At 34.3% G+C, this 103,315-nt stretch overlaps 3 protein-coding genes, 1 non-coding gene and 3 pseudogenes across 6 annotated transcripts; 4 read left to right on the top strand and 3 right to left on the bottom strand.

Annotated features, from left to right (window-relative positions):
• Positions 1-25,908: 25,908 nt before the first annotated feature.
• Positions 25,909-47,316, top strand: LOC120126526 (annotated as a pseudogene).
• A 253-nt stretch (positions 47,317-47,569) lies between these two features.
• Positions 47,570-49,352, top strand: LOC120126525 (cytochrome P450 CYP82D47-like). Its single transcript, XM_039144680.1, has 2 exons — positions 47,570-48,520; positions 48,599-49,352. The coding sequence occupies exons 1-2, from the start codon at positions 47,585-47,587 to the stop codon at positions 49,217-49,219; spliced, it is 1,557 nt and encodes a 518-aa protein (XP_039000611.1). The 5' UTR covers positions 47,570-47,584; the 3' UTR covers positions 49,220-49,352.
• Positions 49,353-50,782: 1,430 nt separating this feature from the next.
• LOC120126452 lies at positions 50,783-53,055 on the bottom strand (annotated as a pseudogene).
• A 16,936-nt stretch (positions 53,056-69,991) lies between these two features.
• TRNAV-AAC lies at positions 69,992-70,065 on the bottom strand. Its single transcript has one exon. It is a non-coding gene; the product is annotated as a tRNA-Val (tRNA).
• Positions 70,066-76,559: 6,494 nt separating this feature from the next.
• LOC120126362 (lysophospholipid acyltransferase LPEAT1-like) lies at positions 76,560-79,784 on the top strand. Of its 2 annotated transcripts, XM_039144576.1 has the most exons (9): positions 76,560-77,262; positions 77,427-77,540; positions 77,672-77,709; positions 78,093-78,157; positions 78,240-78,308; positions 78,486-78,619; positions 78,874-79,014; positions 79,306-79,369; positions 79,668-79,784. In XM_039144576.1, the coding sequence occupies exons 1-9, from the start codon at positions 76,789-76,791 to the stop codon at positions 79,679-79,681; spliced, it is 1,113 nt and encodes a 370-aa protein (XP_039000507.1). In that variant the 5' UTR covers positions 76,560-76,788; the 3' UTR covers positions 79,682-79,784. The 2 variants fall into 2 exon arrangements, with proteins under 2 accessions (XP_039000507.1, XP_039000506.1); XM_039144575.1 differs by lacking the exon at positions 79,668-79,784 and having other exon boundaries at positions 79,306-79,458.
• Positions 79,785-80,259: 475 nt separating this feature from the next.
• LOC120126426 (deSI-like protein At4g17486) lies at positions 80,260-83,108 on the bottom strand. 2 transcript variants are annotated; one of them, XM_039144631.1, is made up of 5 exons: positions 82,826-83,108; positions 81,681-81,828; positions 81,334-81,586; positions 80,820-81,107; positions 80,260-80,708 (listed from the first exon to the last, which is right to left on the bottom strand). In XM_039144631.1, the coding sequence occupies exons 3-5, from the start codon at positions 81,539-81,541 to the stop codon at positions 80,503-80,505; spliced, it is 702 nt and encodes a 233-aa protein (XP_039000562.1). In that variant the 5' UTR covers positions 81,542-81,586; positions 81,681-81,828; positions 82,826-83,108; the 3' UTR covers positions 80,260-80,502. The 2 variants fall into 2 exon arrangements, with proteins under 2 accessions (XP_039000562.1, XP_039000561.1); XM_039144630.1 differs by lacking the exon at positions 81,681-81,828.
• A 10,761-nt stretch (positions 83,109-93,869) lies between these two features.
• Positions 93,870-99,160, top strand: LOC120126454 (annotated as a pseudogene).
• The last annotated feature ends 4,155 nt before the right edge of the window (positions 99,161-103,315 follow it).

A 103,315-nucleotide genomic window follows, 5' to 3' on the forward strand; every position in this document is an offset into this window, starting at 1 on the left:
AATATTGTCAAATTATTCCAGAGAGAAGTGTTGTTGAGTTAATCGATTGACGGAATCGGCCAAGAGGGGGTGAATTGGCAATTAAAATTTTTGTGGAAGCTTTTGCAGAAAATTGAAAGTAATTGCACATCGATTTAGAGTGGTTCGACTTTCTCAACCAAAGTCTACGTCCACTACCTTAGCTATCCACACTAAGGATTTTCCAACAAATTCACTAATTTGTTCTTTCTTTTGAGGCCAAAGAGATAACCTTACAACTCCCTTAAGAATATACCCCAATTCTTGAGAACACTCTTTCTCAAAGAGAAGATTACAAATTTGCAAACTTACAAGGAAATCCTCACAAGGTAGATTGTTTGCACAATTCTAGAACAAAGAAAAGAACACTCAAGAATGAATACAATTGAGTACAAGTAGTGTTCTTGAAAGCAAAATGAATATTGAATGAAAAATAGGCTTGAAATGCTCAAACTTGAGGTTTGATGCTTTCTCTTTGATTCTCTCTTGATTCTAGTTACTTGTTGTTTCTTGTTATTGATTAATGGCTTCTAAGCTTGTTTAAATACACCTTCAAATGATTCTGAACGTTGGGGATGATTAGTGGAGTCAATAGAGCCGTTTAAGTGTGAAAACAATTAATGAAAGTGGATGGGAGCGTTAGTGCATCGATGCATACCCTAGGTACATCGGTGCATCAGTGTAAAATTCAAATATTTTGACCGTTGGACTCTCAGTGCATACCGATGCATAAAATGCATTCGATGTTTGGAAAAAGCCTGAGTGCATCGATGCATGGTCTTGTGCATCGATGCATCAAATGCACTTAGTGCATCGATGCATGGTATGTGCATCGATGCATAGAATGCATTCGATGTTCAAGAAATTAATTGATGCATCGATGCATGGATTGGTGCATCGGTGCATGCCTTTGAAAAATTGATTTTAGGCTTGATTTTGGATCAAAATACTTTGTGAAAATTTGTTTAAAAATAGTTTAAGTATAAAACAAAAATTTACACATTTAGTAAGGTTTAAAATTGATCTTGAAAGACTTGGAGTAATAATTTGATATTCGATTAATTGAATCGAATATACTTAGAAAATCATTTGTAAAATCTTAAAATTCATTTAAACTTAATTTGTTATATCGAAACATCAAAATGTTTTTAACAATCTCCCCCTTTTTGATATAACAAAACATTTGTGTTATTTTAAGATTTTCTAAAAATTGAAATTAATTTTGAAAAATTACTCCCCCTTACTATAACACTTCTCCTCTTTAAAAACATTTCAACACTTAACATTTTTCTCCCCCTTTTTGTTAAATCAAAAAGACTCAAAAATCAATTTAAACAAGGTTTTGAAAAAAAACATGGCCATTAAATACGGAAATAAGATTAAGCTGCTAAGATCACAATCAAGAGAAACGTTAGCCATTAGTTTCATAATCAATATTCATAATAAAATGTGAGATGGCACAATTGGTCATATATTTCTAATGATGCAAAAATGAAATTAATAATCATTAAGCTAAAAAAGAAAATTCAAGCAAACCAAATATATATATATATATATATATATATATTAAGTTCATAATCCAATCATCTAAACAAATTCAAGCATCTAACAATCCAAAACAAACAATCCAGAAACATCAAAAACAATCCAAGTTTGAAATAACAAAGAAAACATAGAGAAAAAGGTCTAATCCATCGGAGGGTCGGGAGGAGGAGGATAATGAGCTCGAACTTCAAGAGTGAGCGCGTCCATACATTCATGCATCTCCCGCTGAAACTCAGTAATCTGAGACTCCATGGAAGCAAACCTCAGATCAAACGACTCTAAGAAAGATCGAAAATATGTTGGCATTTGATCTTCTTGCCGTGCTGGTTCCGGAGCAGGCTCATCGTCTGGTACGTGATCGTCGATATCTTGCATAAGGTGTTGAAACTCAGGATCATCGTCAGCAGTCGGTGCTGGAGGAGGAGGAGGAGCACGAGAAGAGCTAGGAGCAGTTTGTGAGGAACTAGCTCCCAGAGTTTGCTTACCGGGTCGATAGACCCAAAGACCGCTTTCCTCGTCTTGTTTCCAATTCGCTTTCTTCAAGGATGTAAGATTGATTTGATTTTGGAGAGGGATAGGATTGTCGAGAGAGACGTCTATACCAAGTTTGATAAAGAGGTTACTAAGAAGACATCCATAAATCAATGTTTCAACATGTTTTGAAGGAACAATGTTTATGATGTCCACTAGTTGACTGAATATAATGTGGGCCAGATTTATTTTGATCTTATTTTTAATACAATACATCTACCATAAATCCCTAGCACGAAGTGTGGAGTACCTACCTCCGGATGGTCTAAACCACCAAGAGATCATCAGATGGAGAAAACGATCGTGATGAGATCGTAGAGTACTAACACTAGAATTTGGAACATAGGGATATTCCACATTTTCACTCTCATTATATATATCCCACTATCATCTAACCCAAATCGGAAAGCTATAGTCTCGGGGTCAATATTAATATATTGGCCTAAAAGATAGGATCTAATGGCTATAGTTCCACATTGAGTTTCGTTTTGAATACACACCGCATTGGAATAGAAAATGCGGACTAATTGTTGGTAGATGATAGGTTTGAGCTGAAACATTTTATCAAACTTCCAAGTTTCAAGAATCGGAAGGTATTCAAAGTCAATATCTATCATAGCTTGAAGAGAAGGAATACGCTCTTCACGGATTCTATAAGATTGGAAAGAATTTATGTACCTAGAGTACAACTCGTCTCTACGATGCTCAGGCATGTTAAAACAAGATCCTAATAAGCTATTAGGAGGTGGAGGAACGAGATTAGAAGGTTGGTTTGAACGAGAACGACTTGATGAAGTCCTACGGCGTTTGGGATTAGACATGGTTAAGGAAACGGAATAATGAATGTAACCTACAATTTGAAACACATGTATGCAAAAATAATCAATCCTAAAACTCAATTGAGTCCTCAATATCTCAAGGATCTCTAAACCGAATCCTAATGGGCAATGTTTTGAAAACTATTTGAAAATAATTTTTGAAAAATCATAATATGTATAGTTTTCATGAAAATAACACAATTAAATCAAAAACATCAAATTTAAAAAATTAAATTCAGATTTTCGATTTTTTTCCGAAAATTCAAACCTTCTTTGATATTTTGTGAGTTTTTGATGAAATTAGTTATAAAATCTAGTTTCTAATCATCAAACAATCAATGCCCGATATAATGTTCATCCTATAACTAATTAAAACTAGTCATAAGATAAAAAATCAATAAAATAGAGGTTTTTGAAATATTACCTTGAAAATTTCAGATTTGATGAGAATGAGATGTTGTTTTGCACGATTTGATGATTAAAGCAGGATTAGGAGTTGAAGAGCTCAAAGATTTCGACAAAAATTTTGTTGATTTTGAGCAAGTGGAGATTGAGAGAGAGAGGGAAGAATGGCGCAAGGGAGAGTTTTGAAGGGTTTTTGAGAGAATAAAGAAAATCAGGGTTTTATCCAAAAACCCGACGGATGCATCGATGCATGGCCTTGTGCATCGATGCACATTCAAGGCATGCATCGATGCATCAAAATGATGAATCGATGCACATTCAAAGGGATGCATCGATGCACTGTTATGTGTATCGATGCATGAAGCACAAAAATGTTAAAAATCCATTTTAAACATTCAAAATACTAAATTAATTAGCTCTAGTGGTATTGGCAACTCATATTTTGAAAGTTAATCATGTTCAATCAATAAAATTAATCTTTAAACAAAATTTGAATATAAAATTAATTTTCATCAAGCAACATAAACTCCCCCTAACTAATAGCAATGAATGCAATAAAAAATTACCATTATAAGCATTTTTCATTTATTCTTAAAAGTGCTAAACTATTTTAAACACTAAGTGAAGATGGGTCAGTTAAACCTAATTCTCTCCTAAGTGTCCAAAATCTTTCATTGTCTAAAGGTTTTGTAAATATATCTGCTAATTGGTGCAAAGTATCAACAAATTCTAGAACTACATCTTCCTTAGCGACATGGTCTCTAATGAAGTGATGTCTAATTTCAATATGCTTAGTTCTAGAGTGTTGGATGGGATTTTTAGTGAGAAAAATAGCACTAGTATTGTCACACTTGATAGGAATGGTACCTACTTCAATTCCATAATCAAAAAGTTGTTGTTTCATCCATAAAACTTGTGCACAACAACTACCGGTTGAAATGTATTCCGCTTCAGTGGTAGATAATGCAATACAATTTTGTTTCTTTGAAAACCAAGAAATCAACATATTTCCAAGGAATTGGCAAGTATCGAAGGTGCTTTTCCTATCTAATTTGCATCCTCCATAATCTGCATCAGAAAAGGCATGCAAGCTAAAGCTAGAGTCTCTAGGATACCAAAGTCCTAAACTAGAAGTGTCCTTAAGGTATCTAAAGATCCTCTTAACAGCTAGCAAATGTGATTCCTTAGGGCATGATTGAAATCTAGCATATAAGCAAACACTAAACATAATGTCCGGTCTACTTGCAGTTAGATAAAGCAAATAACCAATCATTGACCTATACAATTTAACATCCATACATTTACCTCCTTCATCTAAGTCAAGCTTTGTTGATGAGCTCATTGGAGTGTCATAAGGTTTCCCATTTTCCAGCCCAAACTTCTTGAGCATATCTTTGACGTACTTAGCTTGATTGATGAAGATGCCATATTTTCTTTGCTTGATTTGGAGTCCCAAGAAAAATGAGAGCTCCCCCATCATGCTCATCTCGAATTCACTTTGCATTAGCTTAGAAAATTCTTGGCAAAGAACGTCATTAGTAGAACCAAATATTATATCATCAACATAAATTTGAACTACTAATAAATCTTTACCTTTATGCTTTAAAAACAATGTAGTGTCAACCTTCCATTTTGAAAAACCTTTTTCAATTAAAAAATTTGACAATCTTTCATACCAAGCTCTAGGAGCTTGTTTTAAACCATAAAGAGCTTTTGTCAATTTAAGGACATGATCCGAAAATTTTAAATCTTCAAAACCAGGAGGTAGTTCCATATACATTTCTTCCTTTATAAAACCATTTAAAAATGCACTTTTAACATCCATTTGATATAATTTAAATTCATGAAAACATGCAAATTCTAATAACATTCTAATTGCTTCCATCCTAGCTACAGGAGCGTATGTTTCATCATAGTCTATGCTCTCTTCTTGAGTATACCCTTGAGCAACAAGTCTAGCCTTGTTTCTCACTATATTACCACTTTCATCAAGCTTATTTCTAAATATACATCTAGTACCTACAGTAGATTTATTACTAGGCCTTTCAACTAATGTCCATACTTTACTCCTCTTAAATTGATTTAACTCTTCTTGCATAGCCATAATCTAATGTTCATCTTTTAATGTTTCTTTAATATTCTTAGGCTATATGCATGAGATAAATGCCACATAATTACAAATATTTCTAAGAGAGGATCGAGTTGTTACCCCTTTTGATAGATCACCTATAATCTCACCATCTTTGACATAGTTGTACTCTATTGGATAAAATACTTCCCTTTCTTCAATGGTTGGATTCTCGAGAGGATCATGAGTTTCCTCATCTTTCGTTTCTTCCTTTGATGATGGTTCTCCAACGTCATGTCTAACGTCATTTGTATTTATAATGCCTACATCATCATTTACACAAGAATCCTTCCTCGGAAGGAGATTATCATCGAAAACAACATGTATAGACTCTTCTACAAATAAAGTTCTTTTATTAAATACTCGATAAGCTTTAGAATTTAAGGAATAACCCAGAAATATTCCTTTATCACTTTTAACATCAAATTTGCCAAGATGTCTTTACCGTTGTCTAAAACAAAACACTTACATCCAAAAGGATGAAAATAGCTAATGTTAGGCTTTTATTTTTGAAAAGTTCATATGGAGTTTTCTTTAAAATATGCCTAATCATTACTCGATTTATAACATAATAAGCGGTATTTGTGGCTTCCGCCCAAAAATATTTTGGCAAATTGTTTTCACAAAGCATGGTTCTAGCCATTTCTTCTAAAGTTCGATTTTTCCTCTCAACAACTCTATTTTGTTGAGGGATTCTAGGTGCTGAAAAATTATGGCTAATACCATTAGAATTAAAAAAATCAGTAAATCCAAGATTTTCAAATTCAGTTCCATGATCACTCCTAACACTAGTTATAGAATAACCTTTTTCGTTTTGGATTACTTTTGAAAACGTGATGAATTTTTCTAATGCTTCATCTTTAGTACTTAAGAATAGAACCCAAGTATATCTAGAATAGTCATCTACCAAGATAAATGCATATTGTTTTCCACCCAAGCTAGTAGTTCTAGATGGCCCAAAAAGATCTATATGGATCAATTGTAATGCTCTACTAGTTGATACATCATTAATGGATTTAAAAGAAACTCGCTTTTGTTTTCCTTTAACACAAGCATCACAAATTTTATCATTATCAAATTTTAGTTTAGGCAACCCTCGAACTAAATCACCTTGAATTAGTCGTTGCAAAACATTCATACTAGCATGTCCTAGTCTCCTATGCCATAACCAACTATCATGCTCATCCTTAGCAACTAGGCATAAATTAGTCATTTATATGGAGTCTAAATGCACCATGTAAATGTTTGCTATTCTATGACCAACAAGCATAATCCGATTAGATGCAATGTCAATAACTTTACAACCATTAGTTTCAAACATGACATTGAATCCCTTATCACATAATTGACTAATACTCAAGAGATTATGCTTTAATCCATTCACATATAAAACATTCTTAATTTGTATGGAAGAGGTATTACCTATTGTACCTATACCTTCGATGTGAACTTTTGAATCATCACCAAAAGTCACATCTCCTCCATTTTTGGCGTTAAGCTCTATGAACCGGCTTTTGTCCCCGGTCATGTGTCTTGAGCATCCACTATTAAGGTACCATGAGTTTGAATTTGTTTCCCGTGCCTTGTAGCAATGCTCCTTTTCCTACAAACATAGATTAATTTCTAATTTTTGGTACCCAAATTCTTTTGGGTCCATATTCATTAGTCTCCAAAATCCTAGTCCCCTTAGGTATCCATTTGTGTAGGATATCTTTATCTTTAGTATTAATGAGTTCTTTAGGAACCCACATACTTCTAACGATTTTTTCATTTGAGGTTCTTCGGGGATCTCTATGATTGTAGTTTTTAAAACTTTTTCTAACAAAGTTGGATTTTGAATTTTCTCCATTTTCAAAACGTTTTGTTCCAACTTTATCAAAAGAAGCTTTAAGATCATCAATTTTCTTTTGATGATCATCATTGACCTTTGAAAGTAAATTTTGCAAATCCGAATTTTTCTTTTCAAACTCTTCTAGTTTGATTTGCAAATCTTTGATTTTACTTTCAAGATCGTTGTTAGTTTTGGATATGAGTTTATTTTCATTTTTCAATTTTGAAATATCATTTTTATATTTTAAAAACAATTTCTCATAATCCGAAGCCAACCCATTATATTCCTCTAATAGCTTATCATAAGATAAATCATCAAAATCAGATGAGTTAGAGGTTACCTTAGAATCTTCCCCTAATGCCATCAAGCACAAGTTTGCTACTTCTTGTTCCTCTTCATCGGAACCTTCTTCATCGCTCCATGTAGCCACATGAGCCTTGTGTTTATTCTTTGATTGACCCTTTTTCTTCAATTGTGGGCAATCATATTTGACATGCCCCGACTTTTTGCATTCATAGCAAATGATTGGGTCCTTCTCTTTTGGTTCATTTTTGAGGCCTTCATTTCGTTTGAATTTTCTTCCTCGGTAAGGTCTCATCTTTTTTCTGAAGAGAAAAATAACCTCAGTGACCAAAAATCCCATATAATATACGATTTTAACCAACTTTTTCCGGATTTGCCAAAATGACCAATAAAAATCGCAATGCGATCGCTAATTCGCAACGCGATCTCCATTATCGCAAATTCGCATTGCATTTCGCGTTGCGATAGTTGGAAATCGCGTTGCGATGGTATACAGTGTCGTTGCGATTTTCCCAATTCGCAATGTGAATAAGTAAATCGCAACGCGAATTGGGAAAATCGCAATGCGATACTGACTATCGCAATGCGATACTTACTATCGCAATGCGATAATACAAAATCGCAACGAGATACTGACTTTCGCAACGCGATTCTAACTTTCGCAACGCGATTTACATAGCGCCATTCGTATTAACGCGTATTTTTTTTCAAATTCCAAACACGAATTTTTTCTTAATAAATCGGAAACTGAACCGTCCACAGTAATCGCAACTCATAACCTCAAACCCAAAATCACAACACTCAGTCCCATCTCCATCTCTCACTCTCTACGACGAAATCCGTCCCCATCTCCGAAGATTTCCGTCCCCATCGCCGGCGAAATCCCTCACAACCATTCACAGTAAAAAACCCTCACAATCATTCAGAAACGGAAAATCAACCTCCGAGGGTTAGTTTTTTTTATTTTTATTTTGAAATTTTTGCATTATTTTAGGTTTTTCATATTGAGATTGATGATAAGTTTACTGGTAATTTCAATAATAGATTAACCATTTCACTTAGATTTCTTATTAATTCATTCGATTGCTGCCAATACTGCTAAACTGTTTAGCCTGTGAAGTTAGTATTTGTCTTTGTTTGTCTTTTGGTTGAAGTAATGCAGAAGAAGAATAGTTTCGAGAATGAAAATCGCAACACGGAAATAACTATCGCAACGCGAAATAAAAAACGCAACGCGAAACAAAAATCGCATTGCGATTTTCATTTCGCGTTGCGATTTTCATTTCGCGTTGCGATTTTTATTTCGTGGTTGCGATTTTCATTTCGTGTTGCGATTGTCTGGTCGCGATAGTCATTTCGCGTTGCGATTCTCTCGTTGCGATAGTCATTTCCGCGTTGCGATTCTCATTATCTCGTTGCGATTTTCATTTCAACCAAAAGACAAAAACAGTGTTGCAAATTTTAGTTTCAAGAATAAACTACTATTTATGTTTATTGTTTTGTTTTTGGTATATCTTGACAGTGTAATTTTTGGTATATCTAACTTGGTATGTTTATTGTTTTTTTGTAGAAATTTTTTTCGGCTTCATTGACATTAAGGAATAAAGTTAGCCTAGCCACTACAATTGCTTCGAAGCTTTCACCTGCACAAAGAAAATTGTTTGAAGAAACCTGCTTCGGGCCATGGCTGAGAGTACAACATCCGGGTGGAGATGCTAGTTTGACCCATTTGTGGCTTCAGACCATGACTAGCGATCTACCCGACAGTATACAACGTGGTGAGGAAGAGATATGGTTTCATTTTCCACCGGCGTATACTTGTTTTGGGCGGAAGGAGTTCTGTTTAATCACTGGTCTACGATTCGGACACGATGATGTAGGCCGGTACACTCGTCATATCACCCGCCCATCATGGTTATCCAGGGTTTTTCCTGATGAGTCAATAGAGAAGCCGAACTCACACCTCGACGGCATGAAGAAATTGTTTAATAAGAAAGATGGTTTTACTCGGATGAATGACGTCGATGTTGTCCGAGTATGCCTTCTACTACTTTTGTATGCCGGCTTTTTAGGCAGAGAGGCCAGACAACCTATTCCTCAGGAGCTAATATTATTGGTAGAGGACCTAAATGCATGGAATCTGTTTCCGTGGGGTTCGTATATATGGAAAGCTATCTGGACTAAGTTATCGTCTGCCTTTGATGACCGCAAAAGTTTACGGGGCGATGGGTCGAAATACACTTTGTCAGGCTTTGTTTGGGCCTTTAAGGTAAGAATTTCTATATAATGTTTTCAAAATTATAATTAATTATTTAACAATTACTAATGTTTGTTATTATATTGTTTGTAGATATGGATATTCGAGGCCTTTCCCGCCATGAAGACATATGCAATAAAAACTTCAAATGATATTCCCAGGGCTATTTCCTGGAAGAGGAAACGTCTGTTGGATTGGGAAGACTTAATACCATATGCGACAATAAATAATGTAAGTTAACACAAATACTATCATATATAAACAAGTTATTAATAGTAGACGTTTAACTTTGTTTGAGTTTTTATATTTTTAGGAGGCCAACATTCCATTAATGAGACTGACACCCACGGAGGCTGAGCTTGCCACTGATTGGTGGCAAGCTAGTCAGCGTTTTCTTGATGGCACGAATGATGAGAAGCCTCCACTTCCTCCACTTCGAGAGCCATCACCTCACCCAGAGCCATCACCTGATCGACCCGACTATACACCTCTACAACGAGAGCCATCACCTATCCCGTCACATCATCGAGCCTCTTCTCCACCATCACCTCATGATAGGCGACCGACAAAGATGCCACGACTTCTATCTCCCTATTCTCCACCTCCACGGGATGAGTCAAGGGAGATACGTGATGAGGTCAATGCCTTGCGTGAGGAGATCGGTACTCTACTTGATAACGATGGTGCATGGCGTGTGGAGGTGTCTACTTTACGTGGTGAGGTTGCCGCTCTACGTGAGATGGTAGTATCATTGCAGAATGAGGTTCATACTCTACGCAACGAGGTAAGTTTAAGATTTTCCATATTTAACTTGATGATAAATTTACTCGTAATTTCACTTAAATTAACCATTTCACTTAGATTGCTTAGTAAATTTATTCGGTTGCTGCCAAAACTGCTAAACTTTTTACTTTAACACTGTGAAGTTAGTATTTGTCTTTGTTTTGTCTTTTGGTTGAAAGTTTGAAATATATTTATCTTTGTTTTCACTGTTTTAATATCATGTCTGTTTATTTACTGATATTTGTATTTAATTATTTAGCGGACCGATAAGGTGGATGCTTTACGTCGGGTTTTTCTTGCACGACAGAGTTCACGCATCAGACGGCGTGCACGTGCTATTAAGTCTCCGTATACCCCAATAGTACGAAGACACCGTAAGAAGAAGCCCGACTCGCCTGTCATCCCTCAAGAGTCCACTCCTATCGTTGAAGAGGCCCCTATCATTCCTCGAGAGTCCCCTCCCACCGTTCAAGAGGCCACTGTCATCGTTGAAGAGGTCCCTCCCACCATTCAAGAGCCCGATTCACATGGCGTCATATGTAGGATTCTTGAGAAACCCTCTGACGTGCCGGACATGATGGATTCAAGTTGGCTCTCGTATGAGTTACCGGCCAGTACCATACCGGTATCTGAAGAGGAGAGGAAACAACTACCGGACACAATTCTGGATAACACCCTTTGGGCTAAGACCGCAGTTGATTTTTATCTACATGAGCGAAGCCAGGGGTGTTTCACTGACATATGCAAGCTCAATGATGATATCTATTTGTTGCTTGATCGGTCTTGGTGGGGCGTATTATTAGGGGTCGAAGACAATGGCTATTTCGATGGAGGGGTAAGTCTTATATTTTTCTTATATTTTCATTTGATTATTTTTTTGTAAATTTATGTAAGTTACTAATATATGTCTTTTTTTTGTAAAACAGCATATCGATGCGTGGGTGTCCTATCTTCTAATAATTAGGAAACTTAAGGAAAATAAAAGAAATACACGATATACAATTATGCCGACGTCTTTTAACGCCGTTCACTTGAAGAATCAACGAGATGAATCATTTGCGTTGGGCAATGGACAAGATAAACTTTATCCTGCATGGTGAGAGGTCGATAAGGTTAGTGTTTATTTTAGATTGAGTTTAAAGGTATTTAAGTGCGCAAATGAATGAATTATTACTTATGATTGCAGGTGTTTATCCCTGTTTTGGAACGTAACCATTGGCTTCTCGTCGAGCTTCAGATCCCATCCCTTAAGGCAATAGTATATGACAGCATGATAAATTACATATCATTGGCTGATTTAAGAGATATTATTAAGGGATGGAGCTCTTATTTGGCAAAATTCTTGGATGCGATAAATTATTGGACTCGTTCTGGAAACAAGAAGCCAAAGAAGCTCAATATTACAGTTAGCAGAGACGAGACCGCACCACAATAAACGAAAGGACCCAGAGGGGATTGTGGTCCTCTCGTATGCTTGGCGTTGGACCGTTTGATCACAGGAAGTATAAAGTATCTACCTCCCACCGATATAGATAGAGCTGCAGTAGGCTTGTGGTTTTGACATTATATGGCTAGATCGATATATACGAGACGCTGCCTACCTGCATCCGCGTTATAAAAATGTCCATAAACAATTGGTATGTTTATAGGCTTGTGGTTTGAAAATGTTTGGTTAAGTACCTAGAATTCAATAATTTGCTGTTTGTAGGTTTTAGATGTGTAGAAAGTGTTGTTTGAGCAAATGTTTGGTTTATGCAGGTTAATCTCAGAAGTGAGCTGCGTGAAAATGATGTATGGCTGGAAAAGTTGATTCAATAGTAGAAATGTTATTTTCTCTAATAATTATTGCTTATTTTTTTATTGTTTAATTGATTTGTAAAAGGTGATTTGTAAAAGTTGATTTGTTTAATTGATGTTAACATAATTCTTATTTGTGCTTGTTTAATTGATTGAAATGTAATGGTTGATTTTGTTGATTTCAATCTGCATTATGTTGAAGGCAAAAAGTACTATCGCAATGTGAAATGAAAATCGCAACGAGAGAATCGCAACGCGAAAATGAAAATCGCAACGCGAAATTAAATTCGCGTTGCGATTTTCATTTCGCATTGCGATTCCCTCGTTGCGATTTTCATTTCGCATTGCAAAATTAGCGTTGCGATTTTCATTTCGCATTGCGATTCTCTCGTTGCGATTTTCATTTCGCATTGCGATAGTAATTTCCGCGTTGCGATAGACATTAAGATGATTGCCTATTAAGTGATAACAACTGAACAGATCATAGCAATTTTCAAACTCAAGTTACTAATACATGCCTAACTGAAAATGTTAAAAGTTCACACATAAAATCTACATAATACAACGTTTGCATTTAAAAATCACCTAAGTTAACAGTCCCAAAAGGTGAAGCCAGTTGTGATTGGGATTTAAAGATGATTGCGATTTTGATTGCCTTTTTCTTGACACCATATGAGCTTTGGATTTTGATGATGATCCATATTTTGGTAGAGGAAAAGATGATTGTGATGGCACTGGTGATCCACATGTCAACCTTGTATGACCACTTTCTTGCACCGACTACATGTCGATCTCTTCTTCTCTTCACCCTTAGACGGTATACGATCGTGAATTTTTGGTCGGCCAGGTAGCCTTCTGTCCATGGCTGGTGGCAAAACTGTTTGTAAGTCATCTGGTATGTCCCACTCAGAAGGATGTGAAATAGGGTAGACAATCTCGGCATAAGTCTGTCGATATACTTCTGTAGTGTAGCAATCCATAGCGTATGTGCTTGAATCATCTTGGTTTAGATGAAGAGTAACTTTTATAACATGGCCACACGGATAACCAGATGTTTGCCATTTCATACAACTACACGTCCTTGCATTTAGATCGACAAGCCCATTTAAGTTATTATCCAGTACTTCAAACAAAGTGTTTGAACATGGTTCAACTCTCCATGACGTTGACTTCACAACACGTTTCGTTATCTTTTTTTCAGTCCATGGTGTAACACGATGTTCCAATGTTCCTGTAAATTTAAATAAATAATACTTAGTAAAATATGATAAGTTACGAATTCAAAGAAATAATACCTGCATGGTTTCTTTTCTTGTAGTACCACTGTTGAATAGAGGCTCGAAAAAACTCCATTAACATAGTAATGGGTAATTTCCGGGAATGACGACTTAGAGCGTTAATTGATTCTGCACTATTAGACGTCATGAAACCATATCTTGCTCCAAGTTGATGTACTCTTGACCATCTTTCAAACCCGACATCTTCTAGTGTTTGAGCACAATGAGGCAAAACACGTCTTAAACAGTTTATATGCTTATTGAAATCCACTTCCAGATAAGCCTTTACAGCCTTCCAGTATGTCCATTTGTGCTTTTTTATACCAGCAGGCCTTGATTTTAGATTTCTATACAAATGAACACCACAAAGTCCATGAAAAGCATCTGGGAAACACCTTCTAACAGCGTTGTCAATTGAGTTTGCCCTATCAGATATGATTGTCAGATTGCTAATAGGACCTATGCAATCCCTAAGATGCCCCATAAACCATGTCCATGAATCAGAGGTTTCAGATTTGCCAACCCCGTAAGCTATTGGCAATATCCCATTGTTAGCATCCATGGCTACTGCTAATAAGTTTACTCCAAGGTATCGACCTTTCAAATGTGCTCCGTCAACTATAATAACTGGGCGTATGCAAGTAATAAATGAACGAATCTACAAAAATAATATACACAAGAAATATAATCATTTAAATGTGAAATGCATGTAACTAACAGAAATGAGTCAACAGAATTATATTGATTTACTAACCGCATCACCAATGGCGATAAACAGCAACTCAAAGCGTCCATCTCTATCTGTTTTGATATGAGTTACCGACCCAGGATTTTTTCAGCTTTAAATTGTGACAATAAGCCGACAGTTGGGCAAACGATGCTTCTGGCGACCCCCTCAACAATTCCAAGGCATAACATTTGGCTCTCCAAGCTTGAGAATATGATATACTAATCTTGAACCGAGCATTCATGTCAGTCATAATTTCATGTCCCCGATATACCCTGCCCATTCAAAACATTAATTCAGCCAAAAACCACCCAACACCTTTTTGTTTGCCTGTCTATGGTGAGGAAAAACTTGGGTTCTTGAACATGTATGTTTATCAATAAAAGTCCTAACTTGAAACATTGCGCAATCTTTTATCCTCTTTGCAATCATACGCCACGTACAGTTTTTGTCAATCGTACACCTTGTTTCGAAACGATCTTTGGTTGATTTGTTAACTTTTAGTTGATAGCCATCTTCCACACATTTCGTATACAAAGCTATCTTCAAGTCTTCCTTTGTATCAAAACAATCATCTTTCTTGATACGAATAACTTTTGTGTAACAATCAACTGCTTTCTTTGCCAACTCTTCTTCCGGTAGCTGAAGTAATTCTGGCATATTCCAGTTATACTCCCGTGGTATTTTCTTTTCTTCGGGGACTTTTTCTTCTTCTTTTTCTTCTTCAGGATTATATGAATTACAGAATGGATGTTCAACATGTTCATTCACAGTCGTAACTTCCTCCTCATTATCATCAACAACATCTTCCTCGGCAACGGGTGTTTCATCATCAAAATTCGGGTATTGACCAATATCAAAATCATTACACGCAGGGTCTGTTTCTTCTTCTGAAACATCATCAAAATCCGTGTATTGACCAATATCAAAGTCCGGGTATTGACCAAGATCAAATTTCGAATACTGACTAGTACTCACAATTTTTTCTCTTGGCTCATCATCGTCTAATTGGTCAATACGAAAACCAGAATTTGGTGCTGAAAGTTGATTTGGATTTGGATTAGAGAAAGGCTGTGGGTTTTGAGACCCACTTAGTTGATTACTACCCGCTACTGACCCAACAATACTACTTCTAGGTTCAACAACATACAATGTAACATCATCACTTGAAACATTAATGTAAGCAATGAATCGTTCAACATCTTCATTGTCGGTTAACAAATAAACTTTACCATTTCTCTGATAAGATAGCCTAAATCCACTTAGGGGCTCTAAATTTAAATTCTTTGAAACACGTAACATTAGGGTTTCATAAGTTAACTTCTTTAATGACAGTTTTAGTTGAAGATTCATGGGTAAAGGCTATTGTAAACACCCATGAACATTCTCCCATGACCCTCCAAAACACAAATCTATCCAAACATGATCAACATTAGATGATTTCATGGTTGTAACTAAACAAACGAGATGCGAAACTAAGACCTGTTGCCGGATGGGGAAGGATGTCGTTTGATAGAGGAACGGATGTCGCCGGAGAGAGTGATAGATGGAGATGGAATGGTTGTGATTTAGGGATTTAGGTATGATTGGTTGCTGCGTGCGTATATACACAAAAAATTTGGCTTGCAAAACTAAAACCTGTTGTGAACTTTGAAAACTCGCATTGCGATCTGTATTATCTCGTTGCGAAAGTCAGAATCGCGTTGCGAAAGGCAATCATTTGACCATCGCAATGCGAAATGCAAATCGCAAACGATAGAATCGCAATGCGAAATGAAAAGGCAACGAGGATAACATGCTAACTTTAACAATTATTGATTCTAGGTACTTAACCAAACATTTTCAAACCAAAAGGAGTATATGTTAACAAAACTTGCATTATGTGTATTTTATGTGTGCACTTTTAACATTTTCAGTTAGGCATGTATTAGTAACTTGAGTTTGAACATTGCTATGATCTCAGTTGTTATCACTTATTAGACATTCATTTGACTATCGCAACGTGAAAATAGCTATCGCAACGTGAAAATGGCTATCGCAACGCAAAAATGGCTATCGCAACGCGAAAATCGCAATGCGAAAATCGCAATGCGAAATGAAAATCGCATTGCGATTTCTCGTTGCGATTTTCATTCGCATTGCGATTTTCATTTCGCATTGCGATTTCTCGTTGCGATAGCCATTTCGCGTTGCGATAGTCTGTTTTGCCTTCAACATAAAGCAGATTGAAAATCAACAAATCACTATTACATTTCAACATAAATATGTACACACAATTAAATAAATCAACATTTAAAATCATCTTTTACAAATCAATTAAACAATCAAAAAATAATAATAATTCTTATTTCTTCATCAATTATTGAATGAAACCATAACTTTGTGACCCCGTACATCCATTTCACACAGCTCACTTAAGGATTAACCTACAGAAACAAATTTGCTCAAACAAGACTTCCTACACATCTAAAACCTACAAACAACAAATTATTGAATTCTAGGTACTTACCAATTTTCAAACCAAAAGAATTATATGTTAACAAAACTTGCATTTGACTACCAATTAACAATGAACACTTTCATAACGATGCAGGTAGGCAGCGTCTCGAATATATTGCTCTAGCTATATAATGTCGAACCACAAGCCTACTGCAGCTCTATCTCTATCGGTGGGAGGTAAAAACTCTGTGCTCCGTCGTCAAACGCGCCAAGCAAATGCATACGAGAGGACCACAATCCCCTGGCTCCCGGCGACTGCTGTGGCGCGGTCTGTCTCTGACAACTGTGACATTGAACTTCTTGGCTTCTTGTGTCCAGAATGACTCCAATACTTAATCCCATCCAGAATTTAGCCAAATGAGAGCTCCATCCCTTGAAAATATCTCTCAATCAAACAGTGATATGTAATTGATCTGTCATACACTATTATCTTCAGGGATGGGAGCTGAAGTTGGACGAGAAGCCAGTGACGACGTTCCAAACAGGGATAAACATCTGCGATCATAAGTAATAATTCATTTATTTGCGCACTATTTATGAACACCTTTAAAATATTTAAAAATAAAAACTAACCTTATCGACCTCCCACCATGCAGGATAAAGTTTAGCTTGTCCATTGCCCAACAAAAATGATTCATCTCGTTGATTCTTCAAGTGAACTGCGTGAAAGCCGTCGGCATTATTGTATATAGCGAATTTTTTTTTTTTCCTAAGCTTCCTTATATTAGTAGACATGACACCCACGCATCGATATGTTGTTTTACAAAAAATATATATTAGTGAATTACATTAATTTTTAAAAAATTAATCAAAATCATATAAGACAAATATAAGACTTACCTCCCCATCCAAATAGCCACTGTCTTCAACCCCTAATAGCACACCCCACCAAGACCGATCAAGCAACAAAAACATTTCATCGTTGAGTTTGCTGATGTCAGTGTAACACCCTTGGCTCCGCTCATGTAGATAAAATCAACTGCAGTCTTAGCCCAAAGGTATTATCCACAATTGTTTCCGGTAGTTATCTCCTCTCCACTTCAGATACCAGAAGGGTACTAGCCGGTAACTCATACGAGAGCCAACTCTCATCCATCATGTCCGGAACCGGTGGGGTTTCTCAATACTTCGATATATTACCCATGTGAATCGGGCTCTGGAATGGTGGGAGGGACCTCTTCAACGATGACAGTGGCCTCTTGAACGGTGGGGGGGAATCTTGAGGGAGAATAGGGGCCTCTTGAACGATTAGAGGGGACTCTTGAGGGATGACCGGTGAGTCGGGCTTCTTCTTGCGGAGTCTTCGCACCATTGGGGTGAACGGAGACGTAATAGCACGTCCACGCCGTCTGATGCGTGAACTCCGTCGTGCAAGGAAAACCCGACGTAAAGCATCCACCTTATCGGGCCGCTAAAAAAATTAAAAACATAAATCATAATAAACAGGCATGATATTAAACAAATACAATATGTTTCAAACTAGCATTGTATTCACCCAAGTCATTATTCTATCATAGTTCACAAAATGCTCAGATAACATTCCAGAAGTAAGCAGTTATATAAACATTTAAAAGGACAACATATAAACATTCCAGAAGAAATAGTTTACTTTCGCAACACGAAACTTAAAATCGCAACGCAAAATGACTATCGCAATGCGGAAATGGCTATCGCAATGCGAAATGAAATCGCAACGACAAATCGCAACGCGAAATGAAATCGCAACGACAAATCGCAACGCGAAAACAAAACGCATTGCGATTTTCATTTCGCGTTGCGATTTTGTCGTTGCGATTTCATTTCGCATTGCGATTTTGTTGCGATTTTCATTTCGCATTGCGATAGCCATTTCCGCGTTGCGATAGTCATTTTCGTGTTGCGAAAGTAAACTATTCTTCTTCTGCAAATTGAAACTTGAATGGATTGTATTACTTCAACCAAAAGACAAAAAAAACCAAAACAAATACTAACAAAAACAGTTTGCAGTATTGGCAGCAACCGAATGAATTACGAGTATGAAAAATCTTAAACTTACCTCGTTGCGTAGAGTATGAACCTCATTCTGCAACGATGCTACCATCTCACGTAGAGCTTCTACCTCACCGCGTAATGTAGACACCTCAACACGCCATGCACCATCGTCTTTGCGTAAAGTACCGACCTCCTCACGCAAGGCATTGACCTCATCACGTAACTCCCCTAACTCATCCGTTGAGGTGGAGGTGGAGAACAGGGAGATAAACGTCGTGGCATCTTTGCCGTCGCCTATCTTGCGGTGATGGTGGAGAAGAGGCTCGATGATGTGACCGAATAGGTGATGGCTGTCGTTGTGGAGGTGTATAGCCGGGTCGATCAGATGATGGCTCTGGGTGAGGTGATAGCTCTGGGCGAGGTTATGGCTCCCGAAGTGGAGGCTGCTCATCAACCGTTCCATAAAAAAAACGCTTACTAGCTTGCCACCAATCAGTGGCAAGCTCAGCTTCCGTGGGTGTCAGCCTCTATAGAGGAGTGTTGGCCTCCTAACAATATAAAAGCTCAAACAAAGTTAAACGTGTACTAGTAATAACTTGTTTATAAACATATGGTAGTATTTATGTTAACTTACATTATTTATTATCGTATACCGTAGTAAATCTTCTCATTGCAAGGTTCGTTTCCTCTTCCAGGAAATAGCCCTGGGAATATTATTTGAAGTTTTTATTGCATATGTCTTCATGGCGGGAAAGGCCTCAAATATCCAAATCTACAAACATAATACAAACATTAGTAATTGTTAAATAATTACTTTAATTTTGGAAACATTATATAAAAATTCTTACCTTAAAGGCCCAAATAAAGCCTGTCAAAGTGTATTTGGAACCATCGCCATGCAAACTTTTTCGATCATACAAGGCAGACGATAACTTATTCCATGTAACTTTCCATAAATACGAGCCCCACAGAAACAGGTTCCACGCATTTAGGTCTTCTACCAATTTGATTAGATCATTTGGAATAGGTTGTCTGGCCTCTCTGCCTAAAAAGCCGGCATGCAAAAGAATTAGAAGGCATACTCGGACAACGTCGACGTCATCCATCCGAGTAAAACCATCTTTCTTATTCAATAATATCGTCAGGTCTTCCACGTAGATTCGGCCTCTCCAGCTCAGGAAAAACCCGGGATAACCATGATGAGCGGGTAATGTGTCTAGTGTACTGACCTACATCATCGTGTCCGAAGCGTAGATCGGTGATTAAGCAAAACTCCTCCCGCCCAAAACACGTATACGCCGGTAGAAAATCAAACCATATCTCTTCATCACGACGTTGTATGTATCTGGTAGATCCCTAGTCATGGTTTGAAGAATAGGTGTGTCAACATCGCATCTCCACCGGGATGTTGTACTTTCAGCCATGGCCCGAAGCAAGTACCTCAAAAAATTTCTTTGTGCAGGTGAAAGCTTCGACGCAATTGTTTGGCCAGGCTGACTTTATTTAAGGTTAATTGAGCCGAATAAAAGTTCTACAAAACAAAAAATACTAAGTTAGATATCCAAAACTACACTGTGAAGATATACCAAAAAAAACATAAACATAAAGAGTAGTAGTTTATTCTTCAAACTTAAATTTGCAACACTGTGAATTTCTTATTTGTCTTTTTTTTTTGGTTGAAGTAATGCAATTCATTCAAGTTTCATTTGCAGAAGAAGAATAGTTTCTGAAATGAAAATCGCAACACGAAAATGACTATCGCAACGAGAGAATCGCAACGCGAAACTAAATCGCGTTGCGATTTCATTTCGCGTTGCGATTCTCGGTTGATTTAATAGCAATCTAAGTGAAATGGTTAATCTATTGAAATTACCAGTAAACTTATCATCAATTTCAATATGAAAAACCTAATAATAATGCAAAAATTTCAAAAAGAAAATAATTAAAAAACTAACCCTCGTTGGTTGATTTGGTTGATTTTCCATTTCTGATTGTGAGGGTGGCTCTGAGATGGAGATAGACGGATTTTGCCGGAGATGGGGACGGATTTCTTCGGAGATGGGTGAGAGAGTGAGAGATGGAGATGGGACTGAGTTGTGATTTTAGGTTTTAGGTTATGAGTTGCGAATACGGGATATACTGTGGACGGTTCAGTGTTCCAATATATTAATATTCGTGTTTGGAATTTAAAAATAAAATACTTGGCCAGGATACTAATGGCGCTTTGAAAATCGCATTGCGATTATGTATTATCGCGTTGCGAAAGTCAGAATCGCGTTGCGAAATTCAGTATCGCGTTGCGAAAGTAAGTATCTCGTTGCGATTTTGTATTATCGCATTGCGATAGTCAGTATCGCATTGCGATTTTCCCAATTCGCGTTGCGATTTACTTATTCGCATTGCGAATTTCCCAATTCACGTTGCGATTTACTTATTCGCATTGCGAATTGGGAAAATCGCAACGACACTAGACGCAACGCGATTTTCAACTATCGCATTGCGAAAATGCAACGCGAATTTGCGATAATGGAGATCGCGTTGCGAATTAGCGATCGCATTGCGATTTTGTTCGTCATTTTGGCAAATCCGGAAAAAGTTGGTTAAAATCGTATATTATATGGGATTTTTGGTCACTGAGGTTATTTTCTCTTTTCTGAACCGTTTGGCAAACAATGCCATCTCCTCGTCATCATCATCTTCATCCGAATCACTCTCATCTTTTGTGGATTTGAGAGCAACTCCAATGTTTTTCTTCTTCTCCTTCTCCTTTGGTGCATCTTCAATCTTATCGAGGTACACCTCATCTTCAAGCATCATTTTATGAGTGAGGAGGGAACCGATTAGCTCTTCAAGAGTTAAGGATTTTAGATTTTTAGCCTCGATGATTGACGTCTTCTTGGATTGCCATGATTTTGGAAGTGAGTAAACTAACTTCCTCAGAAGCTTCTCGTTTGGAATGATCTCTCCATATGATTTGAGACCAATAACAATCGTTGAGAATTTATCCGTCATAGCTTTGATATCTTCATTTGGGTTCACCCTGAAATTTTCATAGCTATGTGTTAGAAGACTAATTTTATATTCTTTTACCTCGTCGGTGCCTTCATGAGTGACTTATAGTTTATCCCATATTTCTTTGGCGGTTGTACAAGATGAAACTCTTCCATATTCATCTGGTCTAAGAGCAAAATGATATGATGGCTTTGGAGTTGAGCTGGAACATTTTCGTCTCTCCTTCGCTCCACAATCTTGGATGAGTGAGAGGCTTGATATATCCGTCTTCTACAACATTCCATGCTCCCATGTCACTTGCTTGAATGAAATACATCATCATATTCTTCCAATAGGCATAGTTAGCTCCATTGAAGAAATGAGGCTTGTTGACGGGCATTGAATCGAGACCGGAGTCGGCGTTTGAAGTGGAGGCCATTGATGACTTGATTATCGATGTAACTCTTCCCGAATCAACTCAAGAGGCGATTAAACCTTCAAATGAGTGAGGCTCTGATACCAATTATTGAGTTAATCGATTGACGGAATCGGCCAAGAGGGGGTGAATTGGAAATTAAAATTTTTGTGGAAGCTTTTGCAGAAAATTGAAAGTAATTGCACAGCGATTTAGAGTGGTTCGACTTTCTTAACCAAATTCTACGTCCACTACCTTAGCTATCCACACTAAGGATTTTCCAAAAAATTCACTAATTTGTTCTTTCTTTTGAGGCCAAAGAGATAACCTTACAACTCCCTCAAGAATATACCCCAATTCTTGATAACACTCTTTCTCAAAGAGAAGATTACAAATTCGCAAACTTACAAGGAAATCTCACAAGGTAGATTGTTTGCACAATTCTAGAACAAATAAAAGAATACTCAATAATGAATACAATTGAGTACAAGTAGTGTTCTTGAAATCAAAATGAATATTGAATGAAAAATAGGCTTGAAATGCTCAAACTTAAGGTTTGATGCTTTCTCTTTGATTCTCTCTTGATTCTAGTTGCTTGTTGTTTCTTGTTATTGATCAATGGCTTCTAAGCTTGTTTAAATACACCTTCAAATGATTCTGAACGTTGGAGATGATTAGTGGATTCAATAAAGCCATTTAAGTGTGAAAACAATTAATGAAAGTGGATGGGAGCGTCAGTGCATCGATGCATACCCTAGGTGCATAGGTGCATCAGTGTAAAATTCAAATATTTTGACCGTTGGACTCTCAGTGCATCGGTTTAGTGCACCGATGCATAAAATGCATTCGATGTTTGGAAAAAGCCTAAGTGCATCGATGCATAGTCTTGTGCATCGATTCATCAAATGCATTTAGTACATCGGTGCATGGTATGTGCATCGATGCATAAAATGCATTCGATGTTCAAGAAATAAATTGATGCATCGATGCATGGATTGGTGCATCGGTGCATGCCTTTGAAAAATTGATTTTAGGCTTGATTTTGGATCAAAATACTTTGTGAAAATTTGTTTAAAATAGTTTAAGTTAAAACACAATTTACATTTAGTAAGGTTTAAAATTGATCTTAAAAGACTTTGAGTAATAATTTGATATTCGATTAATTGAATCGAATATACTTAGAAAATCATTTGTAAAATCTTAAAATTCATTTAAACTTAATTTGTTATATCGAAACATCAAAATGTTTTCAACAAGTGTTATAAAAAATTCTTGTGCATGTTGCTTCTAATTCTATCGTCGATTTCATCAACTCGCATTTGACTTGCAAGAGTTTTCATGAAGCTACATATCAGAATTACATTTTTCAGAACTTTTCAATGAAAAATTTCGACGTCGTGCGTGGAATCAAGCCGAGAATACATTTCACAAAAGATGCATTGTTGCTAATAATCATGAAGCTTTATATAGAGAAGGCATGTTTAATTATTTTAGTGGAAGAAATTCAAAGTTCAGACTATATTGTTTGAAACAAGCAGCAAATAAAGGTAATATCAACGTCATATATGCCTATGGCCTTATTCTAATTTGTTCTGGGGGCGAATTAAGGGATGAAGGACTTCGAAACGTAAGAGCTCTCGATCTCGCAAAAATAAATTTAGAAGTTAATCTTTCAGAGATGAATCCATTTTTATGGTTAATGAAGGCTCATCGTCACAACATTGCCTTACCAAAACAAATCGAAGCCTGCAACTGTTCAACCAATAGTTTGTGTAATTCATACCACCAACTTTGGCAAATAAACTATAACAATCTATGTACTTGTTATGCTTATTGTTTTTGGAACCATGAAGCAATTTTGTTTTGTAACATTTTACATAGAGATTATGTTTATAATTAGTTTCATCTATTTATAACAATCTAGTTTTTATGTTATTTTATTAAATATTATGTAATAAAAATGTTATGTTCAAATATTATATAACATAGAGGTTATGTTATTTTATTAAATATTATGAAATAAAAATAAAATGATTAAATTTAATTCAAAAAGGAATACATACCTCGTGTATTGAAAAACGCGAGGTATGTTGAATACCACTCGTGATAAATTTCTCGAGACGTTTCAATATATCAGGGACCTTACGTTCTGCGTAGCGTGAGTTCATTAATACCAATATTAAATTGTGTTCTGTGAAAAATGTGTCCACGTTGGACGTACCTCGCGTCCTGTCCAAAGCGAGGCCTTTTCATGTGTTTCGTAGGACGTGAATTAATTCTACGTGTGTAGTTTGAGGATATTTTTCTAATAAATTTGGCATGGGAATACTTCTCCAAAAAAATGATTTTAGGAGTTTTTTTATATAATAACGCCCAAAAATGAAGATGTTAAATATCTAAAATATTTGTATACATTAAGGCATCTAACGCCATTTCAATTTTCACTTAAATTTCTATGATGAAAAATAAAAAATATAAATATTTAAAAAATCACATTATTTTAAAATGTTTTTCATTGTTAAAGTTTTGAAATCTTTCATTTTTAAAAATTTTAAAACATTTAAAAATCTCAATATATTTTAGAATTTTAGATTATTTTCAAAAATATTTTATATTGATATGTATTTTTATATTCTTTTAAAATTTTATAATTTTAATTATTCTTTTATCGTGTGGTACAATAAAAAAATGTTATGTGATTTTTTTTATATAACGATATCCAATATATTAATCGACTAATCTGTATGGGTAGCGCAGAGGCAAGAACAACCCTCCCAATCCAATTTACTCCATGTGCAATCGCTAGAATTCAAACTCTTGACCTTGCTTAAGGAATCTAGTATCTTATCCCACTAGATCAACTAGTTGTCGATATAATTTTTAGTGTTGTGATATCATAATAATGGATAAAGAATGAATGGAACGAGAATAATAATGATAAAAGAACATCGGGTAAAAGAATACATAAAAATTAATTTAGATAATTAAACTTGAACAATGTTATAGCAATTTTTAATAATAAAATTAAGGTTTAATTGTAAAATAAATGTTAAATTATATATTTTTATTTTATTTTTTAAATTTGATTAAAATATATGTCTAATATTTTATTTTATAATTATTTTAATGTGTTACACCCTTTAACAAGATACTATATCAAGATACTATATCAATTTATAATTTAAAAATATTTTTTATTTAAATGATTTTAATTTTTTATTTTTGTCAAATTTTAAATCTAATCATAATTGTACGTAGAGGAGAAGGGAATAAGAGATTAGGGGAGTTAAGAAGAATGCTCTTAGTAGGTTTGGAATTCACTGGTCTAGTGGGATGAGACACTAGATCCCTAAAATAAGATCAAAAGTTTGAATCCTCGCTATTGCGAATAGAGTAAACTGGGTTGGGAGAGTTGTCATTGCCTCTACTATATTCGATATAGATTAGTCGATTAATAGATTATATTCGAGTGATTATAAAAAATATTACATTTATAAATGATTTTTAAATTGTATATGTAGGTAGATTCGCCATCATTTTCAGCCTTAACTGTATTTTTTTTTCTATATTTAGCTTCCATTACTGAATCCTTCCTTAAAGATTTATCGAAACAGAACCTCACCTATGAGATGGATATTTTTCATTCACTTTCATCAACTTCAACCATTTTCGCTTCAATAATCTTTCTTTCCTCGTTTATATGGATATTCAAGAACACTTCGAAGGTGTTGAAGAGAAAGGGGGAAGCACCAGAAGCTGGAAATTCATGGCCTGTAATCGGCCATCTCCACCTCCTAAGAGGACCCAAATCAGCCCACATAATCCTCAGCGAAATGGCTGATAAACACGGGCCAATCTTCACCATCAAGATGGGTGTTCACAGAGCTTTGATTGTCAGCGACCATGAAACTGCCAAAGAGTGCTTAACCATCAACGACAAAGCCTTTGCCTGTCGTCCTTCCACGCTTGCCATGAAGCTCTTGAGTTACAACCACGCCATGTTTGGGTTCGCCCCATACGGAAATGAATGGCGTCAACTGCGCAAAATCTCCACTATTGAGCTCCTCTCCAACTACCGCCTCGAACGACTCAGACATGTCCGAGAATCCGAGATCAAAACCTCGCTGAAAGAGTTATATCAGCTATGGGACGAGAAGAAAGATGGAGCCGACAACGTTTTAGTGGATATGAAGAAATGGTTTGAGAATACAACTCTTAACGTGATTCTGAGGATGATAGTAGGGCAACGGATTCCGATTTCGGGAAATGATGCAGAGAGTGAGACATGAAGAAAGCGTTGCAGGAGTTCTTGAACTGAGTGGGAAATTGGGATATCAGATGCGCTGCCATATTTAGATGGTTGGATATCGGGGGAGACGAGAGGCTGATCATGAAAGTAAGAAAAGAACTAGACCAAGTAGCCAGGGATGGTTACAAGATCACAAGCGAAAGAGATCATCAACTCTTACATCCAACGAAGATTTCATGGATGTTATGCTTTCAATGGGCATTGAGACTGAGAAACATGATGCCGATACCATCAACAAAGCCACCTGCCTGGTTCGTATATTAATTATAGTTGCAAGAATTTTGAAACATTTTCAACTATTTCTGACATGGATTTCGTTAATATCGCAGGGTCTGACCTTAGCAGCTTCAGATACAACAATGGTGGCACTGACATGGGCTATGTCTTTACTACTCAACACAAGGATGAACTGAGGAAGTTACGGGAAGAGTTAGACATTCATGTCGGAAAGACAGACTGGTCCAAGAATCGACATTAAGAGTTGGTCTATCTTAAAGCAATCATAAAAGAAACACTGCGTTTATATCCCGCCGGACCACTTGGGGTGCCCCATGAATCCATGGAAGACTGCACGGTTAGTGGCTACCACATTCCCGCAGGAACCCGATTGTTCATCAATATTTCTAAAATTCATCGCGACCCACGAGTGTGGTCAGATCCTTGTGAATTTCGGCCCCAAAGGTTCCTATCAACCCACAAAGATTTGATTTTAGAGGCCAGAACTTCGAGCTGATTCCATTCGGGAGTGGTCGGAGAATGTGCCCCGGAGTTCGTTTGCGGTTCAAGTATTGGAATTCGTACTGGCTAGTGTGGTGCAAGGATTCGAGCTGAAGACGCCATTGGACGAAGCAGTTGATATGAGTGAAAGCCTTGGAATGACGAACTTGAAAGCCACTCCCCTTCAACTTCTCATAACTCCACGCCTTCCTTCTCCTTGCTATTAGCCTTTTCAAGCCGCCCTTCTAAAAATTTATAAGTGCGACATATTTAGATTTCTTTATATATTTCTTATTAAAAATCCATTCTCGGAAAGTTGAGTTCGTCTCTCCGACTTCATTAACAGGCCATAAAAGGAAGGAAGAAAGGCATCAACGATAATATGGTCCTGAAAAGAATCATCAACCACTTTGTACTGGCTGGCCACTGATGAATAAAGTCCAAATATGTTGAAATGGGGCTGAAATTGTCTATTACAGCTCTTACTTTAAATAGAACCATAAAAACAAGATTATGTTTATGTGGACACACATGCTCTTCCTTTACATGGAAGGGAGAAGATCTCTAATGGTTTCCATTAAAGAATTTGTGAGCGAAAACAAGACATAATAAGATCAATTTAAACCAAACACATATATCAGAGATAAGATTCAATGTGGTTTGTTCTTACCTATTTTCATGGATTAGAATAACATAATCATGGCAAAACGTCTTAAAAAGAGAGACAAATCCTCTTTTAAAGTGATGTTTCACCCAAAATTTGTCAATTTAATAAAATTAAAATAACAAAGTCGGTCTACTTACTAGAGAAAACAGAACCCAGGTTTATTACATGTGGAGAAAAGTTAATAGCCTATAACGCTTATACCATGAAAAAATAATAAGATTTGTTAGTAAAAATGAAAAAAATATATAAATTCAAGCTTTAATTTAATTAGTGATCTCTTAAATAAAAACAAACTCTGTTTAATATTTATTTAAAGATAAATTTTAATCATTGATATTAAATACTCAATCTCTAATATTTTTAATACTTAAACCCCAAATCTTAAAAATTAACAATAATTCTAATGGGGTTTTTGGAAGACTTCAAACATCTTTTTTTTAGATTCTTTTCTCTATATTCTCTTTATTTTGAAAAGAGATGTTCTCTGTTCCCTTTATTTGAATTTTATAATATTTTATTATTTTTAATATATATATTTAAAAATTTATAATATTAAATACTTTTAAGTATTTTTCATTTTTTATATTTAATATTTTATAATTTTTTAAAATTCTAAATACTTTTAAAGTATTTTTAACTTTTTAAAGGTTTTTCATTTATTTTATTTTTTTTATAATTTTTAGTTTAAAAAAACTACATTTCCCTATTTAAAAAAACAATTTAATCATCAACTTTTTCAGAATTTCAATTACGTCCCTTTATTATATTGTCATTTATATGTAGACTGTTATGTCACTGGTACAAATTATCTCATCAATTACGCGCCTTCAGTGGTGTGTTTTACAATGTGGATCAGATATATAACAGTGTTTTACTGCAGATATATTATGGCCATCGCTATTCCACATGTTCAAGACTTCGTTCGAAGTCCGGATTCTATCATTCTTTACTGATTAGTGGTAAGTGTTCTGCTTTTGTGCTTTCCAGTATCTATTCTCATAGATATGCACAGGGTTCATTTTGATCAAGAGCTGAGGTTGCAGTGCTGTTCTAGCTTCTGCTTGGTTGCACGCATGTTAATTTGTTTAATACTTAAGGGGGATGATAGTTGTATTAAAGTTTGTTTCCTTTGGTTGGGTCTTCAGGAGTTGTTCTTGGTTGGGGTGTTTTCGGTCTTGGTGTTATAGGATATATGTTGTTTGATATTATCCACCTCAAGATGCACTCTTTTTCCTCTATATAGATTTAGAGAAATTTTTTAAAGAGGTTTGTGAGGTGGAGTATTTTGTGATCAAATAATACAAAGTAACCTTCTTTAAAAAAAAAAAACATATGTGGTACTTCATTCTCTTATCTCATTTTAATCTATTTTATCCACCCATTTTTTAATATATTTTCTCTTAAATTGTATTTTATTCTAATATATAATTTGACACTTCAACTCGGCCTCAAGATTTATTATGATATTTAAATTTAGTTTTTTTTATTTAAATTAGCATCTTAAATTGACGTATTAGTTCAAAATAAATATTTATAAAATTTTCATCAGGTTGAATCAATAAATTAAGTTCACATATTAATTTACTCAAAAAGATAAGTCAATTGTCTAATTGGACTAAAAAAGTATGTATAAAATTAAATCTTAAATTAAGTTTAACTATTAAATTGGACCAAATTTACATCCATAGTACAAACACTTCAACTTCCCAACTTTCCTCAAACTGATTTAAATTTGTTATCTTAAATTAATATTTTAATTCTAAAATAAATCTTAAATGAATACTTTATATCAATAAAATATTATAATAATCAATTAAATTATAATACATGACACAACTATTCATCATTGAATTCAAGCATTTCATTATTTTAAAAAAACAATCCTTTCAATATAATAAGGCTGATTGAAGATACAACTACATGAATTGACTAGATATTTGTGGGATTAATGTATGTTGTTGCGAGGGATACTAAAAGTTTTGTCGTGTTGAAACTTTTCTCCGTCTTTTTAGCACCACAAGCTTTTAACTCTGCCTTCTTAGGACCACAAGCTTTTAACTCTGCCTTCTTAGGACCACAAGCTTTTAACTCTGCCTTCTTAGAACCACAAGCTTTTAACTCTGCCTTCTTAGGACCACAAGCTTTTAACTCTGCCTTCTTAGGACCACAAGCTTTTAACTCTGCCTTCTTAGGACCACAAGCTTTACGGTGGTTTTTAGAGTTTACAATAAAAAAATTATAAAATTTATAATGATTTTAGCTACAACCGAATATGTGATAAAAAATAATGTTAATATATATAACCTAAAAAGTTATATTTTTAATGAGATTTTTATTTACAACTTATTTATGTCATTTTCAACCTTATATTAATAAGATATATTTTATACTCTTCACAAAAATCTTACCCAATTAAAGGTTCGCACAAGAAGTCAACGTCCTTGATATAAGATAAGATGTTAAGACAAATATCAACAAAAAAAAAGACGTTATTATATATAACCCCCAAGTATTCTTTTGGAGAAGTATCACCACACTAGATTTGTTAGAAAAATACCCTAAACTGTACACATAGGACTAATTCACGTCTAAGCAGCGAGAGGAAAGGCCTCACTTTGTACATGTCGTGAGGTACGTCCAACGTGGAAACATTTTTCAGAGAATGTAATTTAATATTAGTATTAATGACCTCACGTTGTGTAGAACGCGAGGTTCACGAGATATTGAAATGTCCCGAGAAATTTATCGCATGTGATATTTAACATACCTCGTGTTTTCCAATACGCGAGGTATTTAGTTTTTCAGCCCAAATCACAAGTGCTTATAGGCATGTTCGAGTATTTAATCTCAAATTTTTCGTAATTTATAAGATTAGAGATATATTATTTAAATTTATCTTTAAGTTGAAGTCAATATCAAGACATACGAGATATTGTAAGCGAGTTAAAAATCGCGTAAAAATGGTTCCAAAGCTTGTTTTGTGCATGAAGAAAATGCTAAAATGGTATGACATACATATTCGAGGGGTTTTTTTGGGTAGTTAATTTGAAAAATCTCGTAATTTATAAGATTATAGGCGTAGTATTGTAACTTATATTTCAATTAAGAGTAATATCGACACGCACGAGACATTAAAATCGGATAAAAATCACGTTCAAAATGATTTCAAAGCTTGGTTTTTTACATGAAGAATATGCTAACATGGCTTGATAGGCATGTTCGAGGCAGGGTAAAAATCATATTGTTGAATGATAACTTAAACAAATTAATAATTAAAACTTAATTAATAATTTAAACAAATTTAGCCATTATATTCGATTCGATTATACAATTGAAACATAAAAATGTATTCGTTTAAAACAAACTAATCGATATGAGGGCATGATCGATTAAGACATTTGTTCTTGGAGTGTCCGAGATTCCTACAAATATTGCATAGCTTTGGATGTCCGATTCTTTCTCAATGTTCGACCAAATACTCATCATAGTAAATCCTCATTGAACGTGAACGACCTTTTTTTGGCATTGTAGTGTAAAATATGGTAGTATTATAGACTCGTCATCAACTTCATCTAGATCCCTTTCGTTTCCAAAAGAACGAGACTCGTACTGATACACATTGAATAATGTTTCAGGTAAGTATATGGGATTAACAAATTGCATGTAGTCAATCCGTACATAAGAACAATTAGCAATGGCGTGTAAACACGGGTATTTGAATGTTTGGAATACTCCGCAATCGCATGTTCTATCACGTAGATTAACAACTTATGCATTGTGTTTGATGCCTTCAAATGGCCTTGAATAATCTGAAACACGAAATTTATATTGTTTGCGTGAGACACATTTCGCATTCATCACGTTTTACTGTTGTAGAAAGGTTTTCAATTTTTTTGGAGGTATAGGTAGATTCTGTGGCCACATGCAATCCAGTCAACTGCTTGCCTTCCCAATGTTACAAATAGGTTGCAAACTGATAATATGTAGCTTTGACAACGGAAATGATAGGCAAATGTAGCACTCCCTTCAGTAATGAATTGATCGCCTCAACCAAGTTCGTTGTCATGTAACCATATCGTCTATCCCCATTAAATGATATAAGTCATTTCTCCCTCGGTATTTTAGCAAGGTAGTTATAGCCTTCTTGATTCTTATGTCTCAATTTTTGATACAACTCATCAACCTCACATACGTAATGTTTGTGGCCTGTCCATTAAAATAAAACATTTAATTATAAATAATAAATGAAAAGATATCTAAATCCTAAAAAAGTAAAAGACATGCTCATTCAAAACACCATTAAGTGTTCATCTTTGTTCTTAAACTTTTTCAAATAATTTGCAGTAGTATGGCATAAACAATGTCAGTGATAAATATGTGGAGCTTGCCAAAATGGTCCCATACGCTCGATTGTGTATCTGATCGATGTGCCTCTGTCAGAAATAAGACATCACTCCAGAACGCTCACGCAAAACTTGTGATAGATATGGGGAGGTTACCAAGACGGTCTCATACGCTCACGTAAATTGATTTTATGGGGGTTTTTCAAAATAATAATATGATTATTTTATGAATAAAGGTCTCGTGTTTTGCAAGTAACGAGGTCAATTATGTCACGTTAGATTTTATTTGAGTCAAATTTAACGTATCTCACATACTGTATAACGTGAGTTACTATATGAAACATTGGATATTATTCATTTTAAAGCGTTGTGCCTTTTCAACAAACCTTGCATATTGGGAAACATGAGTTCCATCGATTCCCCTCTTCGAGAATGATGCAAGGATTGTTATAAATAAGGGCCCATTTTGGAAGGTTTCTTAAACCTATTTCAAACCAAAATGGTAAAGAAAATATATTTTAACATTGTCAAATTATTCGAGATAGAAGTGTTATAAAAAATTATTGTACATGTTGCTTTTAATTCTATCGTCGATTTCATCAACAAGCGGTTAATTTTCAAGAGTTTTCATGAAACTACGGATTAGAATTACATTTTTCAGAACTTTTTAATGAAAAATTTTGGCGTCGTGCGTGGAATCAAGCCGAGAAGATGTTTCACAAAAGATGCCTTACTGTTAATAATCATGAAGCTTTATATAGAGAATGCATGTTTAATTATTTTAGTGGAAGAAATTCAGAGTTCAAACTACATTGTTTGAAACTAGCAGCAAATAAAGGTAATATCAACGTCATATATGTATATGGCCTTATTCTAATTTGTTTTGGGGGGCGAATTAAGGGATGAAGGGCTTCGAATCGTAAGAGCTCTCGATCTCGCAAAATAAATTTAGAAGTTAATCGTCCGGAGATGAATCTGTTTTTATGGTTAATTACGACGCTTCATCACAACATTGCCTTCCCAAAACAAATCGAAGCCTGCAATTATCCTATCAAATGTTCGTGTAATTCATACGCCAACTTTGGCAAATAAACAAATAATGAAGTTTTTAAATAAATATTTTATAAAATTTAATTGTTTAAAATATTTAAAATAATCATGGTCAAAGTTTAAAACTTTACTTTTTGAAAGTCAATAATGGAAATGCAAGCCTGATTACTGAGTAATGTTATATTGTACATGATCCGTGCTTTGGTGTAATTGTTTGTTTTTTGTTTGGGATCTTCTTCGGAGGGTAACGTCCCCATCTTGTTTCCTGATTTTTTTTTCTATTTGAGTTCTTTTTCGAATGATAACGTCTCCATCCTGATTTCTGTCTTCTGTTGGGGTTTCTCTTTGGAGGGTAGCGTCCACATCCTATTTTTTAGTCGGATTCCCTTACAAAAGGTAACATACGCATCCTGTTAGTCCGAAACGAAAAGTAAGGTTATGAACATCTATTGTGATATTTTGATGCTAAAATATCTGGATTTTATTATTGAACAATTATTATGCTATTTAGTGCATCGTGCTTGAATTATTTTTGTTCTAATATTATTATTTGATTGCACTTAGAGGACACAATGAGTTTTATAGCTCACTCTGTTTTTGTCTTTCATTTTTAGGTTATCTAAACGTAGGATTGATTTGGTTGTTGGAAGTGTAGTCTCAAATTTTATATTATATGAGCTTAAATATTTATTTTCAACCTCTTTTAACTGTTATATTCGTTTATTTCTAATATTATATTTCGTAAATGTTTTAAAAAATGATTTATTACATAATTTTTGTTCGTAGGCCATTTAAGGGATTATAAATTTTGTCCACATAAATTAAGATTCTTTTTCCTAAAAAAATCAAGGCGGCTAAATTAAAATCTTTTATGTTGATATCGACTAGTATCAAATAGGAAATATGAATTTAATTTCATGATTTAATTTTATAACTAAGTATTTTTTTATCTAATTTGACATTCGAATTTAACATCAAGATTCTATTTGATATTTAATTTTTTTAGTCCAATTAAGCATCTGATTTGTCTTTTTAGATATACTGATATCTAAACTTAATTTCTTGATTAAAAATTATAAAATTCTATTTAAGTCAATATATTAAACAAAAATATTAATTTGAATAAAAAAATTAAATTCAAATGTTAAAATGAACGATAAAACCAAATTTAAATATCAAATTATATATTTACCATATAAAATAAAACAAAATTTAAGGAAAAATATATTTAAAATTTGGGTGGCTAAAATCGATTCAAATGATATACGGCTGAATGAAGTCCACACTCAACATAACGATGCAATATATATATCACTCAATTAAAATATAATTATAAATAAATCATTAGCTATTAAATATTAGACGAGAATAATTACTTAGTGATTTTCTCGATATATCACATTATATTTCCTGATTAGACACTGTTAAGACTATATTTTCTGATCTAACACCCTTTTCAGAAAGACACAGTTCCTACAACGCGCTTTACACTAATTTGCTATCACGTGGGGTAAAGCGCGCCCCCTGAAGAGCGCCTTATACTGACATGATATACACATGTGCACAGGGGGTATAGCGCGGTGCAGGGGCCGCACCTTACCCCATAATCTGCCACGCGCCAGTAAGGCACGCCCCCTGCGACGCGCCTTGGGTATAATTACCCACCTACCCCGACGTTTCACCCCCCATCCCTCCCTATAAATACTCTCATCCTCAATCACTTTCATCACACCAAATTCTCTCAACTTCTCTCAAATACTCTTATAATCTCTGTCTAAGGTATATTTTATTATATTTTTAATATTTTGTATTTAATTTATTTAAGTATTTAATTTTTTAATATTTTATTTAATTAATTTTTTGCAGAAATAAAATGGAAGACGGTCTACTTCGCTTGGATAGAAATCATATATCTCGACACTTTGCTGATACGGTAACATTTTAACGTTTTAATTTAATTTAAATTATTAGTAATTATTTGTTGATTTATTTAATGCATGATTATTAGATTAAGAATTAATTTTTGTAATTATTTAATTTTAGGAGAAAATTCGTGTATTAGATCCATTCATTAGGAATCTTAAGTTAGTGATACCTAGCAGTGTCTTGCCGTATTTAGTAGAGGATGGATTCGGTTACATAGGTAGATATCAGGGTCACTGTAAGATAGAACCAGACCTTATTTCTGCCTTAGTAGAGCGGTGGAGGCCGAAGACCCACACATTCCATCTTTCGTGCGGAGAGTGCACGATTACACTTGAGGATGTTGCTATGCACCTGGGGCTTTCGGTGGATGGAGATATGATATCGGGGATCACGCAGGGTTCCTGGACTGCTTTGTGTCAGGATAATCTAGGACGTGTCCAGGAAAGTTTTAACGGTGGTCGGATACCTTTAAATTGGTTAGATGCCAATTTTCGGGAGTTGAGCGAGGACGTGTCAGATGATGAAGTTAAAATGTATGCACGGGCATGTATACTACAGCTGATAGGAGGGTTGTTGATGTCGGACAAATCGCGCAACCAAGTTCACTGTATATGGTTGCGACATCTTGTCGACTTTCGTCTGGCCGGATCACTCAGTTGGGGCTCGGCAGTTTTGGCTTTTTTGTACAGGGAGATGTGTCGAGCCACTGACTACAGACGTAATGCTATCAGCGGATGTCTCCTCCTACTGCAATCTTGAGCATGGTATCGATTGCCCTTTTTATGTCCCCTTGTGAAGAATCCATTCGTATTTCCCGCTACTCTTGAGGTAATTATAAAACTGATTGCGTATATTAATCATTTTATATAACGTATAATAAAAAAATCTTGAATAGGTGGTCGACTGATAGGAAAAATCATCAGGAGCTACCTGATGATTCAGAAAAAATTAGGGTGTTCATCGATCAGAAGGCTGTCACAAATGTATGAATTTTAATGTTTAACATCGATTTTAGATTATAGTTATATAATTATATTATTATTTTGATAAAAATTATATATATTTGTTTTAGTTTGAATGGGTGTCATATTATAATGATGATGTGAGGACGGTGATCCCACTTGAGTTGAGGGGCCCATTAGATGTTTTGATGGTGATGGTCCCTTTCATCTGTTATACGACCGTCGAGTGGCACTCTACTGATCGCGTGCTCCAATAATTTGGTTGTTTTCAACCAATTCTGGAAGCACCTCGCAATATGGATGAGTTACATAGTACAGATAGTCACGGCAAGACCGATACAGATTGGCTGGTGAGGCATCATGAGTGGGTCATGTTGTGGGAGGATCGACATCGGTGTATTCCCCGTAGAGAGCCCATTTTTTATCATCTTTTGATGGTTAGTGACGGTTATTATGACTGGTTCAATAGAAACGGGAAACCGTTTCTGCTTCCCGATGATGCATGAGGGTGGACCTTTCCACGACGTAGACAGATACGTTCACCGACACAACACCATTATCCCCCGACTCATGGACGGAGAGCAGGTGCTTCCGGTTCATTCTCAGCTGTACCAGCAGGACCTTCAGAGCAGCCACTGTTTGCAGCGACTTACATACTGCAACCATATGTTATGCCGCCACCGCCATTCCCTTACCTGATGTCGCCGTCGCCACCATCACCTGGTTTTATGACCCCGTCGCCGCCACCTTCATAGAGTTATATGACCCCTCCTGGAGGTTATTATGGGTCTATGTTTGCAGATCCAACTTGGGGTTCATATATTGGATATTTGGTGGGTTCAGCCTCATCACTCATGGCCGCAGTACAGACACCTCCTGTACAGTTTTCACACTCAACGATGTCTGGGTTTTATGAGTTTTCCCAGTTTTCGCAGGCCGGAGGGATAATCAGTCATACACCTCCAGGGTCCTTATTCTATGGAGGTGCTTCATCGTCATCAGCTCCTCATCAGCAAAATTTAGCTGCTCAGGATGACGACGACGATGATGATGGCGATGATGATGACAGTGAGGAGTCACAACCAGTGATACGAAGAAATCCTCCTCGAGACCGACAGTCACCGCCCTACGGTACACATTCGCGTCGCATGCATCGATAGATTTTGTTTTTTTAATATATTTTGTATTTAGTACTTTTTATTGTAGTTGTTTATTGGACTTTTTTATTGTAATTTTTTTATTATTTATCATTTAATGCTTACTTTAATTCTTTAATATGGTTGGATTTATTTTAATTTATTTTGATAAATTTGTTGGACTTTTTGTTAATTTATTTTGCTTAATTTTGTTTATTACCATTTAATATTAGTTATTGTAATTTGGTTATCATTTACCATTTAATACTTATTGTATCGTTAATATCAATTATTTATTAATATAACGCCAACATCCAATCTCGTATAATTATATCATTTTTTTAATCTTCATCAGCGGTTATCGAATAACATTAACTTGAATTAAATGCAAATTAAAGTACAATAATTATTAATTGATAAACAACTACATCATTTCCTCATCAATTGTTACTTGATGACAACAGAAGTGGACATGTTTTTCTAGTGTGTCCTGAGTTTCTACAATGTCCACATCTTCTATCTTGTCTAGATCTTTCTCGAATATCCATATCGCAATGAATTCGATTGGATTTTGGATGACCACACTCCCTCAATAAACTCGGATTTGGTACAATCGGAAGCCAATCTTGAACCTCGTCAGGGTCTTTGTCATTAACTATGGGGGGAACTCAAATTCGTATACCTTAAAAACTTCAGATAGTAGGTATACGTGATCTGAAATGATACAAATTTTTTCCCTCGTGATAACATGTGCACGTAAATTTCGGAGGAAAAAAGCCCAATAATCTATATATTCTCATTCGATAAGAGCAAAAGCAACTAGAAGAATGTTGTGATTGTCATCTTGGACAACTTCCAATAATAAAACTTGCTTGTATTTTCCATACAAGAAAGTCTCGTCGATCTGGACCACATGCTTGCAGTATTTGACAGCATTAATGCATTGTGGGTAAGTCCAAAAAACCCGGTAGAATTGGCATCGATCGCGGAGAACTTGATCATTATGGTATGCATAGGAGGTTTCGAAGTCCATAATTGTCCCAGGATTCAACCTCGGCACCAGCCTAAACCATCCTGGAAGTTCATTGTAAGATGCATCTCATTCACCATGAAGTTTGATAATGACATTTTGTTTTGCCAACCAAGCTTTTTTATAGGAGACAGTGTACCCATACTACGATTGTATAGCTGAAATCAACACAACAACAACTATATGAGAGCTTGCTTTTACCATGGGTATGATATCCTGGCATATCACTTCAGAGTCCAAGTTGGGATGATCTTGGTTGACCCCTCCAGCACAACATGTGTGAGGACCGTTGTATACTGTTAGTTCCCATATGTTGTTTTTCTTCTTCTTCTTCGATACGCGAACCATTCAATTGCATCCGTTTTCGCGTCGGGCACAGTAGCATACATATTTTTTTGTCGTGGAGCGGTCGACTCTCGATTGAACAGAATTACATATATTGTAATTTTTTATAGCCATCATCGCTTCTTCTTTGCTTGAAAACTCCATACCTAAATATAACTCACCATTATTTATTGATGAGTAATATCCATAGTCACCGAGATGAGGTATAGCCGCAAATTCTGGACCATACATTGCACCATAATCAGTTTCATACATGTGTGTTGGAGGGTCAGTTTGTGTCACATTTGCTGGAACTTCATCCATATCATCATCATCATCGAAGTTGAATTACGGTGATTCTAGGTGAATGAATAGTCCAGTCTCAGCACCATCCACACCAGGCTCACGAAATGGTTCTTCTGGTGGAGATGATGGTTCCTCTATGCTCTCCACAATTAGGTCGAAGAACCTACTACTTGCACGCCTTCCCCTTGAACTGGAAGGCATATCGACATTCAGATCGAAAAAGCTCACAGTCGAATACCTTCCCCTGGAGCTTGAAGCCATCGTGTCAAATGGAAACTGCACAGATTGTTGCGTCGATGGCATCTCCATATTAAGGTCAAAGGGATTTGCAGATGAATGTCTTCCCCTTGAACTGGACGCGATGTTACCATACAGATTGTTCGTCGACCCACCTCGGTACATATCGTAAGGAGTTGCGGATGAATGTCTCCCCATTATGACATTAAAATCATTACACATTACTGTCGTCGGGCTGTCAACTTGATCAACTTGTTCAGCCAGCCCATAGTGAGAGCTTAATGATTAACCCCGAACAACACGCACTTGAATAAAATTTGCATACATCTTAATATTGGCGTCTGAATAATTACTTTGAGCTTCAACCATCATTTTAACATCAGCATTGTTCAAAAGTTTGAACGCTGTATAAGTTAATGACAACAATAATGTTGGAAATCTGTACTGCAACGACGAAATTCTTCTACTACTTCCAACATGAATCTTCCTCGAAATCTTCGTTATCAGCTCCTCAAGAGTTATGTTTCTCTTCAATGATATTTTCACACGCTCATTTGATACGAAAACAACGCCGGTTTCATCTTCTCGAATTTCACCATCATAATAAATAATAGTTGAAAGTCGCGTCATTCTTTGAGTTTAAAAGTACGACAATATTATATCTACAAAAAAACAACTGAAACAATACTGATTAAATAAATAATATATGAACGAAAATATAACACAATAAAATTTTTACTCATAAACGTAAATAATTTAAATAATATAATTTTATATTATTACATATACCGCAAAACTATTTCGAAGAATATTTTCGTTTTCTAATTTTACAAACACATAAATTAATTGACAACAATTAGTATAATATTTTTCAAATAATCATAATAAACAATAAGTATAATAAAAAACTTTATCACAAAATTACCTTTTAACGAAAAATCGCACGAACTTCTGAATCAAATATGAGAAGATTGTCGGATTGTTGTAATATTTTTTTTCTAATCGAGAGGAGATGTAAGGAGTTACTCGGGGGAAGGGTATTTATAGCCGGGAAAAGCTACAAGACGTGGTACCTGCACCGCGCCTTACATAATTATATCAGATAAAGCTAAGGCGCGGCCCCTGTTCCGCTCCTAATATAATTGTGTTAAAGGTAAGGCGCGGAGTACACAGATTCACGGTTTGTCGAGACGATGATTCTGTTGTGTTCGTTGCCTCCCTATTACAAACACATAGTAACTACTCTTACATATGGGAAAGAGACTATCAAAGTTGAGAAGATTACTACAGTCTTGTTGGCTCACAACCAGTGGAAGCAGAATGCAGGGGAAAGCTCTCAAGCTGATAGCTTATATATCAAGGGTAATCGAGACCATGGACGGAAGCCAGAGAAGGCAAAGTCTGGGAAGCGAAATTTCATATCTAAATCTAGGGATAAGAAGACAATTCACTGTTACAAGTGCAAGGAGATGGGATATATGAAGCGAGACTATCCGAAGTTGAAAAAGCAGACTGATGAGAAGCGTGATGACTCATCTAAGTCTGTGAATGTGGTCGAGGATGACAATTTTGATTGCAATGAGGGTGATATGCTCTCTATTTCAACGACTCAATTGACAGACGCTTGGATTATTGATTATGGATGTTCTTATCACATCACGCCAAATAGGGAATGGCTTTCAACATACATGTCGGTTAATTCTGGTTCTATTTATTTGGGTGATGATTGATGTTGCAATATTATTGGTATTGGTGATGTCGGAATTAAGATATATGATGGTTTTGTTCAGACGATGTATAGTGTTCGACATATCCCAGATTTGAAGAAGAATTTAATTTCTTTGGGCACTTTGCACAAGAATAGTTTTATCCCTAAAGCTGATGAGAATAGGGAAACCATTCAGATTGTTAAAGGAGCTTTGACTGTGATGAAAGGAAAGATGACTGCAGGGAATATTTACAGATTGTTAGGGAGTACCGTTGTAGGTGGAGTTCATTCTGTTGAGTCCTGTGATGATACTATTAAACTGTGGCATATGTTTCTTGCTCATCTTAGTGAATGTGGTATGGCTGAATTACATAAAAGAAATCTGTTGCATGGTATTAAAAGCTATAAGCTCGATTTTTGCAAATATTGTGTTCTTGGTAAACAAACTAAAGTTCGTTTCAAGACTGTGAAGCACACAACTGAAGGGATTCTTGATTATGTGCATTCTGATGCATAGGGCCTTCCACGACATCGTTTTTGGGTGGATATAGGTATTATGTTACTTTTATTGATGATTTTTCACGGAAAGTTTGGGTGTATTTTTTGAAACCAAAGTATGACGTTTTTGAGAAGTTCAAGCTGTGGAAAGTTGAGGTAGAAAACCAAACAGGACGAAAAATCAAGTGTTTGCGGTCTGAAAATGATACGGAGTACACAGATTCACGGTTTCTAAACTTCAGTAAGGAGCATGGGATTAAGAGGAATTTTACAATGCGCAAGACACCACAACAGAATGATGTTGCGGAACGGATGAACATGTCATTGAATGAAAGAGCCAGATGTTTGCGGTTGAATGTGGAGCTTCCCAAACACTTCTAGGTTGAGGATGTTAATATGGCGTGTTATCTTATCAATAGATCGCCAAGGGCATTATTGGTTAGGAAAGTTACAGAAGAGGTATGGACTGGTCATGATGTTACTTTTGATCACTTACAAATTTTTGGTTGTTCTGCATATGTGTATGTACCTGCTGATGAGAGATCCAAACTTGATGTAAAGTCGAAGGAGTGCATTTTTCTGGGTTACAAGAAATGTGTCAAAGGATTCAAGTTCTGGGATCCAGTTGCGAAGAAAATTGTGATCAGTAGAGATATTGTTTTTTATGAACAACCCATGTTGCAGCAGAAGAAAGACACGTCAGTGGTAGATTTCGAGCAGTTTTTCAGTTGAGAAAATAGAAACTTCTCAACCGAATTATGGTGGTTCCGCTGCGTTTGATTTGCAGGATTATAGTCTCACCAAAGACAGGCTGAGACAGACGAATATAAAGCCTCCGAACATATTAGGTTTTGAAGACTTGGTCCCTTTTGCACTTACTGTTAGCAGTGATGATCCAGTTACTTTTCATGATGCTGTTACTAGTCAGGAAAATGACAAGTGGATGACTGTCATGGTTAAGGAGATAAAGTCTTTGAATCACAATCGTACATGGGAGTTAGTTCACCTTCCTGAGGGTAAGAAGCCTATTGGTTGCAAATGGGTGTATAATAAGAAACCAGCAGTAACAGAAAAAAATGGGGAGAAGTTAAAGGCTCGTTTGGTAGAAAAGGGTTTTTTCAAAGCAGAAAGGAGTTGATTATGATGAAATTTTTTCTCCTGTGGTCAGGCACACTTCAATCCGAGCAGTACTTGCATTGGTGGCTAGTTGCGATTTACATTTAGAGCATATGGATGTTAAAACTATTTTTTTGCATGGTGATTTAGAGGAGCAAATCTACATGCAGCAGCCTGAAGGTTTCACTCAACCTGGAAATGAGCATTTAGTTTACAGATTGAAGAAATCTTTGTACGGGTTGAAACAGTCTCCGAGACAATTGTACAAACGGTTTGACTCCTATATGATCAAGATTGGCTACAAGCGATGTGAGTATGATTGTTGTGTCTATGTTAAAAGCCTTGATGATGGTTCTTTTATTTTTTATTACTGTATGTTGATGATATGTTAATTGCTGCGAAGAACATGGATGATGTTATCGGTTTGAAAACTTTATTGAGTCAGGAATTTGATATGAAAGATTTAGGTGCTGCAAAGAAAATTCTTGGAATGGAAATTTGCAGGAAAATAGACTCAAGGAAACCGTGGCTATCTCAACAGGGTTATGTTGAGAAAATGCTAGAAATGTTTGCGATGAGCAGCGCAAAACCAGTGAGCACTCCATTGGCGAATCACTTTAAGCTCTCATCGGAACAGTGCCCTAAGACAAATAAGGAAGCTGGAGATATGGAAAAGGTTCCATATTCTAATGTTATTGGCTGCTTGATGTATGTAATGGTATGTACTCGTCCTGATTTAGCTCATGTTGTTAGTCAAGTTTATAAGTACATGTCTAAACTTGGTAAGCAACATTAGGAAGCATTAAAGTGGATCTTTAGGTACTTAAAGGGTATTGTGGGACATGGAATTGTTTTGTAGTCAGCGGGATAATCCTTTGGTTGTAGGATATGTAGATTCAGACTATGCAGGTGATTTGGATAATAGAAGATCTACGACAGGGTATGTCTTTACTCTTGGTGGAGGGCCTATTTGTTGGAAGTCTACTGTTCAATATGTTGTGGCATTATCTACAACTGAAGTTGAATACATGGCAGCGGCTGAAGCTGCAAAAGAAGCTTTATGGCATACTGGTTTAGTGAAGGAGTTGGGTGTTCAGCAAGGTGGAGTTCAATTACTTTGTGACAATCAAAGTATCATTCACTGACTAAGAATCATGTATATCGAGCTAGAACTAAGCATAGTGATGTAAGATTTCACAAGATCAGAGAGTTGGTTGCATCTGGAGAGATTTTGTTTCTGAAGGTACATACTAATGAGAATGTCGCTGATATGTTCACCAAGCCAGTTAGGACAGACAAGCTCATGCATTGCTTGGACTTGTTGAATGTTTCGAGTTGTTAAAGAAGTAAGGTAACCCAACCCACATTGAATGTTTCCTAGTTTCCTAAGGGGTAGAATATTCGTCAAGGTGGAGATTTGTTAGGTATGACTCATAAATATACCGGTAAAGTCTCGTAGAGGGGGTTATGATTATGTGGGTTGAGGGTGTGGGGGCTACGGCCCCGCGGTATGGTACAGGGTTATTTTTTGTAAATATGTATCTGAAAGGAGATGTAACCTAAACATGTGAGACATTGAATTGAATAAAAATTCTAGCGCCGCCTAAGACACCGAGGACGTAAGCACATTGCTGAACCTTGTTAAAATTATTGTGTTCTTTCTGTTTTCTTTACCCGATTATTCAACAATTTTTAATCCTCAAAATTTAAACAATTTATTAATTTAGTCAAAAAAATCAATAAACCTAATTCTTCATATTTAAAAATTTCACGTTTTAGTCTTTGTTCTTCTCATAAATTAATTTTTTTCCCATGTTTGTTATATTACTTTCATGTTACTTTTTTAGAATAACAATAGTTTAATATAAATTTATTACTTCATGGTAGAATTTAGATATCTAATTGTTATTTTGATTCGACGGGCTCGTTTATTTTGACAGTGTCTAAATAAAATATTAAATATATATAATTTTTCGATATGAAAAATTAAATTTATCCAATTATTTTGAATTATGACAAAATTATTAGAATGTATAAGATTTAGAGACAAAATATTATTTTATCCGACCACATTATACGTCCATTTCAATTTTAATGATTCATGTTTACAATAATATTTTTATTTAAATAGTTTATTTATAACTTTTGAAAATAATATATTTATTATTAAATCTATAATTTCTTTTTAAATAATTTAAAATAATTATAATTATAGTGTCTGAATTTTTTTAAATTATTTATAATGTACTATTCCATAAATGTTAGTGTTCGGAATCTATAATTAAACAATGTTGAGTGTAATTTATCGTAATATTTTGAAGTTTTTTAAAAGGTGGTTTCTCACTCTTTTAAAAGGGCTTCCACGTCCATGTAGGGCGTTGGAAAAAAAATTCTCATATAGGGTTCTAATCAAATTATTTCTTGAATTGGGGTGTTCGTTACAGTGACCTCATTAGTTGTCAAGTGCTCCTTGCGACAAAGCCTCTTCTTTTGCAGCAACTCTTAACTCTTCTCTTCCCTCGCTGTTGCAGCTCTTCTCTCGCATGCGACCATGGAGGTCGTCGTGTGCTCCTGGAGACCTATAGAGGTCGCCATATACTCTTGGAGATCTATGGAGGTCACTGTAGCAATCACCCTACTTAAGCAAATAATTATTCGACTGCACTATGCGAATAATTTTTTTCCATTGCATTATTCAAACACTTTTACCATTTTAAAAGCTAGTTTTAAAAAATATATTCACACATACCGTACATTTAAACCCACACAGAGTGAGCTGTCGATAAACAACCTGGTCACGAAAAATTATTTTAGTGATTAATTATATCTTGATGTAAATAAAAAGTGATTAATTATTTAAAAATATTTTAAAATTAATAAATACAATTTATTGAAATCATAGATGAGATGACGTGATAAATTAAGATCATAAAATAAATTTTCATTGACCACCCCGTCATATCATATAACTCGGACCCTCACAAATCACAATCATTTGTAATGACATTTATGGCATTACTGAATTTTTCTAGCATATTCTTTACTTTTCAAATTATATTTCTATTTTTTTTGGTTGTATACTATTGTAACGATCCTTTAAGTTTTTTGACCAGTTAGAATGTGATTGGATTAACTTAATTTTTAAAACTTAGGGTTTAGGGAAATAAATTTTAATCCCGTTTATGTTGAACCAAAAATTCATTTCAGAACGAGGTTTGGGAGTCGATTACACGTGGGAAAGCGTAAACACCTCCACAGTGCCCATAATTGATACCAAATTGATTCTACGTCGTCTTTGTATTTGAGAATTGTAAATGTAAACCAATATTTTAAATTATGATCCACTTAAAAAGGAACTATTTTATACGAATAATCCTTGAAACACACTTCCCTTGTAGTCGAGAGATTTTCTCATAGATTCCTCATATAAATACATTACCTTGATTTTTAATAAATAATATACATTAAATAAATAGCATATTAAAAAAGAATGTAAAGTATAGGTACCAAATTAAGAATAATTTAAAATTAAACTTGCAATTTCAATAATTAAATAGTGACCTAAATGTAAAAATGTGCCTAAACTAGAGGGGCTAAAACTTAATTATTCCAAATTATTAAACCTAACATGAAAATTTTGTACAATTACAAAATCAGACTGAAAAAATTAAATTAAAAATGAAATAGTCTTTACATATGACCAAAATAAAAAAAAACGTGAGGCAAATGAGATATTAATCCATACTATTTTGTATAATGAACATGTTAAGGCAGTGGCCAAAACAAAAAAAATTAAATCTAAGGACCTAGGGATAAATCTAACACATCTCAGCATATAAACACATAGGACTAGAATAGAGCAAGTTACAATTTACCAATTAAAATCTCAAATTGAACCAAAACACAATAATGGGCAAATAGTGACTGAAATGAAATAAAAACAAATTAGTACATTGAAATCAAAAATAAAAAATGAAAGCATGGACCAAAATAGAAAAACACGAGAAATATCTAATGGTTTAAACATAATTTACCCACAAAATTATAAGCTTAAATAACTAACAACAGAAAAATGAAAAATTACTCAATTAGTGCTTTGTGTTCGAAATGAATTAGAAACAAATCATAATTAGAGACCAACATGTAAATATGCGGAAAACGTTTGGGGACTGTTGTTCGATTAATGTCCTAGTATCTAATCTACCATTTTTTGTTTTAAAACATTTTCACCCTAAAGCTTTTTTTTAAAAAAAAAAAAAACTTGAAGTCTCTCAACACACTCTATACCTTCGTGAAACCGGGGAAAAACTCCGCCACCGACCACCGCCTCGCTACCGTGCCGGCCGCCATATTCGGTGGCCGTTAGACACCAAAATTCCAACGAAGGTTCGCCTCGATGTCGGGATTCTAGATTGGACCACCGTTTCTCGTGAATCGGCTTGTAGTTCTGTCAAATAAGTTGAAGACCCTTCGACTTTCACCTCATCAATCTCCTTCGTCAGCCATTCGATCGAGCTGGCTCTAAAGTATGTCGTTCACGTCATCCCCAGGCTTCACTTCATAATATTAACAAGTTACTATATTATTTTTTGTCATTAATATTAACAAGTTACTATATCAATTAATAATTAAAAAATATTATTTCTTTAAATGATTTTAATTTTTTTATTTTTGACAAATTTTAAATATAATTATAATTCTACGTAGAGGAGAAGGGAATAAAAGATTATGGACTGAGATAGTTGCTATTGCCTCTACTATATTCGATATAGATTAGTCGATCAATAGATTATATTAGAGTGATTATAAAAAAATATTACATTTATAAATGATTTTTAAATTGTATATGTAGGTAGATTCGCCATCATTTTCAGCCTTAACTGTATTTTTTTTCTATATTTAGCTTCCATTACTGAATCCTTCCTTAAAGATTTCTCGAAACAGAACCTCACCTATGAGATGGATATTTTTCATTCACTTTCATCAACTTCAACCATTTTCGCTTCAATAATCTTTCTTTCTTCGTTTATATGGATATTCAAGAACACTTTGAAGGTGTTGAAGAGAAAGGGGGAAGCACCAGAAGCTGGAAATTCATGGCCTGTAATCGGCCATCTCCACCTCCTAAGAGGACCCAAATCAGCCCACATAATCCTCAGCGAAATGGCTGATAAACACGGGCCAATCTTCACCATCAAGATGGGTGTTCACAGAGCTTTGATTGTCAGCGACCATGAAACTGCCAAAGAGTGCTTAACCATCAACGACAAAGCCTTTGCCTGTCGTCCTTCCACGCTTGCCATGAAGCTCTTGAGTTACAACCACGCCATGTTTGGGTTCGCCCCATACGGAAATGAATGGCGTCAACTGCGCAAAATCTCCACTATTGAGCTCCTCTCCAACTACCGCCTCGAACGACTCAGACATGTCCGAGAATCCGAGATCAAAACCTCGCTGAAAGAGTTATATCAGCTATGGGACGAGAAGAAAGATGGAGCATACAACGTTTTAGTGGATATGAAGAAATGGTTTGAGAATACAACTCTTAACGTGATTCTGAGGATGATAGTAGGGCAACGGATTCCGATTTCGGGAAATGATGCAGAGAGTGAGACATGGAAGAAAGCGTTGCAGGAGTTCTTTGAACTGAGTGGGAAATTTGGGATATCAGATGCGCTGCCATATTTAAGATGGTTGGATATCGGGGGAGACGAGAGGCTGATCATGAAAGTAAGAAAAGAACTAGACCAAGTAGCCCAGGGATGGTTACAAGATCACAAGCGAAAGAGATCATCAACTCTTACATCCAACGAAGATTTCATGGATGTTATGCTTTCAATGGGAATTGAGACTGAGAAACATGATGCCGATACCATCAACAAAGCCACCTGCCTGGTTCGTATATTAATTATAGTTACAAGAATTATGAAACATTTTCAACTATTTCTGATATGGATTTCGTTAATATCGCAGGGTCTGACCTTAGCAGCTTCAGATACAACAATGGTGGCACTGACATGGGCTATGTCTTTACTACTCAACAACAAGGATGAACTGAGGAAGTTACGGCAAGAGCTAGACATTCATGTCGGAAAAGACAGACTGGTCCAAGAATCAGACATTCAGAAGTTAGTCTATCTTAAAGCAATCATAAAAGAAACACTGCGTTTATATCCCGCCGGACCACTTGGGGTGCCCCATGAATCCATGGAAGACTGCACGGTTAGTGGCTACCACATTCCCGCTGGAACCCGATTGTTCATCAATATTTCTAAAATTCATCGCGACCCACGAGTGTGGTCAGATCCTTGTGAATTTCGGCCCCAAAGGTTCCTATCAACCCACAAAGATTTTGATTTTAGAGGCAAGAACTTCGAGCTGATTCCATTCGGGAGTGGTCGAAGAATGTGCCCCGGAGTTTCGTTTGCGGTTCAAGTATTGGAATTCGTACTGGCTAGTGTGGTACAAGGATTCGAGTTGAAGACGCCATTGGACGAAGCAGTTGATATGAGTGAAAGCCTTGGAATGACGAACTTGAAAGCCACTCCCCTTCAACTTCTCATAACTCCACGCCTTCCTTCTCCTTGCTATTAGCCTTTTCAAGCCGCCCTTCTAAAAATTTATAAGTGCGACATATTTTAGATTTCTTTATATATTTCTTATTAAAAATCCATTTTCGGAAAGTTTAGTTCTTCTCTCCGACTTCATTAACAGGCCATAAAAGGAAGGAAGAAAGACATCAACGATAATATGGTCCTGAAAAGAATCACCAACCACTTCTGTACACATGACGGAAGTCAAAAACAGGCTGGCCACTGATTGAATAAAGTCCAAATATGTTGAAATATGGGGCTGAAAATTGTCTATTACAGCTCTTACTTTTAAATAGAACCATAAAAACAAGATTATGTTTATGTGGATCACACACATGCTCTTCCTTTACATGGAAGGGAGAAGATCTCTAATGGTTTCCATTAAAGAATGTGTGAGCGAAAAACAAGACATAATAAGATCAATTTAAACCAACACATATATCAGAGATAAGATTCAATGTGGTTTGTTTTTACCTATTTTCATGGATTAGAAGAACAATAATCATGACAAAACGTCTTAAAAAGAGAGACAAATCCTCTTTTAAAGTGAATGTTTCACCCAAAAATTTGTTAATTTAATAAAATTAAAATAACAAAGTCGGTCTACTTACTAGAGAAAACAGATCCCAGAGTTTATTACATGTGGAGAAAAGTTAATTCTATTTTAAGGATTGAAAAATAAATTTGCAAGTAGCACCCCAAAAATTCAGCCATTAGCGTTGGAGAAGGATCATGCAATGTGCACCAAAATTCTTTTAGAAATGTAATCTGAAATGAAGAAAAAAAATCAAGAAAAAGTCAGTACTTCACATCAAGCTTGCTGTCCATGTCAGTACTTCACATCAACCTTGCTGTCCATGTGGGCAACATTTCAAATTGATTGGTGGACCGCTGCTTTGTTGATAACTCGTAAATGTGAACGTTTTATGTAACATATGTGGTACTTCATTCTCTTATCTCATTTTAATCTATTTTATCCACCCATTTTTTAATATATTTTCTCTTAAATTCTATTTTATTCTGATATATAATTTGACACTTCAACTCGGCTTCAAGATTTATTCTGATATTTAGATTTAGTTTTTCTATTAAAATTAGCATCTTAAATTGACGTATTAGTTCAAAATTAATATTTATAAATTTTCCATCAGGTTGAATCAATAAATTAAGTTCATATATTAATTTACTCAAAAAAATAAGTCAATTGTTAATTGGACTAAAAAAGTATGTATAATTCAAATATTGAATACATTATATTTATAAATAATAATAAATATTTATTAATCATGGATGAAAATAAATTGAGGGAAATTTGAACCCAATATAAATATATAATCGCTTTTACTTTTTAGAAAAAAAACCCTAATTTAAGCAAATAAGATCAAAGACGTTTTTATCCAAATATAATTCATTTAAAATAATTTATTATTCTAATATCTATTAAAATTTATTTCTCAATTTAATATTTTTTATCAAGTAGGTAGAAAATACGTTTCATATGATAGATCAATCGATAATAGTGATTATTTGAATTAATACATTATAATAAAATAATTATGTAAAATCAATGCTCTCCACCGGTTGATCCTCCCCATCTTTTTATACGGCTTTCAGCTTCTTCAGCCTGCGTATGAGAATTATCAGGATTATAGCATCGCTTTGAATTCAATAAATCAGTATTAAATAGAGGAGACTTATGTTGGATCAAAGGACTAAAAGACATTATCATAATCATATGATACGAAAATATAAATGTGGTAGAATTATTATATAACATCAATTAAATATATATATATATATACACATATACATATATTAAATAAAATACAATATAACTACATAAACAATCAGGATATTGGCAGGGATACTTGCCTCCTTGTTCCAGTTGGTAAGTGCAACCACCAAGACCAAGATTAGAGTTTGCAGAACAATACCCGCAATCATGCCTGACCAAATGCCCTGCATCATTTCACAAGTAAATTATAAAGATATGATCTCCAATTCTATTATATTCTCGAAATAAGATTTTGTTTCTGATTGAAAAAAATAATTTTATCCTCCTAAAACACTAGATAATTTACCATAACCCCAAACCCAAGGAGTATGCCAGCAGGTAATCCAAATATATAATAACACCCTATGTTTATGTACGCCACAAGAGATTGCCATCCAGCTCCAACAGCAACACCTGAAAACGAATCAAACTGTCACGAATGTCAAGCATAGATGTATTCAGAGAATCTTCTGTGTGATTGAATATCCGTTGAACACAGATATAAAACGCAGCAGGTAACTCACCGGATAAGACCGGTTGGAGGCTGTTTAAGAGGACAATAAATCCCAACAATAGAGCTAGCTTAGTTTCTTCGGCAACTGCATTACTGCTGGTGAAGAGGTACGGGAAGTTCATTTGATACTCTCACACTGTTAACAACATAATAATCTGTTAAGTTCTCAGTTCAATTATAAGAGTTCATATTTAAACAAGTTCTGCTTCCAGGAAGAAACAGGAAATGAAGAGAAATGCACCTTATAGCTGCATTGAACCCAAGTGCAATCATTGCATCCCATCCATTTATGTTCATGCTGGAAATAGGATAAAATGAAAGTTGAGAAAAAGGTAATTTCTACCGCTGCTAATAACACTTTTAACTTACTCTGTTCCATTTTTTTTTCGATTTCATATTCCAAATTACAGCGGGTTAAACCGTTTAGTAAAGAGAGATAATGGAACACCTACCAAATGGAAATGGCATCAACTGCTATCAGAGGGTTTGGCAGGAGACCTGTTATGACTATCAGCACCATTAAATACCAAAACTCCAAGCTGCACCACATTTTCAACAACTGTTGTAATTTGTAAACATCAAAACCTTATATACGACTAATATGAACATAAAGTGACGGGGAGAGAAGGAAAAAAGAAACATGCCATAACATAATAGCAGAAGCCAAAGAAAGCTTGACAAAACCAAATAGATCCGCAAATGCTAACCATGAGAAACCAGACCAAGCACCATCCGACTTGGTAATAAAAATGTACAGCAACTGTCCAATAACTATCAGCCACCACGATACGTTCAAAGTTACAGCCGCACCGATCAAGCCCCAATCGAGCTTAAGTATCAGCAGCCAGCTGAAAAAGGCAAGGACCAACACCAGTGCTGAGACCAAAGCCATCACCATAACTTTGCGCTGAGTTTGTAAGAACTTTTGTATAGGGAAGTTCATAGCATAAGCAAATAACTGTGGCATCATCCATAGAGCAAACTTACCTGCATCAAACAAGCTTAATGTCATCAATTTGTAACCTGATTTTCAGTCAAATTTCATTCATTCCCCAACCTGCAGCATCGGAGATTTCAGTGGTTTCCCCAAACAGTTCAAGAATTGGAGGAGACCAAATGTAAATGGGAGAGATTAAACATGATGTAATCAATAGAATGACCCAAGATCTCTGCATGTAAACGCCCAGCATCCTTAGCCGCCCAGCACCATATGCTTGACCACATAAAGTCTCCAATGCGCTCCCCATTCCCAACTGTGACAAAATCAAATCAAATAAGACCAATCATTTCTACAAACCAATCAACATTTCTACTAAAATCAAAGCGACGTACCATAACACCGAAACCAAGCCCAGCTATAACAGAGTTATCGACAGATACTGCAGCAAGGTCTAGTTCGGTAAGTTGGCCAGTAAAAGTCTGGGTGAGGGCTCCCAATGAATACTGACAAATTGCTGTGAAAATTGCCGGCCCGGCAATATGCCATAATCTCTTCGACTCGTATCCGAACTCCTTAACCATGTAAACAAACGTTCCTCTTTGCTTGCTATCATTGTCGTCACCGTCGTTGAGAAGTGGAACAATGTCAGCCGCCATAGCCGCGCTTTCCGGTGAAAACTTGCACTGCAAATGAACTAAACGAAACGTTTGCAGTGATGGGTACTCACTCAAATTTCAACCGTGTGTAACTTATCGTTAAGATACGACAAATATTGGGGTCTCTTGTTTGCTTAAATAGGCACCGTCAGCTGGAAGATGTGGATTTTGCCCTCAAACAATCTAAGCGTTTTCTAAAATGTTACTATGAATAATTTTTCAGATACCAAAACCAAATGATTGAAAAATAAGGGTGATGGGTGGAATTATATCAAACCCAGCCGCCATTGAACCAAAGAATGGCAGACTCCTAAAAGTTCACAACTCATCTCAAGATAACATTAGATGTTCAGCTGTTTCAATTAGGGTGTCATGTGTGAGGTTTTTAGCTTAATTTAATTCAAAAATTAAATTTTTATACGTATTAAATTTGAATCGAATTTATGAAAAATTTTATTCGATATAAACTTTAACTGACTTTTAAGGTAAAAATTCGTTTCGATCTAACCGTTATAAATATATATAATTTTATTCTTATTAAGTAAAATAATGATTGAATTAAAAAATAATATAGAGGTGATTATTATTGTAATTATTAATAAATATATAATGAATAATTTTATTTTCTTCATAAATCCAAATTCGATCTGATATGATTTCATTCTAAAAAACACTTACTCTAACATAATCCGGCTTGAATCTAATTTTTTTTTGGAAAATAAAAATAATCCGATCAATTGGGTCAAACCCATTAAATTCGGACCAAATTTACATCCATGGTACAAACACTTCAACTTCCCAACTTTCCTCAAACTGATTTAAATTTGTTATCTTAAATAAATATTTAAATTCTAAAATAAATATTAAATGAATACTCTATATTAATAAAATATTAAAATAATTAATTAAATTATGATACATGACACATAAGGCTGATTGATGATACAACTACATGAAGTGACTAGATATTTGATGGATTAATGTATGTTGTTGTGATGGATTAATGTATGTTGTTGTGATGGATTAATGTATGTTGTTGTGAGGGATACTAAAACTTTTGTCGTGTTGAAACTTTTCTCTGCCTTTTTAGGACCACAAGCTTTTAACTCTGCCTTTTTAGGACGTCAAGCTTTTAACTCTGCCTAACTACCACCCCACTTGTAAAGTCCCTTAAGTTCTCTCCTATCTTATCTACCCCACATTTACTTGCTAACCCCGTTGTTGCATTTTTCAACTACTTCACAGCCGGTGTCTGCATGGATCTCGAAACCGACTGCAGAATCTCCGAGAAGATATGGAGAAGCATTCATTGGGAAAGAAGAAAAGCCATTGTTGAATGAACCGTGAAATTAGATCCACCGCCGTAGATTGTCTACAAAACACCATCATTTTATAGTACGTCACCTTAATTTAAAGTTAATTTAAGATATTTCTAATTTAAAATATTATCATATCCAAATTAAAAAATTATGCGATTTATAATTTTTTTGTTGTAGTAAAAAATTATATTACGATGGAGTTACAGTTTACAATAAAAAAATTATAAAATTTATAATGATTTCAGTTACTACTGAAGATGTTGTAAAAAATATATATTCTAGTTTCGACCTAAAATGTTAATATATACAACCTAAAAAGTTATACATTTAATAAGATTTTTAGTTACAACTTATTTATGTCATTTTTAACCTTATATTAATAAGATAATATTTTATAATCTTCACAAAAATCTTACCTAATTAAAGGTTCGCACAAGAAGTTATAGTCCTTGATATAAGATGAAGATGTTAAGAAAAATATCAACAAAAAAGTGTTATTATATAACCCCAAAACTTTTTTTTTTTTTGGAGAAGTGCCCTCACACCAAATTTGTTAGAAAAATACCTCAAATTGTAGACGTAGGACTAACTCGCGTCTAAGCAACGCGAGGAAAGGCCTCACTTTGTACATGTCGTGAGGTACGTCTAACGTGGAAACATTTTTCCAGAGAATGCAATTTAATATTAGTATTAATGACCTCACGTTATGTAGAAAGCGAGGTTCACGAGTTATTGAAACGTCCCGAGAAATTTATCCCAAGTGATATTTAACATACCTCGTGTTTTTCAATACGCGAGGTATTTAGTTTTTCAGCCCAAATTACAAGTTCTTATAGGCATGTTTGAGTATTTAATCTCAAAATTTTCATAATTTATAAGATTAGAGGTGTAGTATTTGAATTTATCTTTCAGTTGAAGTCAATGTCAAGACATACGAGATATTGTAAGCATGTTAAAATCGTGTTGAAAATGGTTCCAAAGCTTGTTTTGTGCATGAAGAAAATGCTAAAATAGTATGACAGACATATTCGAGGGTTTTTCGGGTAGTTAATCTGAAAATTTTCGTAATTTATAAGATTAGAGGCTTAATATTGTAACTTATCTTTCAATTGAGAGTATATTGGCACACACGAGACGTTATAAGCGGTAAAAATCAAGTTCAAAAGCTTGGTTCTTTACATGAAAAATATGCTACATGGCTTGATAGGCATGTTCGGGGCAAGGTAAAAATCATATTGTTGAATGATAACTTAAACAAATTAATAATTATAACTTAATTAATAATTTAAACAAATTTAGCCATTATATTCGATTCGATTATATAATTGAAACATAAAAATGTACTCTTTTGAAACAAACTAATCGATATAAGGGTGTGATCGATTAAGATATTTGTTCTTGGAGTGTCCGAGATTCCTACAAATATTGCATAGCTTTGGCTGTCTGATTCTTTCTCGATGTTCGACCAAATACTCGTCATAGTAAATCATCATTGATTGTGGACGACCCTTTTTTTTGGCATTATAGTGCAAAATATGGCAGTATTGTAGACTCATCATCAACTTCATATGGATCCCTTTCTTTTCAGATAGGATGAGACTCGTACTGATACACATTGAATATTATTTCAAGTAAGTATACAGGATCAACGAATTGCATGTAGTCAATTCGTACAGAAGAACAAGCAACAATGACATGTAGACACGAGTATTTAAATGTTTGGAATACTCCGCAGTCCCAAGTTCTGTCACGTAGATTAACAACTTATGTGTTGTGTTATATGTCTTCAAATGGCCTTGAATAATCTGAAACACGAAATTTATTTTGTTTGCGAGAAACGCGCATCACATTCATCGCGTTTGAGTATTGTAGAAAGGTTTGCAATTTTCTATGGAGGTCTGGGTAGATTATGTGGCCACATGCAATCTGCTTGTCTTCCTAAGCTTGCAAACAGGGTTGGCAACCAATAATATGTCGTTTTGACAACAAAAATGATAGGCAAATGTCACACTCCCTTCAGTAATGAATTTATCACCTCAGCCAAGTTCGTTGTCATGTGACCATATCGTTTATCCCCATTAAATGATCGAAGTCATTTCTCCCTCGGGATTTTAGCAAGGTAGTTGTAGCCTTCTTGATTCCTATGTCCCAATTTTTGAGACAGCTCCTCAACCTCATATACGAAATATGAGTGGACTACCCATTAAAATAAAACATTTAATTATAAATAATAAATGAAAATATATTTAAATCTCAAAAGAGTGAAAGATGTGCCCATTCAAAGCACCATTACGCGTTAATCTTTGTTCTTAAACTTTTGTAAATAATTTACAGCAATATGGCATAAACAATATCAGTGATAAATATGTGGAGATTGCCAAGACAGTCTCATATGCTTGATTATGTATCTGATCAATGTACCTATGTCAGAAATAAGACATATCACACCAGAACGCTCACGCAAAACTTGTGATAGATATGGGGAGGTTGCCAAGACGGTCTCATACGCTTACGCAAATTGATTTTGTGGGGTTTTTTCAAAATAATAATGTGATTATTTTATGAATTATGGCCTCGTGTTTTGCAAGCAGCGAGGTCAATTATGTAATGTTGGATTTTATTTGAGTCTGATTTAACGTATCTTGCATCCTATATAACGTGATTTCCTGTCTGAAACATTGAATATTATTCGATTTAAAGCGTTGCACCTTTTCAACAAGCCTTGCATATTGGGAAACATGAGTTCCATCGATTCCCCTCTTCGGGAATGATGCAAGGATGGTTTTTAAAAGGTTTCTTAAACTTATTCCAAAGCAAAATGGCAGAGAAAATATATTTTAATATTGTTGAATTATTCCAGCGAGAAGTGTTATAAAAAATTCTTGTACATGTTGCTTATAATTCTATCTTCAATTTCATTAACACACAGTTGAGTTGCAAGAGTTTTCATGAACATGCGGATCAGAATTACATTTTACAGAACTTTTCAATGAAAATTTTCGGCTTTGTGCGTGGAATCATGCCGAGAAGACGTTTCACAAAATATGCCTTGCTGCTAATAATCATAAAGCTTTATATAGAGAAGACATGCTTACTTATTTTAGTGGAAGAAATTAAGAGTTCCAACTACATTGTTTGAAACAAGCAGCAGATAAAGGTAATATCAACGCCATGTATGTATATGGCCTTATTCTAATTTGTTTTATGGGCTAATTAAGGGATGAAAGACTTCGAATCGTAAGAGCTCTCGATCTCGCGAAAATAAATTTAGAAGTTAATCGTCCGGAGATGAATCCGTTTTTATGATTAATGATGGAACATCGTCACAACATTGCCTTCCCAAAACAAATCGAAACCTGCAATTGTCCTACCATCTGTTCGTGTAATTCATACCACCAACTTTGGCAAATAAACTATAACAATCTATGTACTTGTTATGCTTCTTGTTTTTGGAACCATGAAGTAATTTTGTTTTATAACAATCTAGTTTTTATGTTATTTTATTAAATATTATATAATAAAAATGTTATGTTCAAATATTATATAACATAAAGGTTATGTTATTTTATTAAATATTATGTAATAAAAATAGAATGATTAAATTTAATTAAAAAATGAATACATACCTCACGTATTGGAAAACGTGAAGTATGTTGAATACTACTAGTGATAAATTTCTCGAGACGTTTCAATATCTAGGGGACCTCGCGTTCAACGTAACTTGAGGTCATTAATACCAATATTAAATTGCCTTATGTGAAAAATGTGTCTACGTTGGACGTACCTCACGCCATGTGCATTTTAAGGGTATTTTTTTTAACAAATCTGTTGTGGGAATACTTATCAAAAAAATAATTTTTGGAGGTTTTTTATATAATAACGCCCAAAAAATGAAGATTTTAAATATATAAAATATTTGTATACATTAAGGCATCTAACGCCATTTCAATTTTCACTTAAATTTCTATGATGAGAAATAAAAATTATAAATATTTAAAAAATCACATTGTTTTAAAATGTTTTTCATTGTTAAAGTTTTGAAATCTTTCATTTTTAAAAATTTTAAAACATTTAAAAATATAAAATTCTCAGTATATTTTAGAATTTTAGATTATTTTCAAAAATATTTTACATTGTTATATATTTTATATTCTTTTAAAATTTTATTTTTTTTCTTTTATCATGTGGTACAATAAAAAAGTGTTATGCGATAGTTTTTGGGTTTTTTTATAGCCACTAGTACCTGATCTATTAATCGACTAATCTATATGGGGTACTGCAGAGGCAATAACGACTCTCTCAATCCAGTTTACTCCATTTGTAATTACCATAATTCAAACTTTTGACCATACTTAAGAGATTTAGTGTCTGATCCCACTAGATCAACTAGTTGTTGATATAATTTTTGGTGTTGTCATATCATAATAATGAATAAAGAATGAACTGAACGAGAATAATAAGGATAAAAGAACATAGGGTATAAGAATGAATAAAAAATAATTTAGATAATTAAACTTGAACAATTTTATAGCAATTTTTAATAATAAAATAAAGGTTTAATTGTAAAATAAATGTTAAATTATATATTTTTATTTGATTAAAATAGATGTATAATATTTTGTTTTATAATTATTTTAAGGTGTTACACTCTTTATATATATATATATATATATATATATATAACATGTCATGTAACATCTCGTTCATTTTCTTTCAGATTTTATTCACTTTATTTATTTTTTAAATTTTCTAAGGAAACAAATAAATAAAGGAAAAAGATAGAGAAAAGCCATAGAAATCATTTTTTATCACCATTATAGTTCATTCGACGTACATTCAAATCACCATCTCGTTTATCATATTCAGTTGACTCGTCATAAGTTAAGTTATTCAATCCTCAATTCTTTCTTTTGTTTCCTTTTATATATAAATAGTTTAAGTTCTTGAAGTCCAACTTCTATATTATCAGATACGTCTTAAGTTTTTGTTTTTGATGTGGAATAAGTTGCGGCTTACTTATGATACTCGACAAATATGTCAATATTACTCACCGAATTGGTAATGTACGTGTCAATCATTATTCGAACTACAAAATCATTGTTTAGATAGCCTATTGATGAATGTTGTGGAACCAAAGAGGTTGAAAACAAGAACTGTAGTAAAAAAAGTGTTTAATCTTAATTAGCTTCCAACCTTATTTGAAATTTTCGTCATCAAATCAAAAAGTCTAATGTCTCCCTTGAAGGAGATGGTGAAACATTTCCCCTCACAATAAATTATTGCTGAAATTGTTGTCATGGAAATCTTCAACATAGAAACTTGAACCATAATATTTTTGGTGAATATATGATTTGAAATGTTTTGTGTCTCTCATATAGACATGACTATATAGTACTAAAAGTTCATAAATGAGGTAATACATCATTGAAAAGAAAATGATGTTTTTCATTATGATATCACTAAAAAGTAGGAATGCGCATGGGACCCGAACCTAATAGGTTTCGACCTGACCTGACCTGATCGGGTTGTGTTTTTTTAAAATAATTCGGGGTTGGGTCAGGTCGGGTCGGGTTTTTTAAAGATAATGCTTGGGTCAGGTCGGGTTCAGGTTTATGGTGAAAAATACACGACCCGACCTGACCAAAAAAAATAATTTTTCCTTATATATTTAGGGATAATTCAATAATACCCATCTATATATTTTTTTCAATTAAATCCCTGATTTATTGAATAAAAATAATATTTTTATTATTTCAGGTCTGGTCGGGTCGGATTTGAATTTTATCTCAAAAAGTTAGGTTGGGTTTAAGTCGGGTGGAGGGTGTGAAATTTTTGGGTCGGGTCAGTCGAAACCCAACCCTAACTCGACTCGTGCCTATCCCTACTAAAAAGTCATTTTGATGTGATATATCACTAAAAAGTCATTTTAAATTATTATGATAGAGTTTCATTAATTATTAAATATGATTAACAAGTTCAAAAGTAAGGTGATATATACTTGAAACGATTTTGTGTCATTTTGAATTATTATGATAGCGTCTAATTAATTATAAAATATAGTACTAAAAAGTTCAAAAATGAAGTGATATATTGCTAAAAAGATTCTCTGTCATTTTGAATTATTATGATAGGGTATGTTAACCTACCAAGGTATGCCCAAGTTAAGAAGAGGTGCGATCATAAAATATAAATTCATTGTATTCCACATGGAGGCTTGTGTAATGGTCACATCCTTAAAATAAATAACAAAAAAATTTAAATGCTAAGTTTATCTACTAATTCCCTATAGAGGGAGGGCCTCGTTTCTTATCAGTGAGTCATAAGTTTCTTGTAGTTCCCATGAGACATAAGTATCCAATGTTAATAAACAACCTTTTTTCCTATCGTTCTTATTCCGCTCTATCTTATAATAATAAAAAAAAATGAGTTATTAATAGTGAGAAAATTATTCGTTCAATGGTCACTAAAAAGAAAAATGATGCTTTTCATTAAAATGGTCAAAAACATCAAATATGAGTTGATATATCACTAAAAAGAAGAAATGACATTAAATATGATCAAAAGAATCATATATGAATTGATATATCACTGAAAAAAGAAAGAAAGGACGTTTTGACAGTGTCTATTAAGTTGGCTTATGTTATACGAAAAAAACATCTACTTTTTACAACTTCCTTGAATATACAAAAAAGTCTTTCAAACAATGACTAAAAGATTCTTAACAGTCCATTTCAATGACGAAATTCTAAAAACTAATGATGGTGTTGTTTTTACGTCTCAGAGGCACATAAACATGATGTTCCATGTAGATGCATCTCATCACCAAATGAAGTATAAAATTGAAAGAAAACTTAAAGCTTTTGTTTCATGATTGAGTTATCGAAATATGATCTCATTAACTCCACTCACATATAGAGCAATCCAACTTGAGGATGATGACGATATTGCTATTATGGGTGGACTGCATCAATTATCAAATGATTGAGATTTATGTTGACACACCCATTAAAGAAGAACCAAGAACATCTATATCGCATCAAAGTGGTGTAAATCATAACCTTATTGGGTATTCAGTGAAAGCCTTGCTGAGTATAGTGAGGATGATAAAATTTTCGTTCCAATGATGAAAGATGGTGACACACCAATACTTTATGATTTTGATATCGTTGAGGTAGTTTCAGAAGGATAAGGTTTTGATATTGAGGGTGATGTCATGGATTACACAATGCTTTAAGGGTTGGGCCTATTCACTAACACCCCCTCAAATCCAAATGCCTCGAAATAATTTGCCTCAATCATCATCCAGTTACAATGCATGACATTAATTATGATGCTATGAGGAATCCTAAGAATCATGATATGTCGGAGTTATGTGCTACCCCTAGGGTACCTCTGAAGAAGGATCAACGGATTTGGCATTTGGGTCCCAATTTGAAACTAAAAATGATGCACAATTAACAATCAATGAGTACTGCATCAAAGCCCATATTGAATTCTATGTGGTGGAGTCTAATCAAAAAAATATTTTCGTTAGGTGTATAAACCATAATGTCGGGTGTAAGTGGAGGATACAAGTTTCATACTTACAATGAAAAATATTGTGAGAATTCACAAGGTTCAATAGTCAATACACATGTACATTGAACTTGTTGACACAAGACCACGATCATTTAGATTCATATGCTCATATGTCAAGCTTCTGGTCAAAAAAATCCAACAATACCAGTTTTAGTGTTAGCGACATCCATCCGAAATACATTTAGTTATATTCTGTCTTACTACATGTCATGGATGGATAAAAAAGTAATGACATTGTTGTGCGGTGATTGAGATCGATCATATAATGATCTACCACATTTATTGTACGCTATGGAATTTTTCATCCCTAGAACAATTGTAAGATCTTATAGTCTTCTTGAGACCATGATTCATGGAGAAGTTATCCCTAGAAAGAGATTTTTTGTGGCTTGTTATAGGATTTCAAGTCATCTATTGAAGGGTTTTGATTTTGCAAACAAATGGTTCAAGTAGATGAGACTTCTCTATATGAGGTATACAAACACATCCTGATGATAGTTGTTGCACAAGATGGTGACAAACATTTTCCCCTTTGCCTTCGCCATTGTTAAAAATGAATAGGAGAAAACTTGGAATTTCTTTCTCTCCAATTTGTGTAATATCCCAAATTCTGGACTAGTGATTGAAATGTAAATTTTGGAAGTTTGGGTACAAACGTGTAAAGTTGCAAAAGTTTAAGGACTAAAAATGTAAATTTTCAAAAGTTATATTTTAGTTCTATAAATGAGTAGAATAGCCCAATAATGTAATTTTAGTGGGTTTTATATTTTTGATATGGAGTTTGTGTAAAATTTTATTAAAATATAAAGTTCGATAAATATTTGGATAACTGGATAGAATCAGAAGTCTACAAAAATTTGAAGGAAGATAGTTTGGGGTTAGAAAAATTATATTGATATTTTTAATTAGTAAAATTTGAGGTGGATTGGTGGAATTTACATGTTAAAGTGGAATAGTGTAATTTAGTGACTAAATTGAGTTTTAGTAAAATTGGAAGGCAAAGATGGAAATTGATAAATAGGATTTTTATATTTATTTATGAATATTAAAATGGAGATAAAAGGATGTGATAGGGTAAATATTAGGATTCATTAATGAAAATTTTGACTTTTGGGTCAAGATGAATTTTTAATTTATGCTTTGATATGTTTTAAATATGGTTTTATAAAAAGAAAAGAAAAAAATAATATTATTAAAATATAGTAATATTAAAATATTGTAAGTAGTATTTTATAAATTATATATGAATAGTATTTTAATTTCATATAGATAAATTTTATATTACAATTTTCAATGAGATTTATTATTATAGTGTTTTTAATTATAATGGTCGATTTTAAATGAAACAATTTTTTTTACATAATTTCGAACATTATATGTTTTATATGGTTGATGTCACATCTCTAGCTCGTATACGGGGATGTATACAAGATATGGGTGTTACAATTAGGAGTGTGCAAAAAGATCCGATCCAATCAATCTGATCCGGTGATCCAATCCGAAAATTCGAATATCCAATTTGTTTTTTGATTTTCGGATAATTCAGATCAGATATCTAAAAAATTCTTCGGATAATCGAATCGGATCGAATAAAATCTACTTTCGGATTATCTAAAAATCCAAAAAAAATGGGCCTTTAAATTTTATATACATTTAGCCCAATAAATGAGTAACCCACTAATTCATTAAAGCTCTAACTCAATAAAAATTAGAGTATTTAATTATTTATTATGTGTAGTAATTAAATATATATATATATATATATATATATATATATATAATAGTAGAAGTAACAAATATATAACATTAAATCACAAAATTTTAAAATTAATTTTTTATCAAATTAAATTTTATATTCGCATTCGGATATTCGATTCGAAAAAATCGGATATCCAACGAAAAAATTGGATACCCGAATTTTGGATATCCGATTTATTCGGATTAGATACAAATCACCATTTTTGGTATCCGAAATTTTTGGATATCCGAATTTTCGGATCGGATCCGATATACGGTTTTGCACACCCCTGGTTACAATTTGTGTTCCCATGTTGTCATTCAAGATGTGGTTTGTATGATATCAGACCATTCGCATGGGTTGTTAGCGACGATTTCTAGACCAAGAAGTAGGTGGTCATCACGCCATGTATATCTGACATATTGTATACGTCACATTGCCTCTAATGCTATGACAAGGTTTAAGAACAAAAAGATCAAAAATGAGATTATCAACATGGGTAACTTCTATTTTTTTTTTCTTTAATTATTTATGCTTCATTTATGTTTTTCATTTAATATTCTTAAATCCAATTTTTTAAGATATGCTTTACTACAACCAAATTTTCGTGCACGGCTAGAAAATTTGAGAAAATATAGAGAATATGTTTATAACTTCGTAGTTGAAATACCTAGGGAAAGATGATCACATGCATATGATGATCAGGGTCGATATTACGGCCATATGACAATCAATCTTGATGAATTTATCAACTCAGTGCTTAAAGGGACTCAACATCTTCTGATAGTAAGTATTTTAGGGAGACTTACTTCATATTGGGTAAAGTTTGGGCAGACAAAGGTGCACAAAAAGAGGTCATGATCAACGATGAGAGAAATTCGGCTCTAGATTTGGAGAAGACAATGAATAAAAATCAAACACGTGCAACATCAATGTTTTTTCATAATTTTTTCCAGACTTGATAGAAGATTGTGTGATTGCAGTAGATTTCAAGCTTTTGTATTTCCATGCGCTCACGATGTTGTTGCACGTATGAATGTTAATGTTGACCCATACTCTTATGTTGATGATTGTTATAGCCTGCATACTATGCACAACATATATAGTTGTAAGTTTAAGTATTTTTCAAACGATGTTTATTGGCCACCAACAATTTCTGAAGAATGGTTGTCAAGTCCAATTACGTAGGAAGTTGAAGGGTCGACCTGAATCTAGTCGAATTCATACTAATATGGATTATCCTTAACGGGAGCAAGATCTACCAAAGCTTTGTGGCCACTGCAGAGGTGAAGGCCACAAAAAAAAAAGCATTATCCACACCTTCCTAAATATTGACCTGGATGACAAAACCTTCGTAATTGTGTTTCGTTCATGTTTTTAGTTGAACCTTTTTTTTATTTTGTTTATGTACTTGTCTAATTTTTTTATCTTTCACTTAATCTTTTTAAATGTTAAACATCCTTATTTTGAACTTTTCATACATGATTTCAAACTATTCATAAATAACTTTTATATAATACAATAGTTACTTCATTACTAAGCACAAATTCATACATATATTTAAAACATTTTTTCAACATAAAAATCAACTTTTTGTCTTCTTCTTCTTCTTCTTTTCCTTCTCAATTTTCATACTATTATTTTTTTTCATGCCTCTCTATAAGTCGTTTGTTACGTCAGATTGGTAAGTCTTCTTCTTCTTCTTCTCCTCCTCGATTTCATCTCCTTATGTTCCTCAAGTATTGGCTATATTGCATCCTTTACTCACAACTCATCCGAAGACAAACTTGAATCTAAATTTCCAGAGTCTGAGTCGTCAAACCCAAAAAGAGAATTCGGGAAAACAAAATGAAAATTTTCCTACATATGCATGATTTGATTCTCAATTTTTTTTCTTTTACATTTCACATATAAACTCCATCAACTCACTTCACCTCTATTTACATAAAAAATTATCAATATGACCGTTGGAACTCATAATTCTCACATAACGTTCTTATCGATTTAAAACTTGCTCGTTGCCCAACGTTTATGAATGACTACTTTTTTAAATCAAAAGGAACTCGTCACGCCGACATGACGAGTTTCATAGTATTTTTTTAAATAATTATTTTATTAAAAAATAAAAAATTTAAATTTATAAAAATTGATATTTTAATAGAACTCGTCATGCCTAACATTATAGAAATTATCGTAGTTCCCAAAATAAAATATTTGGTGTCGTAGTGGGCTAAATAATTAGTCTGCCTGCGATATTGGGCCGATTTTACCGATTGATAATTGTAAGCAATAATAGTAATATATTTTTAATTTTAGAATTTTTTAAATAATTGGATTGAGAATAAATTATTGAGATTAATAATAGAAAATAAAAAAATATTCATAGAAAAAAATAATCTCAACCGTCTATTTTCACTTATCCAAATACATAAAAAGTATAAAACTAACACTAAGGTACTGTTTGTTTTTGTAGAGGTAAAAGGTCTGCAGTCTGCGGACCACAGTTGCAGGCATTTGCAGTAGAAGAGGTGGACCAAAAGTCTGTAGTCTGCAAGAAGAAGACTCTTTATTTTTTAACGTCCGCAGACTGCTAAAATAAACTGGTTTTTTAAACTTTAAAGAGTTTTGCAATACTGAAATTTAAATAATTTTAGTTTTACAATGCTGAAATTTAAATAATCCATACAACTACAATAATAAATTTTTTAAAATAAATCAATCCATATTTTACATTAATTGCTCAGCAATTTCATCTCGTAGCTGAGTCAATCGTGGTATTTTTAGGCGAGGGTTTTTGTTTTTAATGTTCTTTGAAGAGGTTGGAAGAGTTTTGAAGACACAAGACCACGTATGCGCCAAGAAGAGGACGCACAGACGTTTTCAGAGCTTTGAAGACATTTTTTTAGAAAAACAAACAGCACCTAAATGTAAATACATCCTAATTATATTAATGTGTATTAGTTATGTATTCATATTTTAGTTTGTATGTAAATAAAGTAATTGCTAATCAAAATTAGGAATAAAAAATTATATTAATTGAGATTTGAACCTATGATCTTTTGTTTATGAAAATATTTTTAATTAAATAGATTTTATAAGATTATATAAATATGTGTTCCTGTTTTATACTACAACAATATATTTATTAAAATAATTGAAAATCAAATAGACTTAATGAGATAATATAAATATGTATTTTATTTTATAATTAGTCCAGACTTAATTATAGTTTGAATAAAGAAACTATTTATGCCAAGATAGTAGGTTAAAAATGATATTCAATCAATAATACCATTTCATTACATTAATGGTGAAAATATGTTTAATTAAAAATACTTATAATTAAGTATAAAAAAGAAAGTAAAGATATTTGTAGTGAGATTTAAACTCAAAACTCTATAATTAATAACACAACACTTAACTATTATCGAAGATAAAGATTAAATTAGATTAGATAATCTAATCAAATTTAATCCAATCTTACCTTGTATAAATTTTATTTTAGGTAATTTTTTACTTTTCTTATCTTTATACAATTAGGTCTTCTTGTAATCTTATATTATTCATCACTTGTATATAAGGGTAAATTACATCGTTTCTCACTGAATTTTACACTCTCTTATTTTGCTCACTGTACTTTCAATTTTTATATTTTTCTCACTAAACTTTACATATTGAATCATTTTGCTCACTCTGCCATTAACTCTCTAACATTGTGATGATGTGTCAATTTTTATTATTATTTAATATAAAATAATTAAAAATATAAAGGGTAAATTACATTGTTCCTCACTGAACTTTGCTCTCTCTTCTATTTTACTCACCCAACTATAAAATAAAAACAGAAGGTGACTGGATGCCACCGTCGACCTCCGTAGATGGTGATTGTTCGGTTCCAAATTTCATGGATCGCTTCACCTCGACACTTTGAGTCCAAATCCGACCTCCATTTTGTCAGAACTTGCTCCAAAGTCAACGAATCAAAGATTCAAAGTGAGGAAACTGAAACGTTTCAGTCGAGATTCATAGATTTTGAGAAATTTTCCAGTGAAACAACCACCAGTTTCAAACTCAGGGTGTCGAAACGAACCGACCCATGAATTTTGGGACTGAACTGCCGCTATCAACGACGATCAACAGTGGCCGGAATGAAAATGATGTGGTGGTCGGCGGCTGCAATGGGGGAAAGAGGAAGATTCGAAACAACATCATTTTGTTTCTTTTGCCATGTCGTAACACCGTTAAAATGTTAATGGCATAGTGAGCAAAATAATTCAATATGTAAAGTTCAGTGAGCAAAATAGAAAAATTGAAAGTACGGTGAGCAAAATGGGAGAAAGAGTAAAGTTCAGTAAGGAACGATAAAATTTACCCATGTTATAATCATCAAATATAATCTAATATTTATCTTTGATACAATCCAGTTCATTAAAAAAGTTTTTTATAAATAAAATCTTTTAATTTACTTATTGAGGAATGTTTGTATCTTATATGATTTAAATTAATATCATTTTAATAATTAATTGAGATAAATATTAATTTGATAAATAATTTAGGTAAAGATGATAGGTAGAAAAGTATAAACTAGCCAGCTATATTTGACCTTTTGGATCAATTATTTCTCTGCAAATGCATGGAGAGTACAGATGAATTTGTTAATATATATATATATATATATATATATATATATATATATATATGTTTATAAAATCAGTATATTAAAAAAATATTCATACACGTTGTAAGAGAAGTTAAGATTTTGAGAACAAACAAGCCATTTTTGTTGAACTTGACTTGTTAACAACGACTTTTGCAACTCAAACAACAGAGTTTTTGGTTTTCACTTTCAATTTACTAGTCAAGTCCCGTGTACGTTACATTAACCTAATAATTTTTTAAAATATTAAATGAAAAATAAACAATTAACTCTATCTAATCATAGTACAAGTACATACAAAAACCATGCAACGGAGTCTTACGGATAAATGGTGGCACGAAGAGCAGGTCATTAGTTTATATCACCGGATGTAGGGCTGAGTTTAAAGGATGGAAAGGAAACTTGGAATTTTGAAAGGAACTTTGATATATGGAAGCCCCTATGTGCTTATCGCATACAAATCTTTCATTGTATACTTGTTTAACTAATTTTGAAATGGAAGAAGTTAAATTTACTGCAAATCGCTCATTAGTTGTCTTTGGGACAGCTTACTACCTTACCTCCCCTAACCCCATTGCATATGGGAATAGGGTTTTGTTATTGTTGTGGTTGTCTTTGGGGCATATATACTTTTGACAGATTCCAACAAACCCTGCTGGTCTTATTGAATGTAGGATCCAGAAGTGCTGCCCCTCTCACGAACACGATGGTACTCCACGATGCTGCAGCTAGCTGTGCGTGAATGGATGACTAGCTCTTATTTAAATTACCAAAGTAAAATCATGGCTGCTGTTTCTGAAGACGGAGATAAAAAAAAGAGGTTGAATGCATGAAAGTTTTGCTCATCATATGCAGCCACGAGACACGGGATCGATATGTTAATGTTGCCCTCGATGATGGACCTGGACCTGGAGTGTATGGATTCTGCAGTTACGGGACCAAGGAATGCCAACCCCGTTATCTTGATATACAGTACAGGAGTTTTACCAAGGGTTAAATATGAAAGTCCAGCACCAAGTTCCATTACTCCTTGCTGAAACACAGGCTTTAAATGAAGCTAGGGAGGGAGAAAAGAATGTAAGTTATGTTTTTAGATTTTAAGTTGGAATGTAAGGCTTTAAATCAGAAGGCTATGCTTCTGCTTATATATATATATATATATTTTTTTTTGCATTCTATAATACATGTTGTGCAGGGCCATTATCATATGCCCGAGACGAGAGGACTCTTGCCTTTCAGAGGAACCTGGGTGAAAGTTTTTGGTGGGACCAGTCATGGTCCGAACCGAGAGGAGCTGTGCCTGTCATTCGACTACTTTAGCATACAGCCTTTGTTGTTGTCACCTAAGCACCAACAATGGTAGCAAACTGGACGACAATATATTTATTTTCTATTTTGATCCCTACTAGGCCCCTGTTCTACATAGGTTGTAATTGTGTATGACAAATCCCCTATCAAAGAGGTTGTTGTAGAATAGTGGTTGGTATTCCTGCCTGTCACTTGGGTGACCGGGTTCTATCCCCGTTAGCGGCGTAAGGTTTTAATTTTTCCTCCTTTTCTATCGAAATAAAAAATGCAAAAAACAATTGAAGATAATAGGCGTCGCCCGGACTTGAACCGGAGACCTTCAGTGTGTTAGACTGACGTGATAACCAACTACACCACGACACCTGATGGCTTGATGTTTCCACTAAATAATATAATATCTGTAAACTTTTCGTCTTTTCCATTGCCACGCGAAAGATGCAAATTTATTCTCTATTGTCATCGAGTTTAATGGTAAATTATGGACTCTGAGCCAGAGTGGTGCATTGGAAGGCCATTCCTCTAGAGCAAGGTGTGCATTCATGAAGGCCATTCTCATAACGACGTTGTATGGTTCCAGGCATAGTATTAAATTGCGGTCACAACGCAGTGTAACGGTTTTCAAGCTCACCACAACCGCAACATAAAACGTAATTATTTTTAAGAAAAAAAAATCACGCCATAATGTCTGTAACACCCACAACCGCGACGATAAACGCAACCGTAATTTAGTACTATGGTTCCAGGTCCATGAACACAAGGTCGAGGATATTATAGTTTCTGCATCATCTCAGGTAATTTTCTTCATTTTTGCATAATAGGAGAAGAAAATTACCTGAGATGATGCAAAAACTTTCAAATCCGCAGGTTCACCAGACCTCCTTCAACCCATGTGCTTAAAGCTTAATCCGATGAACTAAAGAGCCAAAACAAAAAGAACTTCGAAACTGGTGGATCAAATAACACTAGGAAGCTGATTAAATGAAGCCATTTTAGGTCCACATGTCAGTAAATGAAACAGATAGCACAATTCAAATCCATAAGTATAATGGACTAAACAAACACTGTACGCCACCATTATTTTGATCATATAGATCCTTTTCAAGTACCCAACACCACCATTTTATGCTATAGCGTTCGTGTGTATGCACAGACAGGAGAATATCCACATAAAGGCAGTGCTTCCTGTTTTCGAAACGGTAGAGTTCTATGTTCCAACCAGCGGACCGCTGAAATAAAACGGCATACACCATCATATGTAGCAATGCAATATAACTAGTGATGTTGATATCCCTGTAGATAGAGACAAAAAAGAGCAAGTAATCTATTAATATGCATTGTTAGCCAAAAAGAGCAATGAATGCTGTATTTATCTCTCTAGTTGATATCCATAGTCCATGGCTCCATGCGCAAGTAGGATTCACAATCTGGGTTTGCAAACTCAAGCGGTGTCGTGAGCTATATTTGAACAGCTATGCAAACACATGGAATTGTTCTCTCACTCGGGCCCAAAAGGGGAACAATTTCATTATCACTGCATGAATAAAATCATTTGTTCATAGTCTCAAATGAGGAGAAAGAACAGTGGAAACCAAACTTTGAGGATGAGTGGATAACTATGCAAATGCTTATACCAAAGCTTTAACAGCAGGAAGAAATAATTCCACCTACACTACCAATATTTAACCATCAATCTAGACAAACTCAGCCATCCCCTTTCATATGCTAGAGAAATAACCAATGACCACTAAATATAGAAGGCAAAGACAATATATTTAAATTGCAAGAAGCTGTAAGTTATGAATAGCTAGGCACATAAAATACTACTGAAATTCGTTTTCACCCAACACTTGAAAATGTTGTGACTAGAATTCCAATAAATAAGCTGAAAATACATGATCTTGCTCAGTTGCTCTCATGACTCAAGAATTTTGCGGAAACTGTTATAAGGAAAAACAAAGATGCACATGAGAAAAAAGGAAAAATGAATCAGAGAATATTGAAGTTGCTGTAACACAATGATGCTTTTCAACCATAGAGAAGAGCAAAATATTCCCAATACACTGACACTGAAGCAAACCAACGGCATTCCACATATTAATGGCAATCATCAAATAAACAAAAATGAGTATTGGAAGTGCTATACTATAAATTCCCAATTACCTAGCAAAAAAAGGAAAATGAAAATGCATTTATTAGATTTACACAAGATATCGGGCTGACAATCCTAAAATAAGTTGGCAGTTTATGCTTTGATAGCAGATTAGGCCAATTGATAAATCATTGCAAAGATAACACAAACAAAGATAAACAGAAACAGCATCTTCAGATAATTATCCTGCTATCCTTTCGCGGTACTATGGTGGAGGTGACGGTGATATCCATGAGCATGGCCACCATGATACGAATGTTGAAACCCATATGGAAACCCAACAGCTGGACCAAACATCGCCGCATCAGGAAATCCATGGACTTGAAGGTTAAACAGTGAAGGAAGAAACCCACCAAAAGCAGCGGATAGTGTGAATTCCCAAACAACAATAAATAAATAAATAAATAAGAGATATTTATAAGAAAAAAACTATGAGATAACCTCCTTATCTATTTTTACTTATTCAACTGTCTTAAATTTATATGAAATAAAAAAAAATTATATTATTATGTAATAAGATCATATCATATATATATATATATATATATTGGATATGTATTCATATTTTATGTTCTATATAAATAAAATAATCTCTAATTAAAATCAAAGTTATGAATAATAAATTGTACTCCTTCTGTCTTTTTAATTGTCTTCATGAGATAAATTTAGTTATATATAAAATAAGTGAAATGATAAAATTATTTCTCGAAAAGTGATCGATAGATTTAAAAATTTTGTTAAAATAATTTACTCTATATTGCAATTGGATTTTTTTTTTCAAAATATTACACACCTTAATTTATTTTTCAATCTATTATGCTTTCTACAGTAAATTTGAAGTTGGTGTGCTTACACACCGTCTTCACTGTTCATGCAATTATTTTATAATTAAAATTTTAAGATGGTAAGATTACACTCCTCTCCTTCTTCACTATTCATTTTTTTATTTTAAATTCTAATCTACAGTGAAGACGGTAAAATTAAACTCCATCTTCATTATTTATTTTTCTAAATTTTAAACTTACATTTACAGTGAAAACGGTATGCCCAACTTTAGGGGCGTTTAAAAATAGAGAAAATAATCTCAGTGATCAAAAATGCCTTATAATATATTATTTTAATCAATTTTTTTTGGATTTACCAAAATGACCAACAAAATCGCAATGCGATCGCTAATTCGCAACGCGATATCAGGTATCGCAAATCAGTTTCCAGATTCGCAATACGAACTTCGACTATCGCATTGCGATTTACATATTCGCATTGCGATAGTCCAACTTCGCGTTGCGATAGTCGAAGTTCGCGTTGCGATTTTTCAAATTCGTTGCGATAGTCCAAGTTTGCGTTGCGATTTATTCTAAATTCGTTGTGATAGTCCAAGTTCGTGTTACGATTTATTACAAATTCGTTACGATAGTCTCCAAGTTCGTTGCGATAGTCTCCAAGTTCGTTGCGATAGTCTCCAAATTCGTTGCGATAGTCTCCAAATTCGTTGCGATAGTCTCCAAATTCGCAACGACTGGTGGTATTGCATTTGTTTCTTAAGAATTTTCTCTAAAAAGATAGTATTCGCGCGGACGTGTCGAAGACACGTATTACCACGACCACGACCCGACCCGAGACAGACGGCGGCGGCAGCGGCGCGCGAGAGTCCCTCTTGTTCTCTATCACTCAACAAGGAAGTGGGAAAGCCAAGCCTTAAATACCATTCCCAATAGTGTTTCCAATACTATGTGGGATTGAGCATTACCAACACTTGTTCTCAATACTAATGAATTAAATCTTTAATCAAATATATATCTCATAATTCATAACATTAGCATCATATATATCTATATTTGGTAACTGAAATAGTAGTAAGCACATACTATAGAAGTTAATATTCCAATAAGAATCAAAGATTACATAAATTTTATGATCACATCACGATTTCCAAAATAAATCAAAATAATAATGTCTAAATGACACCATTAAAAATAAAATAAAAAACCTTAATCTTTGACTATCTTTCAAGAATTTCTTAATTATAGATTCATCAAAATAAACTAGAACACGATACAAAAAACTAAAACCAACTACATGATTAACCAAATACTGAATTCAAATTTAATAAAATAAACAGTATATAACTGTAATAAAATTTCTTAACTGTGCAATCAACAATCAATACAAATATATATTGTATACTTTACGAAACCATAATCAATGAAACTAAATTTAATCAATAATAGAATTTTACCTTATTGTTTTACTGTTGCACTCATGAAACACCATAATAAAAATTTGTACATTTATTTATCACCAAAGCACCAATAAATTATAACAACTATTATACTCATGAAACACGCATAAGATAAATTCAAGTGTTGGGAACAAGTGTTAGTAATGCTCAATCCCATATAGTATTAGAAACACTATTGGGAATGGTATTTAAGGCTTGGCTTTCCTACTTCCTTGTTGAGTGATAAAGAACAAGGGGGACTCTCGCGCGCCGCCGCCGCCGTCGTGGTCGTGGTAATACGTGTCTTCGACACGTCCGCGCAAATACTATCTTTTTAGAGAAAATTCTTAAGAAACAAATGCAATACCACCAGTCGTTGCGATTTTGGACTATCGCAACGAACTTGGAGACTATCACAACGAATTTGGAGACTACCGCAACGAATTTGGAGACTATCGCAACGAATTTGGAATAAATCGCAACGCGAACTTGGACTATCGTAACGAATTTGAAAAATCGCAACGCGAACTTCGACTATCGCAACGCGAACTTGGACTATCGCAATGCGAATATGTAAATCGCAATGCGATAGTCCAAGTTCGCGTTGTGAATTTGCGATACCTGAGATCGTGTTGCGAATTAGCGATCGCATTGCGATTTTGTTGGTCATTTTGGCAAATCCAAAAAAAGTTGGTTAAAATCGTATATTATAAAGCATTTTTGGTCACTGAGGTTATTTTCTCTTAAAAATATCAGACTCAATTGACTCGGCTTGTTGACGCGCCAACCCGAATTAAAAAAAATTAGATAATTATCTTTAAAAGTATCCGACTTGACATTTTTCGGGTTGGATATGAGTCACAAAATTATATTTTTAGGGTACTTGATTATATTTATTTTTTTATATATAATAATATTATATATTTAATTATTAATAATTTTATATATTAAATTAAACTAATAAAATTAAAAAACCAACCCACCTAGCAAATGTAGGTTTAATAATTAAGATAATATTTTGTTTAATAATATAAGTTGTATGTTTTTTTAAATTAATAATTTGAAAATATAAAAAATTTTAGTACCCGATTACCCGAATTGCAGGTACCCATAACATCCGGGTCGAGACATAGGTTGGTCAGTCAACTAACCGAAGACTCGGGTATCTGGATTTGAACACCCCTAATGCCCGTAATCTAACTTCACTATTCACATTTTTATTTTTTTATTATTGCTACAATGAAGTAGATATATCTACATAGAGATGTAAAATCAGGTAATCGTTCAAGATTCAAGTCAGACTATGTCAGGTCAGGTTAAATTAGATATGGGCTATGTCAGGGCAATTTAATAGTTTGACTCATATCATGTCACATCCGAGTTAAATCAAGTTTGAGTCATTTCCAGCTTGATTTGAAATCAGATTTACTTTAGGTTCGGGTCGAGTTAATTTTAGTTCAGATCAATATCAGTTCATGTCAAAACAGTCTGGGTGTAAATTAGTTCAATATCATGTTAATTCAGTTCATATCTCGTTCAGATTGAGTCACGTCATTGGAAGATAAAATTCAGGTCGAATCTTATAGGTACGAATAGACTTCATGTCGGACCATTTTCTGGTGAATTATTTTTCGACTTTCATAAACGTCAAATTTTAATTTGAAATTGTATAGACTTTTTAGTAAAATTAAATAAAATATAAATACTTATGACCAATTTCATATAAAAATATAATTTTCAGGTGAATTATTTTTCGACTTTCATAAACGTCGAATTGTAATTTGAAATTACAAAATAAAATTTAAATAAATTAAACAACATGCTAGGATCAAACTGAAACAATTATAAAATCTAAAGCTAACATTAATATCAAATTGGACTAAATTGAATTCATTTAAAAAGTTGGTGATTATGTACTAATTTATAGGATTTGAAATTAAGTTTATGATGTGATTTATAGGTTTGGAGTACAATAAAAAATAGAAATAATTATGGTATGATTTAAAAAAAAGTAATTTTAAGGACTAAATTGAACAAACATGAAATTATAAAGTGAAATATAAATAAATTAAACATGTAGGGATAAAATTAAAATAATTGTAAAATATAAAGCTGAAATTAATATTAAATTAGACTAAATTGCATTTATTTTAAAAGTTGGTGAATAAAAATTTATAGGGTTTGGAGATTATGATATAATTTATATGGTTTGAAATGAAATTTATGATGTGATTTATAAGGTTTGAAATAAATTAAAAAAATAAAAATAGTTATAGGCTAATTTTGGATAAAATATACTTTTAATTTATAATTTGTAATTTATCAAACTAGAAGGCGGTCTCACTTTTATTGGAATCGAAATCAAACGGGTTAACACTAAACACCGTCGGCGTTTCATCAAACGACTGGCGTTCGCTGCATATTTATTTATTATAATAAATATATCAATAATTTAGAAAATTCCAATTTTTTCGCGTTTGTTTTCCTAGTAAACCAAGGCCTTCACGAGGGACGTGGCGGCCGATGATCAGAGATTTGCAGAAGAATCCATGGCGGGTTTCGCTGATCTAAGGAAATCTTCGTTTCCGGTCATAATCATTCATTTCCTCCGCCGTGCATTCCCGATCAAATCCAAATTCCCTATCTAATCTATTAATTATCTCTGAATATAACAAATAAGCACATTTAGGGAACCATTAGATTCGTAGAAATCAACATGGGATCCGAACTCAATAGCATAAATACAAAACCGGCCAATGCCGGAGAATCAGACCCCAACGATGACAGCCCCCTCCTTGAATCCGCCGCCGAAGATATCCAGGAGCTCGAGAAGAAATTCGCTGCCTTCGTGCGCAATGACGTGTACGGTTCCATGGGGCGTGGAAAGCTGCCATTGAAAGAGAAACTCCTGATAGGCATCGCCCTCGTCGCGCTTCTCCCTATACGTCTCGTTTTGGTAATGGCTATTCTGGTCGTATATTACTTGATCTGTAGAATTTTTACGCTATTCTCGGTCCCGAATCTGGAGGAAGAGCAGGAAGATTTTGCACACTTGGGTGGGTGCAGGCGAGCCGTGATCGTCCAGTCGGGTCGATTTCTATCTAGGTTGCTGCTTTTTACAGTAGGATTTTATTGGATTAATGAAATTCATAAGGACCTCGCAAATACCCAAGAGAATTCAAAAACCGAGGTAAGATTATACTTATCTAGCAGTCTTAGTAGTCCAATTTGGCAAGTTTAAAGATAATTTATATGCATTTAATTATGCAAACTTAGAGACTTCAGTTAAACATAGAAGTAATTGCTTTATATTTTCCTGAATTTTCTATTTCTCAGTGTTTGATTTTTCTACAGAATACCAAACAATCAGAAGAGCAAGAAAGGCCTGGAGCAATCGTATCAAATCACTTATCATATTTAGATATCTTATATCACATGTCCTCTTCATTTCCAAGTTTTGTTGCCAAGGTCTGTTAACTTTAGCCACTCTTCTCGTTTTGGTTGTTCATTATGGTATAAGAGGTAAGTTTTTGCTGGTTTAACTGACATATCTCTTGTTTGGTTTTCTGAATTGAAATGCTTGGATTTTATTGCTGAAGATTTCAGTGAGTAAACTTCCCTTAATTGGTCTTATCGGGTGAGAGTTAATTTTATCCTCTAAATTTCTCCCGCTGTTTGTGGTTTGGTTGTCGTTGTTGGTTTTTTGTTTCTTATTAAATTGATAAGTTGTTCTCCTTTTTCCTTTTAAATCTTTGTATAGTAACTATAGTTATGGCCTTATGGAAATAGTTTTGTCCTTTATTTCACTCTTTGTAGCAATGAACCATTTATATTAGAATAAAAATATTCAGTTTTGGTAAATGTTTTGAGTTCATCCATTTGTTTCTGACAGTTATTTGTTTCTTTTGTGTCGTATGTTTCCTACCATTTCTATATTTTCTGTATTGTATGTTGCATTCCTAGTATAAATAGACTGGTTTGAGCTGGAGCGATGAATGATATTTGGCTTGTTTCATACAGAAAATGTCTTGGTTGTGTCTATGTTCAGCGAGAGTCAAAATCGTCAGACTTCAAAGGTGTTGCAGGTAGAAGAACTTACAACATCAAACTTGTTCTTTGCCGTTTTAATTGATCAAAAGTACAGTGCCTAATTGGTTTCTCTTTCAGGCATTGTGACCGACAGAGTTCGTAATGCACATCAAAATGAATTGGCTCCAATGATGATGCTCTTTCCAGGTTTATCATCTTATATATTCACTATACATTTTTCACATGGTTTAATTTATGGTGCACACACTACTTTATGAGTGTATATTTATGTGTGTATCTGGTGTTTCATAGCATTCTAAGCATCTATTTTCCTATGCCCATCCGCAACTAGTAAAATTTGATTTATATTCTTCTTGACAACAGAGGGAACAACAAGTAATGGGGATTTCCTCCTCCCATTCAAGACTGGTGCCTTTTTAGCTGGAGCACCTGTAGTGCCTGTTATATTAAGGTACCCATACCAAAGATTTAGTCCAGCCTGGGATTCGATATCTGGGGTGAGTATATATTAAGCAAAATCAAAATGGCTTTGTGATTTCTGATAATAAATTGCATTTCTTCCTTAATTAAGTAGCTGATTAATACCTGTAAGGCTGTAACTGATCACCGGGCATAATAACGCATATGAGAAATTTTGGTTTGTTTTTGTTAGTTATTCGGTGGTCTTAATACAAATCATTTGTGCACTATAGTTACACAGATGCTGATTTTGTTGGTAACACTAATATTCCGGTTACATTGCCCTTTGTAGGTGCGTCATGTGGTTTTTCTTCTGTGTCAATTTGTTAATCACTTGGAGGTAACATGGTTACCTGTTTACCACCCATCGCAGCAAGAGAAGGATAATCCACAACTATATGCTAATAATGTCCGAAAACTGATGGCCGCTGAGGTATGTATATACCATCAACTTTGTTTTGAGATTTTGTCATGTTATTTGCAGGAACTCTTAGATGTGTCTCTTACATTGCTTTCCACGGTTAGTATAAAAGCTAAACCAGGGCCTTTTAAGAAAATATTCTATGTTAACCAGTTCAGATAAATCATAAAATGCAACTCCATTAACGGTTATCAGCGGCTTATATACGACACTATTACTTTAACTGTCTTCATTTTTATGTTGCTTGAACTTGGTATGGTATGAAGTGTTGAAGCAGTATGGCTTTTCTTTTCTTGCCTGCAGGGTGGTTTGATACTTTCGGATATCGGGTTGGCTGAGAAGCGAATATACATTGCTGCTCTCGATGGTAATAATAGTCTGTCTAGTGTTTTGCATCAGAAAAACGATTGATAAATTCAACCTTGCTTCCATATATTTATCTATTCTCAGTTGAGTTTTTACTAGTTTGCACTGACACCACCATTGCAATTATATTGTGAACTTCATTCATCTGCTATAAGCCACGCCTAGGGCCCTTTTGTTGGTTTCAAACCATTTCGAATATATATATTTATATGAGCCCGGGTTTTGTAATCGATGTAAGCATTAACAGTAAGTTGACTACTGTGAATTTGAAATGCCTTTTTTTTTTTTGGTTCCTGCAGGTTTATTTGGTTAAAGCTAGTTTGGATTCTCCATCTGTACAGTCATTGTTTGATTCTATTGTTTATGTTAAAAAAGAGAGTTTATTATTGGTTGTAAATGTAGTTGGGCAGTTACTCCTGAAATGCTAATTGTTTTCTTTTATTTTTTGGATGATATTAATGTAATTCTTACAGTTGCAAAAATTATCTTTATTTTTTCCCTCACTGAAATTTATTTCTCTTGTTACTGTACTCTATTTAATATTTATTTAGTATTGAACTTTCTTCAGTGCAATAAATCGTTTTTTGCTTTATTTACTTAGTATATTTTTAACTAAATACTTTAAATTTTAAATGAGAAAATGATAATTCAAATAAAACCAACAGAAGATTAAGAAAAAAGCTTTACATTTGTGTATCATTTTTACAAGTGTAATTTAGTGTCGTTCTTCTAAAAAATAGGTTTCTATGTCTAATAATAATAACCACCTCTTAAATTTCAGTAATCAACATCTCTAAGAAAAGAAAAGGAAAAAAAAATTGTATAATTATTGGCAACAATAAAATTATGGAAACTGGTTAAAAAAAAAATATTATTAATTTAGACACCTACATTCATTAGTCTGTCCCAGAGGAATAAATAAATCAGCATCTCAAAATAACAATTTTTAAGCACATTAGTGTTGAGCTACAAACATGACAACATACTAAAGAAACAACACCACCAAAACAAATCTTCAACCATCAAAAGCCTTCATGGAGCTTGCTAGGGATGAACTCAATGTCAAAGAAAAAACTCCAACCGGTATTTTTTCCCCTTCTTACCTGAACCTTTCCACAAAAAACATTGTTCCATCTATTGTTTCGATTCCGATGATGGTAGTAGGCATTTTCTTGAGGACGATTGAAGTTGCAAAGATTTCCGCTGCCTCGACACAAAAGCCAGGCAACTAAAGGCAGATCTCAGTCTCTTGTTCTCAATATCTTGCGGTTCATAATTCGGATCGTGTTTTACAATTGAAGTTCTAAGGCCTTCAGGAAGAATGCAGTTGAACATTGAACCTGGAACAGAGACGAGTTTGAGATGGGTAACAAATACAACATTGAGAGAAAGAAGGCGACATATCAGAAAAATGACTTACGATCTTGCATTATGGGGATGCAATAGCGTACCTATTCTTGCCAGTCGATTTACCCATTTAGGAATGTGTTTCCCTGTCAGCTGCTTACAAATATCAGCACAGAAATGGTTGCAGTTCTTGACAATCAAGTGATATGTATCTCCATTGTACCTTTCCGAGTAGTGCTCCATGAAATTCCTTACCTGTGCAGGGTCCAGTGATGTGGTTCCTATGAATATCGACTTCTTAAACTTGAACCCCGGGCACTGTCGTGGCTCAACCTCGAAAACACCACTGGTTGAGTAGTCATGAGCTCCAAATGCATACTCCACGCCATGAACTATACAGATTATGGGTCGGGTTATCAGAAAACCAAGTACATGAATGTCAAGTCTGTATGTTGCATATTTAATTTAAGTGCAATGCTTCATCTTATGACATAACTTAAGTGCAGTGCATTCATAAAATACTATAATGCCCGCAATTTACTATTGCTTCTTCCATTACATTTCCAACTCAACTAATTAGCTGAGAAATAGTTTCTAGTAAAAATGTTATCAACCAACCTTCGACACCAGAATGAAAGATACCAAGGCCTGCCCAGTAAAAATAACCATTCATGGGCGTTAGATCGTACACGTTGAGATACACAGGTGTACAGCTCGGACTAGAAGTAGCCGGCTTAACCTTTGGGAAAAAGCATCGAGAAGCTGATTTGTTTTTGAAAAGACGTGACACCGCAGATCTCCATCTCTTCTTTTTTTCAAATTCCATCACTCTTATACGATAATAAGAGACTTCAATTAATGCTTACACAACCTGGAGTAAAATTAGCAAACATTAGTAATCTGTCTAAAAGGACGTAAGCTACTTCATAATCATCATATAGGAAAAACAACACAAAGACGGATACCGGAAAAGAAACCCTCTGATAGAATTGACCGCTCTTGTATTCAAAGACTGCACATCGCCTTTGAAAGTATTTTTACCAAAGCCAAAACACCGTGTTGTGTGGAGATACCATAACAATAATGGGGACACAGTGCATACACTGCCATGAACTAACAAAACCGATATCCCTTAGTTTAATATGTTGACATTTCAAATTCCTCATTCAACAACGAATACCAAATATCAGAGACCGTCCCGAGGCAAAAGGTTAAGTGCAATGGTTAATGGTTACCCTTCAGTTAGAGCAATTAACATTTATAAGGCTATTTATTCTTCGCATTGGTTTGCTTCGTAGGAAAGATGACAGAATTGAACAACGGTCATTTTCATTCTATTTATTGCTTGGTAAAATTGAAAAATGAGAGGGAAGAAAATGAATCTTTTGAACTAACATCGCTTTCATTTTTTCTCCTCTTGATTTGCTTTTCTGCATTAGGATGGAAAATGGTTCTCTATCTTATTTTCTTTCCTCCCACTTCTAATACGCATCAAATTTTCTTTCCAACTTTCTATTCAACCTAACACACCCTAAGACCAGCAGTGGAACCAGTCAAGTACATGGAGAAACAAACTGGTTTTTCATATTGTAAAAAAAATCACATATAAATGCTTGATTTTTTTTGGCATTCTCTTGCACACATTAAAAACTATTGTTAACAGAAAATAAAAAACCAAATTTCATGTGAATGATAACATAACTAGTTAATTAACCCTGCATTGATGCGAAACTTTCCCAGAAATATCAACGAATTAACACCTATGGCCATGAAAAGGAAAAATAAACCCAATACGTGTCCGAAATAAGGGGAAACAGAAACCTTTAGGGTCAAACCACCATATTTCCAAATACATTTCCAGATGGAAATATAATTAATTTATTTGTATAGATGAAAAATAGGGAGAAATCGTTCTTGGTACTCCGCGAAAAGGAAAATAAAAAAATTTGACAAGAAGAAAAGAATCACTTCAGATCCACAAGAAAATACAAACAGAACAACAACAATGCTATAGATCAGAGAATCAAACAGATTAAAACTCATAATTTCATCAAATGATCATAGCCAAAAGCATTTTTCGTAAAAAATAATAAAAAGGGAGAGAGCGTACAGGTCGAGAGAAGGCCATTCGGCGTTGAACGAAAAGCAAGCCGCCACTACAGAATCGAAGGTGAGTTACCTTTAAAGGAAACGCTTCGAGATTCTGTATGGCGGCGAACGGAGAGAAAACAATACGAAGAATAAGATGATAATGATGATGAAGAGACGTTTACTGTTAAAGAGAGATGAAGGATAAAAGCTTAAGCTCCCCGCCGCCTGAAAACTAGAAAAAGCTCAAAGCTTTAAAGGAAGATGAGGAAAGAGAAAAGGCAAAGCTTTCCCCCCTCTCTCTCCCAATCTCCCCCCTTTCTTCATTGTTCCTCCCTCACCCCCTTCTTATTTTTCCATTTTTTGACTCCGCTCCTCAATCGCTTCCACTCTTTCTTTCCCAATTTACTGTTTTTTCCCACATTTTTTAATTATTTTTTCCATTAAATTTGTGGGTCGTATCATTCAAATATCTAATTTTAAATTTAATATCAGTTGGAATTTTCTTTGGTTAAATGAAAACAAACAAACTGTATCACATGATTCCCATCACACGTTCGCTTATTCATTTTTATTTATTTTATCTCCTCATATTAAATAGTAATTTATTTGTTATTATAATATTTTATTCGCAAACTTCAAAAAAAAAATTGCATTCGTTTGGTTTATAATTTTAATTAAATGATAATTTATTTATTTTTTCAAACATAATAACACCACTGATAAATTTATGATAGTTATATAAAATACAATATGATTTTTTTAATTGTTATTGTTTCTTGATGTTCTAGTTTCTCGAGTATCAGAAATGTCATGAGTGTAAATATTTAATGTCAAATAATTAAGAGTTATCTTTAAGTATATATTTTCTTGTATTTATCATAAATTAATACAATATAAATTTTAAATCTCTCATAAGTCAACATTTTCTTAAATACGACATTTATAAATTATATAAAAAAATTAATTGATGAAGTGAACATATGACCATTTCCTTTAAATATATCATTTGAAAAGAAAAAAAATAGATAAAACGATTTTTAGTGAATCGAGTATAAATTATAATCAAAATGCAAGTCAACATGAAACTAATTTAAAATTATAACTATGGCGTTCTCTCTGTCTCTCTAAGATAGGGTGTCACGGCTATTGAAGTTCTCTGTTTAACGTCGATGCGATCTCTATTGTCTGGTCTCTCCCCTCACCCCCCGGTTTCTCTTTCCACTCAAATTCTGTTTTGACACCATCATCTGATACTAGTTCAAATGCAGTTGCTAGTGACGAATTTATTTTACGTTGTTTGTTTGCTGGCGGGTGTTGGACGGAATGGTCTTTGGCCATTTTCCGACGGTGTCCTATATGGATGTTTGGGTCTTACCCCTGTTCGGTTAATTTACAGTTTCTCTCGGTTCGTCCACCCTGTCCTTGCTGGTTTCTCGATCGTGGGCCAAGTAAATACTATGTGGTAACAAAATAAATATATACATGTAACATCCCAAAATACGGGTTAGTGACTAAATTGTAAAACTTCAGAGTTTGGTGATTTAAGTAGGATATTTGTATAGTCCAATGATTTGTTCGGAAATATTTCCTGAAAGTTATTAGTAATTATTAAAGAAATTAAATGGCAAAATAATCATTTAACCATTAAATGAATTAAAATGTGATATGTTGGGGATATATACGGGGGAAATGGATAAGAAGAAATATATAGAGATTCTTCTTCTTCTCCTCTTTGTTCTTCCATACGAGAGAGCCATATCATAAGGTGAGTTTTCTGATTTGTTAAATTAAATGTTAGGTTTTGATCATTAGATGATAACTAAGCTTAAGGAAAGCTTAAGTTGTCTTATGATCAAAAGATAAAGAAGTTATAAAAGATTAAAGGAAACGAGATTTTATTTGAAATTATGGAAAATAGTTGATAAGTTGAATTTGAAGTTAAATTTGATTTGTCATCATGTTAATTAAGGAATATGAAGTGTTAGAATTGTATTTAGAACATATTGAAATTTGAGTATGATTCTTGAATTACATATGAAGGATGGGATTTTGAAGTTATAGATGATTTTCATGGATATAAGTTGGTTTAAGTAATGGTAGTTGAGTTTAATGACATGGTAGGGGTTTAAAATACAAGAATTGAATGAAGAATTGATGATTTTCGGGCTTAAAATACAATTTCTCGGTAGAGGGAACCGATACCCTATGAATGGGAATCGATTCCCCCTCTTGAACGAAAAATTCCAGTATGTTCAGGGGGTATCGATTCCCCCTAAATGAAAAATGGAATTTGGTTCTTTAATTTGGTTTAATTTGTTAACATCAAGTTTAAGGTTTAGGCTTCTGATAGTTGTTTTGAAATGTTATATTTATGTAGATATTGAGTCTAAACAAGTTCCGGAATAATCAAAGGATTAGGATCGAATCAAAGCAAATAAGGCTAAGGTGAGTGCAGTTTTAATTGTACTTATATTATTGAACGAACATTGGCTTGCGATGAGCTAGTGATGGAGTTACTATGGTAAGAAGTGACTCCTAAAATGTTATTTGATTTGTGATTCTTATATGTTCATGAATACATGAAATGGGTATAGGTTATTATATATGTTACATGATATGCATAGACATAAGAGCATAAAACATAAGATATATGATATGATATACATGATTATATGCATATGTGATATATGCTATGAGACATGACCAATGTGAAATGAGATAAGCTATGTGATATGATATGAAATACATGGTTACACATACATGTGGTATGTGACAGAAAGGAAAGAACAAGTGATGAGAAATGTATTCATCGTATATGCCCATAGTATATGATACGAGTGATATATGTATAGTTGGCATGCCAAGAGTCGAGGGTATTGTAGACGTAGTGGTCCTACGAGACATATATAGCAATCCTTCGGGACGAATATTGAACAAATGTTCGGTGCCCATGAGGGAATTTATACGAGCTGTGGTGACAGCATTAGTGCACAACCTCAATGTACTCACATACCTTTGTTCTCAACAACAATATATATGGGCAATTGAAATATAAATTAAAGTGAAAGTGATGCAAAAAGGTAAGTTTCATGTGTGCATAACTTGGTTATATATGTCATATGAAATATATACATGCATATTGAAATATCATGATCAAATGGTAAGAATGCATATTCATGAATCTACTGTTACATGTTTATTTATTGCCTCACTAAGTCTATGACTTAGCATGTAAGTGATTTACACGTAGGTACCAAGAAACGAGAAGAGCAAGAATAGAAGTAGCAAGGACAGTATTATTACTAGAAGATCAGATCAGAAGTAATCGACAAAGTAGGTATTTTGTTGTGTATAGAGTGTTGGCATGTAATAAGTCGTTAATTATGAGCACTCTGATCGAGTTTGTATTTTGTGGTCTCTTTTATGTAAATTAACGTATTTTGTTTTAAACAAAGTTTTAAATTCCCGGGGTTTTTCTTTAAGAGTCAAAGTTTGAAAAGTCAAAGTGACACCTCGGACTCGAATTCGAGTCGGGTACGGGTTGGGGTGTTACAGTAATGGCATCAGAGCTAAGGTTTAGTCGATTCTCGGCATAAACCGGAGTCTAGAGTGTTTTATAAGGTATACATGCCAATAAAATAGTGAAAACTTCTGATCTGATGGAATAGTAAGTATAATATTATGCTAATAGAACTATATGATTGTATTTTTATAGATGTCCAGACAAGGTAGTTCTAGAAATGAAGTGGGAGATGATATACCCGCTGAAAGCAGTAATTCACCTGCCCTGGCCAGGCAGAGTGAAGAACAGACACCCTCTGGAGTGCTTGTGAATGATCAAGATGTATTCTTTAGAACTTTAGACGCGGTATTGACGCGTTTTCAACCTCATGTTACTTCAACTCCAAAAATAAATGTTGCAAAAGAGTTGAAGGGTTTAGGAGCTCCAGAGTTTAAAGGGGAAGCTGATGAAGGTTCTGTTACTGCGGACCTTTAGCTTAATGATGTGAAAATCATGCTTGAGGGACTTCATTGTTCCGATGCTGACAAGCTGGATGGAGTCGTCTCCTTGCTTCGAGGGCAAGCAAGAATTTGGTGGACCAACGTTACATTGAGAATATCTGATGATCAAGTAACTTGGTCCTTGTTTTTAGGAGAGTTCAAGCATAAGTACATCGGAGATCAACTTGTTCGACAAATGAAGAAAGAGTTCATGAATCTGAAGCAATGGAATCACAATGTATATTAGTACGAGTGTGAATTCAATAAGTTGAGCCGCTTTGCTGCCGAGCTTGTTCCTACTGAGAAGGATACTTGTGAATGGTTCGTAGAGGGGTTACGTCCTCGGTTGAAGGAAATGTTGATTGTATTGAATCTATCCTCGTTTCAAGAGGTAGTCAATCGTGCCAAAGCTTTGGAAAGAGCTCAAAACGAGAGATTTGAAAATTCAAGGACTCAAACAGTCAAGAGAACGAGTGCTTCTTCGAGTTCCGCACCGTCAAAAAGAGGCAAAGATGTTGGTTCTCGACCTCAAGCTAGATCGGAGTCTGTGGTATCCTCAGCTAGAGGATCAAATCCGATAAGAGGCAGACAAACTCAATCAGTGAGATCTGGAGCTGGAAGATTTAACCAGAGTCAAGACAGACAATGCCCACATTGTGGAAAGAATCATTCTGGGATATGTAGAAGGATTTTTGGAGCTTGCTTTAGATGTGGGGACACCAGACATTTTGTTCGGGATTGTCTTAGGGTAGTCGATGAATCTGCACAACCAGAGAGGTCTATTTCTACAGGCCAAAGGGGAAGAGGTAAAGGCAGAGGAAGAAGTCACTCAGAGTCCTCTGCTCAACAAGAGATACGTTCCACTGCTCGAGTGTATAATCTCAGGACTAATGAAGATCGGGATGATCCGGAGATTATAACAGGTACCTTTCTGCTATTTGATAAACATGTTATGGTATTGATTGATACGGGGTCTACATATTCATACATTACTAGTAAGTTAGTGAGAGAATTGAACATTTAATTAGAAGCTACTAACAATGAGGTGATAGTGACGAATCTGTTAGGGCACAGTGCTCGGGTGAATATGGTGAGTCGAGGGTGTCCCATACGAATTCAGGGAATTGAATTCCCTGCTAATTTGATGGAATTATCTTTTGAAGAATTTGAAGTGATACTGGGAATGGATTGGTTATATCGTTATTATGCTAATGTCGACTGTAGACTGAAAAGAGTAACGTTGAGAAGTCCGGAAGAGGTAGAAATCGTGGTGTTTAGTGAAGGGTGGAATCCATTGGCAAATGTAATCTCAGTGATGACAGCAAAGAAGTTATTGTTACAAGGATATCAAAGGTTCATTGCTAGTGTGGTGGATGTAAGAGCCAAAGACAAAGAAATTGAAGAAATTCCTATCGTGAGAGAGTTCTCTGATGTATTTCCTGCAGAATTCCCAGGTTTACCTCCGAACAGAGAGGTGGAATTTCAGATTGAGATAATGCCAGGAACAGCGCCCATTGCAATGGCACCATACAGAATGGCTCCAAAAGAGTTGCAAGAATTAAAGATTCAATTACAGGAATTACTGGACAAAGGTTTTATTAGACCAAGTGTATCACCTTGGGGAGCTCCAGTTTTGTTTGTTAAGAAGAAAGATGGATCAATGCGACTCTGTATCGACTACAGGCAACTCAATAAAGTGACTATCAAGAATAAATATCTACTTCCTCGAATCGATGACTTATTTGATCAATTAAAGGGAGTTTCAGTGTTCTCAAAAATTGATCTACGTTCGGGTTATCATCAATTAAAGATTCAATAGAAAGATGTTCCAAAGACGACGTTTAGAACAAGATATGGTCACTATGAGTTTATCGTAATGCCGTTTGGAGTTACGAATGCACCAGTTGCTTTCATGGATTTAATGAACAGAATTTTTCAACCCTATTTAGATCAGTTCGTGGTGGTTTTAATTGATGATATTTTAATATATTCAAAGTCAGAGGAAGAACATAGTTCTCATTTGAGGATTGTCTTGCAGAATTTACGAGACAAGAAGCTTTATGCTAAATTCTCTAAATTTGAATTCTGGTTGAATGAAGTGGCATTTCTTAGACATGTAATTTCTACAGAAAGAGTTCGAGTGGATCCTCAAAAGATTAAAGCTATTATGGAGTGGGAAGTTCCAAAGAATGTGTCAGAAGTTCGAAGTTTTCTGAGGTTAGCTGGTTATTATCGAAGGTTCGTTAAAAACTTTTCAATAATAGCATTACCCCTAACTAAGCTGTTGAGAAAAGAAGTAAAATTTACTTGGACTCAAGAATTCCAAGAGAGTTTTGAAAAGTTAAAGAAGATTTTGATAGAAGCTCCAGTGTTAGTCCAACCTGAGTCTGGCAAGGACTTTGTAGTGTATAGTGTTGTGTCTCATAATGGCTTGGGATGTGTATTAATGCAAGAAAGCAAGGTGGTTGCCTATGGTTCGAGACAATTAAAACCACATGAGAAGAATTATCTGACACGCGATCTGGAGATGGTTGCAGTAGTGTTCTCTTTAAAGATCTGGCGTCATTACTTGTATGGTGAAAAATGCTACTTGTATACATATCACAAAAGTTTAAAGTATTTGATGACTCATAAAGAGTTAAATTTAAGAAGATGGATGGAATTTCTCAAGGATTATGATGTTGTGATTGATTTACATCCCGGAAAGGCAAATGTGGTAGCGGTTGCCTTAAACCGAAAGACGTTTGTAGCCTTACGAGCTATGGATGCTAAACTATCATTAGGCGGAGATGGTGTAATTTGTGCAGAATTACCTATCAAACCATCATGTTTAGATCGAATTAAAGAATTGCAAGCTAAAGATGAAAAGTGTTCAAAGAAGTTGCAGCAAATAAAGAATGGAGAGTGTACTAATTATGAGATGAAAACTGATGGGAATCTATATTATCAAGGGAGGCTAGTGATTCCAGATGTTAATGAATTAAAGAATGATTTATTAATGGAAGCTCATTGTAGTCCATTAACGATGCATCCAGGAGGAAACAAAATGTATATGGACCTCAAGAGTCGATATTGGTGGCTAGGAATGAAGAAAGACATTACAGAATTCGTATCTAAGTGTTTGACTTGTCAGCAAGTTAAGGCTGAGCATCAGGTTCCATCGGGACTGTTACAATCGATTTCAATTCCTCAATGGAAATGAGATAATGTAACGATGGATTTTATGATGGGGTTGCCTTTAACTTCGAACAAAAGAGATTCAATATGGGTGACTGTAGACAGGTTGACTAAGTCAGCTCATTTCATTCTGATACGAGTTGATTTCTCTATGGATAAATATGATGAGTTGTATATTAGAGATATTATACGGTTACATGGTGTACTTGTTTCCATAATTTCTGATCGGGATCCTAGATTCACGTCACGATTTTGGAAGTTTTTACATTGAGCATTGGGCACACAACTGAACTTTAGCACAGCGTTTCATCCTCAGACAGATGGTCAGTCTGAACGAACTATTCAAATTCTGGAGGATATATTAAGAGCTTGTGTTATCGAATTTAAAGGATCGTGGGAAAAATATTTGCCACTTTATGAATTTGCATACAATAATAGTTATCAGTCAAGCATCAAAATTGCTCCCTATAAAGCTTTATATGGGAGAAGATGTCGTACACCCTTGAATTGGTATAAACTTAAGGATCGAGAAGTTATTGGTCCTGAGTTGATTCAAGAAATGGAAGAGAAAGTTCAAGTAATTCAGAATAATCTGAAAGCTTCATCTGATAGACAGAAATCATATGCTTATTTAAAAAGGAAAGAAATTGAGTTTTAAATCGTAGATAAAGTGTTCTTGAAAGTGTCTCCGTGGAAGAAAGTATTGAGATTTGAACGTAAAGGAAAATTGAGTCCTCGGTTTATTGGACCATATGAAATCGTTAAGAGAGTGGGACCAGTGGCATATCAATTAGCTTTGCCACCTGAAATGGAGAAAATTCACAATGTCTTTCATGTTTCAATGCTTCGTAAGTATCGATCTGATCCCTCCCATATTATATCACCAGAAGAAATATAAGTGCAATCGGATTTGACATATAAGGAAGAACCGGTCCGAATTTTAGCCCGTGAAGTTAAACAATTAAGGAACAAGACTATTCCATTATTCAAAGTGTTGTGGAGAAATCACAAGGTGGAAGAAGCGAAGTGGGAACGTGAAGAGGACATGAAGATTCAATATCCCCATCTCTTTGTACAATGAAAATTCGAGGACGAATTTTCTTAAGGGGGAGAGATTTGTAACATCCCAAAATACGGGTTAGTGACTAAATCATAAAACTTCAAAGTTTGGTGATTTAAGTAGGATATTTGTATAGTCCAATGATTTGTTCGAAAATATTTCCTGAAAGTTATTAGTAATTATTAAATGAATTAAAGGGTAAAATGGCCATTTAACCATTAAATGAATTAAAATGTGATATGTTGGGGATATATACGGGGGGAAATGGATAAGAAGAAATATCTAGAGATTTTTCTTCTTCTCCTCTTTGTTTTTCCATACGAGAGAGTCATATCATAAGGTGAGTTTTCTGATTTGTTATTTATTTGTTAAATTAAAGGTTAGGTTTTGATCATTAGATGATAACTAAGCTTAAGGAAAGCTTAAGTTGTCTTATGATCAAAAGATGAAGAAGTTATAAAAGATTAAAAGAAACAAGATTTTATTTGAAATTATGGAAAAGAGTTGATAAGTTGAATTTGAAGTTAAATTTGACTTGTCATCATGTTAATTAAGGAATATGAAGTGTTAGAATTGTATTTAGAGCATATTGAAATTTGAGTATGATTCTTGAATTACATATGAAGGATAGGATTTTGAAGTTATAGATGATTTTCATGGATATAAGTTGGTTTAAGTAATGGTAGTTGAGTTTAATGACATGGTAGGGGTTTAAAATAGAAGAATTGAATGAAGAATTGATGATTTTCGGGCTTAAAATACAATTTCTGGGTAGAGGGAACTGATACCCTATGAATGGGAATCGATTCCCCCTCTTTAACAAAAAATTCTAGTATGTTCAGGGGATATCGATTCCCCTGGGGGGTATCGATTCCCCTAAATAAAAAATGAAATTTGGTTCTTTAATTTGGTTTAAGTTGTTAACATCAAGTTTAAGATTTAGGCTTCTGATAGTTGTTTTGAAATGTTATATTTATGTAGATATTGAGTCTAAACAAGTTCCGGAATAATCAAAGGATTAGGATCGAATCAAAGCAAATAAGGCTAAGGTGAGTGCAATTTTAATTGTACTTATATTAATGAACGAACATTGGCTTGCGATGAGCTAGTGATGGAGTTACTATGGTAAGAAGTGACTCCTAAAATGTTATTTGATTTGTGATTCTTATATGTGCATGAATACATGAAATGGGTATAGGTTATTATATATGTTACATGATATGCATGGATATAAGAGCATAAAACATAAGATATATGATATGATATACATGATTATATGCATATGTGATATATGCTATGAGACATGACCAATGTGAAATGAGATAAGCTATGTGATATGATATGAAATACATGGTTACACATACATGTGGTATGTGACAAAAAGGAAAGAACAAGTGATGAGAAATGTATTCATCGTATATGCCCATAGTATATGATACGAGAGCTATAGGTATAGTTGGCATGCCAAGAGTCGAGGGTATTGTAGACGTAGTGGTCATACGAGACATATATAGCAGTCCTTCGGGACGAATACTGAACAAATGTTTGGTGCCCATGAGGGAATTTATACGAGCTGTGGTGACAGCATTAGTGCACAACCTCAATGTACTCACATACCTTTGTTCTCAACAACAATATACATGGGCAAATGAAATATAAATTAAAGTGAAAGTGATGCAAAAAGGTAAATTTCATGTGTGCATGACTTGGTTATATATGTCATATGAAATATATACATGCATATTGAAATATCATGATCAAATGGTAAGAATGCATATTCATGAATCTACTATGACATGTTTATTTATTGCCTCACTAAGTCTATGACTTAGCGTGCAAGTGATTTACACGTAGGTACCAAGAAACGAGAAGAGCAAGAATAGAAGTAGTAAGGACAGTATTATTACTAGAAGATCAGATCAGAAGTAATCGACAAAGTAGGTATTTTGTTGTGTATAGAGTGTTGGCATGTAATAAGTCGTTATTTATGAGCACTCTGATCGAGTTTGTATTTTGTGGTCTCTTTTATGTAAATTAACGTATTTTGTTTTAAACAAAGTTTTAAATTCATGGGGTTTTTCTTTAAGAGTCAAAGTTTGAAAAGTCAAAGTGCACCTCGGACTCGTATTCTAGTCGGGTACGGGTTGGGTATTACAATACAATAGTTATAAAAACATTTTTATAAAACTGGAACTCCGTGATACGTGATTTAAAATCAAAATAGTATAACTTGGAGTTCGATAAACCAAATACAAAAGTAAGGTTCTATGAACACATATGTCCACTAAAGTTACAATGCAGTACTCTGACAGATATACTGGAAGTCTTACCGCAACGATGTTCCACTACCGGATCAAGCTACTAACCTACGAACGGAAAACATCCAAACACTGAGCTTACAGTGCTCAATAATATAATTGTTAATCCAGAGATGCATTAAGAGTTTCATAAACACAAGCATACTAAAGACATGCTACTAAGAAATAGGTACACTTATGATCTTAATCAAGTGTTGTCTACTTAAGGGTTATTTGTTCTATCACTGAAGTAGGAGTCTCATGCTTCCCTTAATCCTTTACTAAGGGTCTCGCCATGAGTACACCTCTATTGTGTCTTTAACCATAATAACTGTAATTGTTCTGCATTCTCTAAATGTGACACTAACACTCATGTGCATTATCTGAATACAACACTTACTAGTATTTAGTCTCACACAACCATCATACACTAGTTAATTGAGAAAACCTAGTGTCACATAGCATCTGTGAAATTCCCAGTAAGCTGATGAATGATCTCCTAGTCTCACATAACTATTAGGAAGATCATGGAGGTGGAGGGGGAACCCGGTGTCATATAGCATTGGTACAATTCCTGCTCAACTGAAGCATTGGCTCGGTCTCACATAACCTTCAAGCCAAGTTTTGAGAATATCTGTTGTACTGGACTGATACAACCATACATGCATATATAAGGGCCCAAAGGCCTCACAACACTAATATCGCTAACCCACTCCTCATGAATGCTTGAGCCTCATGCCCTAATTAGCCACTGAAGCGCCTTGCTCACTGACCATTCCCTACTGGGGCAACTAAACTAGTCTAGCTACACCCTAACATAGCTGGACACACTAAAGTGAGGTCATCCTCTCACTAGTTGTTATATCGCTCATTTTCTCATCTAAAATATTATGCAACGATTTATTAGTCTATTAATGATGTTAGTTATTAAGTCGATTTATTTTGGTTGTGCGTTACTTAAGGGTATTTTAGTCATTCTTAGTCTTTAAAGAAGTCTCTATGCGTTTCATGACTTAAAAATGATTTATGTATTCCTTGTTCACTGATGTAACACTAGCTAGCCCAATACATGACTCGGGTTCATTACTAGGTACACTACAAGAAAATATACCTTTAATGACACACGAACGATGACACACACTAATTTATGACTTGCAAAACATGTGTGTCATAAAAAAAATGTCATGTTTTTTAAAATCTGAACGATTTATGACTTACAATAATGTGTGTCATATTTAATAGTCATAATTCAAAAAATTTACAAAAACACGGAGTATAGTTTTAATTATGTGTCATCTTTAGGAGTCGTTTTCTAATTTCTCCCCCCCCCCATTATTTTCATCATTTCCCTCTTCTTTATGTCGATAATTATCAGTTCACGCCGCTTCTTCCACAGGCATTCCTCGTTCTCTATTCCACCATTCAATTTGGGTTTCTGGTCTTAGGAATTATTATGTTATATTCATGTGAATTTGAGATCTCTCAAGATTGCAGCCTCTCTCGCCTTTCGCTTCCCGTAACTCTACTCAGGTAATTTTCCCCCTTTTCTACTCCTAATTCTGAGAAAAAACAAAACGTCTAAAAACGAAAACGATTTTTCAAAACAATTCTTCGCTGCTCCTTTTATTTTGATTTTCTGAAGAAAAAGCAAGAAAAAAAGAAAAGGATATCCAGTAAAGAGTTAATAGCAATAGAGTCGAGAATGGATTATTACGAGATCTGGAATGGATTGGCCGTGGAGCTTTTGGCGTTGCCATTCTCGTTTATCATAAAATTGAAAAGAACATGTACTTTTTTTTTATTTTTTTCAATTTCTGATTTTAATTAATGTGTAATTTGATTTTTTGACTATTTCTCTTAAAAAATATCTATGTTTTGAAGAAGATCAGATTGGCGCGGCAAACGGAGCATTGTAGGAGTTCTACGCATCAAGAAGTTAGATGTTACTTTCATCTAAACAAATTAATATGTTTTCTCCTTAAAGGAATAGCGAGTTTAATATTCCAATTTACGATCTAGTTTCATTTTTGTGGTATGTAGATGTCACTTATTTCACGAATCCAACACCCTTACGTTGTTCAATTTAAGGAAACCTAGGTTGAGAAAGTAAGATACCAGACTACTGTTTTTTTCTAGGATTATCGAATCAAAATATGGCTTCACTTTGTAGCTTGTTGAGTCCGTGACTGCTTCGTTTTTTTTTTCTGTTGCTTTTGTGTTTTGCAATTGTAATGTAGAATTGCTATGTTTGCATTGTTACTGGATACTGCGAAGGTGGAGATATGTGAGTTTCCACGTTTGTATCTAGAAGTTTGATTCGGAGATTTTTGTTTTTAGACATCCTGCAAAATTTGTAGTATTTTATTATTTTCCTGTTTAACTGTTTTTAACATGGATGAATTGATGAAAAAATCAAATGGGATCTATTTCCCGGAGGAGGTAATCTTATCTCTCTATTCCTATTGATTTTACAAGTTAGTTTCTTCTTAGAATTATGTGGCACGGTAAAAGATTCCCCGTTGGGGTTTCTGCTTCCATGGTTCTCACCTAATTGTGGAAGAGAGGAGGTGGTTACGACTTACAGTTAATTTCGTTGGTTGTGAACATTGTGCAGAAGCTCTGCAAGTGGTTCGCGCAGCTACTTCTGGCAGTTGAATATCTGCATTCAAATTTTGTTCTACATCGGGACATAAAGGTACGAATGTCAATATACATTGGTCTTTCTATTAACTTATTTATTATGGACTGACTTCAACACTTTCTTGGTAGTGTTCCAATATTTTTCTTACCAAAGATCAAGATGTTCTCCTTGGTGAGTTTGTCTTTTCCCTTTTCTTCTTGCTTTCTTACAGGTTTTCTCTTTATCTATGTTTCCTATTAAGTTATGTCAGATATCCTACCTAATTGGCTATTCTGCTATTGTTATCCTAAATTCCTTTCTTGTCTGTATTGGTTTAGGGGATTTTGGGCTTGCTAAAACTCTAAAGGCAGATGATTTGGCTTTCTCGGTATGTACATTGTAATGAAATGATTTTTTGACATACATTTTCCTTTTAGTCTTTTTCTAACCATATCTAAAATTGAAAATAATTGTTTTGGGTCATTCTTTTAGCATTTCTTTTCTTTATCTTCCTACAGTTTGGTATAATAAGCTTAGTAGCTTATGCTGCAAATCTCGAAATACAGTTTTTTGTTCTGTTGACAGATGCCTCAATTTCCCTTTACTTTTATTGCAAACATTCTTGCATGGTAGCATATTACTCACATTCGGTAATTAATAACATATTCCACTCTTCCAGATTGGCTGTCACAATCCAATATAGTTACATTTTCTGGAAAAATAATATGATTTGTTAAAATGAACAGGCCTAGTGTGTGCCAAGCTTACAGTTAAACTTGGTGCTAATTTTAATTTTATTGACCGAGACCAAACTGTAACTAATTGTCGAGTAAAATTTATAACAATACCAAGTAGATTAACATAAATAATCACTTAATCATTTTTAAGGAAAGAACTAAGCAAAAAAGAATCATTTGTTGTTACCTTAGTATATTTTGGTATGGCATCATTACTTAGGAACTGAAAATATATGCATGTATGCGACTTCTGGGTAGTTAGTCGAAGTGTGTTACATTTGGTGATAGGAGAGATGTATTAATAATTAATCATAAAAGGGCCCAGAATTTGTGCAAGGATTAAATACTGGAGTGCTGTAAATTAACTGTCACTCATGTTGTATCGATCATAAATATCCAAAGAAATAGCGTATATAAATGTATCTATTGGGTTAAATTTTGTACTCGTCAATCCTTGCTCTCATAAACACTTTTGGACAAAGGAAGTGTGGAGGAGAGAGTTGAAACCTGCACCATGAGCCTCCAATGCAATGAGTATGAGAACAACCACTAGTCTAAAACTCGGTATTCTCAATCCCTTATATTGACAATGAACAATACTTATTTACTTTTTGATATCATTGTTATATTTTTGTATTTATTCTTATATTAGAATGTGCTAATTATTTTTAGTTCCAGTGCTAGATAATAGTGACTTTGTACGTGCCTCAGATGGTCGGAACTCCCAATTACATGTGTCATGAACTGCTTGCAGATATTCCTTATGGTTTCAAGTCTGATATTTGGTCTCTGGGTATGTCTTTTCTCGAGTATTTGACTTACATACATGTATATATATATATCAGCTGAATTGCTTCTTGTTGAACAGGGTGCTGTATGTATGAGATGGCTGCTCGTCGCCCTGCTTTTAAAGCTTTTGTAAGAGTTCTCACAAATGTTTTTGTTGAATCTGCTTCTTGTATTCAGTAATGAGTTTACACAGTTTCTCTTTCTGACAAATAGCACGAATTTCATTTGATGTTTTATTAAAAGGGAATTTAAAATTTCCTTTTTTATTCCCTTCCTTTTTTCTCATTATGGAATTTTTTTCCATTGCCAAATATAATGGAACTTTCTATCTTTTGGTTATCTGAATTGAGAATAATATGTAGCAACCTTTGCTAGGTTCATAACAGTTTCCATGAATTCTGCACTCCACTCTTTAAAATAATGCTTTCAAAGTAGTTAATGTTGTCCTCATCTAGTGTGATGTCTTGTCCTTTGAGAGGTTTTCTATAAATTACCATTTGTATGCCTCCACTATCTGTGTAAATTATACAAAATTAATTCCATTAATTTTTGTTAAACTTCTTGTTCTAGGACATGGCAGGGTTGATAAGCAAGATAAATCGTTCCTCTATTGTCCCTTTAGCTTCTTGCTACTCTCCATCATTGTAAGTCTCAATATTAACTTTAGAGCTCACTTTTATTGTATGTTCTCATGATAACCAAGTATTCTCTGTGATTTTTCATGCTCATACTGTGCTTTTCTATCCTTGTTTCCTCATTTGCTTTAATTATTCTTTTATGTATTAGGTTTCAACAATGTGCAGATTTCTTGATCAGATTATTTCTTATAAATGTAGGAATTTTTAAATTGGATCCATGAAAATTTATTTCTTCTCCCTTAATAAGGCAAAAATAGTGAAGTTTCGTTTAAATTCCCAAGGGACTTGGTGATATGTATTTTGGCAGTAACACTAAGCATGATTAGTGCTATATATTTTGTCAAGTAATCAAGTCTTTGCTACATGATTGTTAATTTATTTAATTTTACACAAACATGAAGGCAGTTATCAAGGGCATGCTAAGAAAGAATCCAGAGCATCGACCAAGTGTAAGTTTCTTTTTGCTCAATTCCAAGAATTCTCCACATGCAGGACTTCAATGTAACATTTTGAGTTTTCACCTTGATTAGGCATTCGAGCTTTTGAAGCACCCTTATTTGCAGCCATATGTTGATAAGTATCGTCAATCATTTAGCTTTTTTTCGAAGAACTGCTGCTTGGATAAGCATGTTACCAGTGGTCGTGGTAATAGGAAAAATATGGTCGAGAGTCAGAATAGTAATAGCTCATGTAGTGATAAAGATAGTTCGATTTCAAGTCACAGAAACACTGACACAAGGATTCCAAATAACAATAATGAGGCCACTGGCACAGATTCCAGTTCTAAGGAAGAAGATATTTGCCCCATTAGTTTCTCTGGTAAAGTTGATGAAAAAGGAAGGATAAAACCTTCTCATGTTCAATCAAAGAAACCTAAATCCATCAAAGGCGTAGTAACTACTTTGAAAGAAGGGCAAGTAAGAGAAAGTGGTTCCCCTATGAGAGGTGGGCGTACAAAAGCTGCATGTGGTTTGCGCAGCTACTTCTGGCAGTTGAATATCTGCATTCAAATTTTGTTCTGCATCGGGACATAAAGGTATAAATGTCAATTTACATTGGTCTTTCTATTAACTTTATTTATTATGGACTGACTTCAGCACTTTCTTGGTAGTGTTCCAATATTTTTCTTGGTATCTAATTTTAGCAGCTAATTAGTGACCATCATGCACTTTTATCATATTGAGGATATTGATCACACTTTTCATAACTTCTTTTGATGGTTGCATGAACTGGCTAGTTGTTGTCTTGTTTGTGCACTATACAATTTGTTCATGCTACAACTTAATATTTTAGAATATCAAACTGTTTCTTTTATAATAAAACGGTATTATTTCTGAATGTAATTTTTTTAATTCATCTCTGTTATGTAGTCTCCAAAACCATAGCTGAGGATTCTGCTTAGACATTTGCAAAGGAGAAGGGCCTTGACTTGGTAGCTACATTGATGGTAAACTTCTTGTTCTTTGCTTCTATATATTGATAGATTATGTTGTAAGTAATGAGTGAATTCTTGAATCTAATTACATGTTTTAAGCATGTGGCAATCAATACTATTTGTCGATATATGAATCAATGTCTAAAGGAACAATTTGAAATGTTCGGTGGAGTTGTGAAAGCATTTGACACGTACTAGCACTTAAAATCCAAAATTTGATTTTGTCAAGTATTATAGACGTAACAGGGACTCTCTTGTGGTTATTATTTGTGATGATATTGTTGTGAACAAAGTTGGATTTTTTTAATGCTATTGATTTTATGACTTTGCATAATGTTATTTATGCTTCAAAGAATGCATATGTAAAATTGGTCATTTTAGTACTCTTTAATAGTTCATTATATACTTCACTTTAAATAAATATAAATTATATACTTATTTCATATTTTTTACTTAGGTTGGCGATGGGAAAGAATAATATACGGATGATGATATTCGCAAAGAATGGGTATCTTATGTGGCAAACTTTATTATGCTTTGATATTTTGTATCGACATATGATTAATACAATATTTTTGATAACTTAATGTGAATATATTGTATGCAAATGGATTGCTTATATATAATATGGTACATAGATTTAGTATTATGAGGCATTCAATGTGATTTAGTTTGATTATTTGTCAATCTACAATATATATATATATATAAATTTCCGAAATACAATTACGACACACGAACGTTTGTCGTCTTTTTAAATGATGTGTGCTTCAATGACACGCAATGTAAGTCATATATGCGTGTCATAAATTTATGACACACAAATGTATGTCAAGCAGATTTATGACAGGGGCTTCAATGACGCGCAATGTAAGTCATACATGCATGTCATAAATATCATAAATTTATGACGAACAAATGTGTGTCATCTTAATTTATGAAGGGGCTTCAATGACGCGCAATGTAAGTCATACATGCGTGTCATAAATTTATGACGCACAAATGTGTGTCATCTTAATTTATGACGGGGGCTTCAATGACGCGCAATGTAAGTCATACATGCGCGACATAAATGCGCGTCATAGATTTATGACACACAATTACGCGTCATAAAAAATTCATGTTGGTGGCTTCAACAACAGGCATTTGTGTGTCATCCGCACCCATAGATGATGCGCAATGCGCGTCATTAAAGGGTGTTTTTCTTGTAGTGGTAGCAACACTCTAATTGCTCTTATCATAAGTTGGAGAGACGACTCATGCGTTCTCAATTCACTGATGTTCTCGAAGCATACATTTTTCACTATTATTGAATCTGATTACTCATTGTACCACTTTTCGGTACATCCCTTGTAACGATCCTCATTCTTAACTATTCGAATATGTACCCGACTGAATATACTTCGACGTATTACGCTTGGTATGGTTACATCGATTGTAACCCACTCCTATGAGTGTTTTTAGGCCCTCTTGGTCCCTTGTGTCCCTCACAAACTAAATTCCCTTATTACAAGTCATCCTTAGCTATTACGGGCCTTAAAAATGTCAAAACTAACCATCAAAACTAAGTAGTATCTATATCCTACATGTAATATCGGTACTCCCTAGTCAAGTATCAATATACCCTTGAGTATCGGTACCAAAATCAGCTTATGTTTGCCAAAAACCCTCTCAGTATAGATATTGTTACCCTCAGTATTGAAACTAGGCAAAGAGTAATCCATATTTTGGCAAGAGTATCCATACTTTGGCAAGAGTTTCCATACTTTGGTAAAAGTATTCATATTTTGGAAAGAGTATCAAAACTTCTCCTTAGAGTATTGATACTCCCTGCATAAAATGTCCAGAAAACGTCCCAGTTCATCCAATATCGATCTTGTTCATTCAGTATCGATACTCTAACCTAGAAAACCCAGAAATAGGCTCGAAAAACATTTAAAAATCACTCTAAAGGTCTTGATTTGGTTCCTAATCATGTGTTAGAGCTTTAGGGAGTTACTTAGGGTTATAAAGTGCCATAAAAACAAATACTTTACATCAAATTCGTTATCTATGACATAAATCAAGTATGAAGCCCTAAAATGATCAAATATCCAAATCTTAACAAATAATCATGCTTATGAAAGCCTTAACACTCCAAAAGATTAAAATACACTACCTTGATCAAAGAATCCCGAAATGAAGCTCATTTAGCTATAAAGCACTTTTCAACAAGACTTAGATGATAAAACCCTCCCTTTTCTTTTAAACAAAGAACTCAAAGGTTTTGAATCATTAAAATGATGTTGCTGAAGGGATTAGGAATGAAATTGAAATATAAAATAGGCTCAAGAACTTACCTTTGAGCTCAGTAATTGGGTGGAACAATTGAGAAGAAAAAGTAGAGAAAATAAAAAGAATAAATGAAGAGAAAAATATGAAATGAGAGATATAAAAGCTCTCATCCTTTAAAATGGAGCAATTATGCTTTTGTTCCATCATCATCTTTTACCATTCAAAGACCTCCTTTTATGGATAATTCAACTCAATTACAACCCAGTTAAGCTCAACAACTTAAATTATGAAATTCATGGGGTCTGCAAGCCTTTAGAGTAAACTCGAAGTTACTAGTCCAGAATTTGGGGTGTTACAAGGATAATTTTTCTTAGACGTTTTTAGCAGTTTTGTCAATTTGGCTTTAGGCCAATTGAATATACGGGCTTCTCTTTTTATTGGATATTTTATATTTTATAGGTGCGGTTGTATCTAGGGATTTTTCTCTATTTTTTTCACTACAGAATTTTTCATTCTTTAGTTCATGGGAGACAAGGTTAAGACCTTTCTTGCATGCCTACACTTCACCGAGGATGAGTTCAAAGATGCCTTCCTTCCGGGGTCTTCATTCCACCAACCTAATTCTTCTTTGTATTTCTATCTAGTTGGTCGTTTGTATAGTACAATGGCAGTAGAATCTAATACGGTCATCAGGGTTTTCAAGAGCATCTAAGGTGTTACTAATGTTGTTGAGACTTGAGATATTTGTTCTAAGTGAGACATAATTTCTGGTTCACTTCACTTCTAATGAAACTCAACAAACTATCTTTGACCGTTCTCCTTGGTCTTTCAATGGGGACCTCTTGGCTCTCACCATATATGATGATAATCGTAACCTTATTGACTATGATTTCACACGTTTGTCAATCTAGGTTTGAGTATATGATCTTCCCCTTGGTTGGATGACTGAGTCAATGGGGGCAATTCGTTGGAGCTCATCTTGACATTCCTCTAGCGGTGGATCTTTGCTTCAATGTTAGGCGTTTAGGGTCTTATCTTTTAGTTTGGATCACTATTGATATTAAGCAACCTTTCTGACGTTGTATGAAAATTGGTCGAAGGCCGAATGTGTTGGGAAATAAAATGAGTAACGAGTAATTTTCCTATAACCATATTAGTGAGAATGTGAAATAAAAGCAGAAAAATAATACCCGAAATTAATAACGGAGTTCAGCCAATTATGCTTACATCTCCGGACTACTGCAGATATTTTACTAAGAGAGAAAATTTACAGGTGTTTACAAAACACTCACTACTCACAAGAAAGCTCTCTAGTATTGGGAAAAAGAAATGATTTGGGATGATTTTGAAGCTAAATGAGCTAGGGTATTTATAGTTGAAGCTTAAGGGCTAATCTTGTAAATACCCTAAAGTTCAATGACTCAATTTTATAATTATCCCTATTACAAAATAATAAAAAATTTAACAGCCCCCACTTGTT

This window comes from Hibiscus syriacus, unplaced genomic scaffold, assembly GCF_006381635.1.
Source record: "Hibiscus syriacus cultivar Baekdansim isolate YM2019G1 unplaced genomic scaffold, ASM638163v2 tig00110458_pilon, whole genome shotgun sequence".
Lineage (NCBI taxonomy): Eukaryota > Viridiplantae > Streptophyta > Magnoliopsida > Malvales > Malvaceae > Hibiscus > Hibiscus syriacus.

Excerpts from the sequence above, each read along its gene's own strand:
- LOC120126525 (XM_039144680.1), top strand. The coding sequence starts at position 47,585 with ATGGATATTTTTCATTCACTTTCATCAACTTCAACCATTTTCGCTTCA. Across the intron at positions 48,521-48,598 it reads TCAACAAAGCCACCTGCCTG|GGTCTGACCTTAGCAGCTTC; the intron begins GTTCGTATATTA and ends TTAATATCGCAG.
- LOC120126426 (XM_039144630.1), bottom strand. The coding sequence starts at position 81,541 with ATGGAATTTGAAAAAAAGAAGAGATGGAGATCTGCGGTGTCACGTCTT. Across the intron at positions 81,108-81,333 it reads CTTTCATTCTGGTGTCGAAG|TTCATGGCGTGGAGTATGCA; the intron begins GTTGGTTGATAA and ends TAATCTGTATAG. Across the intron at positions 80,709-80,819 it reads AAATCGACTGGCAAGAATAG|GTTCAATGTTCAACTGCATT; the intron begins GTACGCTATTGC and ends TCTCTGTTCCAG.
- LOC120126362 (XM_039144575.1), top strand. The coding sequence starts at position 76,789 with ATGGGATCCGAACTCAATAGCATAAATACAAAACCGGCCAATGCCGGA. Across the intron at positions 77,263-77,426 it reads AAGAGAATTCAAAAACCGAG|AATACCAAACAATCAGAAGA; the intron begins GTAAGATTATAC and ends ATTTTTCTACAG. Across the intron at positions 78,309-78,485 it reads AATGATGATGCTCTTTCCAG|AGGGAACAACAAGTAATGGG; the intron begins GTTTATCATCTT and ends TCTTGACAACAG.